General features: G+C 40.3%; 9 protein-coding genes across 16 annotated transcripts in view; 6 read left to right on the forward strand and 3 right to left on the reverse strand.

The window, feature by feature from the left end:
• Positions 1-538: 538 nt before the first annotated feature.
• On the forward strand, positions 539-53,067 carry LOC146690816 (dedicator of cytokinesis protein 9). 3 transcript variants are annotated; one of them, XM_085433923.1, is made up of 55 exons: positions 539-1,093; positions 10,730-10,846; positions 18,832-18,921; positions 20,971-21,053; positions 21,929-21,998; positions 25,297-25,392; positions 25,743-25,877; positions 28,602-28,776; positions 29,380-29,432; positions 30,187-30,261; positions 30,354-30,494; positions 31,319-31,531; positions 31,642-31,764; positions 32,119-32,201; positions 33,079-33,201; positions 33,457-33,536; positions 33,669-33,856; positions 33,998-34,063; positions 34,155-34,247; positions 34,349-34,472; positions 34,560-34,678; positions 35,117-35,203; positions 35,315-35,404; positions 36,394-36,509; positions 36,875-36,944; positions 37,052-37,177; positions 37,263-37,334; positions 37,974-38,120; positions 38,217-38,300; positions 38,435-38,546; positions 39,589-39,767; positions 39,870-39,986; positions 40,244-40,355; positions 40,442-40,575; positions 40,800-40,964; positions 42,867-42,981; positions 43,107-43,173; positions 43,276-43,323; positions 44,005-44,141; positions 44,938-45,053; positions 45,168-45,305; positions 45,410-45,592; positions 45,718-45,831; positions 45,992-46,207; positions 46,480-46,537; positions 46,641-46,747; positions 47,024-47,146; positions 47,264-47,377; positions 47,960-47,989; positions 48,533-48,679; positions 48,763-48,973; positions 49,590-49,780; positions 49,879-49,979; positions 50,322-50,460; positions 51,911-53,067. In XM_085433923.1, exons 1-55 carry the CDS (start codon positions 923-925, stop codon positions 52,034-52,036), a joined length of 6,510 nt encoding a protein of 2,169 aa, XP_085290049.1. In that variant the 5' UTR covers positions 539-922; the 3' UTR covers positions 52,037-53,067. The 3 variants fall into 3 exon arrangements, with proteins under 3 accessions (XP_085290049.1, XP_085290050.1, XP_085290048.1); XM_085433924.1 differs by lacking the exons at positions 40,800-40,964; positions 47,960-47,989 and adding an exon at positions 38,785-38,832 and having other exon boundaries at positions 540-1,093; XM_085433922.1 differs by lacking the exon at positions 40,800-40,964 and having other exon boundaries at positions 540-1,093; positions 44,074-44,141.
• Positions 53,068-53,142: 75 nt separating this feature from the next.
• slc15a1a (solute carrier family 15 member 1a) lies at positions 53,143-61,332 on the forward strand. The gene is made up of 23 exons (XM_085433928.1): positions 53,143-53,396; positions 53,996-54,036; positions 54,659-54,746; positions 55,008-55,149; positions 55,540-55,659; positions 55,763-55,862; positions 56,950-57,040; positions 57,186-57,269; positions 57,381-57,463; positions 57,579-57,665; positions 57,747-57,836; positions 57,925-57,969; positions 58,083-58,115; positions 58,208-58,296; positions 59,045-59,126; positions 59,234-59,353; positions 59,469-59,612; positions 59,694-59,740; positions 59,901-60,008; positions 60,106-60,217; positions 60,397-60,534; positions 60,624-60,731; positions 60,843-61,332. The coding sequence occupies exons 1-23, from the start codon at positions 53,390-53,392 to the stop codon at positions 61,071-61,073; spliced, it is 2,190 nt and encodes a 729-aa protein (XP_085290054.1). The 5' UTR covers positions 53,143-53,389; the 3' UTR covers positions 61,074-61,332.
• Positions 61,333-63,200: 1,868 nt separating this feature from the next.
• Positions 63,201-79,768, forward strand: stk24a (serine/threonine kinase 24a (STE20 homolog, yeast)). Its single transcript, XM_085433929.1, has 11 exons — positions 63,201-63,715; positions 68,476-68,706; positions 71,759-71,815; positions 71,937-72,045; positions 72,567-72,724; positions 73,224-73,409; positions 73,540-73,682; positions 73,786-73,990; positions 74,071-74,139; positions 75,128-75,264; positions 76,269-79,768. Exons 1-11 carry the CDS (start codon positions 63,674-63,676, stop codon positions 76,300-76,302), a joined length of 1,371 nt encoding a protein of 456 aa, XP_085290055.1. The 5' UTR covers positions 63,201-63,673; the 3' UTR covers positions 76,303-79,768.
• Positions 79,769-81,597: 1,829 nt separating this feature from the next.
• Positions 81,598-90,476, reverse strand: ino80da (INO80 complex subunit Da). The gene is made up of 10 exons (XM_085433931.1): positions 89,866-90,476; positions 88,055-88,301; positions 87,153-87,967; positions 86,934-87,036; positions 86,630-86,854; positions 86,329-86,438; positions 85,983-86,116; positions 85,635-85,858; positions 85,327-85,484; positions 81,598-85,230 (listed from the first exon to the last, which is right to left on the reverse strand). Exons 2-10 carry the CDS (start codon positions 88,270-88,272, stop codon positions 84,200-84,202), a joined length of 3,018 nt encoding a protein of 1,005 aa, XP_085290057.1. The 5' UTR covers positions 88,273-88,301; positions 89,866-90,476; the 3' UTR covers positions 81,598-84,199.
• A 140-nt stretch (positions 90,477-90,616) lies between these two features.
• LOC146690820 (NADH-ubiquinone oxidoreductase 75 kDa subunit, mitochondrial-like) lies at positions 90,617-99,251 on the reverse strand. Its single transcript, XM_085433932.1, has 19 exons — positions 99,187-99,251; positions 98,524-98,603; positions 98,065-98,168; positions 96,576-96,683; positions 96,349-96,425; positions 96,124-96,205; positions 95,859-95,989; positions 95,588-95,773; positions 95,337-95,471; positions 95,127-95,241; positions 94,873-95,018; positions 94,666-94,794; positions 94,445-94,574; positions 94,198-94,358; positions 93,940-94,094; positions 92,766-92,941; positions 92,545-92,679; positions 92,321-92,393; positions 90,617-91,068 (listed from the first exon to the last, which is right to left on the reverse strand). The coding sequence occupies exons 2-19, from the start codon at positions 98,600-98,602 to the stop codon at positions 90,977-90,979; spliced, it is 2,214 nt and encodes a 737-aa protein (XP_085290058.1). The 5' UTR covers position 98,603; positions 99,187-99,251; the 3' UTR covers positions 90,617-90,976.
• A 629-nt stretch (positions 99,252-99,880) lies between these two features.
• cmklr2 (chemerin chemokine-like receptor 2) lies at positions 99,881-103,077 on the reverse strand. The gene is made up of 3 exons (XM_085433933.1): positions 102,806-103,077; positions 101,916-102,016; positions 99,881-101,829 (listed from the first exon to the last, which is right to left on the reverse strand). Exon 3 carries the CDS (start codon positions 101,783-101,785, stop codon positions 100,709-100,711), a length of 1,077 nt encoding a protein of 358 aa, XP_085290059.1. The 5' UTR covers positions 101,786-101,829; positions 101,916-102,016; positions 102,806-103,077; the 3' UTR covers positions 99,881-100,708.
• Positions 103,078-107,595: 4,518 nt separating this feature from the next.
• adam23b (ADAM metallopeptidase domain 23b) lies at positions 107,596-131,526 on the forward strand. Of its 6 annotated transcripts, XR_014915496.1 has the most exons (27): positions 107,597-107,845; positions 108,486-108,703; positions 109,148-109,224; positions 112,764-112,827; positions 113,759-113,841; positions 113,991-114,054; positions 115,176-115,248; positions 115,697-115,767; positions 115,944-116,009; positions 116,202-116,270; positions 118,060-118,226; positions 118,399-118,483; positions 118,578-118,665; positions 119,773-119,824; positions 120,623-120,722; positions 120,802-120,873; positions 120,966-121,052; positions 121,144-121,224; positions 121,341-121,391; positions 121,473-121,536; positions 121,627-121,732; positions 123,940-124,059; positions 124,316-124,484; positions 126,072-126,183; positions 127,468-127,558; positions 128,327-128,524; positions 129,673-131,526. XR_014915496.1 is itself a non-coding variant. In XM_085433935.1 (26 exons), the coding sequence occupies exons 1-26, from the start codon at positions 107,770-107,772 to the stop codon at positions 129,716-129,718; spliced, it is 2,352 nt and encodes a 783-aa protein (XP_085290061.1). In that variant the 5' UTR covers positions 107,596-107,769; the 3' UTR covers positions 129,719-131,526. The 6 variants fall into 6 exon arrangements, 5 of the variants coding, with proteins under 5 accessions (XP_085290061.1, XP_085290063.1, XP_085290064.1 ...); XM_085433935.1 differs by lacking the exons at positions 127,468-127,558; positions 128,327-128,524 and adding an exon at positions 126,563-126,653 and having other exon boundaries at positions 107,596-107,845; XM_085433937.1 differs by lacking the exons at positions 128,327-128,524; positions 129,673-131,526 and adding an exon at positions 126,563-126,653 and having other exon boundaries at positions 107,596-107,845; positions 127,468-127,535.
• A 4,917-nt stretch (positions 131,527-136,443) lies between these two features.
• Positions 136,444-138,837, forward strand: LOC146690823 (protein FAM237A-like). The gene is made up of 2 exons (XM_085435154.1): positions 136,444-136,810; positions 138,221-138,837. The coding sequence occupies exons 1-2, from the start codon at positions 136,444-136,446 to the stop codon at positions 138,322-138,324; spliced, it is 471 nt and encodes a 156-aa protein (XP_085291280.1). The 3' UTR covers positions 138,325-138,837.
• Positions 138,838-139,222: 385 nt separating this feature from the next.
• Positions 139,223-140,988, forward strand: part of casp10 (caspase 10, apoptosis-related cysteine peptidase) — a 5,476-nt gene continuing 3,710 nt past the window's right edge. The window contains exons 1-3 of the mRNA XM_085433940.1: positions 139,223-139,818; positions 140,592-140,869; positions 140,985-140,988. The exon at positions 140,985-140,988 is cut by the window's right edge and continues 102 nt beyond it. Coding sequence (XP_085290066.1) covers positions 140,595-140,869; positions 140,985-140,988 — 279 coding nt within the window. The 5' untranslated portion in view covers positions 139,223-139,818; positions 140,592-140,594. The remainder of the gene's footprint in view (positions 139,819-140,591; positions 140,870-140,984) is intronic.

Here is a 140,988-nt window from a genome sequence, read left to right on the forward strand (position 1 = left end):
CTCCCATGTCCTCGGTCTGTTTTGGAAATGGAGATTTTTAGGAAGCCTTGAGTCAGGCCACTGGACATTTCAGTGCTTTTTTTCTTTTGTTTATTTAGTGTGTTTGTGTGCGTTAGGCAGGATTTCTTATCATATTTTCAGTTTATTTTGTGGTTTTACTGCAATATCTCTCGCAGACTGTTGTGCATATTATATAGCATCCATTTATGTGATTCATGCGCTTGTTTGGTCTGGGGGGGTTTTAGCTGAACTAAATAAGCATTGAGCCATATTGCTGCTTGCCTAACCATGGAATCAGACTCTCCCTCTGGATATGAAGGACTGCCTTTAGTGTAACCCACTTATTTTTGCTATTACTTGTCTGAATCCCTAAAGGAGTCCCATTTTTGTGGAGTGGAAAATGAAATGGGTTAATTCGTTTTTGGTATGCAAATGTGGGATTGAAAAGAGGAGGCAAAAAAGGATTGGGAAGAATTTGGAAATCCAGAGTGGCTCGGAGGAGATCAAGCAAGTGACTGAATAAGTGAGACAGATGCACGCACGAGCCTGTGTTGCACCGAAGCTCAGCATTGGTTGAAGCTGCAGCAGAGCTCACACAGCATCCTTCATCCCCCCCATCCCTCGTTCTTTGCTCTGCCTCCCTCACTCACTCACTCACTGTATCTCGCCTGCTGACTGAGGTATTTCTACAAGCACAGACTGGGACAGCCTTGACTCTTCTGCGCGAGGTTTGTGTGTAAAGTCTCCAGCTATTCCTCTCCCTGGATCCTTTTCCCATGGACTCTGATGCTCTCTGTGTGGGTGAGAAGTTGCGGATGTGGATGTCAGAGTAATATCATGGACCAGAGGGGAGCAGGAGACAGGGAAGGAAACTGGGTCACTGGCAGGCTCTCCTGACTGATGCCTGTTTGGACCTGGAGGGATGGGGTGCACCACCAGCGCGGTTGTGTTTGATGGGCTGCGTACTGTCCTGGAGAGGAACTGTAGTGGCTACATCTGCAAGGAAGCAGCAGAGCCCACTGGACCGTCTGAGGCTGAGCGAGCACTGAGTCGGAGAGAGTCGCGTGTATTGCCAACACCACGAATACTTAAGGTGTGTGTGTGTCTGTGTGTCTGTGCACTCTCTCTAACCCAATATAGTAGCTTTTTATTTTTCTACCAACAAAAGCAACACAACTGTTTGTGTATTGAGCAAAAATCCATATGGGAAAAAAAAAGCTTACATTATTTATTCATTTTTTTAAATCACTATAATGTTAAATGCCTCAAGGACACAGTAACAAACCTAATATTTATTGATTTATCTAACCATCCAACCCATACCTTTTTTGTTTAGTACTGTGGTATTAAACAGGCCAAAAAATAATCAACAAGCAGCACATTTTATTACAGTCTTATTTTGAAAAGCAGGATGTTTGATGCCCTTTTTTTGTTTTTCAATGAACTGGATCATGGTTTTAGCCAAAATACATTATAAACTAAGATCTCAGCATTAATCCAATCAGAGCGATGGCTAACGTCGCTGAATTTAGTTTTGAAACTCCTTTTAAAGTGGCGCTTCTGTCTACTAAAGCTCTGCTATCATAAAAGTAGTGGTAAGATATGTTTGTAGCGCCTCAGAAGTAATATAACAGGGAGAAAATCAGTATATTCTGACAATATCTAATCAATAACACTTCAGCACTATTTGAATATTTGTAAATCTTGTCAGAGGATGTCCTTTGCTGATTGGCTCTGCTAACATACTGAAGGAATACCTGATATATGACTAATTAAATTATTCAGATGGTAGACTCATTGAAACAAAGCTAAGTTTAACCTTATGGTATTTACACAACCGTTATTTATATTCAGCAGCTACACAAGTACAAAGCACTGTCTTTTGTGTCACATGACTCTGCACCTATGAAAGTTACCAGTAAAAGTAGGGCAGTAGGAGGGCCGACTGTTGCCTCTTGCTAAGCACTTCACGGGTTAAAGCCTCTGTGAGCAGGGATGGGGGGTGAGGAGGGTAAGGAGGGACAGTGAGCCCTGTGTCTGCTGGAAATCAATCACCGCTCTTCATCTGTGAACCAGCGGGCTTGGCAGGGTTTCTGCTGCTCCGTACCAGCTTGTCTTCTTCTTCTTCTCGTTTGCGTTTACTCACTGCTGTGTGTGTGACGTGTTGTTGGTTCATCGTATCCACAGCAGAGAGCTGAGTGACAGTGGCAGGGAATTGGGTCAAGGGCACGCTTGCTTCTCTTGGCTCCGGAATGGTCTTATCACCCAAACAGGGGCTGTTAATCCTCTGTCAGCATCCACGGGCTTATAATCGATAGTTAAAATGTGCGAGGGATATAATTCAGTCCAGAGTGGAACTGAAACTGACAAAAACTACCTAGCAGAAGCAAAATTCTTAAAACCACACCAACCAGTTCAGTAATGTTAAATATATCACTACTAAAGCTACGCTTACTGCTATTATTAGCAAACAGCTAAATCATCATTCCCCCAACTTGATGAATGACATTCTAAGAAGCTGAAAAACACAATGACCAGGTGACAGGTATTGACAGCTATCATACTTGTTTTGTTTTGACAATTGAAGCGAAAGGAAAAGTTTAAAGGTTTGCAATTCTTTTGAACTCTTTAGAACAGTTTGAATTTCTCTTAAGTTTTTATTTCCTTTTGATTTCATCGCTTTTTTTGCTGTAGAGAAAACACAAACCAGGCAAGCTTTTTGTTTGGATTACTTTAAAAAGTGTACCGTAGCAGTCGTAACCTTTTACTCCCTTCTTAGTTTTCATATGAGCCTTGGCCTTATTATTATCTTCTTACAAAAATGTCTAAAACTGGGGAGGATGTGTGCTGCTTTGGGAACTGTTTGCACCTTTTTAATCCATTAAGCCCGGTTATAAAAAGACACAAGCCATTATGTTTGCCCTTTTAATTCCTTCTGATTGCAGCAGGTTATCACTTCTGGGCATTTTAAACATAGATGTTAAGCCAAGCGTGCATTCAGCTAGTTGCAGACAATCCTAGACGAAGCTGACTATGGGAAGCTGTCCGTGAGCCGCTTAATGTCTGGAGACATTGCCCGTTTACCGCTTTGTTGATTCACTCGCTGATTACAACAGCTCAGCCTTTTCCTTCCTCGTGAAAGCTCTCGTATCGTTCTCCTTCAAAGAAAAGTCGCAGATATGAGATCATGTGTGGGCTCCTGCGCAATGGTAATTTTTTTTGTCTTGTTGCTTTTGAGAAAGCCTTGCTGTCACGTGGTTGACTCACTCAGTAACAGAAGCACTTGAAGTGATGGAAAAAGAAAAACTGGTGAAAGATGATAGTACCTTTTGTCCACATCTGTTTTGGGACTCCCACTCCCAACATAAGATCTGTGATGGTCTGTTTCCAATGACCTTTGCCAAATGGGTACATGTTTATACATTCCTTGTGTTAAGGAGTTAAAATACCAAACAGAGCCTGCATGACATCATCCAGAAGTTGTTCAGATTAAGTCAGTTAAATAGATTCAATCCCATGACTTCTCTTTGATATTTACCCACACATTATGTTCACCCATCACACCCCTCCTGACCACACTAGGCAAACGCTACGATCAGTCTCTTTGTAGTTTTGGTGTTTGATGCATGTACAGGAAAACAACAACACCACATCTGCTTTTCTTAGTGATTGCTTCCTACTTTCGAGACATGTCAGCCTTACTTGCATCATTCCTCGCACCACCAGTGCATGTGTTCAGTGTTTATGTTGCTCACTTGGTGACTGATACATGGGATACATTGTCTGCAGCACTCAGGCTCATGTGCTTTAAAGGCATTCTGGCAACAGTAGTTTGATTTTCCCAGAGATGTAAAAGCAGCTTTATTCGTATTCAATACTGTTAGTTACATTTAAGGCTCGTTCATCAATAAAGCAATTTTGCTCTCTGTCTCTAATAGCTGCATTATTCCCGAGTGCATTCCTGTAATGTAAAGTGAGACTTTTTTATTTTCTAGCTCTGCTGCAGACTCTTTGCCTCATGATTGCATCCTGTTATTTTCAATACCATTGTTTCCCACATCCTACTGCTGTGATGTTATTAACAGAGACTGCATACACAGTACAGCATCTTTATTACCTCTGGTTTAGTCAACAGTACAGGACCGTGTGGAGAAGTGACCGAAAACAGAGCAGAGAGGGGTGGGTGCTTGAGCTGCCGCTGTAGTGGAGCGCTGTGTTTTTGCTACAATACATTCCAGGTTACGCCCTGCTTTGCTTTAGCTCAGACGCTGCTTGCATCAAACCTTTGTTACGCAACCGAGAAGTCCAGTCATAGTCACGTCCAGGGTGGGGATCACAGCTTGATATATGTGGGTAATTGCTTAATATTTTAACCTATTCTAATATTAGTCATTTCCTCCCTTTTGTTTCTTTTATTACCAGACAAAGAGAAAAATTGAAGCCCAGGATGGACATCTGATGATTGTCCAGATCCTTGAATATACAATTTTACAACTTCCATTGTGAATCGTATCATGCAAAAACATTGTAATAAAATATAATTTATTCGATGTGTAATGATACATAAGTGGATTACATCATTTAGGTCAAGATTAAGTGCCATATTGGACTTCAAATTCATTTTGTCTGTCTTGCCTCCCAGTTCTGTCATGAAATGGTTTGATAATGACGCAAAGCGAAACCAAACGAAATTTCTAAGCGTTTCCAGAAAACAAGAGAAAACCCTCATAGAGAATAAGAGGACATTTTCCCTGACTGTTTCCAACACGGCTCACAGCTCCGATTTGTTTACATTTTTTTTTTTAGTTAGATTTTTTTTATTCCTGAGCATTCATTTCAGGTCCACAGGTACAGCAACAAAGTGTGAGTCGTCAACAAACAGTCTTCTTTTTGTACATTTATGCCGTCAGTTTATTCGCACTCACAGGAGGGCGTATGAAATTGTATTTGATTAGAATACACTTCCCAAAATATCCTTTGAGTGTTCTTCTGGCAACTTCAGTGTTTGTTCTGCTACTAAAAAGGCCTCAGCGGGCCTTCCTGCTTAGACCCAGTGCCAGCTTGCCCCAAAGAAATATGTTTGTAATCGTTTCCACGGAATTTGATTTAAGCACCAAGCCAAAAAATGTGAGTGCTGTGCCACGCCAGCATGTCCTCAATAAGTTAGATTGCTGAGATATCTAGGAGGATTCAAAAAGTCGAGCATCTACTGCATTACTCTTCTTTTCTTTATCCGTGTGTGTTTTTAGTGGAGCGGGACGTATAGTCATACAAATGTGTGCTAATATTTGAGTTTACTCGATTTACTCATGTACTAAACTGTAAATGAGTAAAGCTGTAGATGGACACAGTATAAATTGAAGAATGTGATACAGTAAAGACTTTTACTGGCTCCAGGACTGCAGTTGGAAGACTGAGAGGGGTCAATTATACTGCAGAGCAGAGCTTGCATCGATACCAAAATCAATACCAATATTTGGTAATGAAAAAAGTCCAATATATTCTCCAATACTTTTCGTTTTCTTTCAAACACATGAAACATAAATGCATTTCAATATCATTTGTTTGCGGCGTTCCGTGCACCTGTTGCTGAGCAACAGGACATCAACACTCATTCAACATGTTTGACTGGTGTTTCTCCCACCTCTTCTTTACCTTTTTTTTTAAAATTAACTATTAGCTATTAGAAATCTAGATAATATTGGCTGACTATATCAGTGAGGGTCAATATATTGGTCAGGATCAACTCTAGAGAGCATCTCAACTGATTCTCTGCTTTTGGTAAAGACTCAGTTAAACATGCAGCTCAATGGGGAAGTTCCTAATGCAAGTTTTCTGGAAAGTACCTTCCACCTATATGCACAATATTTACTTTGTATAGGAATCGGGATATATGTTAAAGTGAAGCTCATATCAGGTCCTGCATAAAGAGCTTCTCTGTCAACTCTCATTATTCTGGCCAAACATTCAATCAATATGCAGCACAAAGACACCAGTCATCTGGTGTCTTTTTTCTTTCTTTCAGTATTACCAGAGAGCTACCCTCGGGTTGTTTAGGTAATGGTTAGTTAGGGCTAAGGTCAAAGTAAAGGGAAACTTTTACCCAGCAGTTATATACTTATACTGCACCATACTATTCTCGGACACGTGACAAGCAAGAATTGCCCAAGTGTAGTTAGAAAGCCCTGAAGGAAATCCCCATAACATCTCCATGCCTTTTGTCTTCCTAAAGTTCAGAACTTTAAGATATTCACTGTAAATAAATAAGGCCTTTTTTAGGCAATAGAAAAATGGCATTTCAGCAGTGTTTAGGCTTATACCACTATTTTTGCTTAAAATATTTAATTGATTGATTTTTATTTATTCGTTCTTAATAAATTCTCTCAGTTTGTGTTAATATGAAAAAAATATTAACACCTCTTCACCCATTTTCACCAGCCATCATTTCAGCTACCTGTGGAAAGCTGAATGCACTATGCCTTAAATGGGCAGGGTGCAATCAGCTTTAATTTCATAAGGATAAGTTATAGCAATAAACTTGCCTGTTTAATATCCTGTTATTGATTTAGATCGAATTACCTACACAAGTGTGTCCCATGTAACCCTTTGAAGGAAGCAGCTGCTCTCTCTCTTTCTCTTTAAACTGAGGCGCAGGCGTGAAACCATAACATCCACTCCTGTGGTGGCCCACCAGAGGAATCTGTTGGTGGAGCCCACTCCTGGGTGGGTTGAGAGGGGCTGCTTCATGCTGGAATCCCCCTTAAGCAGTTGCATCAACAAGCAGGGAGACAGAAGCTGGACCTAATCTGTCATCTGTGATTACAGCTACTGTCTCGGCTGTAGTCATGTACTGGAAGCAGGAGGGCAAAAAAAAAAAAGAACATTTAAGTGACTAATAACTCTGTCATATTGGCTGATACAGCTGATTCATGTCCTGCTCAGTCTTACGTCTTCAAAAAGGTGGCAAAGATTTGTAAATGTTGCTTCTGGAGTCCTGCTACAATCTTTAGGGTTTGGGTTCAGCCTGGAAACTCATCTTTAACCTTTGAAAAGAAAACTAGATCAGGCTTATTATTAAAGTGCCACTAAAGTGCCTCATTGTTGTGTCACTCACTCTGGGCTTTTGATGAATTTGAACCCAGCTCTTATTTCAGCTGTCCCACATAAGGCGTGGATTGTGCCTGACCACACTGTAATTCTTGAGGAATGTGTATCTTTTCTTTTCTTAACCCTTTGTTGCTGTGCAGGTGGATAGTGTGGGGTCATATAGCTTCATTGTATGTGTGTGTGGGTGAGAGGGTGTTTAACTCCCCCAGGCTGCACAGCTGAGTGTAGGAGGGGCCATCTCTTCAGCCTGGGTGTGAGTCCACTGCTTTCAGTCAGAGCAGCCGTAGCTTGGAGTGAGCTAGGGACTGAAAAGGGAGATATACAAACTTTTTCCAGTGCAAAGATTTTTCTCTACCTGATATGCTGGCTTGCAACTTCTCTTTGGGATCTGTCTTGGAAATATCTTACCACAAGTGTTGACAATGCAAGGAAGGGCTAGTAAAACTCCAAAAAAGGAGCTGGTCATTGAGAGTCCACAGCAGTACAAGAGGTTGGTTGCAGCTGAGCCTGAGGTAGATCCAGTGCCACAGGTGGTGGTAAGTCATTCAAGTAATTCACATAGAGATGTGAGACTTTTTGGTTTACATTTAAAAAGAAAAAAGAAAATCAGTACTGACGTGTCAAATTTGCTCTGATCCTTGAGAAAGTAAGTCGTGTAAAGGTTAACCTCAGCCATAAAGTGCCAAAAGCAGGTGTCATGTGAGCGTTTGTGCTGGTTCACTCTCTCGCCTCCTTTCATAGAAACAGTGCTGCCAGCTCACATTTCAAATTTGCAGTGTTAGCACCAGCACGGGGGAAGGTTGAACTTTATTAGCACTTTACTACCTGGGCGAATACATCGCAGGTCCCTCGACTTTATTCTCAAAGATTGCTTTGGCTCGTAAAATGTTTTATTTGGCGCAAAAGTCAGCGACCGCGACAGTGATCATTTCCTGCCCTTTAACGAAGGTGTCCAGTGGTCAGGCCCTCTGCAGAGTCAACCAAACAGTCAGTGACTAGATTGAGAGGCACTACGCAGCACCATTGTTTCAGGCTGTGTGAGGGTGCAGTGATGTGGAGGAGTGGGAGATGCAGATAAACAGCTGCCCAATTGCTGTAGAGAGGGAGTGGAAGGGATGGCTTCATGGGCGTCTGCTTTCTGTTCTTACAGGGTTGGCTCGCCTGTTTGCTGACTTGAGTTTACAGCTGTTGAATATACAGTCTGCACGTTTCTGCTTGGGTGTGTAGACAACCAAGAAATATAACTGGAGCTTCAGTATTTTCTGATTGACAGTGAAACGTTACCGTTAGTCTTGAAGGCATTTGTTCAACAGGTGATTTCAAATACCTTCTTAAAGGACTAATTTGACAATAAGTGTAAATTTGGGGCTATGTATCGACTCTGGTCAGCACTGTGGGTTGAGAGAATGACAGAGCTTTTGCGCTCAGTGCTGAGTGCACTGTGTGGTTGACCACTTTGGGTCACTGACAAAGCAATGTGGAGGCACCCAGAGGAGTTTGGAGGGAATCAGCAGCACTTGAGTGGGTTCAGATATCCATTACTGGTGAGAAAAGGGGCACCATCACTAAAACGGGGTCAAATCTTTCAGCACATACTTTATTTAAATGTAGTTACTACCACATCTTTACTAGCTTGGTTTTGACCATACAGCAGAGGCTTCATTAGGTTATTTCTAGTATATATTTGGTTTGTTTTTGGCATCTTTCAGCCTCAGATTGCTCACTTGTTCACTTTTTCTGTACTAGCTTAAACCCTCCATTCCAAAAGTCTCAAACTTATGGCAGAACTTCCCTGACAAACAGTCCTGGTGTGTTGATGACATCACTGTGATAGGAGTGGCACATGGAAATTGAAAAATATTTCTCCACAGCATTGCTTCAATACATTGTGGTCTACAGGTATTTGTTTTCGCACAGCTTGCTTAATGATTGCTCATCATATATAAACACTGTCAGAATGTGCTTATGTTCCATTTTCACTTAAAAAAGGGGAAATTTTAGTTTGTTTTGCTATTAAATAGCTTATTGTATATTGATTTTACTCATGTAAGATCAGATCAGGCCATTTGTTGCCTATAAAGTAGAATGGCCCCTCTGCTCCAGAGTATCCATTGCAGGTGTTTGGTTTAGTCAAACCTGATTCATTGTGTTTTGGGGTTTTTTTTCCCCAGGTCATTGCTTAATAATGATAGTATAGGTGTGTTTGCCTGACATTCCTAAGACTTCATCTTCTAGAGGCTCTCAGATTGTTTGTGGAGATATGGAGATTTTAGGCGTCGAATTAAGTAAGACATACACGTATTTATCTTATCTTTCCATAAATTCTTTCCTGGCTTACATCTAGAAATCTCTCCATCCATCAATTTTTTTCTGTTCTAAGGGGAGCACAGTTTATTAAAGTTCAACTGCAGATAATTGTATATTTGTGTTTAAATAAAACGTGGAGAAGAAGTTGTCTGGTATGTCACAACCTGCTTCAGCTGACAGACATGGTGGCACCATCTCTGCTCTCCTATTCCCTCCCTGTCCTTGAAACTGATACAAGGTCCTGCCCCCTCTGTCCTCGCTCTACTCTGTTACTAACAAAGGTTACTACATAGCAGCATAGATTCAGGCAGGTCTACATGCATGACTCCCCCATCTGAGATCATGCTAACATTATCAGTCCCAGATGTGGGAGGAATGAGTGAGCAGTGCTGTCGCTCAGCCCTGAAGTCTGCTGATCTGTCACTGCTTGTTTTTCACTTTGCTCGTTGTTGGATTTATCCTCCCATCCCAACAGATAAAAGCGTTGACAGCTTGCCTTCATTGCTTTATGTCGTAGACAAAAATTACAATGTCCTGTATGTTGTCCAGATGGAGTGTAGTATGATGTGTGCCATCGTAAAGAGTTGAGCTCATTGAGACCCTCCTTATCCGTGAAGCAGATGCACTTTCTCTGGGCGGATGGAGCCCTGATTGACTTGTCACTGTGCATCTAACAGAAAACATGTCCTATTGTGCCCTGTCACACGGCTGGATAAATCCAAGTCTGTTGACTGTGATCTCTTCTCCTGCACATGCTTATTTAAAGTGCATTCCTGTTAGTTATGGTTTACCAGCTTTGTTTTTTATTTTGTTGCTTATTCATCAAGATCCCCCACTATGTAAGTGTAAGCATCATCACATAGGTTAACCACACACCAAACTGCCTTTGTTTGAAAGTCTTTTCTTTGCTCGCACCGAATGCACCACATCTTTTTTTTTAAAATATTCTGTGCTAAAAATGGGCAGTTTTTATTCAGAAGTTTGCTCCTATATCTGATCTCTACAAACGCAATAATAAATTGATATGTCCTTTGAAACCAATTTATGCCTGTCGTCAAGTTTCATTTAGTTGATGAGAAAGTATTGAAGGTCTGAAAACTGAAAGGAGCTAATGGGTTTTTACTCTCCAATGCTGAGGGGTTGGCATGCCAACAGTAATCTTATTATGCCTGATTGTTTGCATATTGTTACTCGTTTCCTTGATCTCTCTTCTGAATCCATCCAATAACGTCACAGATAGCTTCTTCTGTGCCTTCATGTTACTTGCTTTAGTTTTGTAGTTTAATCCCCAACTGTGTGTTTATGTGTTTTGTAGGTAAAACCAAAGGTGATCGAGCCGCTCGATTATGAAAATGTGCTGGTGCAGAGGAAGACGCAGATCCTTAGCGATGTCCTCAGAGACATGCTGCAGTTCCCCCTTGAGGACTTTGAGGTGAGTGTCTAAACTTTTCATGCACATTTTTCAGCAGACTCGCCATCTATGTTTGCAGAAGTATAGATGGTGAGTCTTGCTGTAGTAAATGTGGCTCTGGGGTTAAATTGCTGGGAAGCAGCTATGAAGCTATGGAAAAATGTTCCACAGCAAATGGTGGTGTGCATCTTTAGTGCTCTGGTTTCCGTTGTTGCTATACACTTCTGGTGCAAAGTCAGGCAGACAGGAGTTAAACTGTCCTCCTGTGTATTGCTGCTAAACACACGAGCTCGTTACATTTACTGGTATCTATACAATATTAATATTTACTCGTCCACTTGCGTGTTTTCTTTTTTGTGTTTGTTTGAAGTGGTTTTTCCTTTGGCCCAGCCGCGGCCATTGTGATGATGGGTGTAGCCACTGACAAAGGCTTTCCTTTTGTTTATATCCTCCTCTGCTGCAGCAAGAGATGGGTCAGGGGCCATCTGTTTAATTGGCTCATTCTGTGTCCCATGTTGTGACAGAGTAAGTGTTATCTCCAGCCACACCATGCAGGATGTGCGTCCCTCACACTTTCCACGCTGCAGCTGGAAAATCTAAAATGGAGATCTGGCCCAGAGCTGGTACTTCAGGAAATGAGACTTCTTTGAAGGATGTTAGTATATCCTCAGATCTAACCCTACCACTTTGTCTCACATTGCTGTCAAAGCTTTATAGAGTCTGGGCCTTTAATATAACACCATTCCAGTAAGGGAAGTCTTTTTTGGGGTTTGTCTAATGACTTTAACATCTTTTGTCTGAATTCCCACATTGGTTGAAGAATACAGTTATTATTTATTGGAGTTGTAAATGGTATGTGTATTCCTCAGGATGTACGGGTCATTCAGATTGCTCGGATCCAAAGAGTTACAGTCAGAAATCTATTTGTGTCAACATCCTCTCCTGTAACGGGAACTGCAAAGTACAAGTTTCACCTGGAAAATTTTGGAATGTTTTGGCATTACATCAGGAATTGGCTCTAATTTTATGCTAGTGGAGTTGGTCCTTTATTATCAACACTATACCACCGAATTGATGCAGTGAGAAGAAAAGACAAACGTGCTGATACATGTTTCTGATACATGCTGGTATCAGAAACATTTCATGTGTTTCTGATACCAGTACACACCTATGCTACAGTATTACTGGGTCTGTTCATGCTGTTGGCAAACTGATATAGTTAATCACACTGAGAAAAGTAAAGAAAAATATGGTAGTTCTTGTTTATATGAGTAAATATAAGAATTATACCATCCATTGTCCAATCCCTTTAAGAGTATAAAAACTGGGGCATTTTTGTGGGTCTTCTTCACTGTAAATGTCATTTTAGTCTGTTGTTAGGTGGTTGCCAGATAACGGGCCACACAATAAACTAACTGGGATTGTTGTGCAGGGACACATCAGTGGTATAAACTCAGTTTTGTTCAATTTCAGTTTTATTTATTTATTTATTTATTTATTGACTGTTTTATCCTCTACACTTATCCTTCTTTTATGCTTTTATATGCAATTCTTTTGCCTTCGTGTGTTTTAATGCCATTCAACCTGTTAGCACGTTTTGGTACCTTGCCATAACCCTCATCCTTTCCTGTTACTTCATCTTACCCTCTAGCATGTTAAGCACTTTGGTACACCACTGGTTTTTAAATGTGCTATATAAATAAAGTTTGTTGTTGTTGTTGTATCTCAGTCCCAGGTTGTCTTGTGACTGACTGGGAAAAGGGGGCAGAGGGCCGCCCCTCCCTGAGCCTGGTTCGGCCGGAGGTTTCTTCCTGTTAAAAGAGAGTTCTTCCTTCCTACTGTCGCCAAAGTGCTTGCTCATTGGGGGTCATACGATTGTTGGGTGTTTCTATGTATGCATTACTGTTGGGTCTACCTTACGATATAAAGCACCTTGAGGTAACTGTTGCTGTGATTTGGTGCTGTTTAAATTGAATTGAATGTGGATATGAATTAGGTAGTAATGTAATGAAAATTATACAACACTTTTCTAAGTTGTTATTAGTGCATAAATGGTAAAAATGGCCCATTTTAGCTCGAGATACTAGGATTGCAGTTTAATTGGCCGGTACCTTGCTTTTTTGTTTGTTTGTTTGTTTGTTTAGCAGATAAGAGGACATCATCCCTTTTTTTCTTTTTCACTTGTCCCCGTACTTTTCCTTGTAACTGCTTTTGTCCTTTGCTGATACAGAGGCTGCTGATGGCTAGCTCTGAACACTGTAGAGTTTTAGATTTGTCCACTTTTCTTTGTTTGGATTCCTTTTAATATCCACGTTCAGTTGGGTTAAGTGTTGTTAATTCGACAGGGTTTGTTGTCCAGACATTCCAGTGTCCATTCAACCACTGTTTACTTTGGTGAACTTTGTGCTTCAAATCACAGTGAAATCTTTCCAAGCTAGTGACATATTAGTGGAAGAAATGTGTTAGCATTTGGCTGTGAATGTGAGCGTGACTATTCGCCTGCATTGCTGTCCACGTGTTGCATGAAACGGACCGACTCATGACACTCAGTCTGTAAACGTCTAGTAGATGGTTGCTAGGCAACATGTTAATTCATAATATCCATAATAAATAAAAGCTAATGGGCAGAGATGTAGTAGGTATACTGTGTACCAAGTGTGAGTGCTGAACTCCTGGTCACTTAGGAGTTTCCTGACAGTTGGATGGAGATTTTCTCTGCTCCACCAAATCTTAATCAAATCATGAGTCCTTACATAAGACATGGGCGAAATCACAAAATTTGAGGGCAAAATGTTTGATGCCCAGCTCTTTGCCACCTTCACTGTGAAACATAAGCCTCCCATAGTCAGTTTTTAGTGCATCTATAAATCCCTTCAGCCTTTAATGGCTCTTTCTTCCTTCAGATGTTGGTGCAAAATGCCCCAAATGACTGTGACATTTCAAGTCATTAGCATAATGAGTACGGCTTTTTAACACCAATACATGCTCAGAATTATTTTTATTTTTAATGTATTTTTTGTCAAAGCAAGGATGCATTCTCTGTAAATGATGTGTAATTGCCAACTGCAGGGATCTTAAAGGTTTCTTTACTGAGCTTTGTGGTGAAATACATTTTAACTTGAGTCTTTATGAATAGCATGTTTTGTTTTGATGTATTTCTTTTTTTTAAGCAAGATTGCAAATACAGGATGATTAATGGTATTTTAGTGATGGCTTCATAGTGTTTTGTGTGATGTAATGAATGCCCTGCTTAACATGATTGCTTAAATGAAGAGTGAACTGGAAATACATCAGAATAACAAATTTTTATTTTTAGGTGATGATCCAGTCATGGTTACGTCATCATGCTGTCATAAACTTCTTACTAATCACTATTAAAATAGTTAAAAGTCATTGGCTAAAGATTTAGTTATGACCCAACCTGTGGATTTGGAGAATCATTGCAACCATACATGAACACTTTTAGAAATAATCAGTTTTTTCAAATGCTCAAACAGAACTTGATTTAAGTTACATGGGTTGATCTTCGCATGTGAGATCAGTCTTCCCACAAACCTGCCAAAGTTGCTGTTTGGATGTTAATGGGGACTTGGGTCTATCTGGGAAAAATAACCTTTAAATAATTCCTTGTCACTGGTGTGTATAGCCACAGTTTTAATGATTAGAATATAAATGAAAGCACCAGGTCTGCTTGGTGTTTCTAACTTTGGAATTGACTCTGGATAGAGAAGCGGTTGTTACGGTTTGTAAGGCCTGGCAGCTGGGTGCTTGGTGACGGCAGGACAGCCTTGACTCTGACTTCTCATGCATATCCACGTTTAGCCTGCTGCTATGAGCATAACACGCCAGCTTCACACACAAACAGTACGTTGTCAGGGGCTGACAGGTGATTCTGACTGAGGGGGGGTTAAAAAAAAAAAAAAAAACACGGGAGGCTCAGTGACTGATCTTAACATCTGTTTCTGCCTGTTCAGACTCTTGTTCAGGCAAGGTTGTAATCAGCTTTCAGTGTTTTGGGGGAGTTGTGTCAGTGTATGACCAGTGAGTGTTATGTAGAAATCTCAGTCTGCGTAAAGACACTTCTACAGGTCATGAGTCGAGGCAGAAAGACCTCTATCTCTGAGTTATTTTTGTATAAATACAGTTTTTGTCTGTTTCCCGGTATTGGAAACCTCTATCAAGTCTCTACCTTATCTTATTCCCTCTGGCTCATCAAAAGTCATGAGCTGTTCTTCTGGTAGGCGATGTTTATATCAGCTCCATCTGCTTTTGATCAAGATACTGCTGGCAAAGTGGAGGGAGGGTTGGGTTGGTCTCTCTGTGTGAGGTTCCTGGAGAAATTTGTCCAAGATTAGCAGAATAGGAGTCTTCCTTTCTCCTCAATTTGATATATGCACTTTGTCTAAGGCCCCCCTTCACTGTGAAATCTGCAGATCAGAGCATTGTTCTTGTTTCTTTACTTTGCCGTGTACCTAAGGTTATGGTAACACCAGTGTTCGATATGATATTCTCTGTCAACCATTCCACAGAATGAACAGTATCCTGAGTGGAGGAATTTGCAGCCAAATTCCTCATTTCTGTGGAGGAATTTAGCTACAGGTTGCATTTGTTCCTAAATGTATCTAATGAACATCATGTTGTATTGAAGGGGACTTTAAACAGAATGAAAGTCCAGTGAGAGGTAGGGTCTTCTTTCCAATGGGCCGGTATAAAATCCAAGTAAACTGAGCAACAAGGAGGTTTGGCTACCACTGGCCATTAGAAAAGATTCAGGTTTAAGGCTTTACTGGACTGGTGTCACTTTTCAGACTTGCTGTCCATCAATCATTATACGCAGTCTATACCAAATATTTGCATAACTAATGACATAACTGTCAGCATTGGCATAATTTAGTATTTACTACTAGTGAGTGTTAGTTAAGTACAGTTCATCAGCTTGCTAAGTAAATATTTTACCTGGCGTACATGAAGGCAAGCACATATTTGCACAAGCTCAAAGCACTGCTTTGCTTGTTTTTCAGTCTGTCGGAGCTGTTGGGAAGTGGTCAAGTTCTTGTCTCCAGCTCAGCTTGGATAAAGAAGATTGATAGTTTAGATAAAATATTGATGGGGTCTTATTGAACTTGTCCATCTCCCATAACAATTTGGGGAATTTTAAACCAGAGGATCTGATAATTCTCTGTGGCAACTTGTAGTCCAATTAAATGCTTCTTTTTGCCCACTTCCTGGTTGCCTCTGGCGTCCATGCCTGTTTATTTCTGCTGCTTTCAGTGCAAAGATCATTATCTCCCCTGCAGGAAACATGGGTAGCAGACAGGAAAAGGGAGACTTAAGGTTCACAATTAAGAGCTGGGGAATTTATTGACATTAACACAGTAAGGACTGGATCTAACACCACATGCAAGTTTATAGAGGGCAACAGGGGAGGCAAAGACAGCAGTTTTAGTATTTGTCTTGGGGTCATTCCAGATATCTAGAAAAACAAGCTTTTGTGAAACAACTTCTTTTATCCCGTAACTGCGAAACACCACATTTGGCTTATTATCACATTGTGTAGCTTCATTTTAATGAAATCAGGTGAATCTGATTTCAGATCTTTGAGGTGCATATTCTTTGAAGGCCATAAAGCTACTAAAAAGAAAGCATACAGTATCTTGACGCATTCTCAATCATCCAGGAAAGTAAATCTCCAGAAGTTGATTCTGTTCATCTGGACGTAGCGGACGACGCTACGTCCAGATGAACAGAAATCATACAGTAAACCAATGTGAATACTGTATACCCAGGACTCCAGCTTCAGATTCTTATAACAACTGGGAAACTCATTTTTGGAAACCTCATATCCAACACTGCTTGCTCTAAAGCAGGTTTTTTTCCTGGCTCAGAATGAGCTTTTGTGGATTAACTCCACCGATGCTTTGCAAGAGCAAAAGCAAAAAGAATGCTTTTTCTAATCAGTGTGAATTAATGTAAAGTTACATAGTTGTTACGCACAATAGTCGATTGACTACTTTATTACATCTCCACAGGTTATTAAAATAATTTTTACATCTCTGCCAAGGATCTAGTGACATGAAAGTCACATTAATCAACCTGTTGGCGCTGTCGTTTTGAGCGTTTTGGCATGCTGATGTTTGTCGAGCACTAGAATTTGCATCCTTAGTAGAGATGGCACGATACCACTTTTTTATGTCCGATACCGATACCGATATCATAAATTTGGATATCTGCCGATACCGATATGAATCCGATATAGTGTTTTTTAATCAACAAAACTGTTTTTTAAAATATCTTGCTGCATTTTGCAAGTCTGCAAGTTCATACTCAAGTTTAAAACAACAACTACACTAAAGCTATTCTGTTATACCTGTATACAAAAAAAATATTTCATAGTTCAGCAATACTGATCAATCTAATAAACTTAGACCTACACCATCCTCCCTATTCTGGTATTTTAAAGAGTACTTAGCGTAAATATTAAGCAACCTGATCAATCTAATAAACTTAGACCTACACCATCCTCCCTATTCTGGTATTTTAAAGAGTACTTAGCGTAAATATTAAGCAACCTAACTAATAGGGTTCCAACTCCCAGCAACAACAAACATAAATAAATAAAAAATAAGGAACCACCCCTCACGCGCCACCTCATGATGCTTAATCGACGTAATCAACCTTAATTTGATGCAGTGTGAAAAAAAATGCACAGAAATCAATTATTTTTCAAGAAATATTAAATAGATTCAACATCTTTCTTCAACAAAATTGCAGACTGCACAGATGGTACCTTCCCAAAGTAAAAAGTACTATAGCTTACTAGGGTATATATTAGACTTAATAGTCACTATATACAGTAATTGACTTCTATTCATTTTACATCAAATTAAAACTTTGGGTGTCAGATAATTATTTATTAAAAGCTCGACATTTTAAATGAGAATAAGAAAGAAAAGTATGTCTTTGTGCCCCCTTTTCCCTGTTCATGCCCTATCGGCCCCCCTGGCTAAACTTTGCTAGATCCGCCCCTGCACAGTTACCAGCGTCAGCTACGTAGAAAAAGATCCTGGTGTAGAAAGAAATATTAAATAAATTCTAACAACAGCTTATCAAGCTTAAACGTTCTGCTGTTGTTCAGCCGCTGGTTTCCTCTTTCTGGTGCAAAGTGGGCCAAAAACAAACAAGAGAGACGGACTCGCGACAGAAAAGCCGATCAGCTGATCATTTAAGCAGTTTCACGATTGAAGTAGCAGCAGGAGAGGCAGTCGCTTGTTAAGCTTAACGTGGGAATGCTTTACAAACATTCAGAGATGGACTTACACACTTGCTTTACTTCTCTCGGGGATAACTTTGTCGGAGATGAAATGCCAGGTTGCTAGCGAAGCTCCACATGCTATCCAGACCACCGACAGGTCCCGCATGCCACAGCTGCTCTATCACGTGATGCATACTGCTCCGACTGCTAACGTTCTGAGGTGAGTTACGGCGTGTTGCAAGTTTTGCGAGGTGCTTTCGTGATATTTAATGGATCGGATTACATTTTTTATTTTTCTCCGATATCCGATCCAGTAATTTAGGTCAGTATCGGACCGATACCGATACGTAATATCGGATCGGTCCATCTCTAATCCTTAGTGATCGATAAAAGCGGCTGTGTTGGTCTTGCTTAAATAAAATTAAAAGGCTTTTTACTTTAATTACACTACAGGGTCTTGATTATTTTTGCTACTGTGTTGCCTGTCTGCAGAGTCAACCTGTTAGTCATTAGCGAAAGGCTTAAACACATCCATCAGTAGGCCTAAAAGTCAGATGACGTGGGCAGGCATCCCACTGTGTCTCTGACTTACTTGCACGCTTTGAACCCCAGATAACCTGTGGTCATTTCACAAGACCATTTCAAGTGAAAGCACACTTTTTTTCAGTTTCAGTTTTGGTCATCCTTTGTGGTCTGCTGTAATCCCACAGTTACATTTCTTCTGACGATTTCAACATTTGCTTTGTTTTCGCAGATTTCAACTTTGAGGAGGCAAGGGAGAACCCTGTACCCCACAGTGCCTGAAAATGCAGAGAGGGAGGCCCAGAGTCTGTTCGTCCAAGAGGTGGGCTGATTTTTAAGATATTTTTTGAAGGACAGTCACACAGAGAGCCTGCAGGAAGACACAGTGAAATAATTGAATCCAAATATTGGAAATAATTGGGGGTAATAATCCCAAAAAACTGAACCACTGACAACATTTAATAGTGGAATAGACTCTAAGACCAAGTAGAGCCAATTAAATCATCTTACATGATAATGCATGAAATCTCTTTCTGTTTCCATCCAAACTCTTACACAATCAAAAGTTGAGCAACCAAAATTGGCACACAAGGACATCTCAGGCCCCTGAAGGCTCTTATTTATATCAGACATGATGACATCATTATGTTACCTAGCAACCACCTGAAAAAAGACTAAAATGACCCGTTTATATCCACAAAACTTGAATTATGTCTCACATATTATGATAACAGATTATGAAGCTTTTCAACCATTAACAGAGTAAAAACAGTACTGTACCATGGATATATGCTAGTATATTATATTGAGAGAGACTGCTTTCATACCTGTTGACAGTAATGGTCCAAAAGACATGTAAAGCACACCGAAGTTCATTTGCAAAACAAATGTTTCTATTGTGCACAAAGTAAGTAAGTACACTTAATATGATTGTATATGTATCTTTTTCATGATAGACGTTTGAAAACGGCGTCAGCGCTTCAGGCTAGTAAGAACTTGGTCAATTATATCAGTCATAAACCACAGAGCTATGCTACAGTAATGCTAATTTGGCTCATTACCAAATATATTACCTAATATTAGCAGTTATGAATGTTGCAAGTCATAGCGCATCAGGAAGTCATCAAGGAGCCTCGTTATAGATCATCATTGGAAGCATCGGGACTATTTGTGCCCTTTTTTCTCAGTAAAATCTATTTATGGTACAATACACTGAAATTAAGTTCGACTAATTTGATAATTTATCAAGCTTCTGTTTGTTCCCTGTCATTAGTTATTACTGTCAGTGCTGAGCCTTGATCATGTCTTGCTGTTGAGTGGTTCAGCCTGGTTTTGGTCAGCTGTGGCATCTTGAAAGTCCAAAAGGGCAAAAAGCAAATAAAATCACAGGAAGTTCACCAGATGTGACATTTTATTGATGTAGTGCAGGATTAATTAAAAATATACTTATCAGTAACTCACAGTTGCTGCTGATTAAAACGATGAATCATAATCATCCAGCTCTAGCAGAGCTTTTTAAGCCACACACCAGCTGAAAACCGACAGTTCTCCCTCCAGGTCAAAGGTCAGCATTTAGAGCGCCTTGTCTGAAGTCAAGATACTGACACCTGGTTAAGCGCTGTGTGACATCACCAGGACAGCTGTGGAGATTAGCCCAGCGAGAGCCTCTCCGTTTCCGATTCGCCTCCTGATCAGGTTGCATTTCATCTCCCTGCAGGAGCAGTTCTTGTAAATGGCGTGAGTTTCTGTAGAACAGATACCAGGGAGCTGCACTTGTGACTGACTCTAACAATGAACAGATGTTTTCTATCCAAGGAAAGGAGGACAGCGAAACACTCCCAATTTGTGTTGGTGGACGTTGGATTGTGGCAGAGTCACCGTGCATACACTCCTCCTTTTTTATCTCAAGGAGAAGCTTTAATGGTTGAAAATATTAAATATTGTCCTAATGTGTATGTTAGTGAGTTGTCTACTGGAACTTATGAAAGACTTTTTGAAAAGAAGACACTGTCAAACATCTTTGTGAAGCATCTATTTGTCACTAAGCTACTGAAATCGTGCAGCACTGAACTAAGTAAGAGCAGGGCTTTCTAAATCTGTTAACCATCTCACCAGCAATTCAGACTAAACGGACTCACATCCTAAGCCTCAAATTCTCATCAGATGGTTCGACAGTTTCTTCAGCTTTATCAAAGTGATGATCCTAGTGGTATATTAGCTTCATGTAGCATGTTGAGATGAGAAAATGGAAACACATTTAGAGGGGACTGAATGACACCCAGTTCCAGCCTTCACATAGCCCTGAATTGCTACCTCACTGTGTCAATGCAGTGCTACAGTGGTCTGTAATTAATTTCTGTTGTCTCCTCAGTGCATTAAGACCTACAAGTCAGACTGGCATGTGGTCAACTACAAGTATGAGGACTATTCAGGGGACTTCCGACAGCTTCCAAAGTAAGTCTATAGTTAAAAAATCCTCGACTCAGCACTACAGTGTGGTTATAGAGGTGCCGTCACATTGTTATGAGGGGTTAAGAAGAACTGCTATGCTATACAGCTGGTTTAAAGCTAAATCCTGCAGTCACACAGTTTTGTTTGTTTTAGCCCGATCACACACGCAAGCTGTCGCCTATTCAGTTTTCTGTGTCTGACAACTTGCGTGACTTAATTAGAAGGAAACACAGCATACAAATAACTGTTGCACACATTTAAAAGACTGTTTCCTTTTCCTAGTGCATTGAGCAATTTCTGAACGCAACCAGTGTGGAAACCACCCTCATTGTTTAGAGATTGTGTCATCACCTCCAGCTTCTCCCGTAAAGAATCCTTATTTTATAACCAGCGTGTTAGAAAATGAGCTGACAGTGACCTTGTTGGTACAACTGCTGCCAAATGTTCTGTCACTTTACTGAATCTGGGGAAGTTGAAACAATGCATCGTGACGTCGGTCGCCAGTTTAAAAAATTAACAGTATTTTTAGATGGTGATTCTCACCTTTTGGCACCTGCTCATTTTCCAGCAAGCTGTGTGTGCGTTGTGTTTCCACGAGGAGCCGAAAAGTCGTTTGTGCTCCTCTTGAGAAAGCCTCAAAATGTAAAATGACTTATTATAAAAAATAGGGAAGAAAAAAATTTGAATGATCTCACCAAACCGCTTCAGTCACACATGCTGGATAGATTAGCAAAGCCATGAAAGAGCCATCGTAAGCTGTCTATAGTGCTCTGTGTGTGTATGAAAAACCTGCAGGCTTTTGTTGTTGTGATGAATAGATTCACTTGACATATCTCCCCTTGAGCTATTATACTTACACTGTATTTGGGTTTTTCCAGTAAAGTGTCCAGGCCTGATAAATTGGCTGTCCATGTATTTGAAGTGGATGAAGATGTCGACAAAGATGAGGTGAGTTCTTTGTCAGAAGATATGGACGGTGTGAAGAAACACCCATTGCTTATTTTTAGTTTCTAGGGTGCCTAAAGTTTCACGTACTGTAACTTAGGGACACTTTCAAAGTGAAAAAATCAAATGTGTATATTTGACCTCTCCCTGATTGTGCTTATTTAACCATCAAAAGACCAAAACAGCACTTAAAACTTAGAAACATTTATGAATGGATGTTTTTTTCTTTTATTCATAAATAATGCACAAACATTGTTATGAGGAGTTTTAGCCACTTTATTAGATACACCTGTTCAATTGCTCATTAATGCAGATATCTATTCAGCCAATCGTATGACATCACATGACCATTTAGGAATGTAAAGATGCTCCAAATGACTTATTGAAGTTTAATCCAAGCTCTGGAATAAGAGCAGAAAGGTGACTTAAGTGAGTTTGAAGGTGGCATAGTTTTTGGTACCAGACAGAAATTCAGTTTTCAGAATATTTCAGAAAATGCTGATATGCACACTGAAAATATTCAGTGTGCAGAAATTCTGTGGGTCACAGGAGAGTGGTCTCAGTTTCTGCTGCAACGTTTGGAAGGTGGGATCAGAATTTGAAACATGAAAGCATGGATCCATTTTGCCACATAGAACACGTAGTATCCATGTTCTGATGGCCGCTTCCAGCATGACACAAAGCTCAAATCTTCTCAAACTAGTTTCTTGAAGATGACAACGAGTTGACTGTATTCAAACGGCCTCCGCAGTCAAACGATCACAATCCAACAGAGCATCATGGATGTGCATCCAGTAACTATGTGATGCTATCATGTAAACATGGACTAGTTCTCAGGGAACATTATTGAATCTATCCCATGAAGAATTAAGGCAACTCTGAAGGTAACAGAGGATCGAACCCAGTACTAGCAAGGTACCTTTAAAAAAATAAAAATAAAAAATAAAACGTGTGTTTGATACCAAATTACATCCAGTGTGTCAATGTGCAGAACAGAGCTCCATTAATGTTTGTAATGCCACTAGTGAAAGTCTGTTGATAGATTCAGGTTTCCTCCTGCACAGTAACAAGGTTGCAATAAAAAGAGATAAAATAGCTCAGGAACTTTTAACAAAGTTTGTGGACTTTTTGATTAACTGGATCGTGATTTTGAAAAAGCTGAGTTTAGTTGTCATTTAGTTCTATTATATTTAACATAGTCCTTCAATTCCTTGTGAAACTTGGCAACTGACAGGGGAAAAAAACTAGATGGATAAATGGCACTGCGTGCCAGAGAGAGGGGGTGAAATCCCAGCGTTTAATTTGGGTGTGAACTGTTCCTGTAAATAAGAGTTCATGTTAGTTCATGTTAGTTTTTAGTTTTTCGCACAGTTGAGTTTCTTGATTCCTCTTGATGACACGAACCTCACCCTCAAAAATGTTGTGCACTGTTAAATTTCACTTATCCCCACTTACGCCTTTCATGTTTTTATTGTATGGCGATAAAAGGCATTTTTGTGTCTAATAGGTGAGTTAACAGTAATTACAGCGTTGCACGTGCACCATGTATTTTGTTTCACATTGAAATTTAAGGGCTCCAGTGCAACATTTGGACCTTTTTATCCTCTGCTAATTCATGTATGACAGAGTGGGTGTGCAGTCTTGTACAGATTAAACAAGTGCTTGTTGTCTTTGGAATGACTGGGAGGAATTCACAACAAGGAGGCTCATAAGTCACCTGACAGACACTCAGATTTGTTGGGAGTCTTCAAAGCCTTAAAGATAATGCGGAGCTGTTACAGATACAATTGTTAAGGTCACACCGCTTCATAGGATGTATGATGAAGATCCTGACCTGCCCTTGTTGCACAATATGTCAAACTGTGCCTCCTATAGGCAAGAGAGTATAGGAGCTGAAATATAATACATGATCTTTAGAAAGATTTCTAGAACTCAGCGCTGCACAATGTATTTTCCCTTTTAAATAAAAGGAGCTTTGATTGAAAGAAGTGCAAGTCCCCAGAGAGTAAAATCTGGGAAAGGAGGATTGGAAAGACTTCAACACAATAGAAAGGCTCATCCTTCACGACCCACACTACAGAATATTTTTAAATGGGGAATTTCCTCATGTAGATGAGAGAAAAGGATATAAAGCCTTCCTGTAAATTTCCCGAAAGAAATCTTCGTGCCTGTTCTAACCGTACATTGAGACCGCATTCACTATCAGCTGTGTAATGTGGTTTATCTGCACTTTGTCTGACTGTAGATTTTTAGTGTGGCCTTTTGAGTTGGGTTTTTTTTTTTAATCATGTCCTTGACAAAGTTTTCTCAGGCAAAGAGAGTTCTGAGATCCTAAACTCAGAGACTTTTCTGCTTCTCTGCAGACCTGCAAATGTTGTCTAGACACTGACTAGTGGAAATGGGACTCTGAACCTTTCCAGGTGCTTTTCAGCTCACTTCACAAACTTCCACACTGAAAATATTATAATTCCTGCCAACGCCCAATAAAGCAAATCCTTTTTGCTTTATTGGGCTGAGAGAAGAAGCCGGACTCAAATGATAACATCTTGAAAGCCCATTCGCTCTTCTCATTGTACTCTTTCAAATTTGGAAAGTGTATCTGCAAATGATATGTAAGGCTGATATAAACCTGGACCAAACTATAGAGTTTGACCGCCGTATCTCCTCTTTCATCATTATTCCCCTAATTAGTTTATTTTTACAGATCACGAGAGCGGTGTTTGTGTGAAAGGCGTGATCTCATACAAACCTCCGTGAACGTTTGAGATGACTGGGCCCATGTGTCACAGATCTGCTATGAAAGCTGAGATATATTTATTTAGTTTAACAGTCATAGTTTGTTTTATGTTCTTCTGCCTTGGTTGTTTGGACTGAGAAAGTCCTACATAGTGCCGGGATCTGTGTCATCTCAGACCACAAGATCAAAGACTTTCTGCACAGCAAGACAGAGCTTTGGCAGGGTGGGGCAATTGGTGACATATTATTGTATGCCGCTTCACCGCAAAAATGTCCAAATAAAGTCGCACAAACTTTTCTTTAGATAAAATCAGACATTGTTTTGAAATGTATACATGATGTGTGTGTGTGTGTTTGGAGCACGTTGTCTCCATGTTTATTTACTGCAGCTTGTTTCAACCACACACACAAAAAGAAAAGTGAAATGATTTAATTCCTGAATTGGCACATTTGTGCATATGCTATGAAGACGACTAGATTTTAAATCTATATGGCTGGTTAAGATGTATGCATTATCCTTTTGGTGTTATGTAATTGTCTGATCTTGTGTCCTTGTCTCCTGCAGGACACAGCCTCCTTAGGCTCCCAGAAAGGTGGAATCACTAAACAGGGCTGGCTGTATAAAGGAAACATGAACAGTGCTATCAGTGTCACCATGAGGGTAAGGTGGCAATAAAGACCACATTAATTGACTGTATGATTTATTTTTATTTTTTTCAACCCAAGTAATCGATTTTGTGCAAATTTTTTAACATTTACTAGTTCCAGTTTTTCAAATGTTGGGGTCTGTTTCTTTTCTTTGTTTTATATCATGGCACCCAAAATGTTTTGAACCAAATGAGCACATGACGCCATCTTTGTTGTTTATTTCACATTTTGGAAAGTTCTCCTCATTTTACTATTCCATGTTTTTTCCCCTTCATATGATCACTCGCTGTTCAGTTTAACCTGTTTTAGTTATCTTTTTGCAAATACAAATAATTCTTATTTCCTGTCTTTCTTCTTTTTCAGTCATTCAAGAGGAGATATTTCCACCTGACTCAACTTGGAGATGGTTCTTATAACTTAAACTTCTACAAGGATGAGAAGATCTCCAAAGAGCCCAAAGGAACTATTTTCTTGGACTCCTGTATGGGTGTGATTCAGGTACATTAAGGCAGTGATTGCTAAACCTCATTGACCCAAGATGACCTGCATGCTTTGCCAAACGGGATATCCCTGTCTGCACATGTGGTAGTGTGGCCCCTGGGGGAAAACGCAGTTTCCCCAGAATGAACCGGTATTATAACGATTTCCTCTTTCCAGTTGTTTTCTGTATAAATTTATTTCTCAGCATTCGGGATGAATCACTATCTGTAACAGGCAAAATTTGAACTGAAATTATTCTAACAGTGATGCGCTGCTGCTGAAAAGTGAGCCCGTGAGAGCTTCTCTTCTCCACTTCTATGAAACCTGAGCTCGCTCTACCCCAAGGTCGTGTTTTTCTGCTGACTGTCAGCTGTTGAAACAAGGTGAATGCTGAGGTCTCGATTCTAAGCACTTTCCCCGAGCCTCACAATCAATGCCACGTGCTAACAGCTGAATGTAGGCCAACACTCACTGGATGCATTATCATCTATCTACAGCGTGAACAGATGGAAAGAACCTGTTTTTTTACCTCTGAGGCACCCAGCTGGCTGGGTTACCTCAAGTGTAAGCTGAGGGGAGTGTGCAGGATATTTGAATGCTTCAAGATGTGTGTGGGTTATAGCGGCTGTGCCATTCCTCGGGTTTGCTGAACCTCCACGTCGCCCAGTTTTCAACCAAAGACCCCTGCTCATATAATTGCAGCTCCTGGCTCAGTCCAGCAGCTTCACTGCCAGCTTTCTGAGCTCATTTTTAACAGAGAATCTCAGTAATTAAAAAGAAAAACCATTTGAGGCTATTTTTTAAAAATCATTGTGTGACTAAAAAGCTCAGCGACAAATCCAACACACTCAGTGTTGTTGATGTGGACTACTCCAAACTGGTCTCAAGAGCTGAGATATAATGGGACCAGATTATAAATCAGTGATAAAGAACATTTAATTTGATCCTTTTTCCTTATGCGTCTTACGGGAGTGATTTAAGTACTGCGGTTATTTTGCGGTCTTCTGTTCGCGAGTGTTAGCCAATCAGAAGAAAACTGGCTTAGGTGAGTGGAGACTTAGAGAGGAGCTAAAAGGGTGTTTTTTTTCCCCACACATTGGATGAACTGAGGGGCTTCAAGGCCAAGTATGACCAGAAATAATGACTACAATAGGTCCACTTTAATGAATATTAAAGCTAAACTGCTTTTCCTTGTTTAATGATTTAAGCTGGCCCAGATGAAGTTGCTCCATGAGTATAACTGCAGTTGTTTTTAACGCTGCAGCTTAGAGATGCTAAAGAGGCTTCAAGCTGAGCCTCAAGCTGGTCCTCCACTTTGTAAAGACGCCAACATACAGTCAAACACACACTGCATTTGTCATATATCAACCGACCAGCACTCTCTTTGTAATAACAAACAGCTAAAAAATGTTAAGTGTTCTATAACTCAGTTTTCCAAAAGTTTTCCTTTCTGCTCTCTTCTTTCTTACTCTTTAAAGTAAGGATACAGAATCATTTTAAGGACCGTCGAGTCAGTTTCCCTGAGTTGAGTCTCCGACCTCAGGTGATGACACTGGTTAAGTCTCTTTATCAGGACTCTGGTTTTATTTCTGTCCCAAACACCCCTCTCTGTGTTTACTCAGCTAGTCTGCAGATATTGTCTCTCCCTCCCAGTCACTCCCACTACATTGCAGGAAAGCTGCAGAGATAACCACCATAACACAATCCAGTGACTGTTGACAATAATAAAATGGCTCCTCTATTTCTCTAAAACAAATTCTTCTGGAATCGTTTATTAAAGTACCCTAATAAGCATCAGACCTCAGAGTCACTGAGTCATAGACAAACTGCAGCTCAGTCAGCCCTCATTGGTTCTGAATGGGCTTTAATAGAATAACACGAAAGCCCAAATGAGGCAGTGGCATCAGCCTTCGTGGCTGTTTTGAGGTCATCACTGGCAGAAGGGCTTTGTTATCCAGATGTAAATGCTTCGTCCCTCCATAACTCACGTTCCTTCCATTTGCTCACTGCAGCATTTAAATTAAATTTGAGTTTCGATGCTTACATGTTTACCAAACTTGGACTCAATATTCAAATATATACCAGGTCTTTATTTTTTAAGGTTTTAACCGTAGATTACAATGAAGTGAGGGTGATGGTGGAATAAGAGCAACTACTGCCTCATGGGGCCGTGTTCTCTTCAGAGAGGGGGGTGAAACATCCCTTCTGCCATGTTCACTATGTTCACTACTGGATGTTTGATGTTTAAAAGTGAAAAATTAAACTCAGTCTGTCTGTATGAGATTCCACTGATCCAATCTATTCAGTAATAACAGGTCTTTTATTTTTCTATCGTTATAATTTAAATTCAGTTTAATACATTTTTATTTATATAGCTCAAAGTCGCAACAGTAGTCTCAAGGTGGTTTATGTTACATGGTAGAGACTCTATCATAATACAGAGAAAACCCCAACAATCAAATGACCCCTCATGAGCAAGCATTCGGTGACAGTGGGAGGGAAAAACTCCCATTTAACAGGAAGATACCTCCAGCAGAGTGAGGCTCAAAGAGGGGGAGCCATCTGCTACGACAGATGGGGGTGAGGCGAGGAAGACAGGACACAAAACACACTGTGGAAGAGAGCCAGAGATTAATAATAACTAATGATTGAACGCTTGTTTTGCAATGTTCAATAAGTTTTTATCTGCACTGTCTACAACTCTTTCCTTCCTTTTTATCCCCCACCATGCCGTCTCTGCAGAACAACAGGGTTCGAAGGTTTGCTTTCGAGCTTAAGATGCAGGATAAGAGCACCTACCTGCTGGCTGCAGACAGCGAGGCGGAGATGGAGGAATGGATCAACACGCTCAATAAGATCTTGCACAGTAGCTTTGAAATCGCCATGCAGGAGAAGAGAAATGGAGACATTCACGATGGTATGTGTGCGTTTGTCTGGATTCTTCCACATGAAAGGGAGTCTTTATTTGTTGGTATTCCTGTCGAGATAGCTTCCTTATTCTGGGAAAAGGTTTTGTGAAATTGTGCAGATTAATGAAGAGAATTTTCATGCTTAGTCAGTTATTAATAAGGGCGACCTTCTCACTTAATCTCACTTTTTTTTCCCTGGCCGTGTGCATGTAGTATGTGGAGATGTGATACCAGACCACCCAGGCTTTTAATACTCACCTCCTGTCTCACAGGAGGCTTAGCCGTGAAGCAGAGAGGCTGAATGCGTCTGCATAAAACACTCCGCTAATCTTTCTAATTCCTCTGCTTGTATTAATCATCCTGTGCATGAGAGAGGGGAAAGAATAAAAGCGCTATTGCGCTTGAAAAGATCTGGAAGCTTTCTTTTAAATATGCCACTGAGACCTGCAGTATCCCCATCTCAGTCCCGGGTGATTCCTGCACAGCTGAATTACTGTTTACCGAACTTTCACGTGTCAGTGAGTGATTAAAGAGGTTTTACAACCCTAGGTGGTTTTTCTTAAGGTTTACATATTTTCCCCACACCCATTGTTTCTTGTATTTTCTGACAGATGATGATCTTGGAAAGTCAGACAGCTCCTCTGGCAGTATGGACAGCTTTCAGGTAGGTCCTACTTTCTCTGTTGGATGTGCATGCAATCTCCTGTCCTCACTGAAGGAGCAAGAAGGCACAGAAGGAACCATCCTTGCTACAAACATGCGTCTTAAATTTAGATTTAAATGTTGAGGGTGACACAGCCAATTTCCCAGTGATTCATTTGAATCACTGGACCCCTCCCTCCTATTGGCCTTCTCAGGATTATATCTAATATGATTTTTCCTTTAAGAGCGCGTTTTGCCCAGAATATATACAGAATGCATACAGTCAGCAATATCCAATCCAAGAGACCCAGCAGGGAGAAAAGCATTAGGAGCTTTGATGATTTTTGAGGATAGAATCCTCTCTGGTATTTAACGGGGAAACTGTCTGACGACTTGCAGGCTGCAAATATTTTTCCGATATTTATGGTGGTTTTTTTGTTTTGTTTTTTTTAAAAGCTCTTCTTGCTGTTATTGTGATGAGTGGTACGTAATAGTAAAGCCATATGTGCATGGAAACTGGTGGTAACAGTTGGGTGGAAAACAGTTTGACAGGATAGAGTGTGCTCCAGGGAAATGTGTGCTGGTACCACCTGACTCTCACCCCTGTCTGCACAGCACAATCGGCCTGTAAAATATGGAGCCTGACTTCCAGATCGGTGCGAATGACAAATGTTCTACTAATAAAAACAACAACTCGCCGTGAATCTCCCGGCCAGCGCTTCCACTGTTTCAGACAGTTTGCGGTTCAGTTTAGGAAATGCTTTCCTTCTCCGCAGAGCACAAGAGATATAGAGTCTAGGATGAAGAATGAAACCAGGCTGAAGCTGTTCACGCTGGATCCGGACACACAGGTAAATTAAGGCGCACTAATGTTCACTTTGTCCCATTTGGTGATAACACCCGACCCAGTTTAATGCCATACCGTCTTTTGAACTATCTTTAGAAACTCGATTTCTCAGGAATAGAGCCAGACGTGAAGCAGTTTGAGGAGAAGTTTGGCAAGCGTGTGCTGGTGAACTGCAACGACCTCTCGTTTAATTTGCAAAGCTGCGTGGCCGAGAACGAGGAAGGGCCAACAACAAACGTAAGCTGGATCTCTTTTTCTTTTTCTTTCCGCATCAGGCCTTAAATAACAGAAATATCATTATCTGCCTGACTAAGGATGGATGAGATGGGTTTGTTACAGCAGGCCGGATGGACTTGTCTTATTATTTGAGCTGGTGAACGACTCCCGTTGGCATAGCAACCAGCCTCCAGGCTCAGAAATGGCAAACAATTTGCATAATGAAGTCTGCTGTCCTGCTGTCCCTCCCAGCAGAAACTGTCTATTAAAACTTCAACATGGTCCACGCGCACGCAGAGCAAATGCTTCGAAGTGCGTTCACGCAGCTCCCTCCACTGAAATTTTACAGCAATAGCTGTTAGCTGTCCGTGAGACACGTGTCCATCAGTCCAGCTTTTTCTCTGATGCCAGTGGTCAAATATATTTATATGTACTGTAAAGTCACGTGACACTGGATCCACTGAAATACTACAATGTAATTAGTTATATTTATGCTTTTATTATTTAATACTCTTTATTTTTATCTACACTACACCAGTGCACATCACATTAAGTTCAGTAAAATTAGTTATTGTTAGCTGTGGCTCTTGGGAGCATTTTATGTGGCCTGTAGGCACAATAAAGGACAAATACACTGCTTTTTTTTATCAACATCATACTTTATCCTTTAAAGTATCTTTTATCCAAGTCATACTTTGATATCTTAGTGTAGTACAAGATGAAAGGAGCCATCATAGCAGCCCAAAGACATCACAGCATACCTAACACATGTGCATAGTACTTTAGTCTGATTGGCAGGACTATCAGACTCGTTCTAATAAATTGACACTGTGCTCTTTCTCCAGGTGGAGCCATTCTACATCACCCTGTCGCTGTTTGACATCCAGAATGGCAGAAAAATCTCCTCTGATTTCCACGTTGACCTAAACCACCCCTCTGTCAGGGGCATGATGCCCAATAACAGCAGTCAGTATATGAACGGGGGAGGCGATGGCCGACCCGACAGCCAGCGGTTGATCCACGGGATGCCAGAAGCAGCCATGCAGTATCCCAGACAGGTAAATAAATACTTGAAAAACACTGATTCTTGTTTTTCTTCATCTTAATGACTGCACTGGGGAAATCTACCAATACATATTCAAATCTGTTCTAACATTTCGATTCATAGGGAGTGTTTTCGGTAACATGCCCACACCCAGATATCTTCCTGGTGGCCCGCATAGAGAAGGTGCTTCAGGGGGGTATCAACCACTGTGCCGAGCCATACATGAAGAGTTCAGACTCCACCAAGGTACTGACCCCGTGTTCCTCTAGAATCAGCAGATTCCACCAAATTATTCCACATTATGCAAAGATAATCTTCCCAGTTTGCAATCGCTGACCAGTTGCGCAGAAACTCAACAAAAGCATTGACTTTGGCTCTACAAAGTAGGTGCACACCCCGAGGGCAGAACAGTGGGTAGTAATGTGATTCAGTCCAGCATGTTGGTCGAAGGACTGTGTGCGTGTGTTTGTTTTCTCAAATGTGTGCGTACTCTGGTTGAGATTGGCAGCTTGCTGAATATTGTTACAGTTACTGTAAGAGACGAGGTCCAGCTTGTGCGTGTTTGTGTCGAAGCTCAAGCGTGTTTCTGTTTTGCACCAGGTGGCACAGAAGGTCCTGAAAAACGCCAAGCTGGCATGCAACCGGTTAGGCCAGTACAGGATGCCTTTTGCCTGGGGAGCAAGGTACTTTTCCTCCTTAAATACATCTGCATGCTATCTCTGTGAGTTTTACATCAAGACCACAATTCAAACGGACATAAACCAACTCCACAAGTGCTTAAGGAAGTGATTTTATAGTGATTTTAAATCCCAAATGTCACCAAACATTGCTGCGATTAAACCGTCACAGAGAAAGAATTAAGCATTAAGAATTAATTGCTCTACTTCAACAAATCAAGTTCAAACAGACTTAATGTTTGAGCCCATAAAATTAGCAGGAAAGCATTGACTGAGGTCAAGACTGAAAGGTGTTTTCCCATAGTCTTATATAGGAGCCCAGGTCTTTTTGCATCCAGAGCTATCGCCATCTGGTGGCCTTCAGCGTACCCAAGCATACGTGTCATTAATGTTAGCATCCTGTTACAAGCATTGTCACAGGTGGATAGATGCTTTCTTCTGCATAGCCCTGCGGTAGGTGAGTCATGTGGGCAAGGGAAACCTCTACAAACATTATCTTTAAAACTGGACAACATGCACTAACATGATCTAGAAAGATGAAAGTCACTACAGGGCAGAGAAAAACATGTAATTTGATGTTTAAAGTGAACTATTCCTGAAGGTTTTCTCTTTTTTATATCAATGTATGCTTAAATTTTGGGTGCGCTTTTAATACTCATTGTGAAACTGTTTCCCTGGGCTCTAGTGATGATGATTTCTTTGATTTGTGGTCTCGTGACATATTATACACTCAACATTTACTCCAAAACCTGAATAAATAAAGAAATGAACAAATATTGTGAAGTCTAGTGTAGTCCAGCAAGCTATCAGGTCTCCTTTGTTCAAATATAATAATCGATAAAAAGGAATTTAGATGCCTCTGACTTTTCTTTTTTTCTTGCAGACCTTTGTTCAAAGATGCTTCAGGGACTCTTGACAAAACTGCTCGCTTCTCCGCTCTATACAGACAAGACAGCAACAAACTGTCCAACGACGATATGCTCAAGCTGCTGGCTGATTTCAGGAAGTTAGTAATGTTTCTCCACTCTAATATAAACTGTATGAATAGTTTGCAGGTGCTCTGTAAGGAAAATATGAGCCTATAGGTTGGGTTTTGGCAAAATGCTGGACTATTAGTATATAAAAATCAGATCGTTGCTCAGAAGTGTTAACGTGTTCACATACGGCTCATCGAATTTCTCGACGTCAGCCGCCTGTTTCTTATTCGGCCTGTGGTAAACGATAGCAAAGGCTTAACTTGAGTTTATTTTCCTTTCCTCAGGCCAGAGAAGATGGCCAAGCTGCCTGTAATCCTAGGAAACCTCGATGTTACCATTGACAACGTAGCCCCAGACTTGTCAAGTAAGCCCTCTAAACTCACCCTATGAAGCCAATATAAGAGATGAGAACTGCTTCTGCTCAGACTAGACAGGTTACATTGTCTGCAGGCTGTATATTTGTTCTCCCTCTCTCTTTCCTGTTTCTCTCTTATAGATTGTGTTACCTCATCCTACATCCCTGTGAAGCAGTTTGATGTCAGCGAGAAGAGCAACATCTTCTTTGAAGTGGAGGAGTTTGTGCCGTGCATTGCCAAATGTTCTCAGCCTTTCACCATCTACAACAATCACCTCTATGTCTACCCGAAGCACTTGAAATACGACAGCCAAAAGTCATTTGCGAAGGTATTTCATTTATTCTGCGCTGTTATTTTGTTGGTTTATTGATGTAGGAACGCAGGTATATTACATGTTTTGCCTCTGTGAAGGTTTCTCGCAAATTTCCAGCCAGTTTATTTCAGATTTGCCGTTTGTGTTTGCCCTAAGGCTAGAAACATAGCTGTCTGCATCGAGTTCAGGGACTCGGATGAGGAAGAGGCTGTTGCACTTAAGGTAAAATGCATGCAGGAAAATATGCGGAAAAATCCCCCGAGGATAATCCTATCAGTCCGAGAGTTAATGGGCTATTGTTGTTGTTTCTCAGTGCATCTACGGCCGGCCTGGAGGACCCTTGTTTACCAAAAATGCCTTTGCCTCCGTGTTACATCACCAGCAAAATCCTGAATTCTACGATGAAGTAAGCACACTCTACCTAACCTTTAAAAAGAAAAAAAAAATCATTGTAAGTTCTAAACATTAATGCACGACAGAGTGTTTATTTGTGCTCCTCTGCTTCAGTTTAAGATTGAGTTGCCAACCCAGCTCCACGAGAAGCATCATCTTCTCTTCACCTTCTATCACGTCAGCTGCGATAGCAACAGCAAGGCCAGCACCAAAAAGAGAGAGCAGGTTGAGATGCAAGGTAAGGCACCATGATTAAAAATAACACTCTCGGCACAGATATGCAAAGCTCTTATTTGATGACGTCCTACTCTGTCTCTGCTCTCAGTTGGTTACGCCTGGCTCCCGTTGCTGAAGGACGGTCGGGTGATCATGAATGAGAGTCAGATCCCGGTTGCCGCCAACCTACCTGCCGGATACCTCAGCTGTCAGGAGGGTGCCAGCAAGGTGCAGTGCACTACTAGCCATGAAAGTGCTGATGAAAACCGATTGAGGTTATACATAGCACAAATATGAAACTGCTGAGTAGGATATGCTCTGTCCAGATTGCATGTCAGACAGTTGCTTAGTGCTGCTAACCCACTTAACAAACACCTTTTAGACACTGGATAGGAGTTCTCAAGTGTCCCTCTACGTATGTTCTCATTCACTTTATGATATGATTGTCCAGCTTATATAGCATATAGCTGGAGAGAGAGCTGAGAGATCTTTTTAAAATATATTAAGCCACTTCTTCCCCAAAATCTCTAACAGAAGATTGACTCAGTTCAGAACAGGTTGTGGCCTTGGGAGTTAGCTTTGAGAGACAGTAACTCACCCGTTGGTGGCATCCATGTCTATGGAGGTAGTGACAGAAACATGCTTTTTCTTTTTCTCATTTTACAGCATTTGGGCCCTGAAGTGAAATGGGTGGATGGAGGAAAACCGTTATTCAAAGTTTCCACCCACCTTGTGTCCACTGTCTACACTCAGGTTAGTTTTCCGCCCCTGTTTCGTCTGCACCCTACCAGTGTGTTATTTCTTTTGTGTTCTCGGTTTGTGCTCTTCATAGCAACAAAGGTTTTGTTTCGCTTTGTCTTTCAGGATCAGCATTTGCACAATTTTTTCCATTACTGTCAAACCATTGCATCAGGCGCCCAGGCGTCAGGAGGAGAGCTGGTCAAATACCTGAAGGTAAATCAGTCACTGCAAAATTTAAGGGTTCCAATTAACTAGAATTCATGAACCCTATTATTAACATTTAAAGCGCTAAATAGACAAGCCCCTGCTTATATATCAGAGCTACTGAGACAGTTTTTATTCAAACTGTGAAGCAGTTTGTAACTCTGTGTTTTGAAAAGTGCTATACAGGCAAAGTGGTTGTTATTATTCGGCATATACTCTTGTTGTTGTTGGAAGGAAATGCTTATTTTTGTTTGGTTGTAACGCAACAGTCACACTGGGCTGGTGCTGAATCACATGCAGATTAGTGATCTCTGTTTTTTTTGTGTGCGCGTGTGTTGTGGCTTGCCAATATCGCACCCTTCTGGACAGTTTGTGCACAGCTTGTTCCATTTCCCCGTTTATACAGAGTTTAACTGCAGAGGCTGGGCTGATACCAGTAAATCTGTCAGAGGTCTTCTCCTAGTTTGCATGATGTCTTTTCCATATTTTTCTGTGATACTGGCAGCTCAGTTATCGCCTTTTCCGTCGCTAACTGTCAGTCCACGGGAAAACTCGCTTTACTTTTCCCCTGGTGAACGTTGACACAGAGAGCCACGTTTGGTCCAGTGCATCTCTTGGGCTATAATATAAACAGAGCAGTGAACACAAACAATAGCCAGAGGGTCAAACGGCAGGTCAGCTGTGCCGACTGGCAACCCGCCAAATTACTTGGCAGGCTCGTGTTAGTTTCCTGTGCGCAGGCACCGATGCACCAGTATCTGCTCTCAGCCACGTTCAAGGCGCTGAAGCATACAGTGTGGATGATTAGCACAGTGTTATCCACACGTGTACTCCTGTTGTGAGTAGATTAGCTTTCCCTGAAGGTCTTCTCAATTAGCCTTTCATGCACATTTTAAACGTGTTTTTTTTTTACATTTATTTCCCTCATTTTACACAAAAGGTTTGTGAACAAATCCTTTGTAAACATGTAAGCATCTGTGGTGATGCTTTAATCTCAGAGTCTGCATGCCATGGAGAGTCACGTGATGATCAAGTTCCTGCCCACCATCCTCAATCAGCTGTTCAGGGTGCTAACCAGTGCCACCCAGGAAGACGTGGCAGTCAACGTCACCAGGCAAGAATCCATGAAGTGCTTCATCTCTATAGAGCAAATTAAATTCCATGCAATTTACTGTTATTGAAATATCAGTCATATATCATTATATATGCTAAAAATATTGAAAGAAAGCAGCTCAGTTTGCCATCGGCTAGATATCGTGTTATGTGTGAGGGGTAGTCACATATAAGCTGTTGCATCTGCCTGCACCCTTTTTGCCTGAAATATAACTGCTAAATTCCTTTTTTTTCCCTTTTGTCTTGCTGTGATCAGAGAGAAATGAATGAATTCATGAATGGAAGTTAATTTTCCAGTGTCGTGAGAGCAGAATCTTAGCGTAGAAACTGTTATCTCACTTGAGCTTTTGCCTTTCGTCCTGTTAGAGTCATGATTCACGTTGTGGCGCAGTGCCACGAGGAAGGTTTGGAGCACTACCTTAGATCTTACGTGAAGGTAAATTTCACATGTCAGATCCATATTTCTGTTGTATTTGACCTTTACATAATTATATATAGTCACGTATGAATTGACATGTCTGTCTTTGCGTGTCTCTGATGCAGTATGTCTTCAAGACTGAGCCATACACATCCTCCACCACCCGAACGGTGCACGAGGAGTTGGCTAAAGCCATGACTGCAATCCTGAAGCCTTCCACTGACTTCCTCACAAGTAACAAGCTGCTCAAGGTAGCACATTTGTTCTTATTTAAAGGATTACACAGTCTTTAATTATAGCCGTCTGTTCTCTAACTGATAATTGTCCGTTGTGCAGTACTCCTGGTATTTCTTCGAAGCCTTAGTCAAATCCATGGCTCAGTACTTGATTGAGAGCTGTAAAGTAAAGGTAAGTTCGCCGCAGCATGTGCGCTTGACTCCGAGGTGTCCGCTAATGCCCGCTTTATTACACTTTAGGTTCTTCACAGTAGTTTGCAGCATGCCGGGTGTTGTGGACAGCCGGAGCACCACAGTGGAAGTTTTATGTATCCACAGTCTGTCCCACACTGCTGTGCAATTTAATTAGCGGCATTTGTTCGAACCCCATAGGCAACCACATCCCTGTGTTTAACATCCACCACTATGATGTCCTTAAAATGCTGCTTCTCATGTGTAGGACTGTCACAATCCATGGATTAAAGAAATCATTTTAAGCTTGAGCTGAAAAAAATAAGCTTACCATTTCTGTGACATTTAACTATTTTATGCATCTGTAAATGTAAGCTTACTATTTTAACCATTTATCTGCTACATAGCTATTTTTACATTAGCTCTAATAGCAAATTATTTCTGTTTCAAGGATAAAACAAGGATGAATTCATATTTGAAGTTAAAGTCTGAGTATTTATTTACTGTTGAAGGATGTAAGATTGACTCAAATAAACCACAATTCCCACATTTTGAACCTTTGATCTTTTCATGGGAGTTCTTTGGGATGTTTCATGCTGAATAACAACATTTGTAACAACTTACCTGCTGTGCCCTCCAGCTGTCCAGGAACCAGCGCTTCTCTGCATCGTTCCATCACACTGTGGAGACCTTGGTCAACATGATCATGCCACACATCACGCAGAAATACAAGGACAACCTAGATGCTGCCCGGAATGCCAACCACAGCTTGGCAGTCTTCATCAAGGTCAGAAACCAGAGATACTTTATCACAGATGGCTTTCAAAGTGCTTTTCGTTTAGGTAAATGGTAACTAATATACTGTGCTCTCTTTATTTTGTAGCGTTGTTTCAACCTGATGGACAGAGGCTTTGTGTTCAAGCAGATCAACAACTATATCAACTGTTTTGTGCCTGGAGACCCAAAGGTGGGCTGACAAAACAACGTGCAACAGCCTTTATAGAAATAAATTGCACAACAACTTATTTATTCAACTTGAAGTCATAAAGCAAAGCCTTATTATCAGCCATAATTCTTAATTGAGGTTTATTCTCAATACAGACTCTGTTTGAGTTCAAGTTTGAGTTCCTGCGAGTCGTGTGCAACCACGAGCACTTCGTCCCTTTAAACCTGCCCATGCCGTTTGGAAAGGGACGGATTTTGAGATTTCAAGGTGAGAAAGTTGTGATAATGACTGCTAAAGTGTTTGCATATATAAAATGCTTTGCTGTGGAAGGGCAGCAGCGCAAAAGTAGTTCATGAACTTTTTTACAAAATAAAGCACTTGTACCCACAGAACATACTGCACACATACAATAAAATACAGCGTTTTTTTTGTTTTTTTTTAAATAAATAAATGCTCAAAAAATGTACACTGTACACTGTGTTTGTTTTGTGTTTTCCTCAATTAGCCTCATTACCTCCATGTAATACTGTGGAGTCATGTGACACTCCAGTAGGTAGGTGGAAGGTGTCGTGACTTCAATGCCGATCGTTTATTAGTTTCAAATTTCCTCTAAAATCTGAACCTGTCAGTTCTTTAAGCTTTCCTGTAAGCTGGTTCATCTGGGATTTCAGGTTATGATCTTGTCAGATTAGACTGTTTATTACTTGTCATCATCATCAGGTTTGGGGGATTTGGTGTGCTTGTAGTTTGTTTGTTTTTTGGGGGGGGTTTCTATCTTGAACTGGTTTGGGGGTTTGTGGCTATACTGAGTAAACTATTTTCCATCGTTCCTGAGAAACCAGATATCTTTTTAATTCTTGTGTGCTTCAAATGCAGGTTTTAAAAAGATAAAAGCAAAAGGTTTCTGAATAAAGTCATGTGTTTGGGTTTTCTTTACGTGTCTAAAATGCTGCTGGAAACCTGCTGTTGTTCAGCCGCTAGCTTTAGTCGCGTTTCTCAGCGACGTTTGCTGATGTGGAAGTGCAGCTCAACCACAGTGTGAATCTGTCAAACATGAATGTTTGAGCTTTTCCCTTTGTTTTCTCCTCATTTTAGACTGTTTGATGATGTTTATAAGAATCATCTGCCTATAATGAGTTTTAAAGCTGGCTGCAGTAGCTATACTCTCTAAATGTTGATCATTTTTTTCTGATTACTGTCTCTGTGTCAAATTGGTAAGTGAGTTTTTTGGGTTTCTCCTTTCACACTCTTCATCTACTTCTCCTGTCGGTCAGTCCTAGTCTCCTTATCGTCCCATTTATCCTCACAGACCTCCAGCTGGATTACTCGCTGACGGATGACTTCTGTAAGAATCACTTCCTGGTTGGACTGCTGCTCAGGGAAGCCAGCGCAGCTCTGCAGGAGTTCAGGGAGATTCGTCAGATTGCCATCCAAGTGCTGAAGAGCCTCATGATGAAGCATGCATTTGACGATCGCTACACCTCAAAAGTAAGCAGTGTTTTCACACCCCTGTCCCTGTCTTTATGAGTGTGTTTGTGAGACGTGTGTGATATTGAGACATTTCTTTAAATTATTCATTTTGTTTTTCAGAGCCAGCAGGCCAGGTTAGTCACCCTGTACTTGCCCTTGTTTGGTCTGCTCCAAGAAAACGTCAACAGGCTAAATGTGAAGGAAGTGTCGCCGTTCACCGTCAACCACTGCACCAGTGTAAGGGAGCCACCTAGTGTGTTTTCTGAGTATTATGTATTTATCCATGTGCTGTGTCCATTTGATCCAAATTTTAATGCATGTAAAAATATCTCAATAATACTACAAAATAAATGTAACAAATAAATATAATATAATTGTGTGTGCTTTTGATCAGAGATTTTAGAGCTGTCCGTGTTGTTAACTTTCATTAAAAAAAACACACACACAGTGTTTTATGTGGGTTTGATTCATTAAACTCTTTATTTGTCCTGCAGAATGGAAGAGACGATTCTCTCCATACCAACACTTTGATGACACCTCCGAGGTCGAGCACCTTTCTGGACACCGGCTTCCACAAAGATGTTTTTGGAGCCATCTCTGGCACCGGTAAATGATAAGACATTCCTTTTTTTCCCTTTCAGGTTACTTTATGTTTATTTTATGTAACATTTCACTCTTATTCCTTTTTACAGCTTCACCTCATGCGGCGTCCACCCCCAACATTAACTCTGTGCGCCACGCCGACTCTCGTGGATCGCTCATCAGCACTGATTCTGGGAACAGCCTGCCTGAGAGGAACAATGACAAGGGCAGTTCCCTTGACAAGGTATTTGACAGAATGAGCTTTGAGATTCCCGGAAAATGTTTATGTATATGTATTAGAAATCCAATTTAGCCTTTCTTTGACGCATGTGTCTAACATGCAATTCAAAATGGCACTTCAGGCACATCAGATGTCCCCTTATTATGGGAAAAACTGCCACATAAAGTCTCTCTTTGCTAACTTGTGCCATTAACTCCTCACCTTCACTGTATGGCTGGCCATGGCAGACGGAGAAGTTTCTACGGAGACACTCTGTCAATGTCCTGCAATTCTTTACGGAGACTGAGGAGTCCATGCTCTCCGTGCACTCCAAGCGTGCCACCATGGACTTCTCCCTGCTCACTGTCCCCAGTGTGCCAGAGAGGGCCCTGCAGTCCAGCAGTTCACTTCAAGTACAAAACACCTCCTTGCTCCACACAGTCCCTCCTAGGAGTGTCCCATCTGGGAATGATAGTGTGTGTGTGCGCAGGTGTGTGTGTTGATGCCCTAAACTCTAAGCCCTTACTTTGCCAGGAGATTGTCAGGCTTTGTCCTGTTTATTCTCTGTTGCTGTAAAGCAGACGTGTTTTACCTCAGGGCCTCACGAGCGTTTAGCGCTTTTCTTGTTCCAGATGGTGATAAGCATGCATGCTTTTGATTTCCTCTCATTCGTGCTGTGTGATTTCTTGTCTCTCTCTGATAAACAGCCTCAAACTAAATCTGAGAAGATTTAAACACAAAGGACTGGATTTTTGTTGTCGTGTTTCACCCAGTGTTGGAACTGCTTTTGTTTCTGGTGTGCAGCAGCTGCTTTATTTCCCTGCTGAGGGGGCAAGAAGACACACAACTATTAGCAACTCAAGAATAGCTCAAGCCCCAAAAGTGTACCAGACTTTGAAGTTCACATCAGCCTTTCCAACCTAATTTTAGCCTTAAAGTTCTCCAGTCTGCAAAACACCCTTTAAAAATCCAAAGCAACAGCATCATGCTTTCCATGAAGTCATCCCCAGCTAGTTTCATGGTCTAGACTAACTGCTGGCAAAGGAACGTGCTTGGTATATAGCCAACTTCTTGCTGCGGTAAAGCTGCTGCTTCGCTGCTTGGGTTTTGTTTTTTTTCCCTGCCGTGTGCCTCAGCTGGGGGAACAAATCCCTGCAACATCTGGATGAATCATTTCACTGCAGTGTAGTTCTCTGACCTTCTGAAAACCTCTTAAGTATTTGGACAATAATACAGTTTTTGTAGTTTTGCCTTTGTAAATCTCAAAAAGTGAGTTTGAAATGAAACAATCAAGATATGATTAGAGTGCAGGTTTCAGTTTTATTCAGAGGATTTAAGGAAAGTATTGCATTACTGTTTAGGAATAAGCAATTGGACAAGGTGAGGTCTATTTCCTCACTATTCCATGGCAAAGTAAGCAGATAAAAGACCTGGCGTGTTTAACTTGTATTTGGTAGCGTGGCATTCCCTCACTGGAACGCTCAGTATTAGGTTTCATTCTCTGCCCAAAACTGATCATGCAGCACTTTACAGTGTAAAAGGACATTGACCCAAAGCATACTGGAAAACCAACCTTAAAGTCTATTATGGCAAAGAAATTGCATATTCTTCAGTGGCCATAACAATTTCAGCAGAGCATGCTTTTTCAGTTACCAAAGACAAAACTGAAGCAGCAACTGAAGGTGGTGATACGAGCCTGACAGAGCATCTCAAAGGAGGAAATACAGCATTTGGTGATTTCACAGGGTTCTAGACTAAAGACAATCACTGGATACCAAATATTTTGCAGTATTAGAAACATTTTTTTTAGCTATTCTAGTTTGCTAAAGTAATGTTGAGCCTCTGAAATGGGGATTTATGTGTGCTGCAATTTCTAAACGGTTAATGCAATACTTTTGTTAAACCCCTTGAATTAAAGCTGAAAATCTGGACTTTAGTCACATCTTGATTGTTTAATTTAAAATCCACTGTTGTGGGGAAAGACTGGGGAATAGTATCATTATCCAAATGCTTAGAGCCCACATCACACGGTTGTTCCTACATAAAAAAAAGTTTTAAGCCAGAGCCAAACAAGAAAATCCTCAGCGTTATATTCAGTCGTTGTGCTATGCTTGTATTATTGATTGCTGTTTATCAAATGGTCAAAAATATCATGAAAATGCACTGATGCTATCAAATAAGGCGACAGATTTTATGGCATTGCTGTGGTAAGTCTCAAATAACCTGATTAGTTTTTCAAATCTTACTTGGAGCCAACACACTGGTAGGATTATGTATTTTTCTATCCATGCCTGATTGTCCCGTTTGTCCTGCAGAACCAACCTGCCTCGACCCTGGGAAGCCCGCTGTTGCGATGTGATAAACTGGACCAGGCAGAGATCAAGAGCCTCCTCATGTGTTTCTTACATGTGCTCAAAAGCATGTCTGAAGGTAAACTCTCATCTCTGCGACAGCTCCTGCTCTTCCAGCTTTACTTAATTGTTTACACTACGTTTAAAAAAAAAAAAAACAAACCCAAAAGAAGTCTCCACAGTGTCCATCTCTGTCTCTTTTAGATGCTCTGTTCACATACTGGAACAAGGCATCATCTTCTGACCTGATGGACTTCTTCACTTTAGTCGAGTAAGACATCTTATAGAGAATAACCAGCTATTACACGCATTGCAGAAAAACACATAGCAACTGAGTTTTTTTAATTTTTTATACCCACTTTCCATTTCTCAGAGTGTGCCTCCATCAGTTCAGATACATGGGAAAGAGATACATTGCAAGGTAATGTTGCTGTCACCCATACTTCTCAGCACTTGTTTATCATGAGAAGACAAATCAACGCAACTTTTAGGTTTTATGCAGTTTATGAGTATCCAGCTGTTTGTTGTCTGTAAGCCATCATGTTGCTTACTATTGAAGAGTCTGACTGTACTGTTATTTTAATTTGATTTGATCAGAGTACACGCACTGTACTTGAATCACAGTTGGGAACTCGCCGCGACTCCCAGAAGGCTTTATGTATTCACTCTGTCTAACCCCCCACCACTGTTTCTGTCTCTGTCCACTGAAACGCTGGCAAGTTTAACATAATGAAATAAAACCTGGCTCCTGCCCTCTCCTGCTTGGGTAAGCCTGAAGGTGAAACTGAGAGCAATTGCATGATAACTTCTCACCATTAAAAGAAAAAAAGTTGCAGTGCTGTGACACATCCGACGCTTTAAGTTCATCGCCTCTCGCATTCTTACATGCATGGCTTCAGCTTAAACCAATAAATGCTGTCAATACCACTTTGATTATTCTCAGCTTTAAACTGCATGGCAAACATGCACTCACAGCTTTACTTTCGCCTTTAAAATCTCATAAATTCAAATCGCTCCCAGGGCGTTCGAGTGTTAGTTGTAAAATCTATGTATTATTTACCGTAACCTGCAGCTTCATTAACTCATCCTGTTTCCTCATCAGGAACCAGGATGGGGCAGGACCTGTTGCACATGAGCGGAAGTCTCAGACTCTTCCTGTCTCCCGTAACAGGGCGGGAATGATGCATGCCCGCTTACAGCAGCTCAGCAGCCTGGATAACTCATACACATTTAACCACAGTAAGTGCCCCCCCCCCCTCCCCTCATACTGTACTTCTCATCAAACACTCTCCATCACATGGCCCTCGTCCTCCTCATGCCTCTCTTTCAACATCAGCATCCTCTTCTTCTCCATCATACTACATCCCAGCAGGAAAAGCCTTTAGAAAACATGTGTGCATCAGTAAATTCAAAGAAACTGGGGAGGAAGCTGTGCAGCCGTCCACTGTTAGGCGGTGATCTTGTTAAATGGCATTATTTAATAATAAGTTTCTTTGTGTTTTCAGTGTAAGAAAGATTTCAAGTGTTCTTGGCATATCTGTAGACCATGGTAAGAATGTACCAGGATGTTAGGACGTTTGCTATACTGGCTATGTTGATTTGGTTGATTTAAGAGCATGCCTGTTTTAACAGAACATCAGCTTTCAAAACCTCCTCATCCCTTTACCAGCTCATCTTCTGCTCTCAACTCTACATTTTTACATTTCGCTTTGCGAAAGCAGTCCTCGTGAATTATGAAGGGTTTTATTCCAAAATTTCCAAACTTCATTTGAACTTCATGCAATCAAATAAAATCATCGCTGTAGTTTATAAAGAAAAAAATGCCTCGCCAGCTTGTGACAATTTTTCCATGAAATGCTTTCGTTTGTCAGATAATTTTGGCCTCAGTTTGGAATGAAACTCAAACTTTCATGCAGCGGCTTTGCCTCTAACGCTACGTTTTTGAGAGACATGACCATATATAACAAAGGAGAGGTTTTACATTGAGTGTACTGGTGGTGATTGAAAGAACTACAGCCTTTTCTTGTCTTTGTAGCCTACAGTCACTCGGATGCTGACGTGTTAAATCAGTCACTGCTGGAGACCAACATTGCCACTGAAGTCTGCCTGACCGTCCTGGACACACTCAGCATCTTCATCATGAGTTTTAAGGTACCAAACAAATTCACTGTATTTTGTGTATTTACTTAATTAACCTTGTTCTGCCCCATTATTGTGAAATAAGGGCTTATTTTTTAAATCCGATGATCCTCTCTTATGCCACAGACACAGTTGTGTGCTGATCACGGCCACAGTCCACTGATGAAGAAGGTGTTTGATGTCCACCTCTGCTTCCTGCGGATCAATCAGTCAGAAACGGCCCTCAAGCAGGTCTTCACTTCACTGCGCACCTTCATTTACAAGGTATGAAGGACTTACGCGCCTTATTTAATAATTTTTCTCCTTTTGTTAACCCATGAGAGGACCACGTAAGCCACTGACTGATTTTTGTCTTCTTGACCCCTTAGTTCCCGTGCACGTTTTTTGAAGGGCGTGCAGACATGTGTGCTGCTTTCTGCTATGAGATTTTGAAATGTTGCAACTCCAAGCTGAGCTCCATTCGCAGCGACGCAGCCCATCTGCTCTATTTTCTCATGAAGAGCAACTTTGACTACACTGGTCGCAAGTCCTTCGTCCGGACACATTTACAGGTGAGAGAGTTGTCGCCACAGTAAAACTTTAATATCTACCTGCCTTAAGCCAAATTTTCTGGGATTCTAGAGACCACAAGCATTTTCATTCCTCTTTTGAACTGTTGACCTTTCTTTTTCTTTAGGTTGTGATTGCTGTCAGTCAGCTGATAGCAGATGTCATTGGTATAGGAAGTACTCGCTTCCAGCAGTCTCTGTCAATAATCAACAACTGTGCTAACAGTGATAAAACTATCAAGGTGAGGAACACACGTGCAACAGGTTCATCCTGGTTCCACTTAAAGAGGCCATTTGAAAACTATGCCTGAGCTTAATGAATAAAATAAACCAGTTAGAATCAAGTTTTCCTAAAGGAAGCTAACGATGATTTAGCTCACATTAGTGCGTCATCTTCAACAGAACACAGCTTTCCCATCGGATGTGAAAGACCTGACTAAACGCATCAGAACAGTGTTGATGGCCACAGCGCAGATGAAGGAGCATGAGAGAGATCCAGAGATGCTGGTGGACCTGCAGTACAGTCTCGCAAAGTCTTATGCCAGCACACCTGAGCTGCGCAAGACCTGGCTTGACAGCATGGCCCGAATCCATGTGAAGAATGGAGACCTGTCTGAGGTTTGTGGTGAAAGTCTGTGTGGCTGAATGGTCCTGCTTTTGATTTCTGTGTCTGATGTTGGGCCCAACAATCTTAAACATCAGATAGAGACTGTATTTACTTTGTATCAAAGCACCAGTGCCAGTGTGGCGTGCAGCGAGGCCCACCATCAAGTGCTGCAAACTGCCCTGTTTACTATGTGCTGCTTTTTCGAGCGATACCAATTTGCAGCATAATCAGAGCTTTTATCTACCCACGCTTATCTGACCTGACTTGTTTTTGCCGTTTGCAGGCAGCCATGTGCTATGTTCACGTTGCAGCACTCGTGGCAGAATACCTGCGAAGAAAAGGTACTTCGGTATTCTGTGATGGAAATGTTTCTCCTGCTTATTAGATAGCAGCCCTGTTGATTTAAAAAAAGAATAATAATGCCTGATCTTTCGGTGTTTCCAGGCATGTTCAAGCAGGGCTGCTCGGCGTTTCGTGTTGTGACTCCAAACATCGACGAAGAAGCCGCAATGATGGAGGACGTCGGAATGCAAGACGTCCACTTTAATGAAGTACTTTGATCATTTGTGCTAAAAATGAAAAAATAAAATAAAATGAAATCGCATTTGCTGGAGGAAAGCAGATTTAGTCACATCAAAAGCTGTTACTATTTCTATTTTTCTTTTATAAGAAAGAATAAATCAAAGAAGGCAACTATTTTCTTTCAGTATGTCTTTAAAATTGGTGCATTTTAATTGTGATAAAATGAGCTGCTGACACGCTGTGAGCTGTGTTTCTTTTGCACTGTACACCAGCAGCTCTCCATCTCTGTTGTGCTCATCCCTCAGGACGTCTTAATGGAGCTTCTGGAGGAGTGCGCAGATGGGCTGTGGAAAGCGGAGCGTTACGAGCTCATCTCTGACATCTACAAGCTCATTATCCCCATTTATGAGAAGCGGAGGGACTTTGAGGTACAAACTCTATTTGTCGGGTGTTTTATCCCCCCCCGCAACAGTTCTGTTCGATTCAGGCTAAGCGTGCAGCATAAGCATCTTTAAATCCTGATCAAGTTCACTGACTCTACACAGAAACTGGCTCACCTGTATGACACGCTGCATCGAGCGTACAGCAAGGTGACGGAGGTCATGCATACTGGGAAGAGGATGCTGGGCACGTACTTCAGAGTGGCTTTCTTTGGCCAGGTGAGTTCAACTAGCTTAGACTCATTCACACTTGATGTCTGAAGCACGGCAGCTGCTGAGGAGGTTAAGTTTTGTTTTGGGGGGGGTTTTCAGTTACGATTATTATGCTGACGAGCATGACCACGTGCTGTGGTGTTTTCAGACCCGCTCTAATACACCTCTCTGCTTCTTTTTAATCCTCTTCGAAGGCAGCGGTAAGTTATGCAGTAGACCCCGTGAGCCCTTGTGAGCAGCCTGAGTCTGTGTGTGACTTTGGTGTTGCTTCAATTCATTGCACTTCTCAGCCATAGTTTGTTGCTTCGAGCTACAGTAGCAGGCAGTCAGCGCTGCTGCTTCCGTTTGGGAGACTGTTTTGCATGGCACTCATTTACTCATCAAGTGTTTATGCTTTAGTTTGCTAAGTTTTAGTAATGACTGTTATTTTAAGGTTTATTAATTAATTTGTTGGGTGTGGTTGCTTCTATCTTTGAGATGTTTTTAGAAATCGATGCCATTAAATTTCTTCACAGTATAGGTTTCTGGTATAACAGTAATTTCATTTGTTTTTATGTGTATGTGCGTGTGTTGTCCACACCCCTGTAGCAGTACCAGTTTACTGACTCAGAGGCTGAGGTAAATCAATATGAAAGCCAACCTTTCAGTTGGAACTGTAGTGACGTTTTAGGCTGTGTTGTGCTCCTTTGCTAATGCAGTCAGTGCTGTTTCACGTGCATTGCTTATCTTCCAGCCCTTTAATTCCTCGTATTTTCCAGCTTTAGTGCTATCCTAATCTTTGCAGGAAACAGCTGAAGGGCTAATAAATCTCACTGGCATTCCCATTCCCATTTACATTCAAGACAAATAACTAACATGCACTGACTGTGTGAAATTCATGTACCTATGTCAGTCCTTTGACGTGTCTCACATCAACGACCTAAGACTGGCTTTTTTGTAGTTTTGGTCTCTGTTCTTAAATGTTTAATAGACGGTTGTGGATAGTTTGGAGTCGGCCAAATTCTCATATCTTTAAAAAAAATGTCTTGACTGAAATGACTCCCACTCACAACCCATGAATGGTTTGATGTGGTATTATCTATTAGATAAACGCTGCGTTTTCATTTAGTCTGACAATTTGAAAGTATCTTATATGGGTTTTTTCCTCTTTTATTTTTTTAGGGCTTCTTTGAAGATGAAGATGGGAAGGAGTATATCTACAAAGAACCCAAATTCACGCCTCTTTCAGAGATTTCTCAGCGGCTCCTCAAGTTATACTCTGATAAGTTTGGTCAGGAGAATGTGAAGATGATTCAGGACTCTGGGCGGGTGAGACTTTTGTTAATTTATCGTTTATTTTTAGTTATTTTGCTCAGGCTGATACAGTTTTAAAACTCATGCATTCTCTGCAGATCAACCCCAAGGACCTGGACTCAAAGTACGCATACATCCAAGTGACACATGTGACTCCATACCTGGAGGAGAAGGAGCTGGTCGACAGGAAAACGGACTTTGAAAAGAGCCACAACATCCGTCGATTTGTTTTCGAGATGCCTTTCACCATTTCGGGCAAAAAGCAAGGCGGTGTGGAGGAGCAGTGCAAACGCAGGACTATACTTACCAGTAAATACCCAGCTTATATTTATGTTGTAGTGGAACATGGATTCAGTCAAACAGCGCTGACTTTCAGTCTTCAGGTTGTGTCTTGTTAGATGTCTCTTGCCTGGATAAACATCAGTGTTTTCAAAATACAGTGATCTGATAAATACAGGATAAACCCATTATCAGACTTCAACTGCTCTTTCTGATTAAAGTCTACTTAATCTCTTTATATCCTAAATGTTAGATACTTTTTTCTCTCTCTAATTATTGGCTGCCTCCTCCTATTTTGGGGGGAGTGGGTTGTGGTTTTTTTGGGCAGCACAACAGAGCAAGTCTGCCTTGAACTGTTCATTACACACGTAATTTTTTCCATTTATTTTAGTCACTGTGGATGAATGAAGATCTTGATTAGATTTTGAACATGTCAGCTGTTTTTTTTTTTCATGGACATTTCGTAATCCTAATCTGGTTTTATTCATTTATAGTGCAAAAGATTCAAAAGTTCAAGCACGTCTTCTTATCTTTATTATGTGGCGGCTTTCACAGGCTGTACAGATCCTGAGCTGCAAAACTAAGAAAATCTGTCTACCGGTATTCGCTATTCACCACTAACCTCATTGTGTTTTCTCTCCTCCAGCCACTCATTGCTTTCCGTATGTAAAGAAACGGATCGCGGTGATGTATCAACACCATACTGATCTGAGCCCCATCGAGGTTGCCATCGACGAGATGAGCAAGAAGGTGGCTGAGATCAAACAGCTGTGCTCCTCCAGCGAGGTGGACATGATCCGTCTGCAGCTCAAACTGCAGGGCAGCATCAGCGTCCAGGTGCCTGCTTTTAAGTTCTGTGAAACGTAAAAGCAACACAATACAAACCTGACATACAATACTCACAAAAAAAAAAAATCTATCACATCCGCCCTCAGGTAAATGCAGGACCTCTTGCGTATGCCAGAGCTTTTCTCGATGATACATGTGCCAAGAAATATCCTGATAACAAGGTCAAACAGTTGAAAGAGGTCTTCAGGTGAGCTGTCGCTGACTTACGTGAGGGTGTGAGTACCACGTTTGCATATCTTTGTGGGGACCAGCAGCCCTTATGGGGACACAGTTCCCGTCCCCAGAAGTTTGAAGGCATTTCTGAGGCTCAATGTGGTTTTAGTGTCAGGGTTACAATTAGGTTATGGTTAGGTTTAGGGTTAAGGTTAGACTTCATTTTTGATGGTTGGGGTTAGGGTAAGCAGCTAGGGCAAAGCATTATGTCAATTAGATGTCCTCACAAAGATATGAAAACATGACTGTGTGTGTTTCTGTGCAAAGATTGTTCAGATCTCCCTTTAGCACATTTTAACACTGTTTTTGCGATCAGGCATTTTGTGGATGCGTGTGGCCACGGTTTGGGCATTAATGAACGACTGATCAAAGAAGACCAGCAGGAGTACCACGATGAGATGAAGGCCAACTACAGAGAACTAGCCAGAGAGCTGTCCATCATCATGCACGAACAAGTAAGTACATTAGCTGTTGCTCAGCCCAAGTAATAGTGTAATTACATTGAGCGTTGCTAATGCTATACCTGTAATCTGACTCTGAATTAGGGTTTTGGCAGGTAGACAGTGTGTCATTTCTTATATGATTGATTAAGTGATAATGGGCTCTTTGATAACATCACTCTCTGTTCTCTCTTTGTGCTGACATGAGCAGATATGATGGTAATGAAAGACAAATACGTGTGCAATAAAGACCGTTAATTGTTGGTTCCGTCAGATGTCTGTGCAACTTAAGGATTGATGGTACAAAGTGGCTTGAGGTGGAATTGGTGTACACATTACATTTTAGACTATAAAACAGACTCAAACATTAATAAGTCCTTGTTCTCAATTCTAATTAGCCAAATGTTTCTTAATAATATCATTAGAATTTTTTAAGCTGGTAAAGCTAGAGGACCTTAAAAACACTAGATAGATTGAGACACAGTTATCTCATCAGGCCACTGACTTATCTTTACATCCCTGCAATAAATCTGAAATTAGCCACACATAAAATATTATTTTAGTCAGCTCACCAGGAAATTGCAAAAAGTGCCCTTTGCAAAGACTGAAGCCATTAACATTCAAGTATTTCAACTCTATTGCAGCAATTTCCAAAATCAAAACATAAAACATTCCTGTTCTAAATATACTTGTTCCAGCGTCTGGCTACACCAACAATCACATATTGGCTTTTTTTTTCTGTTTTGGCTTGCCGAGTTATTGTCTTGCACGCATACACAGTATGTACCGTGTATATGCATGTACATATATGTGTGTACATTACATGTATTTGAGTGTGAATTAACAGTATGTTTGTGGATCAGATTCAGAATGTGTGTGCTATGTAACATCAATTTACATTATTTGTTTATGTACATACATACATACATGCACAAATTTTTCTTCTGCTTTCAGATTTTTTTGTGTGTGCGTGTTTTGTGGATTGATTGTTTTTACCTAGCTGTTTTTGGTCTCATGTATGTGTTAAGCTTCCTGATTAATACCTTTGCTTTAAATTAGCTTTATATGTCTTTATATGCTTGGTTAATATACAGCTACAGCAAGCTAGTTAGCTTAACCCGAGACAAAACCTCAAAAGGGAGGAAAAACTGTTTGCCTGGCTCTGTTCAAAGCCAACTAATAGCCTGACATGTTAATTAGTTAATTAGAAGTGCTAACTGACAGTTTTTGTTACTATTTAGACAGAAGTTGCTGTTTCCTCTTTTTTCGAGTCTGTTTGCCTAGCTAAGCTAGCTGTGTTCCATCTGTAGCGTCATATTTTTGCATATATACATGAGAGTAGTATCAGTGTCCTCATCAACTTTTAGCAAGAAAGCTAACTAGAGCAATGTTAAAATTAAGATTCACTTGCAGTAACTGTTTGCTAAGACTGTCTGTTCTTCCCTACACACTCTTTTCTTTCCAGATCATTCCAGTGGAGGATGGCATGAAAAGCGTTCTCCCAGACTCGCTTCACATCTTTAATGCCATCAGTGGCACACCAACCAGTGCCACCATCCAGGGCATTCCCAGCTCATCCTCTGTGGTTTGATGTCAGCCTGGGTGAAACTCAGAGCTGCCTAAGCCTGCCAACGCAGGCATGCCAGTGATGCCATATTATCACTCCAGAACTTAATCCTGCTTCTCAGCCTAGAGAGAAACTGATGGGAAAAACAGACAAGTCTCATTTTTCTATTTTCTGTCTGGCCACCGAAGACCAATATGAGCAAGGCACTGGACCTGTTTAACATGGATAAGGGAGCATGGTGGCTGTGTGATGGAGGTGGGGGGAAGACAAAGATGAGACTCTTTGCAGCAGAGATGACAGGACACGGACTTTGTTCCTCCTTTATGATGACGTGATGCTTGATAAGACATAACCTGTCTTGTCTTTACGTGTTTCTACCTGAAAAGACTGAGCAGTGTTTTCTTTAAAAACATTCCTGTTGGGATTTTTTTTAATATGCATGTCACTACATTACGCCTACACTCTCCCAACAGTCCATTTTTGTTTATTTTGATAATGTTTCACAATGTTTTTTATGGACAATATTTCACTTTTATAAGCGACTGTATTGATGTCTTGATTAATGGTATATGCTGCATACATCAGTGCTCCTCTCCCTGTACATGAAGGTATATTTCTAGAAAAATGCAATTTTGGAATAAGGGCCTGCTACGATGTAACATTAGCATTCAACCTTAAATCACTTTGATGTCTTAGAATGGGAGAGTTTTAAAGTATTTAAAGCCATTGCATACAAAAAGGTATATTCAAAGTTGTGTATTAATGTGTATATAAAACAAGGAGTGTGTGCAATATTTGCAAAGTATCATGCTGTGTGCGGCTCATACACTGTAAAGATTACGTTCACCTTCTAGCCAAAGTGATGAGGTGTTGGGAAAGGACGCCTACTGTGCAAGTAATATGAAAATTTTATCATTTTATGTTCCAGAAATTGTCTTTTATTTGGGCAGAAATGTTTTTTTTTTTTTTTAACTTTATTTAACACAAGTCACTGTTCTGCTGTAAACAAAGACGTTCCCTAATGCTTTTAAATAAAATACACTCATTTCTCTGCATTTGCATCCATAGGTCCTTATTTGTTTTACTTCATTTTGTGGTATTCTCGCACTTGGCTCACTTGTGAAATAAGTGGGAAATAAACCTTATTATTCTCAGAGATCATTGCTGACTCCCTAGCTCCCATATCTCATGTTCCCACCCATCATAAAAATAATACAGTCGGCAGTGTGAAAAGCTGATCAAGGGTTAATAAAAAGCAATATCACAGGAAACATTCCCACTCCCACTAGTGAACAGAGAAAGATAAATGATCTGCTCCCTGCAGGAAGCTTAAAGGGATTTTATGCTATAGCAGAAAGCAGGTGATAGCTTCACATCATGGCAGGTAAGACTAAAAGAAATGCATTATTATGTACTCTTTCATTTTAATTCACAGAACACAAATATTCTGCTGCACAACATGAAAATGTGCAAAGAGGGAGAAGTTAACAGAAAGAAAACAAGTTCCATGTTCTTAACTTAAAAACTTACAGAATGAAGAGTTCTGGAGTTTAACAGGTGAATGCACCTGTCAGGACAAAGATCCCAAACATATTAGGATCTCAGATTTATTTATTAATGCAATTTGCACTACTGTCTTACACAGTTTCAGTCTTATTTTTACAGTTTTTCTTTTCTTTGTTTGTTTTTTTCTATCACCGTTACCAGGTGCCAGTAACACCTTTTTTGTTAACTGCACTGTTTTTTTTAATAGACTGTACTATTTTTTATTCTTTATCCTGCTACTGTAACACAACAATATTCTTTGTGGGACCAATAAATTATCTATCTACATATCTATCGCTCTCTTGTTTACTGCACACAATGAATCATTGACAGATAAATGCTTTTTTTATATAACACTGAGGAAGTTGGTAGGCCTGCATATTAGTCTTTTATTTCTGCTTTTTAATCATAATAAGAATTACATTCATTTTTGCATAGACAAAGAAGATCCCAAGAAACGAGGGAAAGGTAAAGGAAAGGTAAAGTACAGTTTTGGGTTTTTTATACAGCTACATAAGAACAAAGGAGACGTCAGCACTTTATACACCAACTCTGTATTATTGCTGCAATAAATGCCAATAAAGCTATAAAGATATATTTTTATTAACTAAATGTTAGTACCTCTGTAAAAACCTCAGTTCAGCACTAAAGTTATTTATGCTTCTACGTTGCATATGCTGTACTTTGCTATTCATTCTTCTTCTATATTTATGTAATTAAGCGCTACATTTTGACAAGTTTGTCTTGTACTTTAAGCATTTCAGTGTTTATCAGCAATCATTGTGTTTTTTATTCTACTATATTGATTTTATCAGCAAATTTCTTCTTATTTATTTTGCAGCGATACATTCAAATCTATTAGTAAATTGTGCTAAGATATTCAAATTAAGCTACCTAGTAGTGCCTAGCAGTAACTACTGTTAACCAGTTGCAAACAGTTGGCTAGAATAATTATACTGATTCCACAAACTCTCTGGGTACTCCTCAACACCGTCGATTCAGCTTTATGCAGGTCCAAGTATTGTTTTTGTTTTAGTTTTCGTTTTGTACGCTTTTATTTTGGTGTGGTGTTCATCCTTTTACTTTTTCACCACCCACCAGAGCAAAGATGTGTGTGGCTACCCACTCAGTATCTTCTTCATTGTTGTGAATGAGTTCTGCGAAAGGTTCTCCTACTATGGAATGCGAGGTGAGAACATTTCATCCAGGAACCATGAATAATGTAGCCATGACAGTGAACACGGACACTTGAATTACTAAGTAGCCTACTTAACCCTCTGATTTTTGTGCTTAAACCAACCCTTTATTTGATTGTTTTGGAGGATGACACTATTGCGTGAACTACAACGGTCCTTATTAGCATAATTTAAGGCAACATCAAAACCTATGCCATAAATAATGTACATTTAATAATTAAATAAGAAGGCCTCTTTTCCCTGCCTGTCCACAGCTGTGTTGGTGTTGTACTTTAAGTACTTCTTGCAGTGGGATGAAGACTTGGCCACATCCATCTACCACACTTTTGTGGCTCTCTGCTACTTGACCCCTATCCTTGGGGCCATTGTGGCTGACTCCTGGCTGGGAAAGTTCAAGTGAGTCACAAGATCATGTTCCTCTTTAATGCATGAAGACATTTATCATCCTATTATTTCTTGTAGCCTTATTATTGTGGCAGAATCTAAATAAGTATAGCTACAGCGCTTACCCGATCATCCTCTTTTTGCACCAAGGTAACTTCAATTCTACTGAACTGATTAGAAACATATTCGCAGATACTGATAACTGTGTAATAATACGACAGACAAAGGGCATTTAACTGAATACTTTTACACATAATAGTACAAAATTTGTATTAGTCTTCTAATGAATAAAATGCTCATAATTTAATTCTGAATGTTCATTTGTAAAGACGAGTGGAGCCTTTACTTAAGGAACGTACACGTGTACTTTCTCACTGCTCTTTTTCAATCTTCCTCACTCAGGACTATCGTCTACTTGTCCATTGTCTATACAATTGGACAGGTTGCGATGGCTGTCAGTGCAGTTCATGACATTACCGACTCAAACAGAGATGGGACACCAGACAACATGACCTTTCATGTGTGGGTATCTTTTCTTCTGAAGTTTTAAATTACTGAGTCACAGTTTCCATCATATATTTCTACAATGCACCGCGCTCATTCATTTCTTCTTCCTCACATTCAGTGCGTTGTCCATGGTGGGTCTCTTCCTCATTGCTCTGGGCACTGGTGGCATTAAACCCTGTGTGGCTGCTTTTGGTGGAGACCAATTTAGTGAGCACCAGGTTAGACTGTTAACTTTCTCAAAATACTTTCTTTGGCTGAGTCTTCTTCTAATGTTTAACCTCTGGCATGTGGTTGAACGTGTAATTTCAGCATCCATAGTTCAAGTATTTTATTGCATGTAATATATCCCCTTGTTCCCCCTGGTTTCTATGCAACTCTCCATTATCAAATTCTGTGATAATAAAAATGAGCTCAGATAAATTGCAAAGTCATCACTCACTTTCTCACGATGACAATTCTAAAACTGACGAACAGGTATACCTATTACTATGTTTCTTATTTCACCTGTTAGCATGCTAACATTTCTACATTCAAGCCAAACACAAATTAAAGATGTGGCTGATGGGAATTATGAGTATTATGTCAAATTTGAGGTGATGGTGGTTAACGATGGGTAGCAGTACTACATGTGTGGCTCCTGAAGAAGGGGTCTAGGAAATCTGTCTGTAAAGTCCAAGAAACCTTTGTCTCTGGGTTGTGAACATTACAGTTTAAAAATAAGAAAAAAATCTGAGGGAAAGACAAAAGCATGTCACATCTGTATAATGTGCTGTTCATCAAAATATGGAATAAATCTAAAATTAAACGTGAACTATTTTATGATACATGATGTGATATAAAAGCTAGAAATGATAGTAATTAGGAAGTGAATGTATTCAAGCTTTATAACTGGGACACACCGGATTGAACCACCAGTATAACACAGCCAAGTGTAGTGTGAGTAATGTAGAGATCTATATTCTTGGCTAAACAGGTGTTTGATGTTGTTAGAGGAGTGCAATCTTAAATTGGTGGTTAAGTTACTATAGTTACCAAATTGTTCATTTTCCTCAATCTTGTACCCATGTAACCTTTAGAGAACCATGCGTTTAACTAATAGTTGTTATTTAATATTTAAAAGCCTAGAATTACCACTTATATAGCTATACTAAGCTTATGCTGTAACCCATTTATATTATGAGTTTAATACAACTCGACCACCTTTTCAAAGACATACACCAACAAGGCAGCGGTTTACATAGATAATTATCACTTTAGTATTTGTACTGTTTGCAAAACACATTACTGACTTGTCTTTCTACGCAGGATAAGCAAAGGAGAACTTTCTTCTCTGTATTCTACCTCTGTATCAATGGTGGGAGTCTCCTGTCCACCATTATCACTCCAATCCTGAGAGGTAGGCATTTAAAGTAAAATATCAAGTTAAAGTGCCATGAACATGCAGGAATGACAACAATTACATTCTAATAATCATGCAGGAAAAAGTGCTTGTTTTTAGTTGAAGTTGTAGTTGAATGAAAGTTGTTTGCCTCTATCTGCAGGTCAGGAGTGCGGCATCTACAGTCAGCAGAAATGTTATTCCCTGGCTTTCGGTGTCCCCGCAGCATTAATGGTGGTTGCACTCGGTATGTCTAAATTATTAGGGCACTAATTCAAAACATGAAGCAAAAAGTAAAGGGTGGGTAAATAAACTGTATTCTGAAACGAATGATTTGCCCGTGATGTTCCCTTAACAGTGGTGTTTATTGTCGGGAGTGGTATGTACTACAAAGCTGAACCCGAGGGAAACATAATGCTGGATGTGTGTAAATGTATTGGGGTAAGTCGTTTATATAAGCCTTTTCTGCATTCATGTGATCAGCCATAAATGCTATTGTAACAACTCTAAAAATCAATGTTTCTAAAAACAGTATCACTCTTTGCTCTTCTCTCAGTTTGCCATTAATAACCGCTACAGGCACAGGAGCAATCAGTACCCCAGGAGACAGCACTGGATGGACTGGGCAGAGGAAAAATATGATGTAAGTTTCATTTTATATATTTCTCTAATGTCTTATAAGAATAATGTTGTTGTGTTTACATTCAGTCTGCCTGTTTTGTAGAAACTCCTGATTGCTCAAATCAAAATGGTGCTGAAAGTCCTCTTTTTATACATTCCACTGCCAATGTTCTGGACCCTATTTGACCAAAAGGTACAGTAAATTTTGTTTTTAATTTAAATGGACTTCATTTAAATCACTTGCTGCTAAGAGGAAATTAAAATTGTGGTCTAATTTAAAGGGATCCAGATGGACGCTGCAAGCTACCACAATGAATGGATACTTTGTAAGTTTGGTAACAAAAAATAAAAAATAAAATAAAAAATTGCAGCGAAAAGTAATCATAATAATTGACCAATACAGTGTGTTCATGTTATAATATTGTCCTTATGTCTGCAGGGGAAACTTGTTATACAGCCCGATCAAATGCAGGTAAGTTAAAGCAGCTTCATCGTATTGACTTAAAATGACATAATACATGTTATTTAAGAGGATACTAACGATGCAGTAATATTTTTTAAAAGATTTTCAACCCCATCTTGATCCTGACTCTGGTACCTATCATGGACAGCGTAATCTACCCCCTGATTAAGAAATGTGGCTTTAACTTTACGTAAGTGAGAAATACAATGAACTACGTTCAGTATCTGTGGTTTACATGTTTCATAACACCATAACATTAACTTCAAAGGGTTATTAAAAGACCTTTACTGTTACGGTTTTGATCTGCTATCAAAGTTCATCATTATAGATCAGGTCCATTTAATATTTTTCATCAAATGGTCGATGATGAAATTACAGTTAATTCCACGTCTGGAAGCTAGCAGGTGGTCGGTCCACGTTAGCATAGCGCTGCTACCCCATAACTTCTACACAGCCTGTGATTTTATAGATGTTACAAATACAAAAATGTCCGTAGTTTTATTCATGACTCACTGAATAATAACTGACCTTTCTGAAATGTCAGGTGTTCTGTCCAGAAAATCTTTTGGTCTATTAACAGTGGTCTAATGCTAAAATGCTTTTTAGGCTGTTTTGAGATGTGATTCAAACTCCTATGTTGAAAATGACTGTGTTAAGCTAGCTCGCTGTTAGCAGCAATTTCATTAATATTGAGCCTAAGGAGCTGTATGAATCATGTTGCTTTTCAACAAAAACGGAAGACAGGGAAAGGAAGAGCTTGCACACCTGTTTCTATTTCTACACAATCTAAATAAAACCCCAAATTTTCATGTTAATGTTGAATTTTCAGATATTAGATGACTTTAAAAGAAAACTATTCTTTTCACATAAATAAACGTTGTTTTTTTTAAATATATAAAATCACAAATTAGTAACAAAACTTCATGTTAATCCAACAGACCACTAAAAAGAATGACAGTGGGGATGTTTCTGGCTGCTATGGCTTTTGTCTGTGCTGCTTTGGTCCAAGTTGAAATTGATGTGAGTAGAAAAAGATATGTGTTGTAAAATAAGCAAAACTTTAACTCACTTCATTTTATTGACTCTTTGAGTTTTGGAAAAACAAACACTTATTCCTTGTTTTTCAGAAAACATTGCCAGTGTTTCCATCTGCCTCCCAGAGTCAGTTGAAATTACTTAACATGGGCAGCAGTGCAGTCACAGTCAATCTGCCGGGCAACGAGTCGCTGACTCTTAATGCAGCTCAGGTATGTCGTCTTATTCATAACACTATACGGTCGAATTGAAAATGACATGAAAATATGTTTATGTACAAAATATTACCACTGTTTGACCTTCTTAAACACTTTCTCGGTTTTCCAGGCCAGTGACAAATACTTCACATTTGAAACAGAGCAAATCATTGTTTCAGTTGGCAGCCCTGGGATGACACAAGCCATCTTCTTGAAGAGGAAATCCAGACAAACTCTTCTTATTCCCTCAGTTATTAGTAATGAATGGCTTCTGGTGAGCGATAATGAATTCAAAGACACACAAGAGGACTTTTAATTGTTAAATTATTAAGTATGCAATGTTATATTTTCACAGACTCAGGACTTGACTTGCAAGCCAGGACAAGGTAACAATGAAATCCGGTAAGTGAAATTAAAATTGTTTTAACCTTTTATCAAGTCAGAAAATCATATTAGTTACAATCATAATCTTTATGTGCTAAATAAATCATTGAAAATGATAGGAACTGCATACACTGATGTAACTTTATTAATGCTGTTGCTCACTATGTAAATATTTCAGATTTGTAAATGGAATGAACATGCCTGTGAACGTGACCACTTCTGCAGTGGACTTGGGACTAATTGAGCCATTTTATTACTCCACTTATTCCACAATAAAGAATGGAGAGTAAGAATTATGTTTCTACTTTAACTAACTAACACAGCAATAATTTATGCAAACAGTACTACAGTTTCTTAGCAATATTTTCTTTTCTAATGATCAGGACCAAATTCTCCTTGTTGAGTGGGTCACAGTCATGCGAATACATTAAGGACTTTGGATTTGGAGGTTCATACACTTTCTTCATACCCAGCACTTTTGTCTTTGGACCAGATGTAAGTCTTCCAAATGATTTTAATATCATGAATTTTGATCATCCAAAGAAGAAAGAAAAGAAAAGAGAAAAGAGCACCAAATGAACAAACAGACAAATAATGGAAATATTGGTGTTATTGTGCTTTATCTTGGGGATTCTCACGTGTAAAAATTAAACATTTCCATCTATTTATTCTAGTGTCAGGACTCTATTACTGTGGTAGAGGACATAGAACCCAACTCAGTTCACATGGCCCTGCAGATCCCACAGTACTTCTTCATAACTGCTGGTGAAGTGATGTTTTCAGTTACTGGTCTGGAGTTCTCTTACTCACAGGTACATTTAAATGACAAGTCAATTAGTCTATGAAATAGTTTCTTTCTCCATGACTTTTGTCATTTTGGGTCCCTTTTTTGTGACTTTAGGCACCTAGTAACATGAAAGCGGTGCTGCAAGCCGGCTGGTTGTTTACAGTTGCTATTGGTAACTTCATAGTCCTGATTGTGGCTGAGATTGCAAAACTTCCCAACAAAGTAAGAAAAAAATGCAGCATATCAAATACATATCAAACATACAGAAGCCATGCATGTGCAAAAATGCTAACATTGTATTTGTCCCCCTGTCTCTCCCCTCTTCTTTTACAGTGGGCAGAGTACGTCCTTTTTGCGTCTCTCTTAGTTTTAGTGTGCATCATCTTTTCCACTATGGCGTATTTCTACACTTATATTGACCCTTCAGAAATTGAGGACCAGTTTAGTAAAAAGGTTGATGAAGATGAAGATGATAAAGACAAGCGTGAGAAGGCAGAGATCAAGATGGTCAGGAGAGACTCAGCTGAACGCTACGATGACAGTTACAAACAATCCAATATGTGAACACTTTAAGATAAAAGCAGATCATTAAAAAAATGCATTATTAGTGAATAAGAGAAAGTGTACAGGGGAAAGTGTGTGTGTTGTGTGTGTCTGTGAAATATTTTATATTGTTATGGCAGAGGCATTCATATAAACAATAGTAATTAAAAAGAGAATAAGGTAAGAACAATTATATGTCATGGGATATAATTGCTTTTTTTATATATACGTGTGTAAGCTGTGAGAAAAAATGATTAAATAATCATTATTCATAATCATTCATCCTTTCCATGTGTTTCTCATTCAGTCTTCAAGTCAAAAAGCACCAATATCACGCAGCAAAAACCTGTGTTATCAGTGGAAGTATTCTTGCCATTGCACTGGTGATTGAGACAGAAAATCTTATATTATTTTAGGAAGAGTATAATTTACTATTGCCTTTACTAATATGTTCAATATTTGAACAAAACATCATCTGCTGCTTGTTTAAATAATTACAGTGAAATGCCGGCAAGCTCACACATGTGAACATAAAATGTTCAAATATCAGAAAATGATCAACAAAATTATTACTAACTAAATGATAAAGTTTGCAATGTAATGTTTTTTTTATGTCTGTTTATTTTTGTTTTTCAGTTAATGCACTGTTGGTGAAATCATACTTTGGAGTGTAATTAGTTCAGATGTCAAATAACTGTGGTACCTAATCATAAACTTCTCATGCTTCTGTATTACTACTTGTTTTGTATAATATAAATTTTCCCTTACAGCTTCCATGTAAGTAAGTTATAACATTTTCAGGTAGCTAAGGTAGTAGGTAGATAGTTTTTTTCCCTTATTAAGTAGGTAAGACAGATCATTGGAATATAAAACACTGCATTTATAGTGGAGAGACACATGCCAGGTTTAGCACCCCAGTCCCATGAGCCATACTGCAAGTGAAAGAGTTTCATACCAGTATAAGACCAGCATGACGCCTTTGTTTGTTTGTTTGTTGACATTGATGTGTTGCAAATGACCAACAGTTTTATAGTGTAAAATTTCCTTTCTCTGGAAATTTCGTCACATACCTCTGTCGCAGCACACTGAAAGAAACCACTGTCTGGAGAAAAACAGTGAGAAAACATGAATTTAAAGAACTTAGAGAATTTAAATTATAAGTGGATTATGGAGAAAAATAGAAATTATTATCAACAAAATATCCCCAAACACAGGAAAGGAAAGCGTATAGAATAAGCTATCCTTATTAGATTAGTATTCAAATATTGTTACGGATATTCAAATGCATACATTAAGCAGTATTTTAATAGTGTAGCTACTATAAGGAAAGCTAATTAAACATTACCATTTATAACTAAATATCAAGTTTAGTAGCAGGAGCTATTAAATGCAAATTTAGGTAAGTGCAGTTTTTTCATGCATTTTGTGTAAAATGCTGGTATTTACCTTCATGCTGTAATAAAGCAGAAGAAGTAAAAGCAATTTTTCCCTCATTATTTACTTATTATAACATTATTCACGTATTATATACATTTAAGTTTGAGACTTAAATGTATATATTTATGCATAAAAATATACAGAATATAGATGTCATTTAAAAAAGAAAAGGAAAAAAAGCAGACTTTTATAAACATGTCTTTGACAATTTTAACGACTGACACTTATTTGTAAAGATTTTCACCCACTCAAATTAAAAAATAATTAAATATCAATTTAATAAATTGGACTGAATTGACACTTTTGTCAGTATGGATATGACGGGGGGCGGCAGCTCAGGTTGAGCAGGCTGGGGACGAAGAGAGGCCAGAGGAGGATGCTAGGATAATAGGGTGAGATGGAGGCAGTTGACCCGCTGTGGCGACCTCTACAGGGAGCAGCTGAAAGAAGGAGAAGAAATAAGAAAAGGCGCTATTGTTTAAGCTCATAAATAGTGTAGGACAGCAGTTTTGGTTTCTGTAGTTTCTTGGGAACAGAATGAGCTTTTCCGTTTTGGCATGACTAAAATAAAATCACATCAAATATATCTTTGTTTTCCCCAGAAAAATGTCCATGCAGAAAAGTGAAAGGTACTAACTTGTGACGTTTTTTGGTTTACGAATGACGACATCTGCTGTGCCTCGCGCTGATTGGTCCTTCGCTAAACGAAAATGATATTAACCAAGATGGCGCCGGGCAAGAGAGAAAAGTGATGAGAGAATAGAACAACAAGCGACCAAACTCTATAACAGTTTGCATGTATTCGCTCTGCGCGATTATTTTATGCCACGCCTGTATTACTTTCACCCGGAAACTGTCAAACACGCGCGGAGAGGACGCTGCGACGCAGTTATTTTGCTAACTGTTTGTTAACCAGCTGCTAAAGTCGCTAGCCTACCTAACGTCTGCTAACGTTAACTGCGGAAGGCGAGTCAGGAGAAAGCAGGCAGGCGGTTCAAAGTAGGAGCCGACAAGTGAACCTGACTTTATTTTGGTTTGGAGACGTCTTTTAATAAGGTAGCACGTCTTTCATAGTTTGGAGCTCTGTCAGTTACAGCAGGGTGTTGTTAGGAAAGAAACGTTATACCTCTGATAAATAGAGGTGAAAAGACGAGGAAAGGCGTCATCTTTGCTGACTTGACGCCATGGCTCACTCTCCAATTCAGAGCGGACTGCCGGGGATTCAGGTAAATTGAAATTTTTTGTGTTGTGTTTTATTATCTGACATTCAGCTGCGAGCTAACTTGGTCACTTGGCATTTTCACTTCTTTTTTTTTTTTTTTTCAAGTTTGCCAAATAACCGAAAGTAATGTGCATCCGAGTTACCGAGAATGTGCAACCTTTGCTTTCCAATAAATGCACCTGTCGTATTTGCCAAAGTCCAGCTAGATGAGTTTTGGAAAGAAAAAAAAAGAATGTCATTATCGAAAATGATTTTGTAATTCATCTGGCCGGTCAATTCATATAATGTTTATTGTAGTCGAGATCAGATCCAAGGTTAAAGATTGCATTTTGGACTGATTTCTGGAGTTTTAAAATGTAATTTATTTATCATATATACTGTTAATATGAATGCTTATATTAAACATGAGTAAAGTTTCAAAGGGCTTAAATGTAGGGGGAAAAGGATGAACTGAGGGGCTACACCAAAGCACAGTTTAACATAAAGAACGATCAATGTGAACTGGAAATCCTGCAGAGCTCCAACAAGAGAATCCCAGAATAAAAACAAGCTGGAAAATTTAGTGGATTTGGAAAAGAGCAATAATAAGAGTAATAGGTCTGTTTAAAATAAGGAAAACCTGAGAAATTAATTCTCTTGGTATTTCTGAAGCTGAAGCTAGAGAATGTCTAGCCCTGTCCCAATAACTAAATATATAAAACCATACAGCATTATGTATTAATATAGCTGTAAAAAAAAGTAGCTCACTTGTTTACACCCATCAGCACTTAAGAATCTTACAATCTTCAGTGTAATATCAGAGGAGAATAATTGTGGATTCGTTATGTCCTGAAAATCAGTTCATTAATTCATTACTATTTCTATTTAATGTTAAACTTTTTTTGGAAATTAGTTGTGTTAATTTATAACTTTATCTATCAAATGCACCGACCACTTTATGGTTATCATGCCACGTCCTGCTTAAGTAAAGTAGGCCACATTACAGTGCATGTAAGAATGAAACTTGGCATGCATGATTGTCTGCAGGTAACTGATTGCACACAGTGAAACTCTATGAATTATTGGTTAATCATTTACATGTCCACAGACAACACAGGTTAAAAGGTAACATCAGATATGTGCCCATAGCTTTGCATGCAGTTGGGTGGCTAACATTGAGTCTTCGCCCCTGAGGGTGCGGCACTGTGGTGTGTGGATGACACTAGACTACACTGTTGTATAGAGCAGCTGGCAGAGCATTAAACACAAGGTTTTAGAGCGAGGTTCAGGCAGCTTTGGTTGTTGGAGTAAACCTGCTGACTGTGGATATGGCAAGTACATTCCCATGTGTCGTCTGTGGTCACAGTGCCTTTGTTGTTTTTCCACATTGTTTTTTCAGAGGTCAGCCTCAACGTTATGATTTTCACCTGGATGACTGATCACAGCAGTGTTATGATAGTATTTTGGTTGTTGTTTCTACTCTGCTTTGTTCTGCACTGCTTTGATTTATTTGTTTGTAAAGTTCCATTTCTATCAAATTCAGCAGCCTCACTCTTTGCCAGATTGCAGCTCTCAACTCATCTTCTAAAAAGGTTTGACCACTTTGCATTAGCACTTTTACAGGAAATTAGTATCTAGGAAACTCACAAGCAATATATTGTGTCAACTTAAGCCAAAGCTATGTGGTAAATTAAACATTAAAATCTTCCCAAAAAAATCAAAGCTGCTGTAAAATATGTATAAATATTTTATTATAGTTTAGCTTTGTAGCGTTAGAGGGAGGTTGTTGTTTGTTTGTTTTTTTTCAATATTCTGTGCCATCTTTGCTATGAAAAGTAAGTCACTCCAAGCTCTGCTCAGGCTGTTTGGGTTAATGATTGCCATATATGAAGGGAAATTGAACTGCCTGGCTTGAAGACCATTATTGCTTTCCTGGTTCTCCATGGGGAAATAAGCCATTTAGCTCAGTCAATAATTCAGGGTGTAGTCCTTCAATTTATGCTTAGCCTTTGTGGTGCAAGGGTCATTAAGCTTTTGTCAGGTCTGTGTTATGCTGTCTTTTGATGTAAGTGTAGCTCAAAGCCACAAATTTGACTTGATAAGTTTTAAATATTTAATATAGAGTGACTTTTATCAAGTGTAATGAGATTACCCAATTGACTTGATAAAGTTAATCTGCATTCATATGTCAAGGCCAGTTTGTAAATCTAATGTTTGTATTTTTGGTAACAAAGGATTTGATGATGACTGGATTCAATGTATAATGTGTCATCACAGTATGGTAATTAGAGAGTTGTGAAATGTCAGAGGAAATTCAAAGGCTTGTTGTGGTGACAGCTGATTTTAAAACAAAAAAATGGGTGACTTCATCTAACCTTACACTCCAACTGTGTTGCCTAAAAGTTGAGAAGTATACTTTTGATGGACTTGTAACTGGATGGAAAGTCTACTATTGACCAACTGTCAGCTACAAAGGAGTGGGGGAGGAGGGAACCTTTTTCATGTGGACAGGGTTTTAAAAGCTAAACCAATCTTCTAAATTGGTATCACAGCCAAACGAAGCATGTTGTTATTGATCAGAATTGACTTTCCTAAACCCCCAACTCTTATTATTTTTTTTCTAACATGGAAAGCTTGTCATATCACTTGTCAATAAGGTGATACGTGCTTAACAGTGTTGATGATGTCTACATTGGATCTGTGCTGGATTAAGGAGGCTGTGTTTAACCTCTAAGTTGACACAAGAAAACACGAAGAGGATGTCTCTGTTTCTACTATTTAAGTGGAAACAATTCCCTGAACCTTCTGACAGTGTACTGCTAAACAAGCAGACTACCTCTTTATTGCAGATCTGTTTCATTGTAAAGTGTGCTCACAAGTCACTTTATTAAGTGTACCTTGCCAGTACTAGTTTGGACCCTTGTTGCTTTCAGAAGTGCCTTATTACTTCAAGGCATAGATTCAAAAAGGCGCTGGAGACATTCTTCTGGGATTTTGCTCGATATTGACATGACAGCATCACAGTAGAGTAAATGAATTGCTATGTTCAAGAAACCAGTTTTAGATGATTTGAGCTTGGTGCCATGGTGAATTATCTTACTGGAAGCACCAATATGAAGATGGCTACATTGTGGTCTAGGGCTGCCACAAACGATTATTTTGATAGTCGACTAGTCACCGATTATTTTTGCGATTAGTCGACTAATCAGATTATGCATCCATTGGACATAAAACGTACAACTTATTGCACCAGCAGAGCATCTGCTCTTATATAACTATCATTAGCTTAGAGCTTTAAGTGTTTAAGGTATGTGCTAACTAAAAATAAAGACAAGATGATAGTTTATTAAATTTTAATGAAATTTGCGGATTGTTTCAGTGAAGTTTAATAAACTCAGCCGTCTGCTCCTTGCTATCTAAACTATAACAGGACACCGGAGTATATTCTCGAGCATCTCACACTTCTGATGATCAGATGTCTGCTTGACGTTTATTTAGCTGTGTAAAAACTATAACTTTAATCTCAGCCAAACCGATTTACTCAGGAACAAATAAAACACTGAAAAAAGCCAAACAATAACATTTTTAAGTTATCTAAGTGACTTATATATCATGTTTAACCTGAGTAGTGAAAGACGGCGGTGGGTTTGAAAACGATTTGCTGGGAGTCCGGTGTTCTCACGGGCTCTAGTGAGTCTTGAACCCCGGCTAGCTATCGAGCTAGTGGGTAACAGACGTCTCCGAAAACGTCAGGGCGCTTTTGAAAATATGTGGTGTCTTGATAAACTGAGCAGATATTTGAGGTTTACACAGCTACATTCTCGCCTGAAAATATGTTAAATGTTTATTTTGTGACCCAGAAAGAATAATAAGAGTAATATTAAAACTAACTAGCTGCCGCCATTGTTGGAAACTGAGCAGGGCTGCAATGGGCCGCGCTGTGAATTCTGGGACACTTCTTCTTCGGGGTTTAACGTCAGCTGGCATCCTTGTACATGCAGTGCTGCCGTCTTCTGTTTCAGTCCGTTATTACACTCTTAAATCCTACTACTTATTCCTGCGTCTTTTGGGATCTTACAAAGCTTCAAATGACGTGTCGACTATTAAATTAGTTGTCGCCGATTTTGATAGTTGACGTAATCGTGACTAGTCGACTAATCGTGGCAGCCCTACTGTGGTCATAAAGGGATGGACATTATTAGTTACACTAATGGATAGGCTATGATTTTTAAACAATGCTCAGTTGGTATTAAGGGCCCTGAAGTATGCTAAGACTATGGCCTCCACATTATATAACCACCACCAGCCTGAATCACTGATACAAGGCAGGCTGGAGCCATGCTTTCATGTTGTTTTTACACCACATTCTGACCCTAAAATCTGAACATCACAGCAGATGTTAAGACTCATCAGACCAGGCAACATTTTTCCAATTTTCTCTTGCCCAATTTTTGTGAGCATGTGAGAATTGTAGCCTCATCTTCCTGGTTTTAGCTGACAAGAGTGACACCTGGTCTGGTCTTCTGCTGTGAATCTGAGTGTTTGTCTCTGTGTTAGCCCTGGCAACCTGGCTAACACTAACAACCTGGACAGGTTGTACCCTGCCTCTTACCCAGTGACAGCTGGGATAGGCTCCAGCCCATCCGCGACCATGTATTGAATAAGAAGATGATGGATGGATATTTATTTGTTAAACTTAAGATTTTACATTTTCTGACAAGGTTTGATGTTACTTTAAATGTCCTCTTTTTTTCTCTCTCGACGTCTTTTTTCTCTGTCAATCAGAATTTCAGAGCTGATCCAGAGGAGCTTTTCACCAAGTTGGAGAGGATAGGCAAAGGCTCTTTCGGTGAAGTCTTTAAAGGCATCGACAATCGAACTCAGAAAGTTGTGGCCATTAAAATTATTGATCTGGAGGAAGCGGAGGATGAAATAGAAGATATTCAGCAGGAAATCACAGTTCTCAGCCAGTGTGACAGTCCTTTCATCACCAAGTATTTTGGATCCTATCTCAAGGTAAGCTTTAATCTCAGGAAGAATATTGTTGCGTGAACTTGTAAAAGCTGAAGCTTGACATAATGGATTTGTTTGTAGTGTGTTCTTGTAAGCAAGTGATGGCAATTTAGGTAAATAAATAATGCAAATAGACAATGGAGGAAGTATTGTCTGTGAAATGGTGCAGATTAGTATAGAATAACTCGACTTGGCCTGGGATTACAGTAGTGTATGCCCTGTGGGCTGTTTACGGCAAAGTTTATAAGCCATATGTACATATGTAAAAGAGACATGATTATAATGTCAAACTGTTGAATTTCAGCTTTGGTGTTGGTGTTTTATTTGCAGATTAAAAAAAGAGAAGGAAAAAGTAAAAGCGTGGGTCTTCTGTAGTAGCTGTATTTACAGCATCACTGAGACACTTTTTTGTAACTAGAATAGATTTTCACACTAAATGTGATAGAGTGGCTCTCAGAGCATTTACTGTGGTACTTAAGATGAGAAACGAGAGAAGTGGTCCATTAGCTCAAGTTATGTGACTGGCTGAAGGAGAGAATTGAGTCCAATGTGTTTCTAGTATGTAAATATGATGTGTATGTTGTGTCCATGGAGTTTCTAGACTGGTACTGCTATTTGCGTGAAAAAACCCCATATCATCTGCTTTCATCCATCATTGATCCCACATGCATCTCAGGGAACAGATAGCTTCTCATTTTAATCAGTCTAGTGGTCTGGAAGTCAGCAGCTGACGAACAGCAGCTCGTGCTTTATGCTGTACCATATAAACTAACGCCTTGGTATTCCCCCGGATAAGCTGGAGGAGGTGGCTGGGGAGAGGGAGGTCTGGGCCTCTTTGCTTAGGCTGCTGCCCCCGCGACCCGGCCCCGGATAAAGCGGATGAAGATGGCTTGATGGATATAAACTAAGAAATCTGCCCACCTATTGTTGTTGTTTTAGGGACGTCTGCCTTTTTGAGTCGGATAAGTCGCACATAGGTTTAGGAGGGAGAAACGAGGATAATGTGTGTTTGTGTGCCTTGTTATAGATCAACTTGAAGTTAGTTGTTGTTGTCTGGTCAGCATTTTAACATCTGCTTATTATAGTGGGCAGGAGAAGCAGAAGTGGTTCTGACACTCAGCTGTTGCAACTTGCATCAAAAATGGTACTCTAATCGTTTTATAACCAGTGTTAATTAGACCTCCTCAGTATATTATTAAATTTTGGTGTCCACTACATGAACTTTTATAAAACCACTTAGGAATAAGAAATGCACTAATCCAATGTTAGGATTGAATATTAGTGCGAACCTGGCTTGAAAAACTGGATTGCATATCACATGCTACACATCATCAGTGGTTTGTTTGCTAGCAGAAGATTTGAAGAAGCTGACAGCAGTTTAAAGTGTTTCAGTCTAGCTCCACCGGCAGCCTTCATCTCTAAGTTTAGAAATGTTTTTAATTTAACTGCAGTCAGGTGCATCGACGGAACTGAAAAACTAACAGCGATGCTTTTTCTCTCTCACTCGCACATATCGTGAAACAAAAATCAAATGTCTGGCACCGCAGGAGGTGAAGCGCTTATTCCTAGAAGTGGATCGTGCAGCATAAGCTTTTACTTTATGTGTGATGTGAGGAGCTGTAAAAGGAAGTAGTTAGTCAGAGGAAAGGAAACTAGTGACTTTAATGACTGAGTGCAAATAAAATAGGTAAAACATGAATTTATGTTAATATATATTTTCATTTTTTTATTTTGTCACTTTGGTCCAATGTCATTTATTATTTTGCTTCTAAATACCAGTCCTGTAAAATTTATACTCTTGAAGGTGTTTATTTCCTTTACTTTAGAAAGTTAGGAAGACAGTGTTGCCCTCCACATAAAGACTAATTCCCTGACTCTTTCTCACTGAGAGAAATACAGATTATTTATTTAACACTGGTATCAGATTGGTCTGATACCAGATCGAGTCTCTGTATAGGATCAGAACTGGAAAAAGTTGGATTGTTGCATCTGTATTAGAAATAACACAAGAACTGGTAATAAACCAAGGTGTTCCTTACAGTACTGATCTGATGATGGGTGTGGTTGTAAAGCTAAAAAAAACCCACAAAAAACAATGAGCTTCTGACACTGAAGTTTGTGTATGGCAAAGTAAAATCAAAAGAAATGAGAAGAAGTCAGAAAAATGACCATCCTCTGAATGCAAATAAAAGAAAGTCCAGATATTGGTGTGTGGCTGCGTTGGTGGGTGTTGGTTTCCATCTGTGAGGCAGCAGCACCAACTGAGAAAACATCTGCTGATGTATAATATTATGCAGATTGCATGCACTTGTAAGTGTAAGCAAGATGAAATGACATTCGCAGGGTCCTGTAGTTATAATTTGACTTTTCACTGTACAGCTGATGTACCGTCACAGGTTGTTATGAGATAGAAAACGTATTTGTTTCTTTCCATGTTCAAAATCCAGCCATTATGAGAGTTGTCACAATAACAGCCAGTGAGTTGTGTATCATAAAATTTCAAATCATAAAATTTGAAAGTTTGTGTCATAATTAGGGTGTAATTTTAATTATCTTGGTCTATCTATATAGTGGTTCAATAAACCAAAACTAGGTTTTCTTGAATCTCAATAACACAGTTCCAATTATTACATTTAATTCTGTGTGATGTTGTTTCCTAGAAGTCTTGAACAATATGAAGCGCAAAGGCACACCAAATTTATTTTTAAAACCCCCCAAAACAAAACAAACAGTGAGAGTACTAATATCAGAATGAGCTGAAAGGTCTCTCACTTATAAAAAAAACAAACAAACAAACAATCAAAAAACTAAAGTTGATTGATCTTCCACTATTTGTACCTCTGAAGATGTGGCATATAGTGTACAGTAGTGGAACAGTTATTAAAATGGTTATTTATCATTCACTTATTTAACATGATTTTTTTTCCCACCACAAAACACCCCATGACATAACTAGTACCCACAACTATTCCCGTTATTAGAAACCTGAATGAGTACTGTTTTCTGTCTCTACCATAACTTTAAACACTGTCCAATGGATTTGTCTATTTTTCAGGGTACAAAATTATGGATTATTATGGAATATTTGGGTGGAGGATCAGCCCTTGATTTGGTAAGTTGTTATGAATTGCGATCTGAAGATAATCTAGACTTAAAGTGTTTGTTTGTATGTAAGGCCATTATGACAGTTGTCACAATAACAGCCAGAGTCAAGAGTTTATCCATTCTCCTAGATGGAGCCGGGTCTACTCGATGAAACACAGATCGCCACCATCCTAAGGGAAATCCTGAAAGGTCTTGAGTATCTGCACTCTGAAAAGAAAATACATAGAGATATCAAAGGTCAGTCTGGTACATACATCGCCTTTGTTTTAAAAAATATATTTAGAGAGCAAGCCCTTTATCATCTTGCTAATATTGAAGTGAGACTTTAATCTTTTTGTGTCATTCTTTGCTAGGAAATTACTTACAAAAGCTTGCATTTCACAACTTCCAGCATCTGTTATGTCTTTTTTTTTTTGTCTAAGTGTTGAGCCATAATTATATTTACACACAAGCCATATCACTAATATCTGTCCACGTCTTACACTTAGTTGAAATCCTGTTCAGCCCTGTAATATTCAACTTCTACACCATCATAGATAATATTTGTCTTACAGTAGTGATGGGTGATGGAGGAGGCCATTTCATTTAACATTTCTACAGGTGTAAGTTAATGTGGCTGAAAATAGTGTCAGAATTTTTTTTCTCTAGAGTGTTTTTTTTAGTTCCTGTGGTAACTAAAAGGTATGGTTCTACCAATAGGTCTTTGACATTATGTGATGCATCTCACTAGCTTTTTATTTTTCTCACTGCTGTTTCAGCTGCCAACGTGTTGCTGTCAGAACAGGGTGACGTGAAGCTTGCAGACTTTGGAGTAGCGGGCCAGTTGACAGATACACAGATAAAAAGAAACACATTTGTTGGAACTCCCTTCTGGATGGCACCTGAAGTCATAAAGCAATCGGCCTATGATTCAAAGGTTAGCATTATCTTATATTGTGTGTTATCACGGTCACATTTAAACTTAAAAACAGCTGTCCCAGCAAAATCTTTGTCATAACTTTGTGTTCTTTTTAAAAAAAAAAATTCGAGATCAATATTTTGCTTTAAAACAAGTTTGTACAATTAGTCATGAATGTATACTGTTTCATATAAAATTGTTCCCAATTTGTTTTTCATGTTAGTGCTTTGTTGACCTTTGTTTTTTTTTTTGTCAGCATTGCTTAAGATGAGTATTCTTGACTAAAAATGACCCATATTATTTTATTTATTTTTTTTATGACCACAACATGAGTCATTGTGGCTTGTCTACTCAGCTGCTATGTCACAGTCTTGTTTTTGCACAGTTTCCTCAAATACACCCTTGTTACTTAAGTCAGTCAATGTGAGTGTCATGTCATGGAGCTTGCTGTCAAAATGTTTGTGTTCTGCTATTTTAAAAACCAGGCATTTGGTTGCAAATGTTTTCCTTTTTTTAGGCAGACATCTGGTCATTAGGGATAACAGCAATAGAACTGGCTAAAGGAGAGCCTCCCCACTCTGAGCTTCATCCGATGAAAGTTTTATTCCTCATCCCAAAGAACAATCCGCCAACACTGGAAGGAAACTACAGTAAACCACTTAAAGAATTTATTGAAGCCTGTTTAAATAAGGAGGCTAGCTTTGTAAGTGTTAAGAAAAAAAAAGTTCATTTTTTGAGTTTAAGTTGTATTTTTAAGCTTGAAAATGAAAAGAAGAAGAGGAAATCCACTCTATTAATTGCTCAATTTTTTTTTTTTTATGTTTTCTCTATAGAGGCCAACTGCCAAAGAGTTGTTAAAACATAGGTATATTGTAAGGCATGCCAAAAAGACGACCTACCTGACGGAGCTGATTGACAGATACAAGAGATGGAAGTCAGAACAGTCTCGGGATGAATCTGGCTCCGAATCTGATGAGTAAGTTATCTAAACCAACCTTATTCAGTTCAGTGTTGGGGTGCAGGTGTAAAGTCTATCAACTGTAGTCCACTGATGTTCCTAAAATCCTGCTTGATTGTAGGGAACAAGATGGCCAGGCATCTGGAGGTGATGATGCTAGTAATGATAAATGGATTTTCAACACCATCAAGGAAAAGGATCTGGAAAACGATTTGAAAAATGACCTGAAAAATGACCTGACAAATGACCCTAAAAAGGACCTGAAAAAGGACTTGAAAAAGGTCCAGAATGGAGCAGCACGGCCTGCTGAGTTGGAAAGGAATCGGGTAAGGAATGGGCTCTTTCAAAAGGCCTTATTCAAGGTTCCTATTTGGTTTTTCAAATTAAAGTATTTTGTTTTTTCCAGGTGGAGGAGAATCCAAAGAGGCCTTTGTCACAAAGCTTATCAACAATCTTTTCTCCAGTTTTTTCAGAGGTACAAGCATCGCTTTCTTGTCCCATATTAAAATATTCATCATTGATGAATACATAAGTAATTGGTACTCAACTGGTCACACCAACTTAAGGTGTACCCAGCAGGATTTTACTAACAATGGAAGTATATGTTTATGTTGAAGGGCCTCAGTGTGGAGTCCTCAGCCTATAGCAGCATTCAGGATGTCATAGGAAGGACTATATACTGTAAATACTGTAAACAGTGCAAATTAATCTTAGTTGAACAGACACTTACAGAGCAGAGGAAGAAGCAGGTGAGAGAAACTTAAGTGCCCAGTCACACAGGCCTGGTGACCATCTGGCATCACAAGTCATTAAAGAAAGATATGCATTTCCCACCCAGGTGGAGAGTAGTTGCTGGAGGTAGCACACATGCACTAGTGTGAAAAGAAGTTTATGGTGTGTACCTAAAACCTTCTTGTGGTTGCTTTGGTCGCTAGCAGATTGTCCTGGCTATAAAATAGCCTTGAAAGTAAGCCAAACAGAGGTTCCCAGGTGGTTGCCAACTGGTCTCTAGGCCTGTGTGATTATGGCCACACACACAGCAGAAAGGTGACACCAGACAATGTGAGGCATGTTCTGTCATTTCAGCCTCATTAAATCCTGTAACGTAACACCCTCCTGCAGGATTATGTACACATATTGCTGTGTTTATTTTTACCTCTAACCAGAACAACAGTGAGTTAAAAAAACAACAACTAACTAACCATTTCCCCCTTGAATGTAATGTTTTAAGTAGTAAAGCAGTAAATTTCCTGCCTGTGCTGCTCCCTTTGCATTCATTCTAGCTTGCTGAACCACCGCTGTTCTCTCTGTCAGTTTTTTTTAGAGTCAGCAGAGTTTACAAACGGCAACTGATCCTACACAGTGTACCTTTAAGTTTATGTTCCATTTTATGTTAGAGGCTGCAGTTTTCTTTAGAATTAGGCAGTTCACATTATGTCATCTAAAAGCTGTCACTTTCACAGTTGAAACAGAAAGGCGAGACAAGTAATGGCAAGCCAGAAGCTGCAGAGGAGCTGCGAAAGGCCATTGTTCAGGCAGAAGAAAAATACCCAGGAATCTGTGACTCCCTGGTGGCTGAACTAGTGCAGAGACTTCAGAGGCAAGTGAAGTTCACACCAGTAACTTTTAACTTTTTCCTCCATTTAGTAGGTTGTGAATTTGCATAATTACTTCCTGAATGGATTTCATATTAAAGCAGACTGTGTGGCAGGATGTAAGCCTAAGGGGGCAGCTTAATTGTAAACCAACTGGTTTCCAATGACAAAGGGAAAAGCTTTAATTCAATTTGGCTGGAAAATATGCACTTTTTTGAATACACTTATTGGTATAGTCACTTGCACTGATGCATCAAAAGCACTATTTTGTACAAAGTTTTCCATGAGACAGCAGTTTCTGTTGGGATCATGGAGTCATCTGATCATATTGATGTACAGTAAACAATGTTGACAGCACTTTAAAAGGATTTCACTCATTTCTAAATACTACTGAGAGTCTATAGCTATGCTAGTTCCTCTATGAGGATGTCTGCACTTTAACAGATTGGTAAAGTGTTTACAATGGTCACTGTCTAGATTTAAGATTTTAGCTTAAACAAGATTTCATTTAACTGTGATATGTCTGAGACTGACTGGAGTATGATTGACTTACAGCCAGAAACGTACAAAAAACCAGTCTACTGAGGTAGAATAATACAGAGAAAACCCCATCAATTAGATGACCCCTGCCTAACGCAAGCACTTTAGCGAAAGTGGGAAGTCCTTTTTAACAGGAAGAGACCTCCAACAGAACCAGGCTCAGGAAGGGGCAAGAAATTCCAATAACCTCAATTCTATTTTTCATGTAGCATCAGACTTTCCATGCTTCAGTGAGCATGGTACAAGCACATGTTAAGTGTGAGGATGTATTACTGAAGCCCAGAAAATCAGAGCTGAGGAGTCTTAAATGGTGACTTTTCAGAGAGGAAACCCAAGCCTCTCAATCTTGTTATGCAGGAATAATAGCAAGTATATGTGTTTAATCCATCTGCAATTTGTTTTTGTGTAATGTTTTGTCTCAACTTAACCCAAGGCTGGTAAATATTGACCTTTATTTATTTCTTTTCAGGTTTTCTGTGCCACATGCAGCCCCCACTCACTGAGATGAGCCAAGTCCAGTTGTGCTCCACTTTTCCACCCTGGTGGCAGCAGTCAGATCTTTTCCTCTGACCTCCACAGCCAGAATGAAGTCTCCCAGGAAGGTCTCCATCACTTATTTGCCTGAAGCAAATCCTGGCCTACTTAATGTCTGTTTATATGCTAGCACAGCATCAGAGGTTCCTATTCAAGACAGTCAGTGGCCACTCAGTTAGCTGCCACCTGCTGTAAGATTCCCCTTCTCGATACCTCCTTCTCAATTGTTTTATTTTAAGAGCACATTAGCTGTCTTTCTGGAAGGACTTTAAGTTTTGATTTTGGTGTGTTTGTGGCTTTTTCCCACATAGGTTTACAGTCGGCATCCTTATGGAGAAAATAACTTGCTTAATTAATTGTGTGCATGTGGCTGTGTGAAAGATCCTGTGAAATGTTCAGTGAAGTGTGACGAGTGGGTTTGAAGCATTCTATTGAAAACTCAGGTATCCCGCTTTTAGTGGATTGGGTCTACTGGGAGATGGAAAGAGCTCTGCAGGGTGGTTGTACAGACTTGTAAATAGGCTGATTTCTACAGTTTCTTGAGAGGTTAATGGTGCATTTGGAACCACTGTGTACAAATGGCCAAATGCAAAGTGTAGATAATGGCTGTGAGGTGAATATTTTTGAGAGACTTAAGAGGCCACAAGTGAGATTGCCTTGCCTTTGTACTTTATTCTTTTGTATATCTGTCTTTGATTTCTCTCTGTTTAGTTGGAAACTTTTTAAGTACTCATCCAGTGAATGAAAGTGGCTGCCCTCTATCATGGTTTACTATTGATTTGTTTGTGTATATTTCTTGATTCTCTTTGATTTCACACTCTTTAGTGTGGCTGTAATAATGTTGGAGAATGTCTGAAAAAGAGAGAAATGGCTGGTTTATTGAAGCCCCAGCAGTTTTAAACACTGGATGCTCCGTTTCCAGCCCCAATTCCATAAAGCTTCGAGTTGTGTTGGTTTGTTGGACTCTGCCTCATCCCGCTTTTTTTGTTGTTTTTTTGTTTGTTTCTGTGTTTGTTTGTTTGTTTGTTTGTTTGTTTTTTCAGCATTTGATTGATAAACTGAGGTTTCGTCCATTCATTCCATTAACAGGGCAGTGCCATCGTCTGAGTTTAAATCAGCAGACTCTCTTAGTCTTCCTAGGAGCTGCAGCGGTACTATCCTCAGTGTACCTACAGCTTTAATTGCACTTCAAGTATAAATGCCTTTGACTATAAAAAAAAAAGTAGCCATAAAACAGTAGCATGAGACTTACGGTATTTTGCAGGTATTCACTCTACCATCCGGGACGAACAGAAGTCCGCCACAAGTCTCACAGCTTGGACTTTGGAGTTGGTCATGCAGTGTAATAATTGCCTGGCTGTATCATTTTGATTTTTAACTTTGTGATAAGTGTGCTAGTTTTCTAGACTCCTTACAGCATAGATGACACTGCTCTCAGATGTATATATTAACATAAAGCCAAGCAGTGTTCAGAGACCAGTGGCACTGCTGCTACGTTTGACTCTAGCTTAAAAGGAATGTGCATGGTAGTATAAAGCCTAATGGTTGGCCTGAGTAGTATGCGTTGTAGCATACTCCTACAGGACTGAAGGAATGTTGAGCCCTAAACAGAGTCAGATCAGCCTTATAGTATTTGTGATGAATGGGATGAATAGTATCAGCTTTAAAGTGTTGGATCTGTTGCTTTTGTTGTGACTTGTCCTCTGTTTCTAAATTCAGTGATGTTTTATTGATGAATGACAAAAAGATCAAAATCATTTCTTTTTTTCATAAAAGAAGGTGCACATGAGCAAAATTACCCTGTATGTAGGTTGTCTTAAACCTTTTTTTAATATATAATCTTTGGGGTTTAAGAATCATTTTTTGCCGATATAATGTTTACAATACACACGAGAAGTTAAAGGAATAGGTTGACATTCTGGGAAATACTTATTTTATTTGTAGTGGAGAAAGGAGAAGAATAAAATCAGTTAATGTGTCCTTTTTATTAGGTATACAGTGCAGTCTGACCTTAAAATCTACTTTTGTAATACTGCACTGCAATGTTATTTTGACAATATTTTTGCAACTCATCAGTTTTCATCAGTTAGACCGCATCTGTTTACAAATGTTATTAGAGAAGAAGAGAATAAAATTCAGTCCAGGATACATTACCTTTTTAATTTCACCGAAAAAGTGAAAATGTAATTGGAGGAATGTACCTTTATTGCACGACACACAGTTTCCATTGTACTTCTAAAACATAACATAATATTAAAGGTAATCTGCCGATCTTAGATTTTACATCACAATTGTGAGCATCATAAAGAGACGGCATTTGTATTCGACTGATTTATACTGCAGATGGGTTCCTAATAAAGTGGTCACTGAGTGCTTAAGTTAACAGGAACACAAAGTATTTCCTGTATGTCAACCTTGTTCTTTTAAACAAACCATTTCATAGTTCCTTTCTGCTTCCTGTTGTACTTCTGGTGGGAAATGGACTAAAATGAGGGCAGTTGAAATGCTGATCAGATGAATAAGTAGAAGCTGGTTAACCGAGCGACTGCACGTAATGAGTCTGCTCTTCATTCAAACAAATGTGCCATTTATGCCCCAATCTGCACCTTTAACGTGATCTAGTGTGGCTCTTCTCTTTTTGTGTTGCGCTGTTGCTTTTTAAAGATGTTACTCAGTGTTATGGAGTTTTCTTCTTCTTCTTTTGTGTGTTGTTTGGCAATAAAGCAGTGTGATCGGCAGGAGTCATCTCTCAGCACAAGTAGGCATATATGCTTAAACTATTTTTATAACCCCAAAGAGCAGTATTATGTAATAGAAGGAGTAAAGCTGGATTCTGTGATGTGTTCGAATTTCAGTTAACACTGGATAGCAATCATTTAAAATGTACATTTCAGTTTGAATGATTTTTTTTTTTTTTGACAAGTTTCCAGTCCAGTATGTGTTGTTGCTCATTCAGGACAGTGCTGTTGGATTTCTTGGAATTAGTCAAATGTTTAATAAATAAATAAAAATTAAGTGGAAAGTTGAATAGGTTTGCTTTTTACATTTTCCTGACTCAGACTGTAGTGCCTCTTGGAAATATCACCCTTCTTGCTGCTTGCGGTTATGTGATCGAATTTCCTTTTTAAGTTTTGTATAATAACCCACACATTTCAAAGTCCACATATTCAAAATCAAGAGATGAAATGTATGGCTACTGCATAAAGGTTTTCAGTTGATGCAGTATGCATTTCGCACAATTGAATGCTGCACGTAGATCAAAGCAAGTATGTTTGTTTGTTTTTGTTTTCAGTTTGAATTTTAAACATAAGAAATGATACTGAAATTTTCTTGGCAACATTATCAGAACGGAGACGATGATTCATCTTCGGACTGTATAGGGATATAGAGAAACCAGTCAAACACATTTCTGAATAAAACATTCCTTAAACTTCATGTTGTGCAACTGGTGCTTTGTTGTTTTTGTCTAATTAATCTTCTCTTATCATGTATTATCACACCTATTAGCTCTGGGTAAAAATCCATATGAAATTCATAGCTCAGTGATTTAAGCGGAGAACAGAATGTGTTGCATGTGAGGAATTTAAGTCATTTGGATTTTGGTTTATCTCTTGATGTGTACTTGATGAAAGGTTGTCATTTTATGTCAGGGTTGTCCAACTCCAGGCCTCTAGGTCTGGTGTCCTGCAGGTCTTAGATCTCACCATGGGCCAACACATCTGAACCAAATGATTAATTCATTACCAGGCCTCTAGTGAACTACAAGGCATGTTGAGGAGGTAATTTAGCCATTTGAATCAGCTGTGTTGGATCAAGGACGCACCTAAAACCTGCAGGACACCGGTCCTTGAGGCCTGGAGTTCGACACCTGCCTCGTATGTTGATATGCAAATGTGTTGTTTTACCTGCAGGTAGAGCCCATGAGCCATAACAATAGTAAAGACACTGCTTTAACCAGAACTTTCAGATTTATTATTAAAAAAAGCATAATTAATTATTAATTTTTAAGGTGTGTTAGTGTGTCAGTAGTTGGACGAGTGAATGCAAAGCATGTTGTGTACTGTGAAATAAATGGAAAAATGAAGCCAACCAAACTAATGATAGTTGGGTGAAATGTGAGGGCTCAAAGACTGAGATAGCCAGCTCTTAAATGCTCCAGGGAGGTTGGCCAAGTGCTCCCAGCTGCGCTGATTAACACCACATACCAGGAACCTGCAAGACAAACACAGAGGGACAAATTGGGAAAACATACAGCAAGTCCTGGCCAAGGCAGATGGCTGAACTTGGAAACAACCACTCCAATTTTGCCACTTTCCAGTGACCAGTTTAGAAGTACTTACACGCATTTCTACTAAACAAACAAACAAAAAGAAAGCTGGTGCCAACAAGCTGGTATGAGCAGGGCGGCACTAAATTGCTGAGCTCAAATTTGTAACTGCTGACATCAGTGGCTTTGGGAGGCTTAGGTTTAGTGCTGCTTGTGATTAGCAGATTACAATCCACAGTTTTTAGCTTCAATTTTCTTTGCACACAAAAGACCCAAGCGTCCTTAAATTCTCAAACATATTCAAATATTGACTAGTTAGAAGACCCCAAGTCACAGCTAGTGCCACACCACTGTCACGCTGGTGGATACATTTTTTTATTTTTTTATTTAGAGTTGGCTCCAGTTTTTCTTTAAGCCCTTTTGCCCTTTAGTTTAAAGCTTCAGTGCCATAACTGCTAAATAAAACCTCTGCTGATGATATCATGTGATATTGATCAGGTACCCCAGCTGACTCCACCTGGCAAAGAGTGCTGACAATATGCTAGGTGCTACTGCACATACCAGTGCAGACAGACAGCATGGACACGGTAAAAGTTTTTCTTTTGATTTTTAGCTGGTGAAACTAAAAATCTGAAAAGCCGTGTTTAAATAAAGAGGGAGAGAGTCCTACCAGTGTAGTCTGGATTGGATACTGAAGGGGCTGCGCTCCAGAGTTCATAACCTGGAGCTGGGAATTAACAGCAGCCAGAATCAAAGGTGCAAAATCCAAGGTTACAGAGAGAGCGATAAAACTGAATTTATCACTGCTAAATTAGCCATGATATTTTAAACAGAACAGAAAATATATCATTAAACATAAGGCATATCCCCTCAGACTCCACAATGATTTGCATGCGTATAAAAGGAGCTGTCAAACTGTGGCAGGGTGCACACGAGCACATCTCACCTCGCATTTTTTTTTTAGGTGACCTTTGAAAAACCACGTTAAACCATGGCCTCAAATACCTCACAGCAAGTTTTATTTATACATCCAAAAACAAAAGATCAAATTTCTCACACTATATACAGATATTACATACAGTGTTTGTACACATATTACATAATTTGTACACAAGAAAAATATACATAAAAATGTAAACCTTTGTATACAAAAAATACCTTAGACAAATTAAACAAGGACCAATAACAAAAGGTGACTAGATTAGCTCATCCTATCTTTAAAAACAGTAATACAGTACATTCAATGAGTATAGGAATTTGTCAGCCATCTCTGAATTCAAGCAGTTACATGTGCCTACGAGCCCTGTAAATTTTGTTCTACGTGGTTGTCGGGGAGAGTGAACCGGTGCAGCGACTAATCTCATGCTATGCAGGATACAGCAGTATTGTCTCGCTTATTTTCAAACACACTTTCACCCAAACCTGATTCTTCCTATTGACTTCTAGGGGGCGCTGTTTGCGTTACCGTGGTCTCTGAGAAGCCCAGCCGTCCCCGGTGGAGCTACAGGTTTACACTTTGAGACTGTGTTCTCTCTTTGGAAGGGGCGAGGCAGAACTGGGCCTTCTCACAGCTGGAAACGATGGTCCGGCACAGGCTCAGAGCGGCTAATGGTGGCGGCTGTTTGTGTAATGAGCATCCAAGCAGGGCAAAAAAAAAAAAGGCAAGACAGACATGGGACATATGAAACACCACCGGTCTCATCCACTCCTGTGCAAATCTAGGTTGAAAAAGTACGCCGATCTGTTCTTCTCCACCATCTGATGCATATAAATCCAATGTTTCTTACCACCAAGAAGCCAGTGATCATCGTCTAATCATGATATTATTATTATTACTACTATTACGCTCTCACACAAAGGGTTGCAGCCCCATGCAATCTCAAGACTTCTTCCTGGAAGTTTAATAGCTATCAAAAATAAAACATATTCTCCATCAGAATTGAAAAAAAAAGAAAGAAAGACAGCATACAAACAAACAAACATTGATCCCTCCAACAAAGACTTAACAATCATTTTGATAGCCATTAAAAGCAAGACTCATTCTACACAGACACAGGTTCCACTGAACACATTGCAAAGAACAATTTCAATCCATTGCTACTCAATAATTCACCAACAAACCCCAAGATAGAGACTGCTATTCTATATACCTAATACTCAACAATGTCTGATAATCTCTCAAATGTCTAATATATTACTTATCAAAAGCCGTGGTTGTACTGCTGTCGGGGTGGGGGTGGAGGCTCTTGCGTGGAAGAGCACTTTTTTTTTTTTGCTATTTTTTTTGTTTTTCAGACACCAGCTTTTCATCATAGGTCTTTAAAAAATGCTTTATAACTGAGTAAAAGAGACAGTGCTTTACTTCAGACGTGCAAAATACACCAATTGTGTTACATCTAGCTGATGGGTAAAAATGTCCAACACCAATTCACTGCGTAAGCCTCCTCCGGGTAGCCTGGCCTGTCGTATTAGTGCGAGCCCTGAAACTGAACTTTTGTTATATGAGACATGCAAGCCACTAAATACCATTGTACGTGTGGACCAGAGAGCACCTTTGAGAGTAGACACTTAAAAGTCCCTGGATTGTGCCATTACCATCGTCGCTGTAACACTGAAGCTAATTTAATCAGCCTTAAAAAAAATCCACTCAGAGAGAAGTTGGCCTGACCTGATCGCTCGCCTCTAAAGGCTCTGCGGGGAAACTGTTAAAGAGGCCAAAATATCTTCCTGATCCAGCCTGGATTCATCGAGTGAAGCTACATGTAATGAAACCAGCGAAATACCTCACGATGCCAGAGTTATGTTCATGTATTTATTGCTTTAAGATACTAGATTTATTCAACTTCAAGTGTCTACTAGGCCACTCAAGAGTCCCACAACCAATGGTGAGGTCAGAGATTTTTGACGTCTGAGCAAACCAATAAATGAGCACATATACACTATACACAATATAAAAACAGCTGTTTAAAAGTATTTTGGTAAATTCATATGACTGTGAAATTGACTCCGTAAGATTCTATATCATGATGACAGTTAAATAGCTTGAAACATAATGGATCACAAAAATCTCTTGTTCTTCAGAGGGTGACAGAAGCAGTGTATGAAACAGGTGGGTAACAAAAAAGAAGAAAAAAATGCAATGGCCGTTTGAGCAAGGCAGGGTGCAGCTGATCGTTTTAAGACAGGACTTGAACTGGCAAAGCAAACTAAACTGACCACTGACTGAGGCTTCTAGGAATTCTGAGCACTGTGACACAGATAATCTCTGCTTAGGTCCTTCTGCCAATTTTCACCCGTTTATTTCATCACAAAATCTGACTGTAACCCCCCACCCCACCATCCCACCCTGCTGACGAAACCACAAGGCATCGAACACGTGGACTCACACTGACTTAAAATCTCAGACACCGTCCGGCTACAGACGGAAGGAACAAAAATAGAGTAAAATCTGAAGCTGTGCAAATTCATTATCAATAGTGCACTATTACCACATTGCACACATGTAGCAGATGAACGGGGTGGTTAACGACTCAGTCAACTGGATTTTAAGTGACTGTGATTCCACAGACCGTCGTGCAGTAGCTGCGTGCCGCCTGCTCTCATTTACTTTGCGTGAAGGGTGGCGTGGCGCTGTTGGCACTTGCAGCGGTGGCACTAACTATAGAGAAGCCAGCAGGGGGCGCCGTGGAGCTGTGGCTGGGCTGCACGTCTTTTGGGATGCCACTGTGGGAGGCCAACTGATGGCCAAAGGCCGCGCTGAACTGAGGGAGCTGTTGCTTGGGCTGTGCGGAGGTCAAAAGATCGCGTGACGAAGATGGGAGCGAGGACGAGGGGGCGGGAGGAGTCGTTAGGCCAGTCAAGCCGCTCTGGGGCATCGCCGAGAGAGCAGCCATGGGCTGCAGCGTCACAGAGTGGGTGGTGGCGGGTGGAGTGGACAGGGAGGTGGATATGAGATGACTTTCTGATCTGATGAGACTGCCAAACTGTGTGGGGTCCGTGAGGGGGAGAGTGAGGTTGTTCCAAGTGGACCGGGGCGGTCCTGGAACCCCGCTCAGAGGGACTTCCAGGAGAAGAGGGGTGTCTGTCTGGAAAGAGCTGGTGTGGGGAGAAGATATGTGGTCACTGTATGGGGATGGCACATGCTCGCTGCTGTAGTGGCTGCCTTGGGGTGATGATGTGGGTGCGTCCGACTTGGCGAGAACGTGGGATGTGTGCGTCCTAGAAAACGTCCGCTCTGTTAAGGAGGTCTGAGTGAGCAGGGACGTGGTGGAGGGGGCCACTGTAGAAGAGGATGAGGTCAGATTGGAGCACGGCGCTTGGCTCTGGTTAACGGGCTGAGTTGGAGGTGAGGGGGGAAAGTGATCTCCAGTAGACTGCAGTAGATTGTCCTCCAGCTCAAGGCTGGTGAAGTTCTCGGGAGGGATGCGGCTGTTCAGCAGGTCTCCCATGCCCCCTGGTTGGACTGGACCAGGAAATACGGTCATGGCTCTGTGGTCCACTCCTTCTGTAGGGGCCAGGTCTCCCATGGAGGTTAGGCACACCAATGAGTCTGTGTAGGACCCCATAGCCTGCAGTGCACGTACCAACTCTTCAGCCTCCTCTGTGGTGGGCAGTAGCTCTCCGTTTTTACCTGCACAAACATTTGCAATGTTATAAAAATCACAGACTATGAGGAATCACACACATGAAATAAACAGCTGTACACAAAAATGAGCTGCAAGACAACCTTCAAACAAGTCAAAGTCCTGCAGGTCATCAGGTAGTCTGGGTAACACGTCTGAGAAATCTTCCTGGTTTAGCTCAAGGTCATTTGGAATGTCTGCTATGTCATTGGTGATATCATCAGGAAGCTCATCTGTACTTAGATCTGGAGTCGAAGGGCTCCTGCAACAAAGGTAAGAGGAAAAGAATTCAACATGCTATTGTAGTGAAGAGGCTGTCCAGACATGTGTGACATGTGAGCTTGTCTTTCACTCTGAATATCCTACACCATTGAATTTCTAACAGCAGCAGAGAGACGCAGCTGTGGCACACCTGATGCTGGCCTGTGAGGGCATTGCTAGGCTCGTTAAAGGCATTCCCAGGTTCCCCTGCGGCAACGCTGGAGGGATAGGTTTTTGAGGCCTCCGCGGGCCTCTCCTCCTCTTCTTCTTATGCTTTTTGGTGAGCGCCGGTGGTTTGGTCTTTTTACGTGGCTTTCGCTGTTGCTGCTGCTGGTGCTGCACCCGTCGGTTTCCGTCCCCACGCAGGAAGTTATCCTGTGCAGAAGGAAAAGAACAGATAAAGCAAATCAGATTGAGACCCCCCCAATCTTTGCGGCAATGGAAGTTTTTGATTGATCCCACAATTCCAACAGTGTTTACCCTTAAACACTGAACTCACCATCTTTTTGGCATGCTCTTCGCAGAGGGGTGTCTGGTGCGTGATATCAAACACGGGGATGGAGCACTGCTGACCATCTGCAAATTTGGCTGTGCAACTTGCAAAGAGCTGCTGGGAACGATTCAACAGAATGTCTACAGAGAACAGTTAAGGAAAAAAAAAACAAAAAAAAAAACCCCGCAATGCACTCAACAGAGACCATGTGAACAACATACTCCAGCACAGGTGCAAACTTTATATATATCACAGTGTGTGATTTTAAAATAGCATGTACAACTGAGATTTATCAAATGCGCTTCCACATGTAGTGACCAGCTGTGCATAAGAGCGGCGGGGCAAAGGATACGCTGAAAGCAGTGTCGAGTGAAGGGCAGAGCTCTGTTGTGGCAGGGCTGGCCCTTTGTGCTGCCAGTGCAGGTCCCCGTGTCTGTGCTCTGCTGCGTTGGTGGAGCCACACTGCAGACACAAACACATCCAGGAATAAGCAAACACTGACAAACCAACATTTTTTATGTCGGGTTCATTGAAAGTTACATTCTTAAAGTTGAAATAAATAAGGTTCATGAGTGGTTTAACCGAGGTAAGGCCTACTAGCCATACTGTCAAACATAGCTTGACTTAAACAAAAGCAATGGCTGTGAGAATACCTCGATGAGCTGCAAGAGGCACCACTCAACTCCTGAATCAGCTGGCCTGCACATCTGGGGTTTTTACTGGCAGCGTGCAGCAAGGCTTTGCGGAAGGCATAGCGGTATCTCTTCTGCCGGATACGCACCCTCTCCTGTCTGCACATGTGCTTGTACTTCTCCTGGAGGTACGAGCAAAGCCTAAACAGTCGCGTCCTCCGAGAGGAGCCGTCATCCTCTTCCAGCCTACAAGGGGAACGAATGACAATCATCATTATGAGAAGTTACACGCTATACAACAGGGGTTGAGGATTAAGATACCAACCCATTCTGCGGCCTCCATGAGCTCTGAAAAGGAGAAAAACGCTCTGCCATGTCTTCTTCTACTTCATCATCATCATCTGCACTGTCCTCCGACCAGTCCAATCCTGGAAGAGACCGTGTTAGGGCAGCTCATCTATCTACTTATATCTACCTTTAAACAATCTTTCACAGTCATTATAAGAATCCACATGAATTCATAAACTATAAAAAGTTTGATTACCTAGATGAGGAAAGAGGTCTCCATGCTCCTGTTGTCTCTTGGCACAGAGCTGCACCAAATGTTGCAACCTGGCAAGGCGGCTGGCAGAAGGTGAGAAGGCAGTGGGACGCATGACGACCACATGCCGCTGATTGTTGCTGCCACTGTCCTTGCAAGCGGCAGGCAAGTGAGTAGCAGTCAAAGGCATTTTCCTGCTGAGCGATGGCCCAGAATGTTGCACTGGACTGGGTGCTGCATTGACAGGCAGCCCCGGAGGCAGAAAGTTGACCGTCTGAGGTGGTGGTGGATTGCATAATAAACCCTGCTGCTGTCCTGGGATGATGAAGGAAGTCGTGTTGGAGTGCTGGAGCTTCTGGAGAAGACCTGGCTGTTGCCGTGGAAGATGACTGTTGAGTGGTGAGGAAGGGTAGATGCGGGGGACAGGGGAAGGACTAAAGTGCTCAGGTGGTGTTTGGAAGAGGTCTGTGTCATGGCAGAGTTTCTGGTTAAGCACCAGGCGACTCTGTATTTTCTTCTTGATGGCGTTACTCTTCCGAGGAGTGCCCACCTCCTCGCCATCTGTGTCATCCTCATAAAAGGCAAAAGGGTCCAGGCCTTCCCCGTCAGGGAGGGGTAACAGGCGTGTTAAGGGGGGAGATGGTGGTAGTTCATCTAGACCATTTGGGGCTTTCAGAGCTAGAGAGGGCACGGTAATATTGAGAGCCACTGACTCCAGGTGAGCAGCCCGTGAGCGCATTTCCTCTAAAGCATCGTGTTTCTTTTTCCGCTCCTTTTTGGGGATAAAGCCGAGAACCTGCAGGTGGCTGTTACAGTATCTGCAAAACAGGAACATATCCTCAGTACACCCTGCAAACCCATGACTGATTGGCTCTGTAAATCAAAGCAGAATCAATCATACATACCGGCGGTCCTCAGACTTGGGGATGGGGTTGGTACACCGCTGGCTGTTGTACTTGGCCACATACTCGCATTGCTTGAAGGGAGCAGTCTTATCCTCCAGAACGTGCCGGATACAAAAAGCATAGCCATTGAGTCTGCGCTGTTTGCAGAGCTTTGGGCTGTACGAGCACAACGGCTTATTGTCTATCTCTGAGAAGTGTATGTGTTTGCCTTCATACATCACGTGACTCTTGTCCTTGACAACATCAGCTGATGGGATAAAGGAAAGGAAAAAAAAACAAACCAGTAATTACATCACAAGCACAGTGAGGAGGTAACTATGCATTCACATGCCGGATTAAGAGGCAGAGCAAAAGCAACATCTTCCACAACAGGTAATACTTTCCTAATATTAGGTAATCAATCACAAAAAAGCTGCATTGTTTTAGCAGTAATTATTAAGTGTTACATTGAAACAAATAAAAATAATCTGCTTCATCATGAAACTACTATGAGTGTGTGCTGTGATTAATAAACTCAAATTTAAATAGTTGAGAAAATTACAGTGTTAGCCATTTCCATCCGGACATTCCTGTTAGGCCCTTTAATTTTCGGCTTCAAGCTCTCTCATTGAGAAACAGGTGGCACAAAGTACTTGATTTTACTCCACTGTTCATTTATTACGAGATAATACAATGGAAGTAAAACAGTGGGTTTGTCCGACAATGTCAAAAGCTCCAAAGCATTTACCTGACTGTGCATTAGCACGGTCAGGCTAAAAAATATACTCACTATAAAAATACTTTATTTTTTGACTCGACAACAAAAAATAGACTGCTCTTTTTAAAACAGTGTACTGAACTCTTCATAACAAACACACCGCGTAGCATATACCTTGACATGCTTAATTATCGTATGGCTCAGCTACTACTTTAAACTTTGTAGGGGTTTTTAAGTTGGTGTTGATAGTGGCACAGCTCTTACAGCTAAAGTGTTCACTGAACACACGTTAACATGTTGTAAACCTGTCCTTTACGTCAGCATAAGTTACATTAACAACTTTAGTATAGGAGAACCGGGCAGGGAGCAAACAGAAAGTAATGTTAGTTACCGGGGAGCTAGCTTGCTACATTAGCTTGGAGCCGATAGACAGCTGTGAAACTTTATACTACGACAGAGTAAATATATCCAAGTACAACAACTACCTCAGGCCTAATTAAAAAAAATATAACTTTATCCATCTTGAATCCAAAATATATAGTATCAAGACGGCCAAATACGGAAAGGCATATTCGCTTGTTAGCTTACAAAGCTAAAAACACAAATTAGTAGGCGGTAGCTAACCAGGAAACGGAAACATAAGCAAATAGCAATACTATAAAGGTTTATTTGCAGTTTAATTTATTTAGAAAAAGGTTAAAAATATAATACACTATTAATAAATAATCTCACCTAGTAATGAGATTTTACATTTTATAAACATGAAACATTTATGGTCAAATACTTTCAAACAAAGGGTATACATACGAGGCGTATGGCCTGTCCCCGAAGGCCTCCATAACAATCGATATGAATTATAACAATCACCCTTACATAATGTGAAATTAGCAGGCCACATCGCTTAAAAATGTAAACATCTCCTTAATTTCCACATCTGCTTTAGGCACCAACTCATTTCGGTACATCACAAGCTTTTACATGAAATATGTCACGAATAAGAGGCCTTTTAGCTTCGATCGGACAGCGGCCTCTATTAAAACCACTGGCCGACTGAAGCCCGCGCAGAACGGTACACTTAGAAATCGAGGCCGGGGCTGTATACGATTTCGCTTACCTTGAATTGGTATGGGCTCTGTATGGTATTCGCTCCAGATAGACGGCCGAAATGTCTATTAGAATCAGCTAGGCTATTTGCGCATCGATATTGGAGATCGGTTAGTAACGGCGATCTTCACCGAGCTCGGTTGATCTTGAAATAAGGACGCATATAAATACAGGCTATCCAGAGCAAATTACAAGCAGTAGGTAGGCTGCTGTGGATTTTTGTTGGATCCACAGCGGACTCCTCACAGCACCACTACAGGCACTGCGGGGACATGACAACAGTCCGCTCAACAACAACAACCTCTCCTACCATATTGGAAATTCAACTTTATTAAAAGCTCCTTCAGTGCACAACTATCACGTTAATTTCTTTATGAAACACTTTGTGTGAAGGGCAGTGCCGTGTACTTGCCCCCCTTTTAAAACCACTGCGTGGAAGCAGACTAAATCAGGGGTGTCCAGCAAATTGTTAGTGAAATCCACCTGGACCACGACTATCATCCTCCATATGAATGAGTTATCAGCTCTGCTGCCACAGTGTTGCCGGCTTGTTCAGTAATGATGGACCACGTGCCAATAAAAATACCACAGCCGGTGAATAGAAAAGTTCAGGTGGAAGTCATTTCACACAGGAAAAGTGGAATTTACTGCATCAACACATTTTTTTTTTTTCTTTTAAACAAAATGGCACAATCTTGAATGGAGGGTTAGACTTGCTAAAGGTGATTGGTTTATTAATATATATCACATTTACAAAGAGCTACACTTTTTAAATACTATTTATTTTAAATATGTCTAGGAAAATATATTGTCAGTTTTACAGAAAGACAAACAAAGATTTTTTAATCTTTGGTCACACCTACAAAAATGTGAGCACTGATGAAGGGGAAAAAAACAAACTGTGAGGTGTGCATCTTTGAATACTTGGCAGATCTAAGATGACATTTTCACTCAGCCTACATCACTTAAGACACATTTCTGCAGGTATGTTTGCTCACATTATGAAACTTACTCTATAGTAGAATATCCAAGTCAAAACAAGTGCAAATACATTTCTAGGAAAGTGCAAATAAAGGAGTTGTGCGTATCGTCTAGGAACTGGATGGCTATCCATTTGTGCTTTAGCATATGGCTGGTTCATCCACAGCTTGTGCCCCCTCTGTGACGGCTTTCACACACTTCGCCATGGTTTGGGAGGCTCTGCTTATTGGATCTGTGGGTAAAGATTGAATTCTTAAATGTACCCTCAAATTACCGGCCAAAATTTATATCTATCACACACACACACACACAGAGACCATTGAGATTAGACCATGTATAATGGTAAAAAGACCATTACTACATAATGTAGTGAATTATAACTTACAATTTTAATGCTAAAATATCAAAAATATTTAAACAAAAGTGTCAAATTAGAATCTAAAATTAAAACCTGCTGTAAATTACAAATTTGTAATCACAGCAGATTATTTTTGTATAAACTTGGCTATAAGCAGACAGCTTGTAATGGTAACTATACATTACAGAAAGTACATTTATAATTTTTTTCAAACAATAAAATCACTGCGCACACACACACAGAGTTACTAGCAGCTCCTCATTACTACTGATTTATTTATTTGGTTAAATTGGCTATTGTTATTTATTTATTTACTTTAGATGTTCTATCTGCAATGAAAAGTAATGTAAATTGCTGATTTTAATTCCTCCTTATGCCTTTTGCAAATTAACAACAGCCCGATTGCAATGCTCTGAAAAAAATCAAAATTGTCAGCAGGGTTCCGTTTCCTCTAACCATATACGTAATAATAATAATAATGATAATAATAAAATGAGTATTTATTTCAATCTAGGATAATGTCACTAATTCAAAACTATAAAAAAAGGGACATTTCAAGGATATTCCTGTATCAACATGAATAACTTAATAAAACCAAATCACTATATTCAATATACATCATTGATTTTGAATGTATGTTACATGAAAACACAACCATAATTTTTTTTTTAATCTGTTTACATTTCCTAGGCTATACATTCAGTAGTTTTGCCATCTTTAACTGCAGATTAAAATCCTCTCTATATTAGCACAGCAACAAATACAGTAGCTTTTCGCTCAACTTTATATTTTCCATTTATCTGGGATTAATAACACTGTTATGAGGAAATGTTTGGCTTTATCTAATATCTATTTGTATTTATCAAATTCTTGTAACTTCACTGATCACTTCAGCAGGAACACAGTGCCTAAGTGTCCCTCCTTATGCTTTGAAAGACAGGCATTAGTATTACTACATTATTTTCTCTCTATGAAAAGAAAACAAACATTGTTCTAATTAACTGATGTACTTGATACACTTAGAGCACTTTGGAATGAAAACAAGATTAGACCTGCATTAGCCAGAGGAAAAAAAAAGAAAAGAAAAAAAGACATGCACTGCTCAACTGGATTACTCGTGACCCACCTGTCATATAAAAGTCCTTCACAGTAAGCTGTGGAGGAACTAAAGGTTCAGTAAGGAGAGTCTGGTTCACTGCCTGCAATAGATAAGCCAGATATCATGCAGAACAGTGTGACATAAACAGAGATAAATTAACTGTACAAACCAACATTTAAATCCAGCTTTACATTTCCTCCCCCTCTATGATCACCTAAAAATAGAAATGCTAGAAGAAGATAACAGCTGACCTTAGATAGCTCATTAGCCTGCTTAAAATAGTTGGCCTCCTCTACGTCATCATATCGCACGAGATTTGGGGAAACCTCTGCCAGCCTATCACGCACTTCATCCAGAGTGTCATACGGCAGAGTCACTCCAGCAAGCTTAAAAGCGTATGAAAACAACACAGAGCATTTAGTCACATTTTATTTCCCTGAGCCTCGCATGTTTATGCTGTGCTCTGGTTCACCTCAGATAAGACTCTGATGATCTTCCAGTCCTCTCTGGCTGCGCCTGGAGGAGTCACTGCCACCTTGGTCTGCTGGGCACGACCTTCAGTGTTCACATACGTGCCACATTTCTCAGTGTATGCAGCTCCGGGAAGGATGATATCAGCCATTGGTGCACTGACATCGCCATGGTGACCTGGGCATTACGAAACAGAAAACTGGAATTAAGTAAAAACAAACTTATTGTTCCTCAACATGTATTCTTCAAGTCCCTAAGGGAATGGTTACCACTATTTTTCCAAACGTGCCCTCATTTGATTGTGCAAGTCTTGAACTGCTTCTAGTTAAACAGACTTTCTTGTCATTTTTAACGTGGAATTGAGCAACAGTTCTCCAGGCCTTCTGATTCAAGCCTCACCAGAAATGGTCTCTGTGGAAGGCTGACTGTCATTTTTAAGGAAGGGAAACTGGAAGAAGAGGCAAAGGTATGTCAAATTACAGCCGACAGCCAAAAAAAGAGGTTTGAATTATCCTTCAAGAAGCCTGGAGAACGATTCCTGAACTATACCTGAAGAAATTACAAGAAAGCTTGCCTAAGAGAGTTCAGGCTGTGTGGAAGAATAAAGTTGGTCATATTGTTTCCCTTAAATACTGCATATCCATGCATTTTTGCACCCAATTCCCATTTTTCTAGCAACATATGAAAAATATGAGGGGTAGATAAAGAGTGAAGGATGTTGTAGATATACCATTTGGGCACTTAAGCCATTTAAATGTCTTTAAATAATTTAGTTTTCTGTCACACCTGTAAATAAAGAAAAACTTTTTCTTTATTCATACATCCACCTATTTTCTTAACCCTTATCCAATCCAGAGTTGTGGTGGGGCTGGCGCTTATCCCAGCTGCCATGGTGCGAGAGGCAAGGTGCACCCTGGAGAGTTTGCCAGTCTATCACAAGACTAACACAGAAAAACCCACAACCATTTACGCTTACATTGACAGCAAGGGCAAACTTTAAATCACAGAGTAACCTGATATGCATGCCTTTGAACTGTGGGAACATGGCAGATTATGTCGTGAGAAAAACACCTACACAGTGAGAAAAGGTCATGGGTTCAATTTTTGCTTTTCTGTGCCGGTGTTTGCATGACTCCACAGTGACCCGGAATTTTAAGGTTTTGCAAAAAGCTGACCTTGATAAATTATCAAGCTATTCTTAGGGAGATCTTGGCGAGTGATGGAGCCAGCATCAGCTCCAAGTAGGAACAGAACTTTGGGTGGGTTCTTCCTGATAGCATCCACTCCTGGCTTGTACCCCAGATCAAGTGCAGCTACTTGACTGGCAATCCTGATAAGATGAGGACAAAGGTTACACTCACTACAGTAAAAATTCCTTTTCAACATGGTATTGTTATTAAAAACTTTACTAATAATTTTTACAAGCATTTGACCTGTGAAGCACATTGAGAACCTTCCAGGTTTCCTCCACTCCACTGCTGACGCGAGCATTGTGAGCAATGGTTGACACAGCAGCCATTATCGCAGCCCCATCCTCTCTCTGCAGGCAACCGCTGCCAACTACAACAGCAGGATGCTTTGCTTTGGCCATGACCTGCAACAGAGAATAAAACACACAAAATTAGTGAGAGACATTCAAGTTGATTGATGACATTCAAAGAAAAGAAAGGTCAGTGTTACCTGGAAGAATGGGTGAGTTCCTGAAGCAATTTCTTCAAGGATCTTGGCTGATTCACCAAGATGCTCATATGTGTAACTAAGGTCCACCTCCTTTCCCACCAGAGCCACATGTAACTCATTGTGCAGCCAGCTATAGCAGAGACACCAATGTTTACACAGAAGAACAGACTTATGTTGTCAGATTTACAGTTTCCATTGTTAAACAGCCATGATTTACTTACCCCTTTCTGACCCGTGCATTAAACAATGGAGCCTCATACCGTGGGTTAGTTCCAACTAAAAGTAGCAGGTCAGCTTCTTCAATCCCGGCAATTCCAGTGTTCAGAAGATAGTTTGAACGCAGGTCAGATCTAGAAAAGTCAGTTAGTAAAAGAGTTGGACGTGTGTGCACCAATGGCTTCAATTTTCATTTCTGGTATTCTTTTTACCCTGCTCCAGCCATGGGAAACGTCTCCTCAGTGCACAGGTTGTCACTATTCAAATGGTTCAGCAAGTCTTTCAGGGAAATGAGAGCCTCCGCATCGACCAAACCTCCAGCAATGGCAGCAATGTCCTTTCCTTCAACTCCTTGCAACTGTCAAACAAAAACGGTTGGTATTCAGGTATTCTGAATCAGTGTTTTAAATTGCTATCCAATGTTTTGATGAGCTTAGTTACTGTAATTCAATTAAGAATTTCGTACTGCTCCAGCAACTCGAGTCAGCGCGTCTTCCCAGGATGTGGGAACCAACTGCCCAGACTCATTTTTCACCATTGGCTGAGTAAGCCTCTGTCTCTTAAGCCCATCATAAGCAAACCTGCCAAGTTCGAGCAAAAAGCAGTTCAGCAATAATGTAAACACCAAGCACAAGTCTATGTCTATGATGCAAAGTTTGGGTGATGTGAAATGAACCTGGTTTTGTCTGAGATCCATTCCTCGTTAATATCTTCATGAAGGCGAGGCAGAATCCTCATCACCTCGCCGCCGCGAGTGCTCACCACGATGTTACTACCCACAGCATCAAGTACGTCAATCGATTCAGTCTTCCTGCAAAAAAACCAAAAACAACCAACAACAACAAAAAAAGAGAGAATACATAAGTCTCAAAATAATTAGTTGAAACCCTAAATAGCTACACAAGATGTAGAGCATAATCTAAAAACCTGGTCTCCCATGGGCGGGCAGTGAAAGCATACGGTTTAGAGGTCAGGGCTCCCACTGGGCATATATCAATAATATTCCCAGATAATTCCGACATGAACATCTTTTCCACGTAAGTCCCAATCTGCAGATCGTTGCCTCTGCCAGTGGTGCCCAGCTCTTCCACGCCTGCAATCTCACTGGCAAAGCTAAAAGAGGAAAAGAATATATGCATTTTAATATTTCACATGAACACGGCAACTCGACTTGTTTAAATATTAAAGCATGACTCACCGCACACAACGAGTGCACTGAATACAGCGAGTCATAATAGTTTTGATGAGGGGGCCAATGTTTTTATCTTCCACGGCTCTTTTGCCCTCTGTGAAGCGGCTTCTGTCGCTGCCAAACTGCATGGACTGATCCTTTACACGAGATTTCACTCAGTTTTAGTAATTAATCAATAATTTCTAAATTCAAAACCCCATAATATCTGTTTTACACATAATAAAGACTATAATGAGCAGATCTAGAGTGGTGGTGATCATCTATAATTTACCTGTAGGTCACATTCACCTCCTTGATCACAAATAGGACAATCTAATGGGTGGTTAGCCAGTAGGAACTCCATCACCCCCTCTCTGTGAAATTTTTAATAAAAGATTACTTTCATGTGGGAGAATCCCAACAAACCAAGTTAAAGAACAACAAATAAAAGTGACCAAATTTCACCGTAAACTTTACAAAACAGATAAGTGACGTTTAATTAACAGGTTGAAGGTACCTGGCCCTCCGTGTCTTGTCAGAATTGGTTAAAATGTTCCAGCCTTTTATGACAGGCATAGCACAAGCTGCCACCGGCTAGATAATAAATGAAAAAAGATGACATGATAATTAAAGTAGGCATACTTTTATCTCTGCAAGACTGGGCAGAGAAACAAAACACAAAGAGACATTTGTGGCTTTCTAGAGTTGAAACGTAGCACACAGGAATCATAAAAAAAAAAGTACCTTAGGAACTTTTTCTATCTCCACAAGACACATGCGGCAGTTTCCAGCAACTGACAAGCGCTCGTGGTAGCAGAAGCGGGGAATCTGCATGCCTGCCTTCTCACATGCCTGTGACAGAAAACAACTGCAGGGTTATACTGAATACTCGTACAGTGCTGTGAAAAAGTATCTGCCACTTTCCTGATTTTTTTGCATATTTGTCACACTTGTATGTTTCAAATTTTAATATTAGACAAAGATGACCCGAGTAAAAAGAAAATGTATTCTCCAGTTGATCATTTCATTTATCAAGGGGCAAAAGCTCTCTATCGGTTACGTCACCTTTCGCAGCAAGCATTTGTAATAACTAGCAATGAGTCTCTCACATCACTGTGGAGGAATTTTGGCCCACTCTTCTTAGCGGAATTGTTTTTATTCAGCCACGTTGGAGGGAAACCATGCCAAAGCATTTCTATCAGATTTAAAGCAAGACTTTTGACTTGGCCACTTCAAAAACTTCATTTTGTTCTGTTTTTCAGCCACACAACAGTGGATTGAAGGTTTGTCCTGTTGTATAACCCAAGTGTGCATGAACCTCAGAGTACAATGTGATGACTGGACATTCTCCTCAAGATGTTCTGGTAGAGAGCAGAATTCATGCTTCCATCAATGACAGCAAGTCGTCCAGATTGTGAAACAGCAAAGCAGCCCCAAACCAGGACACTACCACTACCATGTCTAAATGCCAGTGTGATGTTCTTTTTTTTAAAAAGTGCTATTATTTTTACAGCAGATGTAATAGGATGCATGATCTTGGGGATCATCAAGATATTTTTTTGGCAAACGTAATATGAGGGAAAGGCTTTGTAACACTTTCCAGACTGATTGATGTCAGTAATTGTTAGTCAGATATCTATTCATATTAATGTACAGAATTCACCTGCTTGCTGCTACTACTGCACATTCACCCAGTGTATATGTATATATATATATATATATATATATATATATATATAAAATGTTCTTCCTCTACACCCCCCCCCCCCCCCCCCAATTTTTGCACATGTCGAGGAGCGTGTCAGGCTACATTTCACTGTGTGTTATACTTGTATAACTATGCATGTGACAAATAATAAAGAACCTAGAACCTAGAACCTAATTTTGTTTCTCAGCTGTTTATTGAGATGTAGTATGATGTGTTGCATTTTGAGATCCTTAAGCCTGCTGTACTTTGTCTATTTAAGTGATTCTTTGACTAAACAAGTCTTACAGTCATCAGGCCTGGGTGTGGCTAAAGAAACTGAGCTCAGTTTTCCAAAACATGTGGTTAATTACAGTTAATTTATGAATTAACAGCTTGATAAATGTGAGTGACAATTAAACACTGCATTTTCTATTTACTCAGGTTACCTTTGTCTATTAAAAATTGTTGGACAATATGAAACATGTAAGTGTGAAAAATATGCAATACGTTTTCACGGCATTGCATATCTTAAAGTTTAGCCATTACCTGCAACACAGTTGTTCCTGGCTCCACCATAACAGGCTTCCCATCCACAAACACCTCCAGGAGGTTACTGGCTGCTGCTGCTGTTGCAGTGGATGCAGGGCGAACTTCGGGCACACACAGAACATTTTACTGCACAATATTCCCATATAATACATTATTCCCAATTCCCATAATATACACATTGCATCATTTAATATATGTATCATTTCGTGCTACAACAAATTCATTATGACAGTCTTTGGTTAAACTGTGCCAACAACAGCCCGGCACCAAATGTGGTACCTGGGAGCTCTATAATCCAGCCTATAATCCATTAATGGCGAAAGTAACAAGGGTGGCAAGCATTAAAACATTTAGTTCTTTGAGATGACTGACAAATAGTTTAACTATGAAGCGATACAAATACAATGATGTCCTTAAACCTCATAAAAAATAAAAGAATTTTAAAAAAAATGTTACCATTGTGAGTCACAGCCGTGCCTCCTCTGCTAATAGCTGCTGGAAAGAGACTGCGGGTCGCAACAGGCAAACGCAACATGCTGGAGGAGAGGCAGAATCACGACATCAGGTGTAAGGTGTACTGTTAGCTCCACTGAAAGGCTTCACAGGTTACCGCAACGCTTTTAGATGTGTAATGCGGATGTCTGACCTATAAACCGCTGCTAAATTAGCACTCATGCAGCTTCCAAAACAAAAACAGAAGTAAGCTAGCTAGCTGGTGCGTCACATTTGAAAACAACACGAATAGAGACTAAATTACAACGCTTAATATTCTGGAAGCCCAGAAAATGTTGGAAATGTTTCGAAATGCGGCACTAATTACAGTTAACGTTGCGCTGGCTAAATGTCTCCCAGGCTAACAATAATAACGGTGTTAGCTCGTGAAACTTAGCCTCGTATTATTAGACAGTGATGCCGCGCGAGGCGTTATTTTAACATTTTTGTGACGTTAAATTAAATTAATGTGCAGCTGATTGTTGCATTCAATCAGACGTCACGCGGTCCGCTACAAACACGTAAACGTAACAACCGCAAACTAAAGCCCTGCAAGCTAATAATGTCACTGTATTCAATGCTAATGAATCATTTTTTTAAAATTGTTTGTTGTGACCGGTTACTTACCTTGTCTATGTCTGTCCTCAGGAGACCGCCTGCGCCGCAGATTGCGCACCGTCCATTCTGCTGCGTCACGGATTAAGTAATCCTGTAATCCAAACAGCAGGGCCACTAAACAGTGTCTGAGATAATAGTATAAAAATTCAACAACAGTACGAAGTGATGTAAACCTCTCCTTAGCAGATATCCATCTTATCTACAGCTGTTTGTCTCTGATGTGGCTCAGTGACAATAACAGTCTTTTTTCCCTCCCTAACCAACCCCTAAAGTCTAGTCTCAGTATTATACATACACCTGGATAAGCACATTTATGTAGAGAAAAGAAAGTATCTGTGGGGTCAAAGGTCGTCTGCAATTGAAGTGAAATCGATTGGAAAAGATTGAAAGAATTGTTAGCTTCCTGTCCATATATTCCCACAGATATAAAACAGCATCCTTCCAGTCAGGGTGGTGACAGTGATGTAATACTTACAAATCAGGGTTCACCCTAAATGGAAAAAAAAAGAAAGAAGAAAAAACAGGAATGGCTGAATTTGTAAGCAGACCCTCGGGGAAATGAATAGTGAATGCATGTCTGGACCTTTGTTGATGGCGTGCAAACTATGTAGGACTGCAGGAAATCTTGTCTGAGTCTACATAAAACATCAAATTCTTCTCTTAGTTCTTATCAAATCACATAAAATAAGACACTAAAGCACAGTCAGGTTCAGAAGAACAGATTTATTAAGATATATATCTTTAAAATATATTAGAATAAACATGTTCATACAGTTTTTAACCAGCATAAACATCCGTAAGATACATTAATACATTATTCTAGCAGCTCATATGGCAATATAAAACCAAAAATAATGCTATGTTGCAAAGGAGACTACAGTCAAAAAGGACTATTTTTGTCATCCATAAGAACCAAAGCAGTACTTACAAGATGGCTTGATTGAAAAGTTTGAAATACAGACAAAGTGGCTAAATGTCACATAAATATGTGTAGTCATAGTTGCAAGGTCTAATATTTCATGATTTATGTTGTAAAATATTAATAGCAGTCATCCATCACCGTTTTCCACTGGCCAAGGAGGCATGTTGAAATTACTTGATTATTGTAAGGAGCAGTCCAACCATCAAGCAGACGTTTTACCAGTCGGTAACTCGTGCATGACCATTAAAATCTTCAAGCAGGGACTTCCTGGTGTGTTTGTTTTGCAATTTATTTGAATGATTAGAAACTAAAATAATTGCAGATAGATTTTCTGTTGATCAGCTTAATGGTTTTGATTTCATCTAGCCAGTTTCTCTGCAGATAACTAGGTTTATGCAAAGTAGATGGAAAGATATTGAATCTGTGTTTATGTTCCATTTTCCATTATCCATGAAGAGTAATTGTCAGTTGAAGTTGGCGTGACTCTGCCCAAATAAAACATAGGAAAAATCTTAACAACTCTAATAACCCTCTACATTTATGCTAAAGTAATACTTAACCACTTCTTTTTTTAAATGGAGAGCTTCACAAGTCTGGGGATAGTAGCAATCAGATTGTTGATGATGCCACGTGCTCACCGTGAACACCATTCTCATAAACTCCTGCCACAGATTCGATCTCAGTGACAGAGATCGACTGGCTGAACTCTCTAAGTGAATTCTTGGTTATGTCCAGACAGGCTTGCTTGATGATATTGCGCACTTTTTTAGTCAGGAACATGTACAGCAGGGGATTTACACAACTGTTAAAAAAGCCCAAGCTCGTGGCGAGAGGAAAGCCAGTTTTCAGTAAATTGTGTAAGTAAGGTGAGGAATGTATGGTTAACTCCATCAGGCTGAAAGTATGAAAAGGTGTCCAGCACAAAAAGAAGGCGAGGATTACTGCAGTGACTGTTTTGGAGAAGCTAGACAACTGAACCGAACTCCCAGATTGTTTCATTTTCACTATCAGAAGTATACCCGTCACGCTTATAGCAGTCAGCGGTAAAAGAAAGCCCACAGTGGTGCGGATAATCACTATCGTGATGTGTCTCATGGCTGCTATATGAGGGTCGTGTGTGTGGAAGTTGTTGAAGCACACCACCTTGTCGCCCAAGGTCATCGTGTCACGAAAGATTAGAGCGGGACTGCTCAAGATGGCGGCTAGCCCCCAAATACAACCACATGCGAACCAAGCTCGGTTTACGGTGCGATACTTCTGACACCAGTTAAGATGGACGACAGAAATGTATCTATCTATACTGAGCACTGTGAGAAACAGCACACTGGCATACATGTTCATCACAGACACAAAGGAGTTAATCTTACACATAGCCACACCGAACTCCCAGTGGAAGTCCCGCATAATGTAATCAATGAAGAACGGCAGGAAGAGCACAAATACAAAATCGGCTATGGCAAGATTGAGCAACCACACGCTGTTGACTCTCTTTTTGCATTTAAATGCCATCACCCAAATAACAGCTCCATTGCCGATCACACCAAGCATGAAAGAGATTATGTAGATAACTACAGAGAAAATGTGCATAGGTTCTGTCTGACTGTGCTCAACCCTAATATCGTCAATGTCACCATAATCTAGGTCGTAACTGTACGTGTAGTTATAGTCATCAGTGGAATCATTCATGGCTGCAGGGATGGCACGGCTGGAACTTTGTCTGCTGAATATATCTGTGAGGGAAAAAAAATCATAATGGGATGAATTCCTGTAAGTTGACCTGCAAGCAAAGCATTCAGCTTTCAACACATGTTCTCACCTCAAATTCTTTGTGACTTTGCCAGGAAGTTATCATAGAAGAACCAGATATCTGCCTTGTCTCTCCTTTCCGGTCAATTAGTTCCTATGTTGAAGTTAGATCTGGGTGTGTCATGAGAAAGCATGGAACATTATGTCAACATCATTTAAATCAACAACTGGACAGTGAGACGCTTCACCCGTCAGGCAGAAAGAATCCTTTGTAACTCACTGTAAACAAAATGCAACAATACTGTTTGACATACACTGTTTCGGGAACAATTCATGATTCCATGTTTCAACTTTATCAGGGACATGCACATATAAGCTACTTAGCATTATCACCAAGGTCAGAATAAGGCAGCAAATTAACCCTGAATCAGTAAGCACAGGCAAATACTCATATTTTTTCTTTTTTGGGACTAGAAAAAATATGAGTATTCGATGTAGCCCTTTAGTAAATTTATTGAAAGTATTAGAGTAACTGATTTAAAAAGAAATATATTAAAAAAAAAAAATAAGACCGTGATTATATGGGCAAAGTGCTGTGCGTAAAATCAGTTGCATTAAGAAGAAGAAAAGTACAACCCTTCATAATTAGAAGACCAAACAATGCTAAACTAATTTCAGTTAAGAATACAGTAGAATAATGAGCGGTCAGTATGAATTAAGATTAAGTAAAGTACTGAAAGCAGATTGCAAAACAGCTCCAACCTGCTTCATCTCAATACCGATCCCAGTAAACCGTTACGACTTATGAGCTGGACAAAATAACCAGCCTGCAAATACGAAGCGTCAGTCTCTAACAAAATTAGTGCCACATACACACTATTGGCACACTGGAAAGAAAAGAAACATAGACTTGGTTTTTGTTTTGTTTTTTCCTTTAGAATTTAAAGGTGGATCGCTTACCAAAGAGCGCAGCCCTCCGCGTTTGGGTCTAAACACCAGCTCCTCCCGGGTGATAATGTCACAGCTCCCGCTGTCTTAGCCTTTTAGCTCCGTTATGCTGGGCCTTGTTCTGAACTTCCCACTAGTCTGCATCAACTCTTTCCATCCAGACTAAACGCGGAGCAGAGTGTTAGGGGGTTACACAGTGGGTGCGCCTGTTTGACGCGTGAAAGAGGGAAGAAAAGTTATTGGTCAGTGCTCTGAAAGTTGAATGCGGCCATTCAGCAAAACTGGGGCTGTTCTTCCTAACTGCAGAGCGAACCAGGAACGCAAGCTTCCCCCCATCAGGGGATAGACGGAAAAGTTACGAATGTTGCAAATTTTATTTTATCATTGATTGATTTTTCTCTCTCTCGCAAACACACCGTGGAAGCTTGCATAGAAAAGGGTTCCGGGCTGTCGGCAGCTTCTTCCTTCTGCTTTTAATTTGCAGACTTGTCGGGGTTTTTTTTTAAAATTCCAGTTAAGGGGAAAAACAGGGAGACAGAAAGCTAGAAAAAATGTGCAAGGCCAGAATTTTCTTTTTATAAAATCAAGCTTGATTTGCAAAAGCCAGATTTTGAGCCCTACACTATGAAGTGTGTCACTGTAGATCCATGAAAATCTACACCTACATGCAATCATAAATCTGTGCAGCTGTAATGCCTTTCATTAGCTGCTTCCCGGTACACACCCACATGTACATATACACAGTGTGGACAGCACAAGCTGACATAACTCAGCTGCTCCTCGTTTTAGTTTGTTTCCTGATGAAAGCTTCTCCGGCAACACAACAAACATTCAGTTCAACATTCAGTTGTTCAAAGTATGCAACACATGCTCTGTAAAGTGAGCATTCTCATAGCCAAGTTGAAATTCAGGCAAAGCACAAGTTTAAAAGTTAAGGTACACTCAGAAAAATTCAGCAATTAAAAAAAAACTTGAACTAATTGAATTACATGTACAGTTTCCATGTAAATTTGTTTCAGAAGTACAATGTAAAATGTTACTTTTAATGGAATCTGGTCAAATTAAACGTACTTGATTGGTATACATTCAGTTAACAGCAAACAATAAACAATAAAAATGATTAATAGTGGCGTAATTTGTCCTCATAGGGTTTTAATGGAGTTATTACGTAGTTAGACCAGTTAAATGTAACATATAATGTTTTATTTTTCTGTGTAATACATTAAAGGACCTTAACCCATCATATTTTCCACACTAAGATGAAATGCATTTATGTGTGATGGATGGCTAACTACACACATTCTCTGTTCAATCATCACAACTTTACTTTATGCTTCAAACTTGCTTTACTTGCTCTGGGGAATGGAAGTGGAAGTAAATATGTGCTGCAACAATGTCTGATGTAATTACAGAGGGGGAAACAGGCTGTTTACATACATAAATACAGCCGGCATGTGTGTCTAAATCGAAAATTATAGAGAAAAATAGACACATTTCTGTGTTACAGTCTGTAATCAGTGGTGCCACAATATTCTCTGTGGGTTGAGATGTTGAAACACATTGCACTTATGGCTACGCTCCAATTAGTAAGGTCATCACATTTCTCTATCAGCCGTCCAGCACAAAACATGCTGTCACATCACAATCTGAAACCTCTTTACGAGTCAAATCGTCAAATAACTCTTTCTATCCTATCATTAATAAGATTTAACTAGCAGGGAGTTCATACTACCACTACTGCTTGCTCATCACCGTTTGTTTCATCAGATATTCACACAGTTTCATATTAATCTTAAGCTCAAAGTGAACATGTCGCTTCACTGTGGACTATGCAGTCCTGAGGGGGGAGCTGTCACATCCTACAACAGCTCTGTTTCCACCAAATTATGGAGGCTAACAATCAAACCTTACCGTTACATCATCCAGTGATATTCATACATGGGCACTGTCACACACTCATGTCGTTTCACACAGACTTTTATGGAAACTTATAAGAGCTGTCGTCATTACTGACGCACACTTCTGTTCAGTTTCATGTTTCAATTCCTTATTTTCCAAGAAATTCTTGAAAATGCTGATCATTTACATCACTCATGCTGAAATTTACAAGCACTCATGCTTGTTTTTGTCAGATCGGTGGCCAAAATAGGCTTACCAAAAATTACTGTACAAATTTTTTAAACATAGGATGGATGAAAAACATTTAGCAGCAGCTCACCTGAACAAAACTCCTGTTTTTTGTTTACATTTAGAATGTTTTCAGAGGTATATGTTACATACTTCACATCAATAAAATGTCAGTATGAAAAATAAGTATGTAGATTTGTCCTGCTTTTATAGCTGGGATCCATAACCGGACATCCTAAAATAGAAGCTTGCCTGTTATACTGTATGGTCCTTTTTTGTATGGTGTACATAATAAAATTAGTGATGCTCTGATCCATTAGTGCTCTTCAAGAGCAAGACCTTGTTTTTCTTTTCTTTCTTTTTTTTTTTTACAATGGCTCACTATCATAGTGAACTGAGACACATGCGCATGTCCTCTGTCTATTAGGACATGAACAGGGCATATACAGCCACGTGAAAAATAAAGTTTTCACAGGACTCTCTGCAGTCCCATGAAAAACTAAGTACACCTCAGTATCTTGTAGAACCACTTTTAGCAGCAATGACTTGATATAATTGTTTTCTGTATGTGTTTATCGGTCTGGCATATTGTTGTGGAGGAATTTTGCCTCACTCTTCTTTGCAGCACTTAAGCTCCTTGAGGTTTGTGGGCTTTTGTTTATGCAAAATTATCTTAAGATACCACCACAGCGTTTCAGTGGGGTTGATGTCTGCACCTTGACTGGGCCACTTTGGCACTTTGAATCTTGTCTTTTTCAGCCATTCTGTTGTAGATTTGCTGCTGTACATGGGATCAATGTCCTGCTGATTGACCCAGTTTCAGCCAAACTTTAGCTGTCAGACTGATGGCCTCCACTTGTCAGTCCAAAGGTAATCACAGGTCTTCCAGAAGTCTTGTGGTTTGTTTAGATGCAACGTTGGTAACCTAAGCTGACATGTTGTTTTTAGAGAGAAGATGCTTTCTACCTGTCATGCGAACTGAGGACTGTAGGATCTGAGATGTGAGCACTGCATGGTCTGACGTTGGGAAAAAATTTGACACGTGACACCTTTGCGCACAACTGGATGCTCCGAACCAGCAAACTGTTACAGTTTTAGTAGAAGTGCTTACACTTTCTGATGATCTTTTAATGTGGTTTATTTGATCACCAGCACCTGGCTGCTGCGTTACGTCTGAATTTCAATGGGGTCAGTAAGGGTGTACTTCATATTTTCTGAAAAGAGTCATGTGAAAACGTTCTTTTTCACATGATGTTTTCAAAAAGCTACAGAAAGCACCTGCAGTGAATGAGGCTGTAGCAGTGAAGTGAATATGCAAATTTTTTCTAGTAGTTTATTAAAAATGGGAATACTTTGCATCAGCACTGGGGCAGAACTAGAAAAGTTCTGGGTGAAGGGGGGTGGGTGTTCAAAGGCAGTTGCCCTCCCTTACCCGGCTGTAGATCCACCCCTGCATAAGCATGTAAGTTTCATGTTGTTTTATAGTGCTTGAGTAGATTTCAGGTGGAAATATTACATTAATTTTTGCCTCAAATGCATTTACAAACCATTTACTGTTTTATAACATCTTATATTACAGTCCCTGGTTAGTTAATTGTTACCCTAGTTATACACTAATTAGGATTAATAAAGTGTTAATTACATAAAAATTATTACGCATGGGTTTATAGAGTGTTAAAGTATAACATACAAACAACTAAATTACACCTATATTGTCCACATTAAACATTTACTGAGATTCATTTGTTTCTTTTTTGAAAAATTAGACAAATTCAAGTGTGCCCTATTAATGAGGCTTTGTTCTTATTATATGTCTGCCCTCACAAAAACAAAGATACCAGATTAGGCAGTTAAAACATATCATCAGCTTAAAATGTTATGCAGTATTTCACTCATATGAGCGTAATAACTAATTAAGTACAACTATGGCTGCATACAGTAATTTTATGTCGAATGGGTGGATAAATTTGCTCTAGCCATTGGGCGAAAATGTGCTTTTAGACCCCAGTTGTGAATGAGCACACACTATGGGGGGGGGGGGGGGGGGGGGGGGGGGGGGGCAGCTTTATTATGCACCACAGAGTCCCAAATTACTGGAATACTACCTGGCCCCGGGTTTTCTGCGCATCCGCACAGCTCAGGTAAAACATTCAGGAAAATGCACCATGTGAGTTATCATAAAAACTACCACTTTAAGGATGTTAGAACTAGGTTTTGACTCAAGGCACCTTTACACAACAGATAAAAGTTACATATTGAATAATACTGATAATTATTAAAGAGCAATTACAGCACACGGTCTGGTTTACGCTGCTGATAATACATGGAGCCGTTTCAGAAGATTATGGTGCTGCTGAATGGTCCCAGTACTTTCTCTCCCAGCAGACACAGTTTGACATTTTCTTTAATTAGAAAACCACAGAAACCAAACTTGAAAGTCGAACGATTATTCTATACTGGTATTGTTTACAGTGGCAAGTGCTTACATAATGTAACTACTATGTTATTATAGTATATTATATTATATCAGTGGCAGTGTCCTTTCTCACTTGGTTGTGTCTGTGGTGAGAAAGGGCATTTGAGCTCATCAAGGAGGAGCAGCAACCTGCTGGTAGACTTCCAGTAGCTGCCTCCTGGCCACCGCCTTCTTTCAGCCCCCCACCCCCACCCCTCCTCTCTCCGCTTCTTCCTCCTCCTCCTCTTCCGCTACTGCAGCAGTAAAACCCGGTGTCTCCTGCATCCATGAAGAGATCCCCCCTCCACGGCACCTCCCCCGCCACGATGGGCCGCGAGCAATTAACTGCGTTGATGTGTTGATATTGAGATATTTCAGTTATCAAATATGAATCATGCATTTGATATTTCTGGCCACTTTGCTCGTCAGCATCCTTTTGCCTTGGCTTCATCCATCACTAGCTTCACTCGGTAGGTACTGCCACAGCCTGCTGGCTTTTTTGTCACTTTAATGTGATCGCGTACGCTTACCACTCTGTGCTTTGTGCTGAAATGTTGTTTGGTGATGTGCTTTGGATCTATAACAGCGTTCCTCGGAAGCCACCGGGAATTATTGTATTTAATACGCTGCGTCTTTAGCGTGATGCTGCATGAGGGCAGACTACAGCATCTCAGCATCTTTTGTTCAGCTAGTAAAAACACAATGATCACTGTTATGGATATTTACTACGCTTGAATTAAGTCTAACACACAGGCTCTGTGTTTGTTCAAGTGCGTGATATTATCCAGGCACGCCGGATTAAATGAGAACAGTATTTATCTGGTGCAGTTTTTACTTTGGCAATAACCGTATCAAAAGTGGTTTTTATTTAAATGAGGCAGTTTATAGTCTGTGTTCCAAATCAGTGTAATTGGTGGTGGCTATTAGTTTTTGAGTATACTGCTGCATGTAATCACTGCAGATGAACTGTGTCATAAAATTGGCATAAAGCTAAAGCCACTTGCCTCAGTGTAACAATTGTGTTTAATGAATTAAAGATGATACCTTTGTGCATATCTGTAGTTTTAAAAAACATATATATGTATCTGTGCTGTAAAAAATCCCTTGCAGAGGTTCAAGGAGTAGAGGACAAGGTTGAGAGGGACGCAGTGTCGGCTCTGCTGAAGCAACAGGCAACTGCAGCACCCACCACAGACAACACAACACACCATGCAGTAGAGCATGTGATCACCTACCCCTCTCGGTTGATCTACTACCTAAACGAGGACTCTGAGAGTACCTACCATGACCTGAACACCCATGCTAAGAACCAAGCTTCAGAGGGCCAGGTATGTGGAAGAGGGGTGGATGAAGATGATTAGTGCTTGCATAGCCTTGATTGTGCAAAAAGTTTGCAAGATGTGTGGTCAAAGGTTGTAGTACATAATAATGCGTTGTTTGGTCTGATCCCAGTATTTCATGTCAGTTTGCTGTAGAGAATCAGTCAAAGCTAAGATAATAGTCAAAATAGACCCACTTAGCATAGTTTACGTGTTTCTTTAGCAACTGGAGTGATGCCAAAGCAAGTGTGCTGAAAGAAGCACTTCTTCCCGTCAACCCACTGTACATTAACATCCGTCATTGATACAGCACATCTGTTCTTTGTGCATTGTGCTGTACACGAAGTTGAAGGCAGACCCTGGAGGATTTTGGCTCAGTGAGACGCTGCTATAATCTTATTTGTTTTGCAAGCTACCATTATCTGCAGTGACTACTCTTTTTCTCTTCTACAGGCAGTCCACCTAGCCCAAGTTAGTTTCCAGTTAGAGGCATTTGGCTCCAGATTTGTTCTAGATCTGTCTCTTAACAAGTAAGTTCTCCTAATCTAATTTAACCACAGCAATTTATTTCACTTAAATTGGTTAGTGTTATTGATTGTGGGCTTTTTTTTCTGTGAAACTCAGAGATGTGTAAGGATTTTGTTTATCTCCCTGTCCTTGTTTTTTCCCCAAAATCTCACCACCAGACTGACTGAGTACTAATCAAGCATGAGACAAAGACGCATCACAGCCCTTTATGGGAAATGACACCAGATGATAAGAACATGTAAAAGAGTATTTGTTCTCAAGGTCATCTCAACAAAAATGACTAAATAGATGAAAACAATAGAATTTCAGTATCTTGTATCATGCTGGCCTTGTGACCAGCATCCATATAGCCTATCATAGACACTCTTCACGCTATAATACGTGGTGCTGTATAGAATACAATTAAGATAACTCTTATTTCCTGTTTTAAATCCTTTACTAATTTAAATATAAATCTGCTTGTTGCAGATTTTGGTGTACCATAATAATAATAAATATAATGAAATTGTTGTCATCAGAAAGATACAAAATATAAAGACCAGTGTAGGACTCAAAGAGAACATGCATAAGTGCACTACACTTGTATTTCTATCATGACAGCACAGAGCAGACGTTCAGTGAACTGAAAGTCGACTCGGACTATGATACGAAGCGATGAACCACGTCGAGTAGCTGACTCTTGTTTGTAAATGATATGTATAATGTGTCAGAACAGAGCTTAATGCAGCATCAATTGAAGATAATGTAATCAGGGAAACTGTGGGTCAGCACGTTGGTTGCTAAGTGCTAAGAGCGACGTCAGCTCAGCAGCCAGACTAGTTTTATATGAAGGATTTTGGATAACCAACATCTCTATATTTAATGAGGATTTAATAAGCTTGCATCAAAATGAGGATGGAGACGGCTGCTCTGTGTTCTGCATCTATTGATTCACTCCCTGTATAAAGAAGCCTGGCGTACATGTGAAAAATTCCTGTAGGACGTAGTTACTTTTATGTTTTCTTATCATGTGGTTGGATATTCAGCTTGTGCCTGTGGCTTGCTGAGATCACAGAGGATGTGCCATAAACTTAAGATCCTGTAAACACGCTTTGAAATTACTTTACACAGTTGTTACTTCAGCTATAATGAAGGAAATGTTGGAGCTTTGGCTTCATAGTGGTTTGCGTATCATGTGAGTGCCCACGTCAAGGCTGATAAAGACTTGTAGGCAGTGCAGCAGTATGGAGCAATTAGTATTTATTTTATTGCCCAAATGTACAAGTTCAGAAATCTTCTGCAGTCTGCGGTTTTGGAGATCACATATCGGCGCTGGGATATCTTCAGAGTGTCTGTCACTGCTATCTTCGTTTTAAGTTGAACATTTCCCGTGAGGTTTAGCTGAAATGAAAAATACATCGCTTCTTGTATCGCATGCATCATGTCAAATGACAGAAAAGCCTGTCACTCCGTTCAGGAATCACCACATAGTACACAGCAAAATCTCCAGTGTTAAATTAACACTAGAGAGTGTCTATATGGGTCCACACCTCTGAGTGTTAAATACAACACTGTTGAGTGTTAAATTAACACTTTTGACAGTGTTATATGTTTAAAAGTAACCTAGTCAGTTTTGAAGATTAACAAAGACTAACACTGAGCAGTGCTGGTTTTCTAACACTGGAATATTTCTAACATTTTGAGTTATTTTCCAGTGTTAGAAAATCAGCACTGCTCAGTGTTAGTCTTTGTTAATCTTCAAAACTGACTAGGTTACTTTTAAACATATAACACTGTCAAAAGTGTTAATTTAACACTCAACAGTGTTGTATTTAACACTCAGAGGTGTGGACCCATATAGACACTCTCTAGTGTTAATTTAACACTGGAGATTTTGCTGTGTACAACAGGAAAATCTCAGCAGCAGTGAAGAGGCCTGCACGTGTGACCTTGATTCCCAGCTGTTTGCTTGTAGGTTCTCGACTAGATGCTTTTTTTGTGCAAGAATAGGGGTTTGAATTCTGCTTAGTGTTGTAGCTGCAGCAGCACTGATCTAAATATAGATAGGTCTGCACCCTGCTAGTGGGTGCTGCTTTATCTGCTCACCTCTTACCGTACCTGGAATTGTAAGCAACTAAAAAGATGATTTACAGAAACTAATACAAGTCTTACTTTTAAAGAATCTGGATGTTTTTGAAATGCGTTAGTTAAATCGTCAGTGGCCACAATGGCGACTTTGTCTGGGAGATTTTCTTCCTTTGCCGTCTTTCTGAATACTTAATAGCATCTCCATATATTAAGCCTCAGAGCAGATTATTGCCTTGCATGAACAGCATGAGTGTGTCATGTGCTGCTACAGGATTTTAGAGTTACATTTGATCTGGCGCCAGACGTGAGAACCTCCTGCAGCTCTTTGGTCCCTTCTCTCTCCTTTACCTCTTTGTGCCTTTCATGTGCTGCTGCCTCTCCTGCTGCATTGTGGCGCTCCGTCTCCTGTGAACCAAGAGACCTTGGGGCAGAACTCCCTCCTCATGGTCTCCACGCGCAACCGTGGCGCATAGACATTTAAACAGACATACGTCAAGATGCTCACGCTCCGGCGCTTTACCTTTCCACACTCAGTTTTGTTACCAGCCAGCCAGAGAGCCAACCACACACTTATGCACACACAGCCGTTCAAACACCGATACACTCTGGTGTGGCCCACTCTTCTCATCTGTCAAGCTATAAATAGCCCTTCACTCAGGAATCTCTCAGAGACTGCTCGCGCCTTGGCTCTCCTCTCGTAATGGTGCACTTCCTGTTCACATGCTCCAACGCATCACTCAAAAAAAATGGTCACACTGCTGGTGTCACAATACAGAGCCACTATTTCCATCCTTTTTTTTTCTTGCTGCAGCACAGCTATATGTTCAGAGAGGAGGGATGTTTCCGTTTTGCAAGGTTACTCAGAAAAAAAAAAAGCGCCATTGTGGCAGAAATTATCTCTTGAAGTCAGCTAGCAGACCGAGCGTGTGAGGGACGCTGACTCAGGGAGCTGCTGAGAGAACTGTTGTGTTCAAGGTGAGGTTGAGGCCTTAGGATAATTTATCGCATTAGGCTTTTCCGTTCAGTTTGATTTGGGCAAATCTGATGCAGAAGCAGGTAGCTTCATATGATATAATTTGCTTCTGTTCTGTTCTGTTCTCAGGGTGCTTTTGAGAGATTTTTTATCAAATCCAGTTTTATTTTGTGCATCTTCTGCCGGGCTAGTTAGTCATCCCCAGGTTACCTGCATAGTAATTTTTCCTGAGGGCAGACAACATTTAACATCTCCACTGCACTTTTGAGATGCCAGGGGAGTGTTTGTGCAGCCAAATGCGGGCCCGGCGGTGATGACTGTTCGTGTTTAAACGCCAACCAAAGCACTGCTCTCTCACCACTAGTTTAAAACCACAATATGTGAGTCAGAGAAAGCAAAACGAGACAGACAGACTCCTGCATGTTTTTTTCACTGCATCACCTCCTTTTACTCCTCCTGGCAACTCCTCCTGTTACTAACTGCAGTCTCTGTTTTCTTCAGTGACTTGCTGTCTTCAGATTATGTTGAGATCCACTATGAAGGAGAGAAACCTGTTATATCAAAGGTAATGTTTAAGTAGACACATTTCTCAGTTATTTTGCTGTGGTGGGCCATGTGTATGCTGCTTTGACCTTGCACAGAAATAGATAGATAGATAGATAGATAGATAGATAGATAGATAGATAGATAGATAGATAGATAGATAGATAGATAGATAGATAGATAGATAGATAGATAGATAGATAGATAGATAGATAGATAGATAGATAGATAGATAGATAGATAGATAGATAGATAGATAGATGGATGAGGATATAAGCTAGTGAGATGGAAATGAGAGCTGTTTTCTCCTGCTGCTGATTCAGGCAGAGAGCTGGGTTGGGCATGCTGTAGCTGAATCAGCAGGGTTTTGCTCCCCTGCAGCCTCCTGCTGGAGCTCTGGTCACATGATGAGGGAGAGAAAGCACTCTGCAGTATCAGTGCAGGACGGGATGGGTGAAGTGTGTGGAACGAATTAAAACTGTAAGTCTTGTGAACGTTGTGTGGACTCAGATGCTAGATTTTCCTCCTTGTTTCTCCCTTTTGTATGTGCTCATGGTTTTGTATATGTAATTGTATGTGTATGTGCATTTTATATGTAAACTTGTTTACTTTAAATAAAGTTAGTTTAAAAAAAAAAAAAAGAAAAGAGAGAGACAGAGGGAAACAGGGTCCTGCGCTCACCCGGGGTCTGAGGGCTGAGTCACAAACAGTGTCGGCACCCACCTTGCAGTGTATTAACTTCCCCTTTTAACAAGCATAGATTGAGCCCCCCTGCAGGAGTGAGCTGCAAATAAGCCAAAACTGACATCTGTGACACAAGCTGTTACCCTTTTAGGACTGCTGGAAAATTCAAACACACTGACAGCTTTACACAGCGCCACGACGGTGTACACACAACTCTGTGCATTATGCTAGCGCTGATGCTGCCTTAGTACTGTGTCTTCTTCTCTCAGGGCGGTGAGCACTGTTACTACCACGGCCAGGTGAGAGGGAACGATAACTCCCACGCAGCCTTATCTACCTGTAACGGTTTGCAGTAAGTGAACATCAGATTTTTTTTTTTTTTTTGTGAAATCCTCGCCGCGCTCAGAATATCTCTGGATGTACTCATCTCTGCTGCTTAGCTCCTATTGACTCGGTATTGACTGGTGTGTCTCTCCCTTTTATTCTCCCTCTGCCTGGCAGTGGGATGTTTGACGATGGAGTCCATGTGTATCTAATTGAGCCCTTACAACAGAATCATTCAACTGTAAGTTATTCCTTTAGCAGACACGCACACTGCGATCAAACAAACATCCTCGCCTTGGATGGAAACACATGTTTTATGCTGTTACTCCTTTTTGTTCTCAGGCAAGGATATCCTACCAGGATCATCCTGTTTTCAAAGGAAACGGCCATTTCCTACATGGGATTAACATGACCTTATGTTTTTTTTACATATGGCTATAGCAAAAGACAAATAATCTGCATTTTTATTGTATGTTAATCATCATAATTCCTATTTGTCAAGCCATAGTAGAAAGCTGGTTAAGGTTAGGGTGGTTTTCTAGTCCTGAATGACTATTCAGTGATGGCTCTGGCCCACACCAGTTCTTCCTGTTATGGTAAATGGCCTGTATTTGTATAGCGCTTTACTTAGTCCCTAAGGACCCTAAAGCGCTTCACACTACATTCAGTCATCCACCCATTCACACACACATTCACACACTAGTGATGGTAAGCTACATTGTAGCCACAGCTGCCCTGGGGCGCACTGACAGAGGCGAGGCTGCCGGACACTGGTGCCACCGGGCCCTCTGACCAATAGTCATAATTATATCATAGTTATAGAGAAAGAGGAACTTTAGGTGCTAATGGGAATCTGTGGCCAAAAAAATCACGAGTGCTGGGATGTTTAGCGATTGCCAGCACTTTCTTCTTGTTGTAATAATCTGTCGGACATGCTTTTGATTGCGCAGTATCTGTTTTCTAGCATTGACGGTCTACATGTTTGTGCACTGCTAGAAATGTTCCTTTTCCTGCTACTACAAGTGGATTTGACTGCATTGCTGGTGGGAAAAATAGTTTCTCCCCCTTTACATGCAAACATAAGTGCTCTTGTTCTTTATAAAACTGGAACACCTCGTGCTCTTGAAATCAGCAACTCAAGAGTACTCACTCTGATACATAACAGCAGCTAAACGTCAGAAAAGATGTGCAGCAGGCATTCAGCGCCAAACATTTTTATTTGTGTAATTATTTAGTCCTGCATTTACTTTTGTAAATCCTTGATAAATTATGTGTTTAAACTTATTTTTTTCATTTGCTCTACCTGCTTGTACAAGTCACCCTCCCTTTTTTTTCACCGATTTGTTTGCCTGACTCCTACAGGATACAGCTGCTAGGCCTCACAAACTAAGAAGAGCAGCCTCTTCTTTGTGGGATGATGATTCAGTGGAGCAGGGTAAGGTTTCGATGCTTGTCATTAACCTTTTCACATAACTGTCTTTATCAGTCCTTCCCCTCTGACCAGCACCACACCTCTTGTGACTTCCTAAACCTGACATTATCATCCCTGTCTTCAGACACAAAGCAAGGACAGGAAGGTCCAGATAGGCTGTCACCCCAGAAGAGACCTTTAAAACAAACTGGATTGGATTTTAGTGTTATAGTTGCCAAATGGACCAAATGTATATCACTTTCCTTGGATCACAAGCACTTGCCTCGCTGCCGTTTTGCCAAGTTCCCTGTCTTCACTCGTCTTTTTGCATTTCATAGGAAATTTTGAGACACGCTGTGGAAATTTCTGGGAAAATGTCACATGCATAACTGATTTCTTTCAAAACAAGGCTACAGGGATGTAAACACTTGAGTCTGTAGAGGTGTCACTCTTTCCTTGTGCTTATTTGCAGAGGAAGAGGAGGAGCAGCTCTTCTCCGAGCTGGATGAACTGTCCTGGCTGAGGCGCAGGAAAAAGCGAGCAGTAAGTCTCTGATCTCACCTCTCTCTGAAGTAATGCAATGACTTTAGTGCACTCACCCCGGCTGCGTTTCACAGTTTACAATAAAAACACCCACAGACGTTTACAAGGTTAGACCTGTGGTGATACTCCAAATTATACACTTGAAGCTGCCTGGCCATTGTTGTTTTGTTTTGCAGATGCCTCGCAGCGTATTTGAGGAGATGAAGTATTTAGAAGTCATGATTGTCAGTGACCACAGTATGGTGCGTAAAAATCTCTCCTTTTTTCCTCATTTGATGCTATGTGGCTGGTATTTTATCATGGACAAAAGGATACTCTTTAATATTCCAGACCTGGGCCGACTCCCTCCCAGAAGAGGGAGCAGCAAGCGCCACCGAACGTTACACACTGTACATCACTGTGTGCTATTTTTCCCTCCCCCTTTCTGTTTGCAGTTTAAACGACACAGGAACAAGCAGCACACGAGGAACTTTGCCAAGTCAGTAGTTAATCTTGTGGATAGTGTGAGTAAGCTTTTTACTTATCCTTTGAGCAAACTGGAGTGTGTGCTTTTTTTGGAAACCTCTTTTAGAATATCATCTGTAGAAGACCTACTAGAAGTCCGGCAACGTCTCCTACTGTACTTAATAACAGTTGACTTTTAATGTTTTGCCATCAGCAGGTCTAACTTCACTCAGCTACTATTATCACCAAATCAGCACCAACATACTGACAGTCTAGCCCAGGGGTGTCGAACTCCAGGCCTCAAGGGCCGGTGTCCTGCAGGTTTTAGATCTCACCCTGGGTCAACACAACTGAATCACATGACTAGTTCATTACCAGGCCTCTGGAGAACTTCCAGACATGTTGAGGAGGTAATTTAGACATTTAAATCAGCTGTGTTGGATCAACGGCACATCTGAAACCTGCAGGGCACCGGCCCTCGAGGTCTGGAGTTCGACACCTGCGGTCTAGCACATGACTTCTCTGGCATCACAAGCTGGATAAGATTTGATTTTGTTCAGTGCTCACTATCTGCAAAATGTTTAACATTTCATTCACCCTCGTGTCTAATTTGCATTTGATGCTTAAACTACAATGGTAAACCTTGTCACAGGACCGTCACAGGACTAAAATGCACAACTCCAGGCAGACAAAATAATGCAAAGCAAACCTTTTATTTTGTTGACGTCGTAGATCAATAACTAAAACAAGGAAACCACAGAGAACCGGGGTAAACAGCAAGCACACATCCAGGGAAGACAAAGACTAATTGGAAGAAAGGCAGTATACAGTCACTAGACACTTTGTTAGGTACAGCTTTTCAATAGCTGCTCATTAGCCCAACCATTGAATTGGCCAATTACATGGCAGCAACTCAGTGTATGGAGGCATGTAGAGGTGTCAAGATGACCTGCGGAAACTTACATTGACTGTCAGAATGGGGAAACGGGTTATTTAAGTGACAGTGCTGCTAAAACTTTGGCACGTTTGGGATGCAATGGAAGAGTCACATCATTATTGTGCAGCTGACAAATCTGCAACAACTGAGGGAGGCTGTCACATCAATATGGACCAGATTTGCTGAGGAATGTTTCCAGCATCTAGTTGAATCTATGCCCGGAGAATTAAACATTTAAATGCAGTTTGTAGTGAGTGTATATAAACAACCTGAGGGCAAACTGGGAGCAGGAGAGAAATGAAACATGGGTGAAGGTACAAGATAATCACAGGGGAGGAAGTAAAAGTCAAAGCAAGACACAAGAGACAACTGACAGAGTAAAACAGGAAATAACTCAAAAGATAAATACTAAACACAGACAAGAAACTCACTCTGGTTAGTCTTGAGCTACAATACCTCAAGACAGCAACTGGAATACAAGGAAGCATAAAAAAAGTACACATTTGACTAGAACAGGCTTCTGTTTTCATTTTATCTAAGCGTAAAAAACATATCTTCAGTAATACTGCAAAGGATCAAATCAGGAATCCAAAACTCATCATGCCACAGATAAGAATCAAAACTTCAAACACTAGAATAACAGAGAAAGCAAAACAGACACCCAAACTCAGATAGATAACTAAGAATTCAAAACTCCAAAAATAACGGGCAAACATCATGGCTAAACATCAGTGTTATCCTTGTCTGTCTGTGTTCTTTGTATGTGTGTAAACACTCCCCTGTATTCCTCCCCGCTCCCATTATTCTACATCCGTCCTCCGCTTCCTTTGCTGTCGCTCTCTGCCTCTATCTCACACGTTTTGTTGTGTTTTTTTTCCTTTACTGCTTCCATTCATTGCTTCCGACGGCAGATCTTCAAAGAGCAACTCCATACACGTGTGGTGCTTGTTGCTGTGGAGATTTGGACAGACAGGGATCACATCCCCATAAGTGTGAAGCCGCTGGAACTGCTGCGTGATTTCTCCAAGTACCGGCAGCAAAGCATCAAGCACCATGCCGATTCTGTGCAGCTACTCTCGTAAGTTCACCCTTCGGGGGCTGAACAGATCGTTTGGGGTGGTCTCTGGTTTTGCTCTGATGGAAGTACGCTTTGTTTGCCTGCCTGTAACTAAAGCAGCACTGCTGTGTTCTTACCTGCTTTGTGCTATTTATATCTTCCGTCTTATTCTTCATCTCCATCATTCTTGCAGAAACGCCACCTTCCACTACCGCAGAAGCAGCACTGCGTACTTTGGAGGCATGTGTTCTGTGAGCCGTGGAGTAGGCGTCAATGAGGTCAGATTTACTGTCACACATCCAGCATTGCTCTGTGGACGTATCGCAGTGTGATTATACGGTGAATAATATGTTGTCACTGTTGTGCCAACAGTACGGCACCACCTCGTCCATGGTAGTGTCTCTTTCCCAGAGCCTGGCACAGAACCTGGGCATCCAGTGGGATCCGGCATCCAAGAGAAGTAAACATGAAACACTTTTTCTTAACACACAGCTGCTATAAGCACGATAGGCATGGCAGGCTAAAGTCACAAAGTTCATGGCACATAGTAAATAACAGTTTTTATGTAGCGGTCTCAAAAATGCACCTGTCAGTTATGATACATTTGGTGTTTTATTGAAGACCCTGTGATCCCTACACTGGTTTCAGATGCCTCTCTAACATTATCCAGCTTTGCTTGAATTAAGGTCAGGATGGGAACATTTTTCACTCTTAAAACAGACATACACACAAAACTGAAATGCTTTTGCTGCACGGCTAAAGTTGTTTGTAAAGTAGAGAAAATGTTTTGAAGGCAGGTGTTTAAATGCACTTTATTTAAGACTGCTAACTGGATGTAACCTCACATCTGGAAATTGGAGAAGTAGCAGAAATGTAGGTGTTTTTCTTTCTCGAAATTGTATTTTTAGTACTTTGAGCACCACAAATACTTCTGCTCTCAACTCTTTAGGTCTAAGAAGGAAGTGTTTTGTGTTAAGTGAACTTTCACATTTCACTATTCTGTTACTATTGGCATTTAACTGTTTAAATACAGGATACAATGCATTTTTTTGAAAGTCTTGACTGATATTTTAGATGTCATTCACAGGCCTCCTCTAAAACAAAAAGTCTCTTTGCAACCCTGTTGCCAGAAGTCACCGTCGGTGGACTGACTGTATTTGAGAAAAGTAGACCAGAAAATGTCCGTTTGAGAAAGAATTTATGCCATCAGATTTGAGATCGCCATGCTTAATGAGGCAGCTGCCAGGTTAGAAACTACAAGCTGGAAAAAATGCTAACCATCAGCAAAAGTCTATTTGTGGCCCCAAAGCTGCCAAGGAGAATGTCAGTGTAAAATAAAGTGAAAGGATTCTTCATTATTCAGCAGAAAGCTGGATATCAGGAGTTAAATCCACGGATTAAGACTGCTTTTCTTTGAAATTACAAAAAAAAATAAATAATTATGCTAACATGCTTACTTTGTCTACTCTAAGTCTTTATTTAAAATGAAAGTTGTGGATGCTATCTTTTCTTACTCTGTCCGTTCCTCTTTCTCTGGTGTTTCTACACTTTCTGCCCTGTTTTGCAGAGGAATGCGGCTGTACTAGCCAGTGGGCTGGCTGCATAATGGAGGATACTGGGTAAGATCCAACATACCCCCGAGAAACACGCATACACAGTCATTCATTCACATGGCGGAGCAATTACAAATGCTCGTTTGTGTGCACTCAGTAATGTAGTAATCAGTACTCGTTCAGCTTTTTTCCTTGTTGCTTGTTATTAACTAACTCTGAGCGACTGTTTAATACAGTTACACAGTTTTTAACCACCTAGTCAGTCAGTACACAAGTAAGAAAATGAATAAGTTGCACCTACTGTAATTTCGGCATGCTGTTTTGTGAATAATAAGCAACTCTTTTAGCTAAAGTAGGATTGGGTATATAAAAGGTAGCTGTAGTCACCAGGGTGTCCCCCATTGGTTAGTTATGTTCCTAGAGAGGATTTTGCCGTCACCATCTTGTTGTTTTGAAACTGGACAGGATGAGCAAAAGTGGCTCTGACTCAAAAACTGAGGGACAAAGCATGCTGTTACGATAGTGACTTGTCAGTGACCAGAAGCATACCCAGCTTTATCATTCTACACGCCTCTATTTGACACCACAATTTAAATCATGTTGTATTCAATTTAACTTGAAACTTGCAACTGAGAACATAAACACACTTCCATTGGTCAAAATTTCAGGTTATTATTTCAAGATTTTAAACTTAGTGATACGTTTTAGTCAGTAAGCTGAAATTTTGAGATATCTAATGAAAATTGACTTTTGGGAAATTTGCATGCATTCAGATTACTTGAAGTCAACATTTTAGGCATATTTTTTTGACTGTATCCTGTTTGGTTGGACAAACTTATAAATATCATTGTCTTCTCTCTGCAGAGTCCAACACCCACAAAAATTCTCCAAATGCAGCATCTCAGACTACAAGGAGTTCCTCCTGAAAGGTGGAGGTTCTTGTTTGTTCAACAGGCCAACCAAGGTTAGTCGCCCCTTCTCTCAACATGTCAAACTTTTACGCACACGTGCTCCTTTTACACCGTCTTGTCCTCTCCTGACAGCTGTTCGAGGCAGCAAATTGTGGGAATGGATTTGTAGAACTGGGAGAGGAGTGCGACTGCGGACTGAGAACAGTGAGGGTCTTTTTACTTCACCACGTCACGCACGCCCATTTGTCATCTTCTCTTTGTTCAGATGCTTGAAGCTCGTTTCCCTTTGTTTCCAGGACTGCCAAAAGGAATGCTGCAAGAAGTGCTCCCTCGCCAATGGGGCACACTGCAGCGATGGACCATGCTGCAATAAAACATGCTTGGTACAAGCTTGGTTCTTTCTTTTTAAAGCTCTGAAAAACTAGTAGTTGATTTCTGAAATCCAACGCTGTTTTATTCTCCTTTTCTTGCCAGTTCTACCCACGAGGTTACAGCTGCCGCTATGCTGTGAACGACTGTGACATCTCAGAGACCTGCTCTGGGGACTCGGGACAGGTTGAGCTTATGGTTTATTTAGCTTTAAATAGCTTTAATTAGTTCATTTTTTTTGCACGTTGAACACAAATTTGGCTGTTAAAAAAGAAAGGTTGTTCTCTTTGTGATTTTTACAGTGCCCGCCAAACCTTCATAAACAAGATGGTTACATCTGCCAGGTAAACCAGGTAAGAAATGGGTATTTACAAAAATATAAATGCCAACGTGTGCTCAAAGTTTTCTGATTTTTTATTAATCTCTATCTAAAGGGTCGCTGTTACAGTGGAGAGTGTAAGACCAGAGAGAACCAGTGTAAATACATCTGGGGATCAAGTAAGGTTTAATGCTTCTCGGGTTAATTTGAGCACGGGTTCTGCACAAGGAGAGGCAGCGTGCAGCTCATCGCCCCTCTTTTTGTTTTAGAGGCTGGAGGCTCGGAGAAGTTCTGCTATGAGAAGCTGAACACGGAGGGGACAGAGAAGGGCAACTGTGGAAAAGATGGAGAAAAATGGATCCAGTGTAGCAAACAGTGAGCACAAAATAATAACACTGTCGCACATTCATTGAATAATAAAGTGCCTGAAAGCATATTTTGAACTTTTCTAAACTGATCGGCCAACATTTACACCCATTTTGTGCACCAAGCAGCCAGCTGTGCATAGGTGAGAAAGTTTTACTGTCAAGATCCTTTAGGATCCCCAAATTTTTGTTGTGGTATTCCAAAGATATATTGTACAAGTTAATCCTGTTATGTGGAATTTCAGCATCAGGTTTCTCAGTTGTTGTTGTTTTACAGCCATCCAACAGAGGGCGCCAAAGGACCCTGTTTAAAATGGATAATTGCCATCAAATGCCAGGAATGTATTTTTACCAATCAGATCAATTACTAAAAACAGATTCCAGGGAAACCACCTCAGCACACATGTCTTCAGTCTTCCTGGCTTTTCTCTTTAACTGGGATGTGGTGGTAAAAGTCAAGTCAGTTTACACTGCCCAGCCAAAAAAAGCTGAAGCCTGAAATATTTAACTGGACTGCCTTTAGCTTCGATGACAGCACGCATTTGCAGTGGCATCGTTTCAAAAAGCTCATGCAGTTTCACAATATGTATTCTCGTCCAGAGTGGCATTCATTTTTTAACAAGACTGATGTCGGCGGAATCAGAACGTCTTCTCCGGCACATTCCTAATAAGGCAATATTCCCAATAACAGTTAAAGTCAGTTAAGTCTGGGTTGGCCAACCCACACGTGAAAATGATGTCTCATGCTCCTTGAACCATTTATTCATAGTCCGAGCGTGATAAATCGTAGCATTGCTATCTTGGAACATGAATGTGCTATCAGGGAAGAAAAACATCCACTATGGAAAAACCCGGTTATTCAGTATATTCAGGTAGTCAGCTGACCTTATTTTAGGCCACATGACACTGTAGAACCAACTGAAGCAGCCGGAGATTGTAAAATTGCCTCTGCAGGCTTGTACACTAGGCGCTCGGCATGATGGGTCCATCATTTCATCCACCTCTTTTTATGACCTCGTTCCTCCTTCCAAGTCAAGTCAAGTCAAGTCAACTTTATTTGTCAATTCTGCCACATGTACAGGACATACAGAGAATAGAAATTTCGTTACTCTCAAACCCTAGTGATTAAAAAATGCAAATAAAATAATTAAAAAGTAAAAATTTAAATAAATACAATACAATTTTACGTATAACAAAAAAAGCTATGCAATATACATTATACAATATACAATACAATTCCAGGTTTTACACAATGACATTTCTTTTTTTGTTTTAGTTTTTCTTTGCTGGAGATAACAGAAGGCTTAAAACTTTCCTTTTTGCGTATAGTTAAGGCTGGATCAGGTGATTCTGAACCATTCCTTGGGTATGCTGCAGTAATCTTAGACTGCTGGGAGAGTCCCATGTCCTTCACTCACTTTCTTTTTCAGTTTCCATGTGTTTATAGAAGGATATTGCATTTAATTATTAGTAATTCATTTTAAATTCTAGCTCTCCCATAGTGTGCCTTTTGTCCTAACTCCCTCTGCTCTCACTTTCCCCTCACACCCATGGCATGGATCCAAGTCGCCCACGCATTCTTGTGGGCCTACTTGTGGTTTCTACTGGAGGTTTCTTCCCGTTAAAAGGGATTTTTTCCTTCCAACTGTCACCAAGTGCTTGCTCATAGGGTGTTGTCTCATTGTTGGGGTTTCTCTGTAGTTCTGTGGGGTCTCTAACAATATAAAGGTGACAGTAGAACAGACCAATAACCTTCTGAAACAAACGAAAATCTTTTCCACAATCACGGGAAATGTTTTGTGATGTGGTTGTTTGTTCACTGCATCAGTTAGGGTTAATTAAATGACATGTTGCCAGCTGCATTAAGTAATCACTGCAGTAATTATCCAATGAAAGGCTTATACTTAATAGCTTAGTTAAATCCAGGTGGCGACTTCTTTTTGGCCAGGCAGTGTATTTGTAAAACATGTTTAAAGGTAAGCAGTGTGACTTTAAAATTGCACTTAATATTAAAGACCAAACATTGACTGTAACAGATCAAATGAAAGTTATCAGTACGAGGTTTCAGATCTTTACAGATGTCGCTTTGAACCAAACTAATAGAGCTTTTTGGTGCATTTTGGTAATTGGTGGTGCAGAGGTGAACATTACATTGTTAGACAGGTGGAAGAGTGTTATCTGTACACATTTTTGGTTGCTTATCTCTCTCTTTTACAGTGACGTGTTCTGTGGTTTCCTTTTGTGTACCAATGTCGGGCGTGTCCCTCGCATTGGAAGCATGAAAGGAGACAGTACCCCCACCTCCTTCAACCACCAAGGGAACGTCATACAGTGCACGTAAACACATTTACTTTAATATAATGCCTGGGGCCTGGGGGCTCTTTACCCATGTGGGAAATAAATAGAAAAACTCTGTAGTAAATTTGGGGGATTTTTTGTGTCGCAATGGGCCATTTTCTCATAAAACGCAAGCTGTTACTAGAAGTTTTTCTATTTCTTTCTAAAATGGGTGCCTACAGGCAGTGTTTCTTCTGTAGCTTTATTTTTTGGGAGACTTCAACACTCCTCACCTCTACTCCATCCTTCTCCTCAGGGGTGCCCACGTCCTTTTGGATGATGAAACTGATTTAGGCTACGTGGAGGATGGGACTCCCTGTGGGCCGTCAATGATGTGCCTTGACCGCAAGTGTCTGCCCATCCAGTCACTTAACATGAGCACCTGCCCCATTGGACCTAACGGACATGTGTGCTCGGGCCATGGGGTGAGTATTTGTACGCACTTACCTACACCTACTCTTTGCTCACTGGCAAATTGAGAGGGTGTTCACTCATTTTTAGAAGATTAGCAAGCATGGACTGCGTGTAGTATTTGTTTGTAAGGGCTGCAGAACGTTTCCAACACCTTTGATGAAAAGGGTGCTTACTGAGTCATGGATAAAGGCTGTTTATGCTCTAACTTAGAGTTTCTGTTCAGCAAACACCAGTATTTGCTCTTTGTTTATTAAATCTCACTCTGGAGGGATGAGGAGAAGTAAGGAGGCTCATTGCATTTCAAATGCCCAGGGTTGTTGATTTTCTTTTTCTCAGTAGAAAAAGTCAAACAAAAGCCTCAAGCTTAAGGGAAATATGCAACTGGCAATCCTTTATTCAGGTGTCAACACAAACTGGAAACTGGGGAAAACCTCTACCCTTTTATGGAAATGTCAAATACCTCTTATACCAGTAAGCCAAACTTGCTTTATTTAGATTTTTTTAAGAAGAAGTTGCAGAATATTTAAATAATATGTATTTAAATAAAAATAAATAAAATACTTCTCTTCATCCATCTATCCATTTTCTTAACAGCTTATGCAATTCAGGGTCATTCAGGGTTGTACTCGAGTCTATCCCAGCTGTCGTTTCAAACTCTAAATGTGCTTCCTTTCTGAGTGGCCCGGCATGTGCAGCATCATTTCTCAGCTGATGTGGTAGAAATTGCCACAATTAAAAATATGTAAATACATAATAATCAAAAATCGTAATCTTTTCTGCAGGAAATACAATGCTTTATATTTCCTGAATTAAATGCAACTCAAATTGTTTTTGAAAATATTATTTTGATGATAAAATAAACACACAGACACAAAACAATAATAATAGCTTGATTTGCTCTATACTGCATTGAGACGTGCATCTTCCCAGAAATGTAACTTCCTGTGGTTACAATATGTGATTATGATTCCAATAATAGCATTTTGCTATTAATTACTAATGCAGTAGTTACTATTTTTCCAAATTCAAAATGTTCCATGTAGCCATTGTTCAGTATTTATTATCTTAGAGTCCAACATGATTGGATGAGTTTCACTTGAGACGATGAAGTAATGCAGACACACCAGTGCACAAGTATAAATGCAAAGCGTTAACTAACTGCAGCGTTAGGTTCTTCAGGGATTTAGTTCAGCACTATAAATGAAGCTTAAGATGTTTCTTAAAGAAGTTTTTTTCCCAAGCGAGTTCTCCTCAGGGGGCTATAGCTGCCTGGGAAATTACACGTCGGTTGATTGATTTTCTTCAAGAGTCCCAGTAAGCCAGTCAGCCGAAAACCAGCTTGCCTAAATTAAATACATTTTTTACACCATCCTGCACTTTTCTCGCTGTGATGCTTTTCTGTGATGCTCACACCAGCTTGGATTACTGGAGCTGAATAAAACAGAGCTATTGTGTTTTTTTCTATCATACGTCAAAACCTATGCCAGATTTTTTTGTATAATGTTGGGGAAAAATGGAAGAGAAAAAGTTCCTTGAGGGGAATTTAAAAAAAACTCCATCTTTCATTCTGTTTACCTCTGTATGTCTGCTGTGCACAGGTATGCAACAATGAAGCCACATGCACCTGTGACACCACCTGGGCCGGGACAGACTGTAGCATGCCTGACCCGCCTAAAGAGCCCGATGTCACTCCAGAAGAAGAACCCAAGGGTCGGTTTCCAACCTTTCTACTCCCGCCATCCGCCATCCAAAAATGAATATATCCACCCTTTTTTAATTTAGCCCAGATTCACATTGATCGTATGTTTAATGTAAATGTTATTACAGTGTCGCTCTCAGACGCACTGCTAGATCTGAGTCAGTCGCACATTCCTGAGTTTCACAGGTCTACTGGGGAACATAAAGGCTTTGATTGTAGGAGAATGTAAAAGCAGTGTAAGATTTGTTTGCTCTGATTCTGAAGATGATGCTTTGACCACAGGGGGAGGGGCTTACGGGGCAGTGGTCACTTCATCCATGACTCTGAAGCAGAAGCCTGCTATTTGTTTTTGACAGGGTGGTAATAATGCTCCTTTTCCCCTCTGCACAGTGAGCGTGGCCACTAACAGGCTGATAGGGGCAGTAGCAGGGACCATTCTGGCCCTGGGGGTGATTTTTGGAGGCACAGGGTGGGGAATAGAGTAAGCATCTTTAACCCTTTCACAGCTCTTCCTCTCATAGTGGTGCCTCAGTGTGCGGGCGGTCTCGTGAGCCGGCCTGAGCCCGTGTGTGCGTCCCGGTGGCTTTGTGTTTTCTTGTGTGTTGGTGATGACCATATAATTGTCATGTGATTGGATGTTTTCAGTGTCGTGTGATTGATTGATGGATCTCCCCTCCCTCCCTCCCTCCTTCCTCTCCTTCTCCTGTCACTTCCTGTCGTTCCCCATTACTACAAGCCTCTTTCTTCATCCTCCCTCTTCCCTCCCTACTTCCTCTCCTTTCTCTTATTCTTAGTCGTTATGTGGTTGCTCCTGTGATCCTCTCCTTTCTGGGGCATGTGGGGCATTTAGATGAAAACAGTCCTGAGAAGTGTCCAGTTAGTGACCTGGCTTGTCAGTCAGTGGTAGGCTGTGTGGTGACTGGGACCCCTAAAAACATTTTGTACTGCTCACACTGCAGATCACACCTACATGTCACCTGTAAACCTTTACAGTGATGGATGCCCAGGGTCTACACAACCTTAACAGACAAACCACTGATAATCGCTACCTCAACTGACACCAGATAAACTTAAATATTTCCAGGGCGTTTGCTTGATTACATTCTCTTTATAACACTAAAAGGGGGTTGAAAAGCATGCAAAAAAATGCATTCTCAAACTCAGTCATTTTATTGTAATAGTATACTTATGGTATGTTTTCTGTTCCATGTGAAATCATCATTGTATAGCTAAATGTTATTAATACAGTAAATGAGTATAGGAACTCATGTCTTTTTCCCCATAACCCTTTACAGGTCCTAGTGCCACCAATCTAATAATAGGCTCCATCGCCGGAGCCATCCTTGTGGCTGCCATAGTGCTGGGGGGGACTGGATGGGGCTTTAAGTAAGCAACACGCCGCATGCCTCTCCTGCTCTAACTCTAGCATCCCTGCTGCTTCTAGACACCAGGGTTTGAGCTCCTGCTACAGAATACAGCATCCCGGGGTGGACATGTTACACTTACTACACTTAGGCTCACACTGACGAGGAGACATGCAGAACACATATGGGTGTGGAAGGCGTTCAGGTGTTTGATACTGTATGAGTAAATTTGACTTTGGGAAACGCTGGGGGTGTCTGTGCATCTGTAGCAGAACCTCAAACTGATTAGACGGGCCGGGTTCAATGTTTGACATGCATTTCATAGTAAAGTACAGAGGGGACAGAATACTTTATAACAGCTAAGTGGTTAAAAAAGTTTGTTTGTACTTGTATTACAGAAATTACTCCCCTTTAAAATCTTAAACTAGACCATTCAGTGTCACTCTATGGCTAGGAAATCTACCCACCGCTGATTAGCCTGCTGTCTTGAGCAACAGGGGTGTTACGCATCCTAATCTAAACAGACCTAAGGACTAAATAATAAATATGGTCCTACAGCCACTAAAGCATGCCAGATAGCATCATGGTTGTCACTAAAACAGCAAAAAAAACAAAAAAAGAGAAAGAAAATAGAATAAGAAACCAAACATTTCTGCATGTTGACTTGTTGATTTGGAGGAGGTCAGTTCATTGCACAAAGGCTGAGACAAACCCTGAGCAATTTGGTCCGAGGGTTGTCGTGCTCTCATCACTTCCATGATGTTTTTTTCTCACTCCGTCGCTCTTTGAGGCCGAGGCTTTAAATGGAGTTATGAGAACAACACACACAGACACAGAGAGAGAGAGAAGCCAGGACCTTTTTGTTGTCTGCAGCCTTTGTGCCATGGCTGGCCACACCCACCTGGATGGCTGAGCTCCGCCATAGAGCAGAGCAGGACTCTCGGACCCGCCCACACCAGCTGCCATTGCTGCCTGCTTCGCAGACCCGGTACAGACACGGCGCATTGCACTGCATGAACCACGCACAGCAATAGTGCCACCTTCAACTGGCCGACTATTGGAACAGGTGCATGACAGAGTGATAGAAGCCCCACAGCAAGCCACAGTACGGGGAGGTTATGCATCACTCCTGTTGTTGTACTCATTGTTGTCCCACTGTTGTGGTAGTAGTTACTGTTGCTGCTGCCGCCGCTGTGATCGTTATTTCTGTGCTCGTCTCCTCTTTCCTCCTCTCCGCTGTAGAGTTATGTTAGCTCTTTCCTCCCAGATGGTTGTTTTGAGTGGAACTAATGTGTTTCCCATCAATACCGGTAATGACACGTGTCTCCTACACTTCACCTTGTAAACTGATGTTGCACGAAGGAGCCGATCAGCACATCTGCAAGAAGGCAACAGAGTATATTTATATTCGTAACACCTTAAAAATTATGTAATATGGCTTAGACTTGATTGTTCTTTGATTTCAAAAATTAAACATATTTATTTATTTCAGATCTGGCCAGTACTACAAAAACTGTAAAGCAGATGTGATGTTTTCTCATCGCTGACACTGTAGACCTCAGGTTTGTGACTGTAAATACCTCTGACTGTCTCTTTGCAGTCAAGGCTGAGCGGGCCAACATGGACCAGCCTGTCCTCACTCCAGTGTCCTCGGCGTTTGATCCTGAAGCCCTCAAAAAGTGCACATTTGGAACATTTTCATCAGGCACACTTACACTGTGTCTAAAATCCCATACTATGTATCACTTAAACAGTAGGATTTAAGCCTTAGGATACATTCCAGTGCCTTTGCTGAAATTTTATTAACAGCAGAGTGAAAGCATGTATTTAAACACTCAAGTTCAAGAGTTATCAATGTTAGATTTCAGCTCACTGTCCCGCTTACCCAAAATAGTATGTACCTCGCATGCTATTGGATACATACTGAGAATGTGTTATACCAAACAATCCTCACGTACTACTACTACTACTACTAAAAAGTACGTAAGTATGGGATTTTGCTCACAGCCTTACATAATAAACTGCAACTAACAGCATTTCCTTAAGAGAGCGTGGTTGTTTGTCCAGGTTGCACTAGCTCCGTTGCATATATAATTATAGCAGATGCTGACTTCTTTTTCTTATCTCCTCATCAAGAAATGTGAAGAAACGGCGGTATGACCCCAATGCCACAGCCATTTAACCCAAGGAGAAGATGGCAATCACACAGGGACTGCTCCAAGGCTTCCTTAGTTGGCTACCTGACAGCTGGACTGCACTTACTGCTGCTGATTCTTTGGCATTAGATTTACTTGAAAAAGACATAGTGGACATTTTAACAAATTTCCATCGTAGTGACATTATAAATGCAGCCTTTTTCAACTACACCTCACCCACGCCCCTCCACCCTGATCTCCAGAGTGACAGAGCTCCTCTTTCCATCCTTTAGTGCCAGTGCACAGGCGTTCAGGCGGAATCCACACCACTCTCTCACCTGGCATGAATAAAATCGAAACAAAACCTGCTGCTTGCTGGCCCGCCCGACCCCCACCCAACCCGCCCGCGCCCGGCATGAAGAGCCCTCTCTGCGGGGCTCTGCATGGCTACCAAAGCTATGAATATACTGCAAAAATAAAAAAGAAGAAAAAAGAAAACACAGAAAGAGGAGAAAAAAAGCGCAGGAGAGAGCCTCATTAAAAACCAAACCCAGTGACAAGCCTGTTGAAGCTCCTGTTTAAGCAGAACTTCATGTGAGGACCTATAAGGGCAATGCAGGCCATGTAGTGAATGCGCACACACACACATGCACACACCACTGTACATATTTAAGGAGTTCAGGGTTGGAATTGACAGCATATTTTCCAAGGACATCAAATGCTTTTGTTTTTTATCTTAACATCTTGTATAGCGGGTGTTTTTGGTAATGTTATTAAAATAAAAAACAAACAAACTGAGACTAGGATTTGGGCCAAAATGGTTAGAGAAGAAAATCTAAAGTCAGATTTGAGGACAGAGAGAGAAAGCTGTGGTGTCGAGGAGAAGCGCGTCATTTCCGGAGAGATTCAGACTGTGATCCGATTTAGCCCCCTGTTTTTGAAGTATCTTCAACACTGACTCAAAAGCCAAAGAACCAATCACCCGAACATGTGGATGTTGTTGCACACGGAGCACTTTCCCCTCTGTCTGCAGCCAGTGGTGCCTCTCATGCTGAGGGCATGAAGTCTGTCCATGCAGGCGCTCACGTGTCCGGCCAGGTCTCACTTAACAGTCCTCATCAACACCCACTATACTGGCTTAAGCCTTTTTGCTCTCATAAACTCTTAGTGGAAATCAAGTTCAGCTCTACAGGTAATGCTGCATGCAAATCACTATAGTGGGCTTATAATTCTATATGGGAGTCCCCAAAATCTGCAAGGAAAATATGCTACAAAAGATAGGTGCATGTCAACAATAAAAAACATTTAACTTTTATTTACTATGCAAAGAAAGATATTGCACAAAAGTATGGGTAATAGTGATATCGGTGTAGACATGGTTTTACAAAAGGAAAAAAAAAAAACAACCTCTGCTAATCAGCTAATCTTTTGTATTTGCCCACTCCTATGTCTCCTTTCATTTCGCTTCAGTGTACTCAAACTGTGGATGGACAAGTAAAGAAATCATCAAAATAACTGAATTAGTATTTCAGAGGATAAGAGAGAGAGCACCCTTTTACATTTGTGGAACTGAAAATCATTTTTGTGTGTTTTTCATCCAGACAGATATTTTTAATCACACACACACACACTTATACACACACACACACACTCTGTATGGTGCCTGTACATATCGAGGCCTGAACAGTTTCCTTGTGCAGGGCTATCATTTCCAGTCCAGCTGATTGTCGGTGTATTCCAGGTGCTGCCATAGCACTGGCATTGTTGTAATCCTCCATGTTAATCATTGTCTGGTGTCCCTCTCTCACTGCATTATGTACAGTTGGACTGATTAATAAACTACGGACAAATTTTATCCAAGCGTTTGTCTTCTTTTCTTTTAAATCAGGGGTCCCCAATCCCAGTCCACGAGGGCCGGTGTGTCCCTGCAGGTTTTAGATGTGTCCTTGATCCATCACAGCTGATTTGAATGGATAAATTACCTTCTAAACATGTCTTGAAGTTCTCCAGAGGCCTAGTAATGAACTAATCATGTGATTCGGGTGTGTTGACCCAGGGTGAGATCTAAAACCTGCAGGGACACCGGCCCTCGTGGACTGGGATTGGGGACCCCTGTTTTAAATCCTCAATGAACTGCTAGCAGCTCCTGATTGTGTGATTGGTGTTATTTAAGAGCAACTTTGAGGAGGTGGAACAAACCATTTGAAATGCGGGGGGAGGGGGGGGGGGGGACTATGGGGTCAATAACTAACACCAATGCAAAGAAACTCCATTCTGCCCCATGCTGTCACTGTCATGGCACTGGATCCGTGAACTAGTGTTCATGTGTTTTGGGATTTTTCTAACATTCCTTGATTTTGTGTCATTCATGGTTTTGGTTCTCGTATTGTGTGGACTTGTATTATATTTATAGATTCTAGGCTTTAGCTTTCTGTCACTGTGCTTTCGCTGTGTTGCACGTTTTTTCTTCGTCCTCGTCTCAGTATTTGTCTTGCTCCCTGTTTTATTTTGATAGTCCTGCATTAGTGCATTCAGTTTGTTTCCTCCCTATCTCGTTATGTCAAATTAGGTCCAGCTGTGTTTCCCTCCTGTTGCACATTCCCTCATTACAGCCTGCGTATGTTTGTGTTAGGGTCCCTTTGTTCATCATCGTCGTCAGGTCGTCTGTTTGTCATGCGTCAAGCTCAGGTAGACGTGAATCTGTTTTTTATTAATCTGGGAAGGACTTTGACAGGAAACTCAAGTGACAAAAGTGATTAATACAAAACAATGCAGACCTACTGTAACATGAGCCTGTCATCAACCATAAAGTGTATTTTTTTTCTTTCTCTCAAATCTCTTTATTTGGTTTTCCAGTGTTCTTTATCATAAAGGCAACTAAGATTCAAATATAACTGATTACATATATACAATAAGAATTAAAGTAAAAACAAAACAAAAAAAACAACAACAAAAGAACGTTGGATAGAGGATGCTATTTATCGAACTACCAATGAGGCTCAGTGATCATTTATATCTGTACAGTATTGAAGAGATCTATAAAAGGTTGCCAGGTTGAATGGAATTCCTCCAACCTCCCCTTTAGTAGGAGTTTAATTCTTTCCAGCTGCAAGTGTCTCAATACACCTTGTGTTAACGCTGATGTGGTAGGAGGCACCTTTTGTTTCCAATTTAGTAGAATCAAACGGCGTGCCAGCAGCATCACAAAACGTATCACATTATTTTGGGTGGCTGATAGGTCTACAACAACCGGCTTCACTCCAAATAAAGCACAGATTGGGTCTGGCTTAAGTTTTTTTAAAAAGAATTTTAGACAAGATATGAAAGACATTATTCCAATATGTTGCTATACAGGAACAATTCCAAAACATATGCGCCAGTGAAGCAGGTTGCTGTTTACATCTTTCGCAGGACGAGTTTACATTGGGGAACATTTTTGACAGTTTCAACTTTGATACATGGAGTCTATGTAGCACTTTAAACTGTAAGAGTCCATGACGAATGCAAACAGAGGAAGAGTGTACATTTTCCTGGGCTTTTGTCCATTGATTGTCTGGAATTCTCGTACCAAGGTCACACTGCCAGGCCTCTCTCAGATAGTCAAGTGTGATAATTCCATCCAGTTGTGACAATGCGTTGTGAATTTTTGTTATTAGTCCTTTCTTGAGTGGATCAAACTGAAATAAGTTATCTAAGGCAGAGTCTGGGGGCCGATCTGGAAAAGATGGAAAAAGCCTCCCTACAAAGCTTCCGATCTGTAAGTATTTGAAAAAGTCATTACTGTGCAAGTCAAATTTTTCTTGCAGTTGCCGGAATGTGGGAAAAACCTTGTTGATGAATAAATCCTTTACTGAGTGCAGTCCCTTGTGGTTCCATTAGAGAAATGAAATATTTGAAAGTGAGTGAACTAGAGTCTGAATCTTGGGATTTTTGTGCCTGGATCCATATTGCTGGGAGACCACACGGTCCCCTTGAGGGACCCCGGTGTGTATACCATAATGTCGAACATGCAGTCACTCAAATGTTCCCTGCCGGTTTGTAGAAGTATTCATGATTCACGTAATTTCTCATAATGATGATGATTTTCACTCCGCTGCATCTCTTCCTGGGTAGAAGTATCCTAACAATACATTTCTTGTATGAATATGAAAATGGTATTTGTTTAAAAGTTATAATTTAGCCTTTGCAGTAAAACTGTTGTAAAGTCTACTTCTTTACATCATGAAAAGGATGAATGAGTAAGAAACCCACCCAGGACATTTAGTGTTGGCTTCTCACTGTGAAAGTAATTGCATTTGAGATCAGGTATGCTTGTGACATTTCAGTAAAAGCATAGAAACGTAACTCGTTCACCACTCTTGATGACTGGTCTTCAAGTTTTTCACAGTTGGCAGAAGCTGCAAAGTTTCTGAGATCTGGTTGCTCATGTTTTCTTCTTAGTTTGAACTAAACTTGTGCAGTAAGCAAAATATATTAAATCTTTGAAGTGTGGTCAGTCTGCAGCAGGTGGACAGGAAGTAAACTGCAACTTCCCCTGAACATTCTTGTACTAAAATTGCTTGGTTTTTAAAAAACTAACATTAGACAGTTAACTCAAGTATTATGATGAGTTAGTAGCTTCTGTCTCCACATAACCAGCATCAGGGTGCAGAATCATTATAAATGTCCTTTCCGTTACAGTACATGCGCATTAAACATCAATAACCTCCCACTGAATTATAATATCTTGCCTTTTTAAATTGCATTTCAGCAGTTTCCTTTTGTAGTTCTTACACATTTTGTATATACAGCAACAGTCATCAGCCAAATAACCACATTACTATGTAACTATGCAATAAACGATAGCAAATATTTCTAAATTAAGCTCCCATGCTTCCCTGAATGTGATCAAGAGAATTGATAATTTCAGAATTGTTTAATATTAAACTGCCACTGTTCATCTGCAGAAATGATGCTTAGAAAAAAGGTGATTGATAATTGTGACAAGCGTTAGACTAACGCTGCACGCAAAGGAGGGAGGCACTAACGTCACTTAAGACCAACCTGATATTTACCAAACCCACATCAACGCTTAAGCTGGGCTGACTACCAAGGCTTTAAGTGGTAAGTACAATATTTTATTTAACAATAATTTTTTTAGGTTTGGATTTTTAGGCAGAGCAAGACCTTTCTAGGCCTAGTGTTTGGATTTGGAGAGCTGATCTTTAAAACTGAATAGGGAAAAATATAATGGGAGCTAATAAGGCTTTAGTTTCAGTTATCGCATCTTAAATATTACAGAAAAAGGTTCTCGTAATGCCTCCATCACAAGCGGCATGAACGTGGCATTTAAAGTGTGGATTTTTTTTTTAATCATATGTATCACCTTAAGTTATACTTCACTAAAGCTATTCTGTACTTGTTTTTCTGGATAAATGATTATTGTTAAAAATATCTAAAACGGCTAATCTGTCTTTGTGTAATACTTTTAAAAAACTTTTTTTTTTCTTTACTGAAGCCACAAACTAGATTGGATTTTCTTTAGTAACCTTTTTTCCACTCCGTATACATGCATATCACTCAACAGACAATTATTCTAAAGCTAATTGATTAATAAACATAAAGCTTTATTTAATTCCTTCTAAAAAATGTATGTAAATTTTTTTTTTAAAAGTCTTGTTTCTACACATTTATATTTTATTGCTTACTGTAGTTAGAATATTATGTAAAAATGTATGGGATCACTCAAACGAGGAGTTATTAACATTTTCAGTATTTTGTGTCATATCAAAGTATGAGTCGATTGAGGAAAAGTACTGGGGTACACAAAGTTAGTTGCACCAATGATACATTTTGAAAGAAAATCTCAACCAGATTTCTGCTTCTTGAGTATTAAAAGCACTTCTTAGTTAGGTCCTGTCAGTGCTGTTTTACAAAAATTAAAATTCATTCTCCAATAGTTTGGCAGCAAACGACTCCTCTGCCCATGAGTCTACCTAAATCTAAAGCTTCAGCACTACTGACTTTATTTTCTAGGAAACACACTGGACATCACAAACTGTGCACAGCAGGTTTTCAGGCCGTGCTTTCTCTAAACAAAATTTCAGTATGACATGCAACAGCTGCAGGTGTTCGTCCTCACAGGTTCCAGCATGCTACTGAATAAAGGTGAGACTTCACTAGTGTGTCAACTGCACTGCTCTCTAAACTTCCTCTTCCCCTGCAGCTGAGCTAAAAGCAGACTGTCATCACAATTCGCTTAATTATTCATTCCTTTTATTTTAAAAGAGCCAGCTGCAGTTTTTCTTCTGATGCCAAAGATTTGAAAGCGACAAAGAATGCAAGCCATAGTGAAAACTTTAGCAAAGACTGGAAATGAACCAAGTTTAATATTAAGAAATGTCAATAAACATGACAAGCGTTCGTCTAACACTGCATAAAAAGGAGGGAAGCGTTGGCGTCAGTTAAGACCAAACATATTTATTAAACCCCCATCAACACTTATTGATAAAGCTGGGCTGAATACCAAGGCTTTAAGTACAATATTGTAATGGTTTCCAGTTTTTTCTTTTGTTTTTAATTTATTTAAAGATCCGAGGAGTGTAAAATGAATAATAAACCCAAAAAGTACGTTTTTATTTGCCAGAAAAACAAATGGTCAAAGTAAAGCTTGAACACTTGCAAATGTAGCATATTCAAATATGCTGTGCGAAAGTGTTTATGACTGCTCTTAATATTTTAAATATGCAAAACCTCCAATCTAATACAAAAGCTGCTCTGTGCTCTTTTGCAGATGGTCCTGGTGCTAAATAACATGGGCATAGCCACAGTGTTCATACTGACCTGTATGTGCGCCGTGCCACTGCAAGGTCAGAAGCCAGGTCAGGTGGACCCCCTGAAGGCCCATCGGGGCAATCCGCAATGCTGGGAGGCGTCCTCGGCTCTGCTGCTGGAGATGCGCTCTCCGAGGATTGCTGACACAGTGCCTGCCTTCTGGGACCTCATGGAGTCACTCAGGGCTTCAAACAACAGCAAACACACTGCACTGTTCTGGGACCTGGCCCAAGTCTTCTGGGACATCTATCTAAATTGCATTGTGTCCAGGAGTCATGGGCTGGGCCGTCGACACATAACTGCTGTCCAGTCCCTCATTACTGACAGTGAGTACTCAACCACACACTTCTCCTTGCAAAGACAAATAAGTAGGATCATTTAGTTTCTTTACAATAAAAGAAAAATTAATATTAAATTGTATTTATACTGGAGAATTGAAGATTAAAGTCCACGACTCACCTGCAGTTATCAAATGTAGTTTTTCATTCCTTAAAATGCTCCTCATGCATTTATAATTGATTAGGTGTGGCTGTACACCTTCATTCAGTAAATGTCGACGTATGAATTCTGTCAAACCTCTTCTCCCCTGCATCAGTGAGACTCGCTTACATGTTCTCTTAATAGATGATGGGGGAGACAACTGTGGTACAGACAACCAGAGCTTTGTTGTTGAGCAGGAGAAAACCACACAGGTAATCGGAAGCTTCACAGTGGGGATGCTGACTGTAATAACATCCACAGCGTCTGGAACCTGTTGGATAGCAGCTCTGCTGTGTTGAAGTCTGTTTCACTGTGACTCTTCCTTCACACAAGGTGTCTTTTTCTACTTAAAGTTGTCATACACCGACAGCACAGGGTGAAACTTAAAGGGAGAAATGAACATTAGATTTCTACCCTGGAAAGAGCTGAGTAAGTGTCCTCTCACAGAGAACAGGTCACTAACAATGAGGTGGTGGTGGTGCCAGCTGGGATGGCAAGAAACCTGGGAATCATCCTAGGGGGAAGTGTCTTGGGTAGGGTTGCCAACTCCCTGAAAAATAAATAAGGGACACCTCATGGCCAGGGCTGGGCGACCCGATTGTCTTCACCCTTCCCAGTGTGGGGAATTTTTTAGCTCTTGTTTTTGTGTGAAATTATTTTTTTAACCATTTGACAAAGTGCGTCCCTTTTTCAGCTCAATACTTTTGTTTCTAAATACGGAACAATCCCGTTTTTCAAGGGACGGTTAGCAACCCTAGTCTTGGGACATAACAATCGTTGCTAATCCCGATTAATTTCTCCTTTATAAAAATCAACTGGATTTATCCTTTCCTAACCATCTGGGCATCTTTATACCTTGTTGCAGCTCCTGCATCTGACTGTAGCTGGGATTCAACCTTTGCAAAGCTTTACACACCCATTCCCTACTCGGTTCACTACAACGGCTCCCTGTGGCTGCCTGGTCTCTGCTTTCCTCTCTTTTTAGCTTTCTGGTCAGTCACAGGACCCCATTATCACTCTTCTCACTGCAGGCTTTTCTCTGTTGTTTCATTTTAGCTGTTTAGTGAAGCGTCAAATGTGGAGCCAAAGTGCCATAGTTACTGCATCTCTTGCACTGAAAGCTTTAAACCAATGCTTTTTGACTTAAATGTCTATTTTTTTTTAATGCAATTGACTTTTGATACAAGCATCTACTGCCCCATGAATTTTGTAACATGCTTAGCATTTTTTCTGTCTTTTTTTCCCCCTTCCTTCAGAATCCTTCAGATTCAACCGCTCAGGAGCAAAGTCCCACGCGTGGCTCCATGTGAGAGTGAGACGTAGAGGGCAAATCAAGACCCTGAAGACAGAGCCAAAATAAAACGCACAACTACTAGAAAAGATTAAGGATAATTCAAAGTAGATAGCTTTTTATAAACATTCTTTCCCAGAAGAAAAACTCGATTTTTCTTAAAGTGACTTTTACTTATAGGATCTGGTTTATGTAAACATGAATGGAGGTGAGACCTCATTACTTTTAGGACACTGAGCTTTGTTATCCAACACTTCAAAGCGAAAAAAATTTGGCAACATAAAATTTTACCCCACACCCTTTTAATGACTACAGCTTGTTTTTATCAATCTCAAATCATGCCGCTATGATTATGCAGTTTTAATTTTTAATTATTATTAAAATTATTATTTTGAATTAAGATTTGAATCTTGTCTGATGTACTGTTCATATCAAGAGTTGTGATTTTGTTATAATGTTTGGGCTGTCTTTTCATCAGAATAGTAGTGCCCGATTGTTCATTTTAGGCAGAAATGCTTTTTCACTGCTGTGAGCTGTAATTCCCTGAATGTCAAAATAAATCAGTCAGCAAATAAAACCTGGCTGTCAGACTCTAACTTCACAAGAAATGCGATTTGATCTACATTTAAGCAGAATTTCCTCCAAACTCAAACTGCTCACTAATTTGATCTGAGGTTTTTCTGCCAGGTGAAATGGAGGACATGTAGAATATAAGCAGCTGGAACATGGGAGTGAGAATGTTTCTGCCATTAGACAACTAGTTTGGGTTTGAAGAGAGCCACTGTTTTAGAGTTGACTTAAGGACCAAGTAAACACAACACATCTGAATCATCGTATGTCTGAGTCTTATTATGTGTAATTGGATTACTGGAGGCCTAAATTGAGTATGCCTGTAAAGTGCTTTGGGTGAGCTTCTGTAACAAAAAATGGACTTCAAAACTACATTTTTCCAGAGAATTCATTAGGAAATGAACGATGAAAGCAACACAGATTTGTCTTTTATGGGTATAAAAGAAATCCTGTTAGCAGACACAAGGCAGAGTTTGATGTTTCAGTGATCATAATATTTTGAAAGTAAACAGGAGTGAGCACTTTTCTTTTATTAGTCTACAGACTTTATAGTTACTCAATCTAGATTTATTATTAACCTGCCTCGTCGGGGACTTGCCCAGACATGACTCCAGGCTTACGCAGAGGTGATTCCCGATCGAGGCCACGTGCGTCACACAGGTAGTTGTTGACATAATGGCAGGTTGGAGTACACATCCCACTGAGTGAAAACAGGTTGCTATATTTTCACCTTTACATTTAAGTGATCCGCACAGTAACTAGCTTGTCGATGCGGCAGACTCTCTTTCACTTTCGATTCCTGCTTACTCGCCTGGACTTACTTTAACTACTGAAAAGTTGCTCTACGAAGTCTGTGACGTTCTCGATGGCGAGTTAAACCATTTTTCAGCAGCCACCGACAACATGAAGTACGCTTGAAGTATGTGGACATAAACAACCAGTATCGTCGTCGTCGTCGTCCTTCAGACAAGCTGTCAACGCGTGTCCATACAGGTACCTCTGCACGAGATGGTGTTTGAGCACAGATGGCTACCATGGGTTACCTTTAAGTGTGCTGAAGTTATGCAATGTATTTTCCGGGACATAAGACTAACTGAAAAATGAGAATACAGTAAACTCTGCGTGTTACCATGTTATTCAATAAGGTTAAAACGACATGACATGATGGCATCACACAGTTGCTGCAGGTTTCTCAGCTTCACACCGATGATATGGATCTCCACTTCCACCACCTCTCAAAGGTGCTCTGTTGGATTAAGATGTCTGTGGAGGGCTTTTCAGTGCAACGAGTTCATTGTCATGTTCAGGAAACCACCTTGAGATGATTTGATGTTTGTGACATGGTGTAATATCCCGCTGGACGCAACCATCAGAGGATAGATATACTGGGGTCATAAAGGGGTGGATGGACATGGTCAGCTGGAATTATGAGGCGCAGTTGGTAGTAAGGGGCAGCTTTCGTTGAGTTATAGATACATCAATTTTGTATTCTAGACATCAAATAAGATATTCTAGACATGCTATAATAATAATAATAATAACGGAGAAAACGTACAACATCAAGACAGCCCTATTTATTTGCCTTTTCGTAAGAGACGTAAAATCATCTAGAATGCAAAAAAGTATTATTGAAATGACTATTTTTGAGTCATTTCTCCAAGGAGCAATTTGCATGATGTGACCACTTTGCATAGTTAAACAACAGACCTAGGCTACATATTTAAATTTCTGGTTTCTGAAAGTCTTGTACTTTGTTTTAAATACAGGAAATGGAATTCCAAAATTTGTTGCTAAAGGTGGGTAAGGCACTGTCTAAAGATGAAGTGAAAGCCTTGGTCTTTCTTTGCACTGACCTCCTGGACCAAAAGCCAAACAAGGTGGAAACGGCCAGTGAGCTCTTCTCCTGCCTGATGAAACAAGACCATCTCTCACCTGAGAACCCACAGCTCCTGACCGAGCTTCTGGTCACTACTGAACATCATGCCCTGATCCGGGATCTCTGTCTCGCTCCACATACAACAACGAGCTTTATTTCTCCCTACAGGTATGCCGTTCATGTTTCGCTTCGTACTGTTTCGTTTTTCTGATTTAGGTTTACATTGAAAAATAAATTTTAATCTGTAAAGCTATTTCTATCAAATGTTTTTCCGTAATTCCAGGAAG

The sequence above is a fragment of the Copadichromis virginalis genome, linkage group LG16 (genome assembly GCF_057382275.1).
Source record: "Copadichromis virginalis isolate Kocher_CV1m ecotype Utaka linkage group LG16, C_Virginalis_male_GT1.1, whole genome shotgun sequence".
Classification (NCBI taxonomy): Eukaryota; Metazoa; Chordata; class Actinopteri; order Cichliformes; family Cichlidae; genus Copadichromis; species Copadichromis virginalis.

Bases quoted from the DNA above. Each gene is read 5' to 3' on its own strand.
- LOC146690816 (XM_085433923.1), top strand. From the start codon at position 923: ATGGGGTGCACCACCAGCGCGGTTGTGTTTGATGGGCTGCGTACTGTC. The intron at 37,335-37,973 runs GTAAGTTCGCCG...TGTGCCCTCCAG, and splicing joins TTGAGAGCTGTAAAGTAAAG to CTGTCCAGGAACCAGCGCTT. The intron at 40,356-40,441 runs GTAAATGATAAG...TCCTTTTTACAG, and splicing joins TGGAGCCATCTCTGGCACCG to CTTCACCTCATGCGGCGTCC.
- slc15a1a (XM_085433928.1), top strand. The intron at 57,970-58,082 runs GTAAGTTTGGTA...TTATGTCTGCAG, and splicing joins CCACAATGAATGGATACTTT to GGGAAACTTGTTATACAGCC. The intron at 59,613-59,693 runs GTGAGCGATAAT...ATATTTTCACAG, and splicing joins TTAGTAATGAATGGCTTCTG to ACTCAGGACTTGACTTGCAA.
- stk24a (XM_085433929.1), top strand. From the start codon at position 63,674: ATGGCTCACTCTCCAATTCAGAGCGGACTGCCGGGGATTCAG. The intron at 73,683-73,785 runs GTAAGTTATCTA...GCTTGATTGTAG, and splicing joins TCTGGCTCCGAATCTGATGA to GGAACAAGATGGCCAGGCAT. The intron at 73,991-74,070 runs GTAAGGAATGGG...TGTTTTTTCCAG, and splicing joins CTGAGTTGGAAAGGAATCGG to GTGGAGGAGAATCCAAAGAG.
- ino80da (XM_085433931.1), bottom strand. From the start codon at position 88,272: ATGTATGAAGGCAAACACATACACTTCTCAGAGATAGACAATAAGCCG. The intron at 87,968-88,054 runs GTATGTATGATT...CCTGTTTTGCAG, and splicing joins CCCAAGTCTGAGGACCGCCG to ATACTGTAACAGCCACCTGC. The intron at 85,859-85,982 runs GTGAGTTCAGTG...CCTTCTGCACAG, and splicing joins AAGAGCATGCCAAAAAGATG to GATAACTTCCTGCGTGGGGA.
- LOC146690820 (XM_085433932.1), bottom strand. From the start codon at position 98,602: ATGTTGCGTTTGCCTGTTGCGACCCGCAGTCTCTTTCCAGCAGCTATT. The intron at 94,795-94,872 runs GTAAAAAGAATA...TGACTTTTCTAG, and splicing joins TTTCCCATGGCTGGAGCAGG to ATCTGACCTGCGTTCAAACT. The intron at 92,942-93,939 runs GTCAGCTTTTTG...CGTAATGCCCAG, and splicing joins TAGCTTGATAATTTATCAAG to GTCACCATGGCGATGTCAGT.
- cmklr2 (XM_085433933.1), bottom strand. From the start codon at position 101,785: ATGAATGATTCCACTGATGACTATAACTACACGTACAGTTACGACCTA.
- adam23b (XM_085433935.1), top strand. From the start codon at position 107,770: ATGCATTTGATATTTCTGGCCACTTTGCTCGTCAGCATCCTTTTGCCT. The intron at 126,184-126,562 runs GTCGGTTTCCAA...CCCTCTGCACAG, and splicing joins TCCAGAAGAAGAACCCAAGG to TGAGCGTGGCCACTAACAGG. The intron at 126,654-129,672 runs GTAAGCATCTTT...CTCCTCATCAAG, and splicing joins GGCACAGGGTGGGGAATAGA to AAATGTGAAGAAACGGCGGT.
- LOC146690823 (XM_085435154.1), top strand. From the start codon at position 136,444: ATGGTCCTGGTGCTAAATAACATGGGCATAGCCACAGTGTTCATACTG. The intron at 136,811-138,220 runs GTGAGTACTCAA...CCCTTCCTTCAG, and splicing joins CCAGTCCCTCATTACTGACA to AATCCTTCAGATTCAACCGC.